This window comes from Sarcophilus harrisii, chromosome 3 (assembly GCF_902635505.1).
Source record: "Sarcophilus harrisii chromosome 3, mSarHar1.11, whole genome shotgun sequence".
Lineage (NCBI taxonomy): Eukaryota > Metazoa > Chordata > Mammalia > Dasyuromorphia > Dasyuridae > Sarcophilus > Sarcophilus harrisii.
Genome location: NC_045428.1, coordinates 248,476,770 through 248,620,948, shown reverse-complemented (window position 1 = coordinate 248,620,948; position 144,179 = coordinate 248,476,770). Strand labels below are relative to the sequence as shown.

At 34.5% G+C, this 144,179-nt stretch overlaps 1 protein-coding gene across 1 annotated transcript; it reads right to left on the bottom strand.

The window, feature by feature from the left end:
* Positions 1–30,624: 30,624 nt before the first annotated feature.
* NDP (norrin cystine knot growth factor NDP) lies at positions 30,625–81,672 on the bottom strand. Its single transcript, XM_003763448.2, has 3 exons — positions 81,496–81,672; positions 47,530–47,953; positions 30,625–33,213 (listed from the first exon to the last, which is right to left on the bottom strand). Exons 2-3 carry the CDS (start codon positions 47,701–47,703, stop codon positions 32,986–32,988), a joined length of 402 nt encoding a protein of 133 aa, XP_003763496.1. The 5' UTR covers positions 47,704–47,953; positions 81,496–81,672; the 3' UTR covers positions 30,625–32,985.
* Between the last annotated feature and the right edge of the window lie 62,507 nt (positions 81,673–144,179).

Below are 144,179 nucleotides of genomic sequence, written 5' to 3'. Positions count from 1 at the left end.
GATTTTGTCAAATGCTTTTTCTGCATCTATTGAGATGATCATATGGTTTTTGTTAATTTGGTTTTTAATATGGCCAATTATATTGATAGTTTTCCTAATATTGAACCAGCCCTGCATTCCTGGTATAAATCCTACTTGATCATAGTGTATTATCCTGGAGATGATTTTCTGTAGTCTTTTGCTAATATCTTATTTAAGATTTTAGCATCAATATTCATTAGGGAGATTGGTCTATAATTTTCTTTCTCTGTTTTCAACCTACCTGGTTTAGTTATCAGTATCATGTCTGTGTCATAGAAGGAATTTGGTAGGACTCCATTCCCTATTTTATCAAATAATTTATATAGCATTGGGGCCAATTGTTCTTTAAATGTTTGGTAAAATTCACATGTAAATCCATCTGGTCCTGGGGATTTTTTCTTAGGGAGTTGTTTAATTGCCTGTTCTATTTCTTTTTCTGAAATGGGACTATTCAACAATTTACTTCCTCCTCTGTTAGTCTGGGAAGTCTATATTTTTGGAGGTAGTCATCCATTTCACTTAGGTTATCAAATTTATTGGCATAAAGTTGAGCAAAATAACTCCTTATTATTTCTCTAATTTTCTCTTCATTGGTGGAAAGTTCTCTCTTTCATTTTTAAAACTACTAATTTCATTTTCCTCCTTTTCTAATCAGATTTACCAAAGGGTTATCTATTTTATTGGCTTTTTCATAGAACCAACTCTTAGTTTTATTAATTAGTTCAATAGTTTTTTACTTTCAATATTTTAATTTCTCCTTTTAATTTTAGAATTTCCAATTTAGTATTTGATTGGGGTTTTAATTTGGTCTTTTTTTAGTTTTTTTAGTTGCAAGCCCAATTCATTAATCTTTTCTTTATCTGTTTTATTCAAGTAAGCCTCTAAGGATATAAAATTCCCTCTTATTACCGCTTTGGCTGTATCCCATAAATTTTGGTATGACATCTCATCATTGTCATTATCTTGGGTGAAATTGTTAATTGTATCTATAATTTCCTGCTTCACCCAATCATTCTTTAAGATGAGATTGTTTAGTTTCCAATTACTTTTTGGTCTATTTCCCCTAACTTTTTGTTGAATGTAGTTTTATTGCATCATGATCTGAAAAGAAAGCATTTACTATTCTGCTTTCTTGCATTTAATTTAGAGGTCTTTATGTCCTAATATATGGTCAATTTTTGAATAGGTTCCATGAACTGCTGAGAGAAAGTATATTCCTTTCTATCTCCATTCAATTTCTCAAAGATCTAACATACCTAATTTTTCTAATATTCTATTTACTTCTTTAATTTCTTTCTTATTTGTTTTGTGGTTTGATTTGTCTAATTCTGAGGTGCAAGTTAGATCTCCCACTATTACAGTTTTGTTGTCTATTGCTTCTTGCAACTCTCTTAACTTCTCCTTTAGGAAGTTGGATGCCATACCACTTGGTGCCTATATGTTTAATATTGATATTGCTTCGTTGTTTATGTTGCCCTTTAGCAGGGATGTAGTTACCTTCTTATCTCTTTTAATTAGATCAGTTTTACTTTTGCTTGATCTGAGATAAGGATGGCTACCCTCCTTTTTGACTTCACCTGAAGCATAATAGATTTTATTCCAGCCTTTTACCTTTACTCTATAGCATCTCCCTGCTTTAAATGTATTTCTTGTAAACAAATATTGTAGGGTTCTGACTTTTGATCCAGTCTGCTATCTGCCTCCTCTTTATGGGAGTTCATCCCATTCACATTTACGTTAGAATTATTAAATCTGTATTTCCTGCCATCCTAATAACCCCAGATTATGCTTTACTTTTCTTGGCTCCCCAACCCTCTTTCCCTTGCAACTTATGTACCCCACTTGTATCACGATGCTACCCTCTTTATAATCCCTCCTCCCCCTTTGAATCTTTTCCCTTCCTTCCCTTATTACTCTTTTCTTTCCTTTTCCTCTCCGTTTTTAATGAGGAGGAGAATTTCTCTAATACAAATGTCAATTATTTTTTCTTTTGAGCCAACTCTGATGAGAGTAAGATTCACACAATGTTCCTCCCCTCTCTAAATTCCCTCAGATATGATAAGTTTCCTTTGCCTCTTTGTGGGATGTAGTTTCCTTCCCTCTTTTTATCCCTCCTTCCCACCTTATTCTGCCATCATCCCTTTTCCATATCTACTTCCCTTTTTTATGTTATATCAGTACAATCAAATTATACATGTATTCTTTTGTATATCCACAACAGAAATACAATTCTCAAGAGTTATTTTACCTTTTCTGCATCTCTTGAGTTCTATGGTTGGAGATCAAATTTTTGTTTAGTTCTGGTTTTTCTTCAGAAACAAATGGAATTCATTTGTTTCATTAAATTCCATCTTCTTCCCTGGAAGAAAATGCTCAGCTTAGCTGGGTAGTTTATTCTTGGCTGCATCCCAAGTTCTTGTGCCTTTCGGAATATCATATTCAGGCCCTTCATTCCTTTAATGTGGAGGCAGCCAGATCTTGGAGTGATCCTTATTGTGGCACCTCGGTATTTAAATGCTTTTTTTTGGCTGCTTGTAAAATTTTTTCCTTAATCTGATAGTTCTGAATTTGCACAATATTCCTTGGGGTTTTATTTTGGGTTTCTTTCAGAAGGTGTTCGATTAATTCTTTCAATGCCTATTTTACCTTCTGATTCTATTACATCTGGACAGTTCTCTTTGATGATTTCTTGTAAAATAGTATCTAGGCTCTTTTTTTCATCATAGTTTTCGAAAGTCCAATCCTCAGATTATCTCCTAGATCTATTTTCCAAGTCTGTCGTTTTTGCAAGTAGATAATTCATGGTTTTCCAGTTTGTCAATTTTTTTGTTTGCTTGACTGATTCTTGCTGTCTCAATGAATCATTAGTTTCTGTTTGTTCAGTTCTAATTTTTAAAGAATTATTTTCTTCATTAGCTTTTTTACTTCTTTCTGTATGTGTCCAATTGAGTTTTTAAATGTATTGTTTGGTCTGTGGAATTTTTTTCCATTTCACTAATTTTTTTTATGAATTATTTTCTTTTTCAATTCACAGATCCTACTTTCTTTGAGTTCTTTGTCTTTTCCAATCTGCAAATCCTACTTTCTAGTGAATTCTTTATTTTTCCAATTCACCAATTTTGTTTCCTACTTCCTAGGAATTTTTTAACTTTTCAATTCGTATTTCAAAGTTGTTGCTCTCTTGTAAGGCTTCTCTTTCCTTTCCCATTTATCTTCTAACTCTCTTTTGAGACTTTAAAACTTACTCTTCTATGAGAGCATCATGTAAAGGAGGACAGTCTGATGCATTTTTGCTGTTTGAGGTCTCTTCAGGTTTGCTGACCTGCTCTTTTTCTGCATAGAAGCTGTTGATCGTTCTTTCATCTTTTTATTCATGTTTAAAGCCTTTAGGGTATGTCTCCTAGGCAAAGGGGTTCCAGCTTCCTCTGCAGAACAGGGAGGATGTAAACCGATTTCTGCTCCGAGTATGGGAGTGCTCTGAGTGAGAGTTTTCCCTTCCCCAACAGGAAGTGGATTCAGCACTGGCCAGCTATCGGTGCCCAGTAAGGCTGTGTGGGTTAGCGCATTGCCCTCGGCTAGAGACTAAGGGGTGAAAGTGTCACTGCCCCAGGCGGAGCCTCTCTGGGACTGTGAGTATTAGCAGCTGACGCAGACTGCCGATTCCACCGAATCTGCCCCAGCATCTCTGATGCAAATCGGCCCTGGAAGCTCTATGGCCCCAAGCCGAGCCCCCCACTGCGCCAGATTGAGGCTAACCTGCTGTGTCCTCCACTGCCATGCAGGTTCACCACTCCCAAGGAAAAACCCGGTACTGCAGATTGGGCTGCGCTCTTGTGCTGAGATCTGGCTTTCACTTCGGTTTGAGACTCTCCTCGACCTAATTTCCTCCCAGTTCTGCTGATCTCCCCTAGCCCGGAACAAACCTTTTTTGGCGAGACTGCAGATTTTCTTCAGCTGGTGAGTTGTTCCACTTCTTATCTTTACGAATTGTAGCCGTCAAGACTATTTTTGAGGCTCGATATAATATTGATAGAGAGGGTAAGAGAAGAGCTTAGAAAGTAGCGTGTGCCTTCTCCGCCATCTTGGCTCCGCCCCCCAATTCGTACATATTGAAGTCAAGTTTGCAAGTGCCCACTTTGTGCCAGATGATAAAGGATACATGCTAAGAATACAAAAAAAACAGAAAAAGGGTCATATTCTTGGGAAGTTCCTAGTCTAATGGGGAGACACTATGCAGACATCTATGCACAAACAATACAGTCTCCCATTGCATCTAGGGTCCTTCAGTCATTATGATCTATATCTTGATATTGGACCCAGATGATTGTTGAGAGGAAAGTAAGATAGGTGACCTTGTACATTCTTGCCTCACTTAAATCCAAATCATTTGCATGTCATAGTATCACCTCCATGATATCATGGTCCTCTTCAAGAACAAAGGACTAACAACAACAACTGACAAACTCATCAAGAGAGAGATGCCAGTAATATTAAGGGGATAGGGAAAGGTTTCATAAAAAAGTTAAGAATTTGGCTGAGACTCAAAGGAAGCCAGTGAAACCAGGAGATGAAGATGAAGATGAGAAGTCCCAGATTCAAGGTATAGGGGACAGTCAGTAAAAAAAAAGTCAGAGCCAGGAGATGGATTGTCTTGTCTGAAAAACAGCAAGAAAGTTTGCACAACTAGATCAAATGTAGGGTGTGGAATATAAGAAAAATAGAAAGTAAGGAAGAAGGCAGGTTATGATGGTCCTTTAAGCTTACTAGAGGATTTTCTGCTTGATATAGGAAATAATAAGGAAAAATATAATAAGGTGCAAGAGTAAAGAACATAAGAAGAATAAAATAGAACACAACATAAGTGATTCAAGATGATTGTTCTTGAGAAAGGTAATTGTTAACCTTTCTATTTTTCTAAATTTAGGCTTGATTTTATGTGTGTATTTAACTTTCAATTCAATCGTAAAAATCAAAGCAATTAAGGTATAGAAATAATCTCAGAGATCATATAGTTTAGCTTATATCCAAATAGTTAATTACTGACTAACAGCAGATAATCTCTTTAGTGACTTTGATTGAGGTACTTAGATATTAAACTGAACAGATATATTTCCTCAGAAATAGAACTAACAATCATATGATGTTTACACCAAAAAAAACCCCAGCACAATATTAAAATAAAGTCTCTTCTTCAATATTCAAATTCTGTTTGAGAGGCAACAGTATGGTAGCAACAGAATCAGAAGGTCTGAAAAATTATATCTATAACAATTGTTATCCTATGATTTTGGGTAGGTCACTTAGCTTTTCTAGGACTTATTGCATCATCTGAAAAAGTAAGGAATTAGACAAGATAAGTTATTATGTCTATATTTATAATCCTATGATTTCTAGGAATGGTCAACTTGATACTTATTGAGGTAGTTTTTATTATTATCAAAAAAAAAGACCTAGAATAAAGTAGCAACAACTTGACACCATGAGAAGAAGCGAAAATTAGGCAAAAGTTCCTTCTCTTGCTCCTGGGCCACTTTGTGATGGAGAACACATTACATTCCTACAAGTTTTTCTGTCTTGGATAAGACAGTCTTTCAATACCATGTAAATTTAAAAACATATACAGCAGGCTGCAATAATAAAAAAAAGTCACATCTGAAACCCATATATGAGATTTCAAACTGAACCTAGAATCCAGAATCAGGTTGTGTTTGTGAATGTGTATGCTCATGCATGAGTATTCTTTTCTTTTTTGACCAGTTCAGATAAGACTGAGGTTCAAGTGTCAACTGGTCCAACCATTCCTTCTTCCTTGTTTGTATAGACTCCTACTTGCATATTTTGATTACATGAGGTACTTTACCTTAACTTTCCTTTACCTTCCACAATGTACTTCTCTTCTCCCGTTTCATTCTTCAGAGCACCTGTGAAATCTTTTGACCAAATAGACTTCACTTATGTGAATAATAATATGGTTCAGAGGAGATACATGTGTCCCTGTATCAAGATACAGGCAGTTAATCCTTATTTAGACAATCATCATGGTTTATTTGTATTTCCCTTTTTATATTTCCTTCATTTCTATGTTTGAACTTCAAAGTTTCTATGCAGCTCTAGTTTTTTCTTTTGCTATGCTTAGAGGTCCACTATTTTATAAAAAGCCTAGTCCCCCTCCTCATCCTTCACCTCCCTGTACAATTATACTCAATTTTTCTGAGTAAGTTATTCTTGGCAGTAAGCCTATATTCTTTCTACTGGAGGAATATCATATTCCAAGCTCTCTGCTTTATATTTATACTCCTGACTGTAGCTTCTTGGTACTTTAATACTTTCTTTTTGGCTGCTTGAAATATTTTTGCTTTGATTTGGAAATTCTAGATATTGGCTATAATGTTCCTGGAAGTTTTCATTTTGGAATTTCAGGTGCTGACAAATGAATTCTGTTTTCATTTTGGTTATGATATTTATATAATCTGTTGATTTTTTTTCTTCCTCAAACCATTTTATAGATGATTTGCTTTTGCTATGAGATACTTTATGTTTTTCTCTGTTTTTCAATTCTATTAACTATTTTAATATTTCTGATCTCATACAGTCATTTATTTGGTCTGTTCTAGCATTTAGGGAGTTTGTTACTTGAGCAAGTTTTTGTACCTCTTATGCCAAGCTTTTAATCTTCTTCCCAGTGCTTTCCTCCATAGCTGCCATTTCTTTCCCATTTTTTCCTCTATTCTGTTTTTCTTCTACACAATGAAATTCTCATTTTATTAATAAAATAATTTTAAACTTAAAAAATAAATTCTTGTTTTTTTTCTCTTCCAATAATTCAAGTTGAATTTGTACTCACAATGTGTTTTTCTTTGCTGACTTTCTCATATATTTTTGGAGTCCTTCTCTTAGATATTTGTATTTTCAACAAGACGGGAATCAGTATCTAACTTGTGGTTGGCCAGAGCCAAGCAAACAGAGCAGGCTTCAGAGAGGAGAGGCAGTTCACAAACAGAAGTTTAATTAATTTCAGAGTGAAGAAAATGATGTTTACAAAAGAAAGCCTTCCCTCTTAAGAAGGAGACCTTAACACTTCTTATGCTGGGGGAACTTAAATACATAAAAGGGGTTGACCGACAACATAATCATTCTTAGATCCTGAGAGAATTCTCATGGTTAGCATTTTGGGGGGATAATGGAGTCCTATGGAAACAATCATTATCTCAAATTTTAGGGTGCATGGCCACCCTGTAGGGCACAGAACCAGAATTCTGTGACACATATAGAAGTGTATTATCTGTCAGTAACAAGGATCAGAGATTATGAACATATGATGGATGGTCCTGGGAAATAAGGAGAGCTGAATTCCTTAGTGACACTTTGTCAGTGGGTAAAATCATTCTAGGGTACAAAAGATTATTTTTATGCCTATCTCAGGGGCCTGCTTGCTGGGCTTCAGCTTTGGAAAATAGGGTATCTTCAAAATATTTTGACAGCATCCTTATTACTATATATCTCTTTGGAGTCATATTATTTATTTATTTGTGTGTTCATTCTTTTACCCTAGTTCTATGTGCTTGGGAAGGGAACATTTGACTAGTTCTTTTGCTGTTTTTTTAGGGATATTGAATGTTCTGCATTTCCAGGGTCTCAGAAACAATTCAGGCTGGGGACCTGCAAGCTTTTAGTTTTACTAAAGTGTAGACTTATACCTAGTCCTGGCAACTCTTTTTGAGGCTCTGGTATGATCTCAGAATCCAGGACTAGTCAGAAAAAGTGCTTTGTCAGAAAGATAGATTATTAAAAGAGTGGGATGCAGTCTGATAAGAACACACACACACACACACACACACACACACACACACACTTCATTAAAATGATAATGACTTAGGGATCCTAGCCACCTGTTATATCTTTCCTTTGTGAATGTAACATTTAGTATTATTTGCTTTTACTGAATAAACAAACCTTTGCTCTTGTAGCCTAAGGACTCAGAGTTACTTTTATATTATCATAAAGAACCCCACCTCCCTTATTTTATATAATGTAAGATAAGGAAAAACCCGTAATAATAATGTAGATATATATTTGTTGTGTTGATACTCCACAATCCAAGATGCTTTATTTATGAAGTTTACCTCCAGCTTTTTTTTTTTTTTTTGGCTAGGTTTAAGACCAATGAATAAACCCCAGAAAATCCCAAATGGGTAGAAGAATAGTATAATCCTTTTGCCTATTTTACTTGCCTGTTTTCTGTTGAGACTTAGAAAAAATACTTAACTGTTTTCTTATTAAACTCATTTCACTCAGTTGATTCTGTCTTCTGTATAAAAAAGTAGACAAAGAAACTGGAGGACTTTTTGGAATGAAAATTGATATTGATTTTTATATTATATTTTATGTAAAACAACTATAAAGAAATCTTGGAGACAGTAGGATTCTAAAAGGACACTCATTTCTTCTCCCTCTTTTGGAATATATAAGGACCTTATCATCATTAATCTTTTTCCAGTTACTTTAAAGGTTTTTCTCATCTCTTATGTTTGCATTTCAAAGACTCTATTTAAGTCTGGTCCTTTCATCAGGAATGCTTAAAAGTCTTCTATTCTAATAAAAATCCATTTTCCTTCTGTTGAATTATACTTAAATTTTAAATATGTTCTTTTCCTATCCCCTCCCCTCACTATTTCTAGGCTGTGACATTACTGGTGTTTTCCATTTGGGATATTTTTCAAAAGGTGACTAGTGGACTATTTTTTTCCTTTTTATTTACTTCAAAATATTCTACTCAACTATTGTCCTTTCATAAGGAATAGTTGAAAGTCTTCTATTCTCCTAAAAATCCATTTCCCCCCTGTTGGCTTTTGCTCAAATTTTTAAGATGCCATATTTTTCTCCCTGACTAAATTTTGGCTGTGAAATTTTTGGTGTTTTCAGTTTGGGGCATCTTTCAGGAGGTGACTGGTTGAGTCTTTTCTCTGTTTTTCTGTCTGTCTGTCTGTCTCTCTCTTGGATTTCAAAAATGTTTTTATTCATGCCTTTTATTCTTACATTATAATTATTTCCAAGTATTTGCCACTGACTTGGTCCTTCAAACCACCTCCTACTCCCACCCTCAGCCACCCATTGAATCTTCTTTTGTAACAAAGAAAAACAATTAAGCAAAATTAGTTCATAGTCACCATATCTGACAATGTATGCAACATTCTATTCCCTACCTCTGTCAAAAGGAGATAGATATGTTCCTTTATCTTCTTTTTCAGTCATTTTGAGCTCAGGTTTCTTCTCATGATTTTTTACTTTCAGTTGTAGTACTCATAGTACATGCTCTCATTCTGTTTATTGTACTCTCTGTGAGCTTATAAAAATTTTTCCAAGTTTCTCAGTATTCCTCTTAAATTAATGCAAAAAAAAAAAACAACAACCATAACACACATATGTGTTATGTAAACACACAGTTTACTTATTTTCCATTTTGCTATCACAAAGAGTTTTGATGTGACTTTGGTTTTTATCTTTGTGTTTCTTGGGGAAGTTGCCTAATAGAAGGATTTATTGAGTCAAAAAGTATAAATAAAATTTGGGGGGGGGTGTTATTTTTTCAAAATTTCAAATGGAGACTCAAAAGGGTTGGACCAATCCATGGCTCTGCCAACAGTATAATAGACTTCCTTTCTTCCCATAAGCTTTCCAACATTGAATATTCCCATTTTTATTATCTTGATCAATTTTCAGGTGAGAAGAGAAAACTTAGAGTTGTTTTAATCTGTATTTCTCCTATTATTATTAATTTGGAGAATTTTCCAAATAGCAATTGAGGATATTTATAATTAGCAATTATTTCAAAATATTTATATTCTTTTACTATTGACTATTGAGTATTTATTTGACTTTGAGTATTATATCCTTTTACTATTGAGGAATGGATTTGAGCTCTGCTTTCTATTATCATTAGTTCCAACATAGTGCTGTGAACACAATTGGTATACTTCTGGAAGATTTCATTTAAAAATATTTATTAAAATATTTCTGAATTCAAACTATAGTGAGAAGAAAATGTTACTTGGGTGAAGTAGTAATCTTGAGAAATCAGTTGTGATAGTGATACTGTATTATCCTTGCTGAAATTATGCAAGTATTGAAAAGTACTTTGAAAAGTAAACTGAATTATTTCAATTATTTCAATTTATATTCAATTATTTCAAGATCTGTTTCCTTCCCTTCACCAGGAAGCTGGTAAAGTTTGATAATCTTCCCTCTGGAATTCCAAATTTTATTTTTAATGTATTTGGATTCATTTGGTTAAATCTCTAAATTACCCACTCAGAGTAAAGTGAGTGTGAGAAACTAGACTCTAACTGATAGCTGCCCCATTTCAACTGCCTTCATCAAATGGGATAATATTTGCAAAAAATTCTGCAGTACCAGGCACATACTAGGACACTATGTAAATGCTTATTTTTTTCACTTCCTCCTTCCCTCTATCAATTACATTTTTACAGCAACTAAGCAGCTTGAGATCAGAAATCTAAATAAGTCCACTGTGTTGAGAATATTAGGTAAGAGTTGAGAGTCAAAAAAGCTGAGGAGTTATGTGTCTCTGACTCCATGAATGACAAAAAGGGTAAAGATAAAAGCATTTCCTTGTGTAGATTCTGGGCTTCTTTTTTTCACCCTAGGGAATCATCTGGGAATCTGAGCACAGCTGACTAGACAAACTTAGCTCAATATGGCAAGACCCAGACAAATAGAGCTTTTTTCATATTCAATGTAGACTTTCTGATGGAATCTATTTTCACTTTGCCCTCTATTTGTTTCTAAAGAGATGGTTAATTTTAAATATGGTCTCCAGACTTTTTGTTTGGTCTAGGTTTTCAGAGTCTGATAATTCTTAATTTATCTCTCCTTGACTTGTTTCCCTAGTCAATTTTTAAATAGTCTCTTACATGTTCTAATTTTGATAAAAGAAAATACCTATTGTGGACTATAGTTCTATCTTTTCTATTTTCAAAGCCAAGACATAAGGAGAAAAATTGAGTCAGGAGTCATAATTTACAAGGTAATAATATAAAACTGTTTAAAAGAGAGAACCCAAAATTAATAATTTCGGGCTTTAACTTCCATAAAGAATTAAAGATTAAAAAAAGAATAAATAAGCATAAAGGTTATCAATGAAAGAACAAAAGTCTAGACGAGAAAGGGAAGATAAATAATGAAGAGAAGCAAAATCTTTTTTTAGAAAAAAATAAAATTTAAAACTCATAAAGAAAGCATGTTGAAGGAAAGTAAAGGAAGGAAGACTTGACTAAATAACTGAGAGGAGAAAAAGAAAATAGGAATTAAATAGCTAAGTAAAAGTAAGAAATCATAAAAAATTAATAAGTAGTCTTGCAATTAAGGGGAAGAAAGCTGATGAGAGAAGGATTACCTCAAAGTTCATTAAGATAAACTAACTTAAGAAACAAAGTATTATCTTTAAAGAGAAAGGGAGACATAATCCTGACTTGGGGGAAAACAGTATTAGAGAGAAATAAAGAATAATATGAATATAACCCTCATAATTTCAGATATAAATAGATTGGACAATGCAATCCAATGAAAAAGAGAGACAAATTGGTTAAGAAAACAGAACTCCATAATCCGTTGCTTAAAAGAAAAAGAAGAAAAATCAGAGATATACATGAAATAAAATGGAGGACTAGAACAAAATTTATTATGTATTAGTTAAATTTTTAAAAATATAGACATTGCAATCATGACAAAGCAAAAAAAAATTAAAAATGTAAAAAGGGATAAAACAATTATAGTACACTGAAAGGCAACCTAGAAGCAACAATTCAGTATTAATCAATCAATCAATACATAAACATTTACTAAGTGCCTACTACTTGCTAAACATTGTGCTAATGTCTATAATATACTCTAAAAGTCTTAGCATCTAAATATATAAAGATAAAAATAACTAAATTGCCAGAAGATATAGCATGGCAAAAAATTTCTGGCAAAAAATCTGACAATACTGCTTAGTTTTGTACAAATCTAACACAAAGATAAACAAAAATGAAAATATATAATTGAACATATTTCTGGAAAAACTAGAGGCAAAAGACTTTGGGTATCTTCTAAATCAGACTGATAAATAATATACATATTCTAAGTACCAAATGGAATTTTAATAAAACATTTAAAAGTCAAAAATAGTAAATTCATCTTTAAATATCATATATAATAAAAATTCTAATTGATTCAGGGAGAACAAATAAAAGACACAGATCTAATGGCATTTTTCTTTAAAAAAAGGAATTATAAATAATGAGTAGCTTAAATAATAAGTGATAGAAACAATAATTATGTGAAAGAAAATAACAATGATAAAAAAAAACATACCAAAATTTCTGGGATGTAGCTAATACAGTTTTCAGAAGAAAATTATATTCCTGTAAACACAAACTAATAAAATAGAAGAATTGGGAGCCAAGATGACAGACAGAGTACAGGTAGCAACTCAAATGAACTCTCACAACATTCCTTTCCAAATAACTTTAAAATCCTGTCTTTAATAGAATTCTGGAGCAAGAGAACCAGCAGAAGGTTGGCCAAGACATTTTTTCTAGTTCAAGACAGCCTAATATGTTGGCAGAACAAGGTAAGAGATGGATTGTGTTTAGTATGCAGCACAGCAACACTGACAGTGGATGTTGGAGGTAGCTACAACAAAGGCAGCAGCTTTGTGAGCTCTCTACAGAGACAGTAAGGGGGACAGATTACTTGGTCAGAAAGTGATCACAGGGAACCCTTTGTTGACACTGAATGCAGAATTTTGATGCTTTACTTATATCCAGTTTATAGTTCCTAACTGTGAATGTGAATGGAATAAACTCACCTATGAAATTGAAGTGAATAATAGAATGGATTAGAAACCAGAATTTGATGAATATAGTATACGTATTAGTGAGTAATTTCTGGACTTATACATATAAATGGAATTATAACTATGCAGCTATAATTTTATATATACATGGATACACACATATATTTCATTTTTGTGTTTGTGTGTCCAGAAACTTTATTCACTAATAAATAGTCAAAATATATGAACAAATAAATTCCAATAAATAAGAATAGCAAACTGTTAAAAACTATAGAAAAAGTTATCTATAATAAGAGAAGCATACATCACAATAGCCTTGAGGTTTCACCTTACACTTTGAAATTTTACAAAGAGGACAAAAATTTTCATAGTCAGTGTTGCATGGGTTGTGGGAAGAAAGACATATTATTTTATTCTTGATAATACTATGGATCAATACCATCATTTTGGAAGGCAGTTGGAATTATTAAAATTAAGAGTTTATAATGTTCATAGTCATAGAAGTTATTCATAAGCTTTGACCTGGAGATACACTCCTAGGATAGGTACACTCAGAAGAAGAAAATCTGTTCAATTATCAAAATATTGAAAACACTTTTTTGTGATTAAAAAATTTGGAAACAAATCAGATGTACACTGATTGGGGAATAGCTAAGCCTAATGTACTGTGCTACAAGAAATGATGTGTGCGATGAATATATAGAAATAAGGAAATATCTATATTAACCTAATAAAGAAGGAAGTAAACAAAGACAAGAAAACAATATATACAATGGCTACAATAATTCAAACAGAAAGAACAACCACACGATTGTTTAAAGTAAATGCTGTGAAATTACAGAGAGCACATGGCTCAAAATAAGAAATATGATAAGATCCTCTCTCCCCTCTATAGAGGTAGGAGGTCCAAATTGTGATCTGCTACATACATTTTCATTTTGTTTTGGAGTATTGATCAGTTATAGTAATTTTTCCTTTTTTTCAAATTATTTTTTGTCTTTAAAATAGTCATTATATTGTTGACTTTTCTGTAAAAGGAAAGAATACTTGTAAAAATAATGGTAATATAAAACAACAAAAGACATTTTATAATGTTTTTTATAAACATAAAAACATAAAATAAATATGTGTTAACTTAGTTTGGAGGATCCTGGAAAATTATGAAGAGAAATTGATATTATTGTAGTTGTTTTTAATTTTATTTTTTTCATTCTGTGCAATCTTTACTGATACTCAAATTATGGTTATCTTTGTGATGTTCCATTGTCAGAGGCCTTTTTTAGTCCCCAGTAGCCCCTCTAGTGCTAAGTGCCTTCTCTTTGAAATTATCTTCCATTTGTTCTATACTTAGCTTATGTGTACATAGCTTTATGTATGTATTCTTTCTTTCTTTAGAATGTGAGGTTCTTAAGGGTAAGGTTAGTGGGGTAGAAGGGTAGAGCCTTCTTTGAATTTCCAGCACTGATATGTGGTAAGTACTTAATAAATGATGAGGATGGTTGTTCATTCATTCAATTGTGTTCAATTCTTGGTGACTTCACATCCATGAGGTTTTCTTGGTAACGACACTGAAGTGGTTTGTCATTTTGTTTTCCAGTGTGTCCCCATTATATAGATGAAGAACTGAGGCAAATGGAATTAAATGATTTGCCTAGAGTCACATAGCTAGTAATTGTCTGAGACAAATCCTTTCTTAGCCAGGATCTGAAATCAGATCTCCATGACATCAGTCCCAGAGCTCTATCTACTTCTATAACATAGCTGACAAGTACTGATTAATCCTCTGCTTAAAAGCTTCAAGGAAGGGGAAGGCCACCATCTCTTGAGATAGCCCATTTCAATTTTGAACAGCTATAAATGACAGTGGATAGAGAGCTGGACCAAGAATCAGGACCAAGCTGAGAAGAAAATGGCAAACTCCAGTAACTTTTCTTTAAAAAAAAAAAGCAAAAAAACTCAAAATACCCAAATGGAGTCAACAACAATTTGAACAGAACTGATTAACTGAATTACAGCAGCAACTTGATTATTTTGTATCCTCATTTATTATTCTTATTGTGATTATTATGATTACTGTGATTGTGATGATTATGCAAGGAAATTATATTTCTTATTATTTTCTGGGCCAGGATACAATCTACTCACACTTTTACATGTTTTTTTGGAGGAGAACCAAATGGCAGTACTTCTATTTAACTTCTTTGTGTTTCTGATTTAATAAAAATTATCATGAATATAAATCAGTTCCTTTTGTGGCATATCAGTTTATTATTACTCATAGAATAAGGATTATTTATTTAAATTATCAATCATTAAATCAGTATTCATAGCTTTGTTATTCTTAACACACATGATGTATTTTCACATTTATTTTTCTTATAAAAACTGTGGAGATAGAAGGCGCTATATAGGAATGAAGCCCATATAAAATTTGCCTATTTCCTGGCTTATGTTAGCTAGAAAAAAAATTCTCCCCTAGTGACCTACTTTCTACTGATGAGTCTTTCTATACTTGGCTACATTGAGCTCTGTAGGGCAAACATGAAGCAAACGATTCCCAGAGATCAACACTACTATACTGGGTTGGCAGCCATGGGACAATGATATGTACCAAGGAAGAGTACCAGAGGGAATACCCTAAATTTCCCTGCTCTGTAGAGAGTCTAGTTGCTTGATCACATATCATTTTGCATTGACCCCAAGCCAATAAGTTTTAGACAAAGAACAGATATGGCTTTATTACAAATCTGCCCTTTATCCATAGGGAAAAGCAGAATATCACCTACTTCACTAAAAACAGGGAGCTTTCTGAGTTGTCTAATAAAGAATGAGAATGAGGGGCAGGATTCTAAGGAACTCAACTCTGTGTCACAGAAAGCAAGTGACTGAGAAGGGGGTAATTAAGATTGGTATCTCATTCAGTTGAACCTTGACATACATGCATACTAGGGGCTGTACTAGTCGACTGGATTTTTACTGACTCACAATGTTAAACAGAAAATATATATAAATATAGCAAGTTCCTTGGCCCATCTCCAAAGCCTTTCTTTCCAACTTGAAAGTACTTATGAGAACTGACACCCCACTGATATAGCCTTGGCAAATAAACATTCACTTCTTTGCCATAACAAATCACCCCTGGGAAACTTTTGTGGAAATCTGAGTACATAACAGAGATTTATTAGATACATGTCCAGTGGCTGATAAAGAAGCCAAAGTTGAAGGATTCTTGGAAGTAGTTGATCTAAGTCTTCAGTAAGGAATATTCTTGAGTAAAAGCTATCTCATACTTGAACATAGGATATAAACCTTAACAATCTAAAGATTTTTATAACAATATTAGGTGACAAAACAAAAATAACTCATAGTAGGAGTGAGTGGGAATGATACCACAGGTAGGAATGACATTCATGTGGCTACATTTATTTAATCTCTACTCCTGGTCAAAAAATTTTAAATTGATTAAATCTTCCATCATTGTGAAAGGGTATTGATAATCACCTCAAGAGCAAACTCAAAGAAAAACTTTGGCTTGAATCATAGGTGATTTACAAGGCAAGGAGGCATTTGGTTTTTCCTATAAGGAAGAGCTATGGAATTTTCTACCCAAGGCTTAGTGATTGTTGTTACCAGAAACAGCTGAAAACACGACTTTTCACTTTGCTTAAAATCAAAGAGTAATTTCATCCATTTAATCTGGCTAGGAAGTGAGGTGACACAGTGGATAGAGGATTGGGCCTGGAGTCAGGAGGATTTGAATTCAAATTTTACCTTAATTTGTGTGTGGCTCTGTTTAAGTTATTTCACCTTTGTCTCAATTTCTTCACCTGTAAAATGCACCTATCTTCTAGGGTTGTTGTAAGGAACAAATGGAATGGTGTATATGAAGTATTTAGCACAGTACCTGGAACATCTGTTGTTGTTCAGTCATGTTCAATTTTTTGTGACCCTTTGGACCACAACAAACCAATGCTGTTCTAGGGTTTTCCTGGCAAAGATGCTGAAGTGGTTTTCCATTTTCTTCTCCAGTTCATTTTACAGATGAGGAAACTGAATCAAACAGGGTTAAGCTATTTGCCAGGCTCACACAACTAGTGCATATCTGAGACCCAGCGTGTAGTAAGTGCTTAATAAATATTTATTCTCTTCCCTTTACCTTTGAGAAAATAAAATAAGAATTTTATAGTTCTTTCCTGACATAACTGGTTACTTTGGGGGAATGAGAAAATAGACTATTTGGGGAGCTCAAATTCATTTTAATGATTTCATACGTTATTTGTTCTCACTTTTCCTCATTGGGTCACTAAAAGCCACTAGTATTTCCTTTTATTCAGTAGAAGACCCTCTGCTATAAAATCTTGTTGTATTTTTAAGGGCCCAGGGACTTTTGGTAGTATTTCTTAGGAAGCAGGTCACTCCTGACCTCTGAAATTTTGACACAAAAAATTCAGCTGATACTGTAACCTATTTCTAATGCCCCATTGAAATTGTCTAACTTTCTTCTGCTCAGGCAAGAAGTCTTAATCTTTTTTTCTCCTCATAGACCCTTTTGGAAATTTGAGAAAGCCTTCTTAGAATAATGTTTTTATTCATATTTGTATTAAAATAATACATAAATAAAATAAAGTTTTTGTTTTCAAAATATATGCACAGAGTTCAATATTCACTCTTGCAAAACCTTGTGTTCCAATTATTTTTTCTCCCTCCCTTCCCCTCACATCCCCAGATGGGCAAGCAATTCAATATATGTTAAACATGTGCAATTCCTCTATACATATTTCCATAAATATTATTCTGCACAAGAAAAATCAGATCCAAAAGGAAAAAAAAATGAGAAAGAAAACAAAATGCAAGTAAACAATAATGAAAGAGTGAAAATACTATGTTGTGATCCATACTCAGGTCCTATAGTCCTCTCTCTGGGTACAAGTAGCTCTCTTCATCACAAAATCATTGGAACTACCCAGAATCATCTCACTGTTGAAAAGAGCCACGTCCATCAGAATTGATCATTGTATAATCTTCTTGTTGCTGTGTACAATATTGTCTTGGTTCTGCTCACTTCACTTAGCAAAAGTTCATGTAAGTCTCTCCAGCCCTCTCTGAAATTATCCTTCCGATCATTTCTTATAGAACAATAATATTCTATAACATTCATACATTATAAGTTATCTAGCCATTGCTTGACTGATTGGCATCCACTCAGTTTCCAGTTTCTTGCTACTATAAAAAGGGCTACCACAAACATTTTAACACATGTGAGTTTTTTTTTTTCCTTTGTTATGTTCTCTTTGGGATATAGTCCCAGGAGAGACACTGCTGGATCAAAGGGTATGCATAGTTTGATAGTCCTTTGTGCATAGTTCCAAGTTGCTCTCCAGAATCTCATTCACAACTCCACCAATTATGTATGTGTCCCAATTTTCCTACATCCCCTCCAACATTCATCATTACCTTTTCTTATCATTTTATCCAATCTGAGACTATGAGGTGGTACCTAAAATGCTCTTAATTTGCAATTCACTGACCAATACTGAATTAGAGATTTTTTTTTTGTTTGACTGGAAATTATTTTAATTTCTCCATCTTAAAATTGTTCATATCCTTTGTTCATTTATCAATTTGAAAATGGCAAGATATTCTTATACATTTGAGTCTTTCTATATTTTAGAAATAAGGCCTTTATCACAAACTTGTTTTCTAGTTCTTGTCTTTCAATCTTGTCTGCCTTGATTTTGTTTGTACAAAACTTTTTAACTTGATATAATAAAAATTATTCATTTTGTATTCCATAACGTACTCTAGTTCTTCTTTGGGCACAAATTCCTTCTTTCTCCATGATCTGAGAAATTTTTTTCTAATTTGTTTATAGTATCACTCTTTATATCTAAATTATGAATCCATTTCCCCCTTATCTTGGCATAGGGTGTTAGGTATGGGTTAATGCTTAGTTTCTGCCATAATAATATTCAATTTTCCCAGCAATTTTTGTCAAATAGTAAGCTCTTTTCCCAGAAAGTAGTGTTTTGGGGTTAATCAAACACTAGAATTACTATAGCTGCTTTATAATATAGTTTTAGGTCTGGTATAGCTAGGCCAAAAATGCCTTTTTGCATTTTTTCATTAATGTGCTTGAAATTCTTGAGCTTTTATTCTTCCAGATGAATTTTGTTATTATTTTTTCTAGATGCATAAAATAATTTTTTGGAAGTTTAATTGATATAGCACTGAAGAAAGAGGTTAATTTAAGGAGAACTGTCATTTTTATGATATGAACTTGATCTACCCATGAACACTTGATATTCTTCCAGTTAATTAGATCTGACTTTATTTATGTGGAAAGTGTTTTGTAATTGTGTTCATATAGTTCCTGACTTTGTCTTGGCAAGTAGACTCCCAAATATTTTATATTATCTATAGTTACTTTAAATGGAATTTCTTTGTATCTCTTGCTGTTGGACTTTGTTGGTAACATATAGAAATACTAATGATTTATGTGATTTTATTTTGTATCCTGCAACTTTATTAAAGTTGTTAATTGTTTCTAGTATTTTTTAGTTGATTCTCTAGGATTCTCAGTACATTATCAAATCATCTGAAAAGAATGATAATTTGGTCTCCTCGTCACTTATTTCAATTCCTTTCATTTCTTTTTCTTTTCTTTTTGCTAATACTAACATTCTTAATATAATATTGAGTATGAATGGTCATAGGCGACAATCTTGTTTCACTCCTGATTTTATTGGGAATGATTTTAATTTATTCTCATTACATATGATGCTTGCTAATATATAAATACATGCTACTGAACATTCTAAGAAAAATTGCATTAATTCCTATACTCTTGGTGTTTTTAATAGAAATGGGTGTTGGATTTTGTCAAATATTTTTTCTGTATCTATTTAGATAATCATATGATTTTTTTTTCCTAATACTGAACCAGCCATGCATTCCCAGTATAAATAAATAAGATCACTTACCAACTGAGGAAAGGAGGTAAGGGAGGAGAAAATGAGAACATAGGGTTTTGGAGGGGTTAATTATCAAATTATCAAAAATTATCCATGTATATATTTTGAAAATAAAAATCTATAATAAAAAAAGAGTTTTTGCATCAATATTCATTAGGGAAATTCGTTAGGGAATAATTTTCTTTCTATGTTTTCACTCTACCTAGGTTAGGTATCAGTACCCTATCTGTTCCATAAAAGGAATTTGGTAGAAATCCTTTTTTCTCTATTTTCCAAATAGTTTGCATAATGTTAAAATTAATTGTTCCTTAAATATTTGGAACTCCATCTAAACCTGGAGAAGAATGTTTTTAAATGAAGAAAATAAAATACACAAAGTTATAAAAGAATCCAATTATATTGGAATACAATTGTCAATGCATTTCAAAACCAATTTTATGGACTTTTTTTCTTGTGCCCCCACCTTCCTATTTCATTTAGAGAAATATCTATATCTGTTAGTCCATGCTTCACTATGCTTTTATACAGTTATTGAAAAATGCTAAAGAATTTCTATCCCTGGACTAGTATTTTGCTATGTTTGCTTATTCAGGATATACATCAGGAAAATCATGAGGGCTGGCATGTGGTCTCCTCTTCTTTTATTTTTATGTGGTCTCATCTATTTTAGGAAGCCTATGCCAAATCATGCACTGACAGGATATTTCGCATAGTTGGCCAAGAAGTAGATACCAGCAATTATGGTCAACCATGCCCTGCTCCAAAGAAAACCACTTTGGAAATAATGGGGAACATTACCAAATGGAACAAAAGATAAAATATTACAAGAGAAAAGCCAGTGAGATAATCACCATCTATTTATCACCATCAACAAACCTACAATGACAAAGGACTGGGCAATTAGCTCCTGATGGCAGACATTTCTTTGGTGAATGGTGAAGGGAGATACCTAGTTTTCACTTTGCAGCCTCAGGTATAATTATTTGAAGGTAAAAAAGTTAAGAGGACAGTTCAGAAGAGGGAAGAGTCTCGGGATGCTGTGATTAAATAGATTTTTCTTAAATAAATAAACCCTGCCTCAATTTATGGTTCCCCAGAGAAATGTAAGTGAAGAAACCTGGCTGCATCACCTTGCCTTTCCAACATCATCATTAAACAAGCTAATTACAAAAGAGAATCAAGTCAGGCTTCAGCTTGTGTATGAAGGGAGGAAGTGATTTAGAATTCTGATAATTGACAGTTATAGGAACAGTATTGATAGAAAGAAAACTACTCCCTCCCTGGGGTTATTTGTTATTTCATCATTACCAAAACAGATGGTCATGGCTACTGTATAGCCTCGATATTTTTCTAATGATGGTGTGTGTGTGTGTGTGTGTGTGTGTGTGTCTGTGTGTGTGTGTGTGTGTGTCTGTGTGTATGCACGCGCGCAGGGTTGGGATAGAAAAGGAGCTTGGGAGATATGGGATGCTTTAATTATGTCTCTCAGAGGGATTGGATATGGATTTGAGATGCTTTGTAGCCATTTCATGCATGTATTTATTTATTTCTGTATTGCTGTTATTAAATTCAGTGATACATTAGCACCACCTAAAGGCTTTATACAAATCCTCCATCTGTATAATGGAAGAGTGCAGCCTGATGAAATTCTATTCTGCTGGAGTGATAAGAATCAATTGGCAATTAATATCCTGCTAGCTGAATGTGCTCTTCCTCTTCCTCACTATTAAAATTTAAAGGTAGAACCCTATGGGTTAATTTTATAATGTTTCCCCTGTAGAAGTAGGCATTTCCTTTTTGTACACTAGCTTTCATTTAGTACAAATCCCTTGTAAAATGTCTGTCCATGGGTCTTTGTCTTCCAGAAATACAGTATGTTTTTTGGTATGGGCATCTTTCTCAATCTTGCGTAATAAATTACTGCCGCAAAGAAAGATTGAAATTTGTATTATTGATGGGAATACCTCTGTTTAAAAGTCACTGCCAAGAGAAATATAGGAGAAAGACATTGAAAAGAACATGATTTCCTCCATGTTCTTTTCAGAGGAAAAAAAAAACAACAAAAGGAACAGATGCTAGGTTACTACACACATATACACACATGTGTGTATGTATGTGTACACACACGTAAATATATATCTACATACTTATATACACATATGTACCTACACACATATCTATCTGTTTTGATTACATCATTTTTCCTATGGTGCTCAGCTTCTTTATCTGAAAAATAAAGACTGGACATCAGAATCTCTAAGATCTCTTCCCTTCAGTGCATGTGAATGTAGTTAACATGGGCTTGGAATAAAAAATATTATCCCTATTTTTCAGAAAGGGATATTGAGTTTTTAAGAATTCTTAAGTTCCAAAGGTGACATAGCAAATAGGTATCTGTTGTTCATCTTTTGTTTTCAAAGAGGACCAATGACATCGTGAATGATGTCCACTTGCATGTGAATTGGACTTAAGTAAGGCAGAATTGCACAAATTTGTTAGCATCATTCTCTTAAAGTCCAGTGATTGGATAAAAATTGAGGTAGTTGGAGATTGTCCAGGATGCACTGAATGACTTTAATGTCTTCATATCTGACAAAACTCAGCACCTGCTTCAGCTGCCTTCAAAGCTGTTGGAAAAAATTGTTCTTATCTGTCCATTCCCCCCAGAGAATTATTTCCATGCTTAGGGTATATTTCCCTTTAAATCACCAACAGATTGAGGCTTGTCAGTTACCTTCTGCCTGTTTTAGCCTATCCAGATAATGTGTCCACTGTTTGTGCTACAGCTTTTTAGAGCTGCGTTTTTATTGACTTACTGACCTTGGCCAATAATTTCCCCTCAGTGGATCCTCCAGTCTATTAGAATGGGAGATCCTAGAAAGCAAGGACTATTGTCCAGAGTTTAGCACAGAACCTGGAATGAATAAGCAAATGCTTATTATTATTAAATAAGTATCTAGGCTAGATTTGAATTTGCCTTCCTGACTCCAGGTCCTCACTTACAAACCACTAGACAGGGATGAACTCCTTAATTTCTTCTCTTTTATAAGCCTAGATAGTTCTTATTGAGGTCACATTGTATAAAGAACCTGTTTTGGGTAGGATACCCTGGAAGACCTGGATTCAGTCACATATTGTGATACTGGGCAAGTCACTGGGGCACCTCTCAGTGTCACACATGACTATTTAAAATTAAAAACTACAGAGCAACTATGGAATAAATATAGACAGAATTTTTTCCTCCTTCTTTCCACAATCCTAAAAGTTAAACATTGATTCCATTTTTACTCAATACAGGTATTTGAACCTCTTAATGTAGCAAACATCCATAGTCAATATCTGTGGGATGTCTCCCTTCTTTGAAAGTATGGCAGCTTTAAGATAGAGAACAATGGGCATTTTTTCTTAGAAATGTGTAGCCTATAAAAGGTTTGATGTTCCCTGCAGAATTCAATTCAATAATATTGAAATGAAATGAGATTGAATTGAATTAGGTATGTTAGACAGTTTGATAATCCTGAAGAATTGGAGGGAATGGCAGAGATTCTGATTAATTTTGATGGTAGGATCATTTTTAGCATCCCAGTCTGCCTTTTTTTCTCTCTCATTTCTTACCTTTGAGACAAACTGTACTGATGGATCATTAATAAAATACACATTAACACTTAAGGTACTTTCCTGTCTTTGTATGGTTTCTGCTGATAGATTAAGGATGAATGAATAAAAAAAGCATTAATTGAGTTTTCTGTGCCAAACACTGTGCTAAACCTTGGGACACAGCTCCCAAGACTTGCTCCCAAGAAGAAAACAGAAGTAGTGGTCTTGGTGAGGTATTTCAATACAGAAAGTCAGTATTGGTTTGATCATTGTTCTAGAACTGAAAAGCAAGGCAACTGGATGTAAAAGTTTGCATGCTGCCAAAGACAGCAAGGAGAACATGGTTGAAGAGTAGAATAAACATAGATCTTATATGAATGATCCATGTTTTCCTCCCAGACTCCTCTAACAAGCAGCCCTGACTGGAGCCTTTTCTTCTCAAAATATCTTGCTTTTTCACCTATGCTGGGTGCTGCTAGAACAATCACTGGTTGCATCTTTTACAGAGATAAGAAGCCTGAATGCAGCAGAAGAATCTCTGCATTTTTTTTACAGTTTGGATGTGTGATTTCTCTCTTTCCTGGAACAAAACCAAAGTTATTTAAGATGAATAATCTGCCTACAAGTGTTTATTCACCATGTGTTTCATAAAACCTCTGAGCTGGAGACAAAGTCTCACAGTAGATAACAAAAGGAATGACTTTCATCCACTCAATAGCCACAACAAAGATGTGTGTCCATCTGTTATCTGAGAATTTTTTTAATATGGAAGAGAATGAAAGAGGAAGATGGAACTAGATGAAAAGGAGGCGTGTTTATAAATTTGAGGTAGAATATAGCAACTTAAAAAATAGATTTTTCTAACAAAAACTCATTTTGATAAAGAACTGCTATATCTCACATGTCTATAATTTGGCAAAAACAATCTGATCCTTTGATGGTGCCTCTAATTCAAGTCATTCATATTAGATGCAGCGGGGCAGAACAGTGGATAAAGCCCTGAGTCTGAAATAAAAAAGAACTGAGTTCAAATCTGGTCTCACTAGCTTTCTAACTCTGGGCATGTTTTCTCAACTGAAAATAGTCACAATGACAATGTCTACCTTGCACGGTTGTTGTATAAAATGAGATAATATTTGTAAAGTGTTTAGCAGAGTGTCTGGCACATAATAAGTGCTATATAAATGCTTATTCCTTTCCCCAAATATGAAAGAGCTCTTGAAAAAAGAGTGAAGAGTAATTATCAGGAGGAAAAGGGGAAAAGGGTTCTATATATTGGTTGAACCAATTGGAGAAATAAAAAGAAGTCTTTTAAAGAATTTATAGCTCACCTCAAGCACAGAAATTGATACATAAGAGAGCATTCCATTGAAAGAATCCTATATTTATAAATCAAAGAAATTGGGTTAAAATGTTAATTCTGTTAAGTACTAACTTTGTTAGTATTTTGGGTATAATTTTACCTTTTTGGATTTCAGATTATTTGTCTGTAAAAGAAGAAGAATAGACTTAATAATCTCTAAGGTTTCAGCTCTAAAATATCATTATATATATATATATATATGTATGTATGTATATATATGTGTGTGTGTTTAGAAACCTAGTATAAGAGCTTTAAAATATCTATATATTTATAGATATATTAGATATATCTATATCTATCTATATGTTTGAAACCATGGGATAAGAGCTCTAAAATATCTATATATCTATATCTATCTATCTATATGCTTGGAAACCTAGTATAAGAGCATTATCTTGGATTCAAAAGCCCAATGTTGTATTACTGGCTCTGCTACTATATTTGTTCTTATTATTGATCAGGTATGTGTGACAATCTGTGACCCCAATTTGGGGTTTTCTTGGCAAAGATACTGGAGTGATTTGCCATTTCCTTCTCCAGCTCATTTTATAGATAAGGAAACGGAGGGAAACTGGGTTAAGTGACTTGCTCAGAGTCACAACTAGTGAGTAAAACTGGATTTGAATTCAGATAAAGGAGTCTTCCTGACTCTTAATGAGACTTCTTAGCCTAGCATTGTCTGCACTATGGTGCCACTTAGCTGTCCTGTCTTTGTATTACATCAGGCAAATTAATTGCTTTCTTATCTATAAAAATTTTTGCATTATACACCTCATGGGATTTTGGGGAGGAAGAGGCTTTATATACCTTAAAGCACTCATTACTATTATTACATATACTGACATGCACGAACAAAAATATAAATGCATATTTATATTTATATAGAGAGTTTCATAGCATGTTAGAACCGAAACATTAAAGATCATCTAGTCACTCACCCACCTTTATGGTTAATGAAACTGATAAATTAAGAGACTCACCTTGGTCACATACTAGATTAATGGCAGAGTCAGATCTAAAGATACTAGACTGCTACCTAGGTTGAGAGTACAGTATTCTTTCCACTATATTTTGAAATGAAACTGTCTATTCTCCACAATATCATGTTGGCAACCAGTAGGTTAAACTCTAAGTTGGCAATATATATAAATTGACAATTTGACAATTGACAATTTATCTCTTATCTTTCCAGGCATCAAATTTAAGCTCTAACTGACCTCTCATTTGCAGAGACTTTTCAATCATTTCTAAAAATTTGGTCAGTTTTGTTCTTTGGGAAATTTGTCTCTCCATGAATTTTCAAGAATCTTATTTAAGTCTTTGAACTATGTTAGATGCTTTGACATGTCCTACTTATGCAGTCAAGCTAAATAATGCTTGTTTTCTGGGAGGTCACTTGAACACTAATCTTTTCTTATTTTAGCCATTTTCTTCCAATGATATTACAAGGGAAGTGGTTAGTTTGGGCAGCAAATCATTGTTCAAACACAATCTACACTAAATACTAAATATATGTTAATACAATGTTGTTATTGTGAACCACATGCTTCCAGTTTTTATTTGAAGGGTCTTGAATTTAAAATTAATCATGAATCATCAGCATAAGTCCTTAAATGTAGGGGCTAAATAAGGAACTAGCTTATATAGCTTGTTTCCATTTGACCAGACATGGCCAGGAATATGAACATTTCAGAGGTTGCAAAGTTTTTTGACAGATGTAAGTTAAGCTTTGCATAGTGACAGTATTGTAAGCTATGAGATTTGTCTGAAACACGATTATTGCTAATTGAAAGGTGTAAGTTGAAGTAAAGGGATGACAGAGAGGAATGCTCTGAGGTAGTTTCAGACAAAGTTGAGATTTTCATGTCCTCTTACTTTAATAATTTCAAATTAGGCTTGATATTGAGAGTGTGGCAAGAAGTAAGAGATAAAGGAAGAAACTAATAGACTCTACTATAAAGATAAATTATTGTGGATAGAAAAAGCCAATTATTATTTTTTGCTGAAACAATTGGGATTAAGTGACTTGCCCAGGGTCACACATCTAGGAAGTATTAAATGTCTGAGGCTGAACTTGAACTCAGGGCCTCCTGACTTCAGGGCTGGTGCTCTATCTACTATACCATCTAAGTGCCTGAAACAAACCAATTATTATTCTATATATCATCTACTAATTTTTATTTATTAGATGATACTATTATCCTGAAAATAATTGAATTCTTTTATTTAAGGAATATAGCAGAATATCTCAATTATATAGAAATTTGTTGAAAAAATATATGTGAGTGGCAATTAGATGGAACAGTGGATAGAGCACCAGCCTGAAGTCAGAAGGACCTGAGTTCAAATCCAGCCTCAGACACTGAACACTTACTAACTGTGTGAGCCTGGGCAAGTCATTTAACCTCAATTGCCTCAGCAAAATATGTGTGTGTGTGTGTGTGTGTGTGTGTGTGTGTGTGTGTGTATGTGTGTATGTGTGTGTGTGAAAGAAGTATGGTACTACTCTTATATTTCTGTCTATTTAAGATGGCTAGGTAATGATGCAGTATCAAAACCCAAGGTGAAATAAAAAAGCATATAGATTTTAGCACCAAGTGGGGAACTCAAAAATCAGAAGAAGGTTAATTTCCTCAACTTTTTCTCCAAGAGGAACTGCCACATGGGAAGAATCATAGGCAACTTTAGTTTCTTCATCTGATTTAGATAATCTCTTAAAATTGAATAATATTTGAAACATCTCATCTTATTACTATGACATGTTATTCAGGACCAATAGTTGCCCAAAATGGATCTCAAAAGGAGAGTTGTAGAACCAAAATTAGATTTAAAAAAACCAATCTAATATGTAATTTGTAAAAATTCTAATTGTAAAACAGGACAGAAATGTCATAGCTTTATATAGCTGGAGACTCTTTTGCTGGAATAGACTTTATAGAGATCATCTTATTCCATTTTATTTTATAGAGGTAAAAAATTGACATCTAGAGAGTTTTTATTTATTTGCTGAAGTAATTGGGGTTAAGTAACATACCTAGTTTTCACACGACTAAGTAATCTAGAGAATTTAAGGGACTCTCCCAAGTTCACATAAATGATACATGGTAAAATTAACATCAGAACCTGAGTATTTTGTCTTACCAATAAAAAAGATGTACTATTCTTAGTGGACTACAGTCTGAACAGAATATTTTGTAAACAAATTAGTGTTACTGCTTAATGTACAAATAGAGTTCAGTTTACAAATCATTTTAAGGAAGGAATTTACCTGGTTAATTTTATTATAAATAATAAAGACTCACATTTACATACTTCATAATATACAAAACTCTAATCTTTGTGACTCTTTTAGAAAGGTTGTAAAAATGTCATTATCTTCATTTTATTAATAAGGAAATGGAGGCTCATGGAGTCCAATGATTTGCCTAAAACCAAATAAGGAGAAAGTAGCAGAACAGGGGTGTGAACCCAGAAATTTTTGGTCTAAATGCAATGTGCTTTCCTTTCTTTCCCTAAAATGTATCGTGGTAAAAATATTGATGTTATTTGTATAAAAATCATTATGAATGTTTAAATCATAAGTAGAGTCTGAGCCGGTCCAGAGCAGTCACCTCATAATTTCCCAGTTGACTGTTCTCCAGAACTTCATCTTAGTCTTTGTAACTCATCTTCCTATAAGATTGCATCAACTCTGAAAACTCACATCTAGTCAATATCCTTTGACCCTGGACTTCCTTTTCTCTGATACAAGGGGGTAAAGAGTGGACCTCTGAAAACTCCTACCATATCCCCCATTTAAGAAAGGGAGTAGAGGCAGCTTTCCCATAATTTCCCATCTGTCTGTAGAACTTCATCAAGCCTGGCACTATGAACTGTCCTCCTCCCATTCCTCCTTCCATTTCACTTCTTTTCATGTGCTGCCTTCCTCCATTAGATTTCTGAGAGAAGGGATTGTCTTTTGATTTTCTTTGTATCCTCTGAGCTTACTTAGCACAATGCCTGGCACAAAGTAGATGTTGAATAAATGCTTATTGGCTATTTATGTCCTATTTGCTATATGACCCCAATCAATAGATTAGGAAAGGCTATGTTTCCATGCTCATTAATATTTAATGCAAGAATTTTCAAATTCCCTCTTGTTTGATTAAGTCCAAATCTAAAAATCTGGTAGTAGATTTCCTAATGGAATCTTAAGACATCCTGACATCAGATAGTATGGAAGGTTCTTTTCTCCTCAAGAGAGTTTTTGTTCGTCATTCATATAGTACCAAATCTTTCATTTTTTAATCTCTTTTTTCTTTAATTTTCTTTGACTGAATTTCTTATATGAAATTTCTTTTCCTGCTCATCTTTCCCACTCATAGGATGCTCTGGTCAACACCCCTGAAACACTACAATCACAACTCCTACCAGATCATACTCTGGGGCCTGCTCAAGGGAAAAATATATATTCATTTTGTTGATTTATAACTGGAAAGTTTTAAGTTCAAAATATAATCATTTCTTTCTGTATATGTGGCATCACTACTTGAAAGATATGTCCGTATATGTGATGTAGCACACTTTGGAATTTTGTTGACAAGTCATTTAAAAGGTTTAAGAAGTTAGTACCTGTACCAATCATTTTAAATAGGGTTGCTTCTGATAGCACTGAGCAATATCACTGAATCCTCTTCTAAGGACCACTAACTTTTGTGTTTCAACTGCCCTGGTAGTCATTCAGATAGTTCTTGAAATGCACATATCCTTGAATGAATAGGAATCGAGAAGCAGCACAATACCCTGTTTACAAGCAAAATGACATAAAGGATAGCATCCTGCAGTTGAAGTTAGGAAGACTTAACTTCAGTTTTTCCTAAATACTATTAGATGTGTAGGTGTGAGCCCCTTCACTTCTCTGAGATTCAGTTTAAGGTTAATAATAGTGCCCATCTCAGACTCATTGTGAATATCAAAGGAAATGTTTTAAAGAACTTTGCAAACTTTAAAGTGTTTTGTAAATATAAGTTATTATTATTGTTAGTATTATTTAAAGTAGTAAAAGTATTAGTGTTAGTGTCAGGAAACTAAGATTCTAGTCCTTAATCTGACATCTGATAAGAAAAGAGGAGAGGTGGGGAGAGGAGAAGAAAGTTTCTTCACTACCTGATTTAACAAGACTATTGTGAAGAAAGCATTCCAGAGTGTGAACTATAGTGAACTGAAAAGACATCAGTTCTATTCTTGAAAATCCTACAACCCTTCCCATTTTTGAAAACTATCCTCATTCACATTCATTTCTAATCCCAAAGCAAAACTTTGCAAGTCTGTCAACCCCTATCCCTTCATAAACACACACATACAAACAAACTATTAATCTCAGAAATAACTCTACTGTGTGTGTCCTAGTATACTCTTCCCTCTTTTCTTTTCTTTTTTTTTTTTCTCCTGAGGCAATTGAGGTTAAGTGACTTGCTCAGGGTAACACAGCTAGGAAGTGTTATATGCCTGAGGTCAAATTTGAACTCAGGCCCTCCCGACTTAAGGGCTGATGTTTTATCCACCTGCCACCTAGTTACCCCGCTTCTTCCCTCTTTTCATGGATTGAAAAATGCTTCCCTGAATGCTTGATAAGAGAAATGAAAAAAACAAGCTTGAAGTTTCACTTACAACCAGCTAATTGGCAAAGGAGAGTGAATGTAAATAGAAATTGTTTCTGTTTCAGATAGAAACCCTGAGAGTCTTCCCCTTTAAGATTTTTTTATTAGATAAAAGAAGCCATTCTCTACCTCATTTCTTAGCTAGTCTTAATCACTGAATGGGCATTGCCTCAGTCACAGAGTTATTAAAGACTTTATTAAGAAAAAGTTATCTCCCATTACATCCAGGGCCATATCCAGTTGTCCTGATCTATATCTTGCCACTGGAAGCAGATGGATCCGGAGGGGAAAGTGAAGCTTTGCATAGTCCTCTCTCATTTGAATCCAATTCACTTCCGTGTCATGGTATCACCTCGATGATGTCATGGTCTTTTTTGAGAATGAAGGACAAATAAGAATAGCCAGTATATATGTCAAGTAAGTCAGTGCATTAGATGTAATGGAACACATTATGACAGATCATTGAGTGGAAAATAGGGTTGAGTGATAGGGGCTGTATTGGTTTTATATGGATATTTAGAGTGAAGGATGAATACTGGGCTAAAGGAATATCTTTGGGAAGAGGTGATGAACTTGTTTTACATAGGGATTTCTGAGAGTGGGCTTGTGTTTCTATCTGTAGCCTGTGGGGCTATTTCTGGGCAGCCCTTCTCCTTACCTCACTTGTATTTCCCTTTTTATAGGCTGCCTCACCCAGTTTTTCTAGCAGGGGTTCTTAACCTGGAGTTCACAGACTTGTCAAAGAATCCATAGAGAGATGTCAGGGACTCTGTGAACTTAAATGGATTAAGAAATATATATCTTTATTTTCACCTTTACTTTGGTTTGGTTTATAATCTTACACATTTATTTTATGCATTTAAAAACATTTCATGATGCAACAAAAAGGTTAAGAACCCCTGTAATTGGCAGGTGGTCTAAAATGGTTCCCTAAGAAGGTCAGGGTTTTCCAGGACCTTAAAATAATAAAAGATTTTGGAGGAGAGAGAAATGGTGACAGCTTCATTTTAGGGGTTTTAGTCCTCAGGGAATGCCTTCTGCTTTATTTTCTGTGTTGATTTTGCAGGAGAAGAAATAATGTTTTATTTTAACCTTTTAAACTGTGTTATTTCAATTATTAAATTAGTAAAGTATTTTAAAATAGATTTAGTGGTCCATCAAGGACTTACTGCATTTTAAATCTCAAAGTTGAATGATATACTAACTCTATAAGAGTTTGACTAAAGAAACTATTGTGGGAGATAGTTTTATAGAGAAAAAAATACCACGTGAGTAGTCAATGACCTGGTTATGAATCTTGCTTTAGTTAGTCATCCACTACATAGCCTTGGGCAAATACTTAGTATCTGTGAATCTCAGCTTCTTCATCTGTAAAATGAGGTATTTGGATAAGATTATATATTAAAAAGTTTTTTTTCTCCAGTTATCAATCCTAAGTGAGTTTATTTTTCCTTAAATTAAGCATTTATGATTTAACAGATCTGATAGTAGCCTCAGTTGACTGAAATAATTGCCTGGAGGATCAAAAGCATCTGTGGGTTCAAAAGCTGAAATAATAACTGAATTAGGCCTCCAGTTTGGCCTCTGGTAGAGATACTAGATCTCACATAGACAAAAGGGAGATTAGAAGAACATACAAATATAGCTGCTTATGCCATAATGCATATACATATTGGTCGATAGCTAAAATTGCAGCATTTGAATACATGAATATAACTATTCCACATGCATCTGTACAGGTCTGAAATTCTTCCCTTAAACTCATTTGACTGATGACAGTCAAAATTTATTTAAGATATCCTATATGTAAATGCCCCAATATATATCATTGCATTGCCCTAAGCCATTCCTAAATGAGCCAGGTTGTTGTCATGGTCTAGATATTCCAGCATTCCAAAAGAGAGCCTGAGTTTTCTTGTTAATTATTTTTAATGCCAGCTAAACTTGGTCAAGCATGTCCACATACTTGGTGTTTGGAATAGACAAAGGACAACTTTTAGCAGCAGCAGCAGCAGCAATCATAATCAAGAACAATGTAACATGGAGATGAAAGGTCAACAATAGAAAAGGACTCCATAGACAAATCTGGGACTCCTTGTGCCCTATGTCATTTCTTCCAAGCGATCTTCTGATGAGTGACAGCTTATCATTTGTCTGTCTTCTTTCCCCACTAGTGCTCAGAGGTGGAGAGCATTCAGAGCAAAGTGAAGAAAAGATGAATCTTAAAACTACTTAAAGAACTTGGTCCAAGGGGAGGTAGAGTGGGAAGGGGAGGAGCAAACCAGGGAGATATCAAAACTGATCCCCAGTGTTTTCCTCTTGACCAAACACATAATGTCTATTAGTAGAATGTGAATCAATCACATCATAAATGTTACTTCTTCCCTGCTTCTCTCTATTCCCTTTCTATCCCCGGTGCCTCGAGTGAGGGAAATTATCCTGCTAAATCATGCAGCTATCTGTCCTTTGGGGATTCAAGAATCCCACAGCGGCAGCCATGATGCCAGCCAGTCTTAGAGTGCCTCCAGTGGGCAAGTCTTAGGAACTGCACTCTTCACAGTGGCAGGAAAGGATGTACCGGTAGGTAGCTGTGAGTCTCATGCCCCCAGAGCAACGAAGCCTCAGGGCCTTCAGTTTGGAGGTCTGGGGTCGGCAGCAGTGACAGGTAGAGCGGAAGGGCTGCTTCAGGACCGTACTGAAGGAGACAAGAGGCTCTGAGCGGGAGGGCTGGCTGCAATGCCCCTCACACCTTGCCAACAGCACCATCTGAAAGAGAGAAAAGGAAGTAGTCAACCTAGTTTGCCAAAATTTCCATCTTTTTGCATCTGCAGTAGGTGTGATTAGCAAGACTAAAAAAAAGAGTTTTGGAACACTTGCTACTTGTGTGACTTTGCACAAGTCTCTTAACCCTGTTTGCCTCAGTTTCCTCATCTATAAAAGGAGCTGGAGAAGGAAAAGACAAACTACTCAAGTGCCTTTGCCAAGAAAACCCCAAATAGTTTCAGAGGATCAGATATGATTGAAAAGACTGAACACAACAAAATGTTAAAATCAACCACTATAAGTTTATTTTCCCCACAGAGATTGTGCACATTCATGTACACTATGTTTCACATTAGTGTTTCTAACCAGACAGAAAAGGAGAGAGACCCTAGACAAAAGTGGAAATATCTAAATCAGCACATTAAGGACCCACACCTGAAAATAGTAAGAGAATTAATAGAGCCCACTAGACAGTCAGTAGCTGTTATATTGTATTCCTTTTTTTTTTCTTTTTAACTAATGCATTTTATATTATGTCTCTCCCATGTGACCATTCAAATATCCCTTTTTACAAAAATTTAAAGTTGGGGGAGACGGACAGAGCAGTTCAACAAACCTAATAAAACATTGACTGTTTGACAACATATGCAATATTTCATATTTATGGTCTCTCAATTTTAAGGTGAAAAGAGAATGGTGCTTTCCCTTCTATGCCAGGCCAGTTTTAATTGCTATAACTGTGCACTGTTCAATTAGTATACATTGTTTTCATTGTGTATTTTTTCCCCTGCTTCTGCTTACTTTACATTGTGTCAGGTTATAGAACTCTTCCCAAGGAATTCTTCATATTCACTGTTATGGTGTAATAAAATCTTACCACACTCATGGTCACATTTTATATAGCCATTTCCCAATCAGTGAGTATCTACTTTGTTTCCAATTCTTTGCTACCACAATAAGTACTCCATGAAGATTTTCTTTTTATTTCTTTTCTTTCATTTGTTTTTGTTTGATTTTTTTCTTCTTGGGTCACATGCCTAGTATTGGGAGCTCTGAATTGAAGAGTATAAGTATTATAATTCTCTTTTAAATTGTTATTTTAAAGACAGTCCAGGAGAACAAGATTAATGTTGGAAGATTGGAAAAGGGAGAACAACATGCTTGTCTAGAAAATATAGGAGATGGATGTTGCTAGGGAGCGCAATGGTAACCTTGGCAGGAGCTCTCCAACTCCAACTCTCCAAAAGAAAGGGAGAATGGGCTGACTGCCTGCTTAAGTTCATAGACCAAACAAGTATTGTAAATTGGGATGACTTATTGTTTTATACATGTCCCTCATTCTTGGAAAGTTCTCTCATCTCTGCTTCCTGGAATCCCTAACTCTATTCAAACCTCAACCCCACACTAAGCATTTTCTGTTCCTCTTATTTCTGCCTTCCTTTCCCATCTCATAATTATGTCGTATATATTTTAAATATACTTCTCTGTGAACACATTGTCCACCTCTCCCAGAATATCAATTATATCCAAGCAGCAAGTTTTCATTTTCGTCTTTGTGTGCAATGTACTTGGTACATAGTAGGCACTTAATAAATGCTTGTCTAATGAAATCGAGTCATTTCATTCAAATCATTGTTTGCCTGATACCAAACTATTGCTCCCTGAAGTACCTTCTTTGATCAAATTGTGAACTAATTTTGACTTTACCTCCACTTTAACTATTTAACTTTACTTTAACTTACTTTACTTAATTTAAACTATTTAACATTTCATCTCTCAGTAAATCAATAAGCATTTATTACGTATTTTCTAGGTGTTAGGGCTAAGGCTGGGAATACAAAAAGAGACAAAAGAATGGAGATCCAATCAAATGGGCAAGCAAGCAAACAAATATGTTGTAAATAAGATAAATAAGAAATAGAAAATAAAGGGAAGAAACAGATTTGAAAGCAGTCCAGAAAGACTTCCTGGAGAAGATGGAATTTTAGTAGAGATTTAAAAGATCTAACTCTAGTTCTTTCAGTTTCATAATAGATCTCATTCATTTATCTGGTCCAAGATCTTGCATTATTTGTCTTATAATTTTGACCTCTACCTGTTCATGAATCTCCCAGCTTTGCACCATCCCCCTCCATATCTTAAATCAGAGAAATTTCAGTTAGTACCATGCACTTCACTTAGTCACAGCCCTTAAAAACCTCCTTTAACTGTCCTCCCCTCTTTATATTTCCTCTGGATAATGATACAACCATAGTAATTGCAGAACATTAACACTATTATCTGGGAGACAACACAAAGAATCAAGCAATCACTTAGCAACCACATAAAAAAAAGAAGATACTAGAACTCAACCACAATAACTGTGAAGAAGAAATGATGACAGAACAATTTAATTTATTTTTCCTATATAGGAGAATAACGCACAATAATAACACAACATGTCATAATAATAGCAAAAATAAGCTATGAAAACTATCTTCATTTTAATCTGGCTTTTTCACTCTGTTCTATCTTGATAAAGTACCATGGTTTTCAAACCTATCGTCTCTCACAAAGCTGCCTTTTACCTCTATCTCATCCTCCCCTCCAATATCCACTTTCTTTTCTATAATCTTCTGAGCTGCAAACTTCCATTTCCAGGCAATTTTGGTGGTTGGGGCAGAAAATCTGTTAGACCAGAGCAAGACCTCATCAAATGTTTATAAAACACCTACTCTTTTCAGCATTTGTAAAGCTGAAGAGGTGGGGAAGAGAAAGAGAAAGAGAGATGCCTGGAGTTTCCAGTAATATAGAAGCCCTACCCATCAAATCCAGGAGGAGCAGAGAGATTTTTGTAACAGTGTAATAAATTCTGGGGGAGTCTGTCAAAGAATATGTATTCCCTATCCCCTTCTCCCCCTGCTATGTTGAAAATTGCAATTATTTTCTTCCTGCCTTTTGTGCTCTCCTATTGTCCCTCTCTTTCTAAATGCTGGACTAAATAAATGTTTTAGACAGCCATTATTTCATCTGACCCTACAGGAAGCCCCTTAACAGATCTCGATGCATCTTTACTGGTACCAGCATGTGTACCAAAGCTTGCAGACAGGCTGCTTATGTTATGATTACTCAATGCATTAATGTTTGTGAGAATCATGGTCTTCTACCACTTCCTCTTGCAAAAGCTGTCATGATAATTCCTCCCTATTACCTACTCAGAAAAGTCAATGTAAGGTGATCACCCCAGTTTCCACAGCTCTTGGTATATCAAAAGAGGGACCACTAAATTGACACATTACATTTGAAAGGTTTTCAATATCTCATCCAGGTCATGTTAGGTGAATGAAAAACTAGATCCAGAGTTGCATCCAAGGTTTGGTTTTATTTACATTGAAAAACATCTTTCCATTATCTTTATTTTCAGATATACACTTCTAGACTCCCCCACTGAGAGATCAATCCCTTGTTTTAATAAAGAATAAAAAAAGAGGGAAAAAAGTTGTGAATTAACTAATATTTACTTGAATGATATTATTTTCATTGTTTGTCCTTCATTTTTTGAAGAAGACCAGTGACATCATGGGATGCCATCTTGATTTGTGTGTAAGTTGGGTTTAAGTGATGCAGAGTTATCCAAAGTCATCAACCTTGGTCTCTTTTCTGGAGTCATTAAAATACAATGAAAAGGGAAAAGCCAAGATGACTGAAGATGGCTTAGGATACTGTGGATAATCTTGGTGTCTGATGTCTGACCAAGCTCTAAGTGCTCTACAGTGATTGCTTCAGCTGCCTTCATAGTCACTGATAAATTATTCTCATCTGCCCATTCCACCGATGGTCATTTCCCCAACTCACCAGGGACTTGAGGTTTATGAACCACATTAAATCTGACTAACTGGTCTGCTGTGATAGTTTGGCTCCTGTGCATACTACTTGGAATCACAGGTGAGATCTGGGTGACAAATAGACACCAAAATTGGGTGAGCGGTCCTAAAAAGAGCTTAGTAAGCTTGGCAAGCTCTCACATCAGATGTACTAGTCTTCCCTGATCTCCTATACTAGTCACTTGGATATGGGGGGGGTATAAATTAGGTGGCTTGTACTCTGGATGGGGCATCTATGATGTGCCTAGAGAAGGGCATAAGGACTTAGGAAAGTAAATCAAAGAGGATGCAAACTATAACGTTGTGGAAAATGGATGAGTCAATCAATCTATAAAAATTTATTAAGTGTCTCTAAAGTGTCAAGTTCTTTGCTAGAGCCCTGAACTTAAATATCAGAATTCTCTCCAGATTTACTTTAACACCCTGAGGATCCCTTGATTTCAGAGGTATGAGTGTTCCCTCTAAGGATTCAGATATCAATTCCTTTAACAGACAATGTTGGGGTCACTTCGTCTGTGACCAGAGTAAATGTAAATATCACAGGGGATCCTTCAATTTAATTAAAGAATGTTCCTCAATCTTGGATCCATTCAAAACAATCATTTATTAAGTACCTCCTATGCAGAGAGGATATAGAACCAGGTCTGGAGTCAGGAAGCCTTGAGTTCAAATATGACCTCAGACACTTGTGTGACCCTGGACAAGACACTTAACCCTCTTTACCTCAATTTCCTCATTTCTAAAATGAGTTGGAAAAATAGCAAACCATGTTCTTATCTTTGCCAAGAAAACCCCAAATAAAGTCAAAAAGAGTCAAACATGAACAGAAAGTGACTGAACACCACCACCACCACTATGTTCTAGGTCCTGGGAGCCTTTTTTTTTTTTTTTTGAGTATTTGGTGATATTGAAGATTTGTAATTAAGAGATATGAATGAATTCCTAACAAAGCTTATGCAGGCCCTGACCCATTAAACCAGAAGGTTCTGCATATGAGGGGTGGCTTGAGAAAGTGCATTTAGATTGAACAAGGCAGGAGAAGACTGAAGAAGAAGCAGCCCAGTTAGAATGCAACATAAAGTATGCATAAGGAAGTAATGGGAAATTAGTTATGTCCAGATTGAGGGGGGGTCTTGAATACCAGGATAAAGGGCCTGTAGTAAAAAATGATGATGAAGATGATAATGAGCATTTATACATTGATTTGAGATTTCCAAAGTGCTTCATATATGTTAACTCGTGATCCTCATAACAAACCCTCTGAGATAGGTGCTATTATTATCTTTACTTTTCAGTTGAAAAGACTGGCATAAAGAGAATTTAAATGACTTAGCCAGGATCACACTGTTAGTATTTGAGGTAGGATTTGGATCAATATTTTCTTGAACTCCAATTTCTATGTTCTAGCCACTGAACTTCAGACTTACCTAATGAAAAGTGGTTAAAAATGTAATAATGTTATAGGATCAAATGAGACACTATTTACAATAATATTAATTATTATTAAAATATTAATTGTTGTTAAATATTTATATAATGCCTATAATATTCCAGGCATTACGATAAGCACTTTATGGTTATTATTTTTCATTTGTTCTTCACAACAATCCTGAGGTAGGTGCTATTATTATTTTTATTTTTACAGGTGAGGAAAGTGAGTCAAATGGAGGTTAATTGACTTGCTCAGAGTAAAATAGCATCTGAAGTTGGATCTGAACTCTGTTCTTCCTGATTCCAGTTCTGGCTCTCTGCCCAGCTATTCTACCTAGCTACTAGAATCTAGAAGGTACTATGTAAATGCTAGCTATATATTATTATTATACATTATTACTATAATTATTATTAATATCATTAATTTATTTCATTGACAAGAGAAAAAATCTCTTCTGTTGTTTTCACTTATTCTTTATGAAGATCTATCATTAAGTTACCATGTGTTCTTTGCGGTCATATGTGGAATCTCATGAGCATTTTATTTCTCCTTGTTAGAAAAAGAAATGGACATAAAATTAAATTTTTAGTAAATCATAGTAAAAAGTTCATGCACTGATGTCTTCATCTAAGCAACTAATCATCCCATTTCTTAAGGCTGGCTATACTTTTTTTTTTTAATTTTTCATTTTCTTGGAGAAGAACATGGTGATCAAGATAAGACAGTGAACCTAACAAACTGATTGCCAACCATGGATATGTGTAATGAATTTCCCTTGAACAAGATGATTGGAAAAAACATGTTGTTTTGGGAAAACCAATGGAAGTTTTAAGATGCTTCTATGCAGCTCTCCAGGACATCTGTTAGTTGATTACTGGCAAAACATATTGCTTTTTTTCTAGATAAGGCATGTATGCAGCCCCAACTCTATAAAAAAAAAAAAAAATTTCACCAATTCAATAAATTCATTAAACTGAAAGAAAGTTGACCAGACTTAGTAAAAAAAAAAGCCTGAATTATCATATATCTTAAAAATAAAAAAGTATTCTAATATTAGCACATACAGAAACATAAATCATTATTTAAAAGGAGACATTCTCACAATATTGCTTTAATCATTAGATATGAATCATTTACAAGTAATAGTATAATTTTCATAAAAGTATTATTCTACCAATATTCCTAGGAAACAAGGTTTGAGAATAATTTGGTCTTTTTAAGAATTTCAAACATTGTCCCACTTTCTCATTTTTAAATGATTTTGACTTGTACTATTTACACGGAGTGGAGAAGATTCTACCAAATTAAGCATGTCATTATAGTATGGCATACCATACAACAATATAAGTACCCACTTGAGGACTATGTAAGCAGAATACAACTCTGGCAGACACCACCGTGAAAAATAGACCAAATCTGTTTTCCTGGCAACTTAGCTAAGTATGGAAAGGTTTATCAGTAATACGCTGATCCCTTAGTGATGAAGTATTTCATAATGGGAACCTATGAAAAAAGGAAAAATACAAAATAGCCTTCTATCCTGTATGACCTTTTTCAATTTCTCCAGGGATGGTGGCAGAGTTGCAAAAAAGTAGGGTGGAGAGTAATGAAAATAATATGGTTTTAATACCTCATATAAATATTAATGTAATCATTGACACCCTAAATGTTAATTCTTTTGTTCAGTGACCAATATATAGGAATAAAACTATAGGAACTCATTCACTTATAAAGATAATTATTTATTAATACCTGCTATAAGTCAGGTACTGTTCTAGGCACTGGGCATTGAAAAAAAAATAGTAGTCCTTGCTTTCAAAAAGTTTGTTCTTCTTCAAAAAGATACTCCATCTCCCAACTTTGAGTGTTTTCTTTTCTTAGTAGTATTTTATTTCTGAGTATTTTCAATGACTGTCCTGAAACATTAAATATTCCCCTCCTCATCTTCACCTCCTGGCTTCCCTGTTTTTCTTAAGCACCAGATAAAACTTTTCTGTCTACAAGCCTCTCCTAGATTCATTTTATTCTGGAGCTTTCCTTATGTTGATTATTTTGTATTTATCCTATATATAGTTTGTACATAGTTGTTTACATGTTGTCGCCACTACTAGACTATGAGTTCCTTGAAGGCAGAGTATTCATTTCTGTGTATGCCCAGTGTAATGCCCAGAGTATTGCATTGCTTGGCACATAATACATGGTTAATAAATGTTTATTAACTGAGTGACTGTTTGACATGTAACTAAATGCAAAATATATAATAAATAAATATAATTTAATTTCAGGATGACTGGGGGCATTAGCAGATGAGAAGAAAAGATTCTGATTAAGGAGATGATACTTAAAATAAGTTTTAAAGGAAGATAGCAGGCTCTAAAAGGTAGAGATAATGAGGGGGCAACTTTGGTACATGCAAACAACACAGAAATGGGGAATAGACAACAATAAGGAAATGTGTGAAAGAGAAGAATGTAAAAGAATCTATGATAGTAAGTTTGTGTCAAATTGTGAAATGGCTTAAATAGAGGAATGTACATTTTATTCTAAAGTAAACAGGAAGTCATTTAAACTTTTTGAGCAGGAAATTAAGAAGGGGAAAGCCTTGAGACAGAAAGACCAAACAGGAGATAGTCCAAGTAAGAAATGATAAGAGATTGATTCAGGGGGGAAGACATGACCAGTAAAGGCAAAGGCAAGACTGTGAGAAATATTGTAGAGAAAATCAATAATAACAACAACGGATAACATTGATAGAGAACACACACATATACATACACAGATATGTACATATATGCATGTATACACATATATGTACATACACACACGTGTTGTGTGTGATAAGATTCTCAAAATATGTCCAGATCACTGGACTTTGAAGCACCTTCCTTCTATGTTCTCCCAATTTTTAATTGTCTTCAGTTTTAAGTGTCAAATAGAGTAATTTATATTTTAAATTAGAGTTGACTAACGACTAGAACAGGCTGTGTCTTTCAAAACTGTCAGACTGGGACAGTCCTTTTCTGTTACATCCAGAAAGTAAAGATCAAAAAAAAAAAAGGGGGGGGGGAGACAGTAACTATTTGGTGCAGTAGATAGAGCACCAACCCTGGTCAGGAGGAATGAGTGAGGCTTCAGGATAAAGAGCTGGGGTATGTTAAAGAAGGTCCAGTCTATTTCTCTATCTGCCCACCTTCCTATATATTATTTCTCTAAGCAACTATTGAAGCATCATCAATCTGTCTCTCTACCTATCCTCATATTATCTGTATAGCCAACTATCTATCTATCCATGTACTTATCTACCTACCTCTGTATTATCACTCTAATCTAATTATCTATCAACCTATATATGATCAATCTATCTAAATGTATTACCTAGCCGTTCATCTCTGTGTGTCTGTCTATCTTTAGCAGGCACTAAAATAGTTATGAGTTGGGTTAAGATTTTAAATTATAAGCTTATTTTAATGATTCCAAGTTTTTCTCCAAAATAAATGTCCATTTTTTAAAAGCCAACATTCTTCCAGTGATTTTATATGGCTGTAAATTGTGTGATATTCTATTGCTGGCTTCTGTGGGAAAAAAGAGGGTTGTAGGAGTAGTAACGGGAAAAGGTCCTGAAATGGGTAAGAAGGAAAAGAAAATTGTTAGATATTCTAGAAAAATTAGGATTGGTGAAGAAGGCTAGAAATTGAATTTGGGGGAAATTCACACATTTGGGAGAAATTGAGGAAAATTTGAAGTAGAATAATCTTCAGGTTCAGATTCTGTGTGTTTCTCTATGAAAGATTTGAAAGAGGAAGAACAGGCTCAGGAAGACTAAAGAGAATATTAAAGAAGGAAATGTAGTCACTGACAAGTCAAAGTAAATAAGTTTTTAAAAAGACCCATGGTGGATAATATATGTCTACATATCAGTCTTTTCTGATGCTATTATATAACTGCAAACACTAAACACCCTAAAATTTCTGAGGAATTGATAATGAGTATCATCCAGACAGCAACTGATAAATGCATGGTGGGCACAGAGGCTTCCGAATTTAACAAACAAGAAATTATGGAGAAGCAGTGGAAATAATGTCATCAGAGAAATGTCTGAGTGAAAGAGGAGATGGGTCAACTGACAAGAGCAAGAGTTAACTAAGGCATAACTTATTATGTCTTTGAAATGTCAAGAGAAATTAAGAAGTCACCTTGGAAACGGGGTAAAGCTCTTGTGGTGAAATAGTGGGATGTCATGAACAAGAATCACACAAGATAGACAAGCAAGGATGGGGTTGTAATCTGTATTATTGGATAATATTCTGATAAGATCATATACTGATTTGCACATTTGCAGTATCTCTTCAGAGAATAATTTGCCAAACTTTAGCCTATCTCCTTTACAAATGATTATAAATTATAAATTTGAATTAATGAGCTCTTATTTTATTTTTCTGTTACAACTATATGTCATTCATCTAATTGCTTCTCTTGTTTTTCCATTTCCCTTATTTTTCCAATTGCTTCTACCTCAGTCTCATATTTCTCTTCACTATTTTAGCATTGGATTGATGCTTTTTTTACAGGAAGGAAGGAAGGAAGGAAGGAAGGAAGGAAGGAAGGAAGGAAGGAAGGAAGGAAGGAAGGAAGGAAGGAAGGAAGGAAAGGAAAGAAGGAAGGAAAGAAGGAAGGAAGGAAGGAAGGAAGGAAGGAAGGAAGGAAGGAAGGAAGGAAGGAAGGAAGGAAATGAATGGGGTAGAGGGCAACAAAGTTTTGTGCTGAATAAAACAGCAGAATATTCTGTTTTTTTTTCTGTTAATTTCTAAATTGTTCAGAATATAGCAGAATCAAAAATTTTGTTGTTAGAAAATATACCAAATAAAACCAAGAATTTAAATGAGAAGTGGGGGAGGAGGTCAATGACCTTATTTTTGCTTAGCTTTTTTTCTTGCCCTATTCCATTTTTATGCCATTTCAGGAGAGCCTTAGGGGCAAAGTATGCTTTGGAGCCTCAGATTTCACTCAGTTCCCATAACATTGTGATTGATTTGGTTTGGTTTATATATTAGAAAGGACTAACTGATGCTGAGTGAAATGAGCAGGACCAGGAGATCATTATATACTTCAACAACAATACTATATGATGACCAGTTCTGATGGACCAGGCCATCCTCAGCAACGAGATCAACCAAATCATTTCCAAAGGAGCAGTAATGAACTGAACTAGCTATGCCCAGAAAAAGAACTCTGGGAGATGACTAAAAACCATTACATTGAATTCCCAATCCCTATATTTATGCACACCTGCATTTTGGATTTCCTTCACAAGCTAATTGTACAATATTTCAGAGTCTGATTCTTTTTGTACAGCAAAATAACGTTTTGGTCATGTATACTTATTGTGTATCTAATTTATATTTTAATATATTTAACATCTACTGGTCATCCTGACATCTAGGGAGGGGTGGGTAAGAGGTGAAAATTGGAACAAGAGGTTTGGCAATTGTTAATGCTGTAAAGTTACCCATGCATATATCCTGTAAATAAAAGGCTATTAAATAAAAATAAATAAAAATAAAGACTTAAAGAATGGAAAGGAAAAAAAAAAAAAAAAGAAAGGACTAAGTCATACAGTGGTTAGAATGCAGAGCCTAAAGTCAAAAAGATGAGTCTTCCTAGTTCAAATTTGGCCTTCAGACACTTACTAGCTATATGACCCCGGACCAGTCACTTAACCTTGTTTTCCTCAGTTTCCTCATCTGTAAAATGATATAGAAAGAATGTCAAACCTAATGTTTGGTCAAAAGAATGTCAAACTACTCCAGTATCTTTGCCAGATATTCAGACAAGACTGAAAACAATTGAATGACGACAACCATATTAGAATTTCCAAATTACCATTTAAGATTTAAGAATGCTTAAATGTAATTAGGAGAAATTTCTCACCCTAAGTCAGCTAGTCATCTGGCATCATGGACTTTGAATTAGGAACTGAAATTGGAAGTCAAAAGAACAGACTTTCTCTCTCTCTCTCTCTCTCTCTCTCTCTCTCTCTCTCTCTCTCTCTCTCTCCACACACACACACACACACACACACACACTTTTTTTTTTTTTTTTTTCTGAGGCAGTTGGGTTAAATGCCTTGCCCAGGGTCACACAGCTAGGAAGTGTTAAGTGTCTGAGCTTGGATCCTCCTGACTTCAGGGCTGGTGCTCTATCCACTGAACCACCTAGCTGCACCCCTTAATCTCTTCATCTTAATCCTCATTCTGGTTTTTGTCTATTGTCTTTAGCTAGGTATTCTGCTGTGACCTAAGGAAGTATTAGATGCATTTGCTCAAAGAGATATTCTGAGCTATCAAAACTCATAAAATGATAGCAAAGAGAAACCCACCAGACCAGAGACACTATAAAAAATACCCACTGAAGAATGTGAATACCACACATATAACAGAGACGAGATGCTTAGCTTAGTAGCAGAGAGCAACATGATGATAACATCGAAGGACATCAAAATCCCTGAAACACTTTGAGTATGAATTGACCTGGTCAACGTGTCTCCTATATTCATGACTTTTAGACATGGGCCCCTAATTACATGGATTTATGCCATGTATCCCTTCACACTGGGTTTATAGTTATTTATCTAGACTATATCTATTCTTTCTCTCTCTCTCTCTCTCTCTCTCTCTCTCTCTCTCTCTCTCTCTCATTGTAAATATCTATCTATTCATGCTTCCTCACCCTTCCTCCCTTCTGTACAGCATATTTGACTTCCTAGAGGTAAAGTCCTCTTGACCAACATTTCCCTTACAAACTCTTCCATGAGATTGAGTAAAGTAGGATATGTGGTAGACTAAGTCCTTATAAGAAGATGTCATAATCCATACTCACATCAATAGAGAAGCTTGAAGTCACATACACACACTCAGAATATGATAGATTATGTATGTGATATGTATATGAAAGATTATATGTCGATAGATACAAATAAATATACATATACACATGTGCAATATATGCATGGTATATATATGTATGTGTGTATATGTACATATATATTCATTTTATATGTGTGCCATCCTTGGTCATGGGTATATATGTATTCTCTTCATGTATCTTCCCTTATCTATGGGAGATTATACCCTACATATACATGGAAGGATTTTTAAAATTATTTTATTTGCTATGCTGTTTATCCAAATATCTTCTGTTTTGAAGTAAATGTGTCCTATAGTTTATTGCTAAAAGTAAATCTATTAGTGGAGGCTTTTTTAGTTATAATAGATGCTGACACATTGAGTATTTCAAATCTAGGGCAGATTTTCTGAAGGTTTTTATGGAATATAGTTTCCCAAATGTAATTTAATTCTTATTGAATATCCATTGGACACCTGCTATTTGTAAAGATAAATAAAGTCTAGTCTACTCTCAATGAGCTTATCAAAATAATTTAAGCAAAAGATAAAGTTCAAATAGTTTGGCTGTCTGCCTCAGCAAGGGTGATGGGAAAAACTAGCAAATAAAATACTCAAGTGACATACTCAGACCAGTCATTTTTGAACCATTACTGTTGTAAAAATGCCTTTCTATCTTATTGTCACTTTCTTCTAGTTAGATTTCCTAACAAGGATTGTGGCCATGCAAAATTTTAATTTTGTTCCTCCAGGCACTATTTTTATGTCTCTCAAATACAAATAAAAATCAGAGAGCTTTTCTTAGAGTGGAAAATATGTATCTTTTCCCACAGCCACATAGCTCAATAATATAATGGTCAAAGTATTGTAGCTCAATCTGACCTCACCAAAAATAAAAAATGTCACCTTATTTTAATAAATCATTTGGAAAGTTAAAATTCTAATCAGAAAAAATGGATAAGCCATTAAAAAATATGAATGCTTTATAGAAATCAATTTGACCTTATTTTTAATGGTTGATATCAGCCACATATTATCATTAAAATGGTAATTTCTAAAAATATTTTCCATGGTTATTGGAGAATATGTGGTTGACAACAGCTAAAATTTAATATCTTTAAATTTAGCTAGAATAACTCTTATTTCCATTATTGAAATAATAGAGGTACAGCTACATGAATTTAGTGGCAGAGAGTCTGAAGTGAAACCAAAATCACAATTTCTGAAAACCAAGTTTTAACTACTGTGGCTTCTTCCCCCTTCCTCCTCCTTCCTTCTGTATAGCATATATGACTTCCCAGGTATCAAAGCCGTTTCACCATGACCTTCCCCCATGCAAACTTTTCCATGAGATCGAGTAAAAGAGGATGTATAACAGACTAAATTTTTATAAGAAGAGGATGTAGTCCATAATTACATCAATAGAGAAAGCTTAAAGTGATAAAGCACTTCCCCGGCCCCAAAATGTGAGGTAGATGATGCAAGTATTGTTTCTCCTCCTCCAAAACTAGGACTGACTTGATGTTGAGTTCATCATCATAGTCAAAGTTAAAACTTGAAGGGAAGTTTCTGGGTTCTACAAAATAAGTTTTCCATTACACTATCTTCCCTTTTTAATGAGCAATACAGTTCTCAGTACCCAGTATAGTATTTTGCATATAGTAAATTCTTAAATAAATGGCCTCTGAGTGAAGATGAAGCATTAATAATGATAAATGGAATGCATAATCAATTCTTTGAACAGATCTGCTTTTTTATCATGACATACCACGAGTATTAGTTGCTTACACCAACTGCTTAAACTCAAAACAGAAATGGACTCCTACCGACTGCATATTGACTTAAAACTCAGCACTTAAGATTATCTATGTTGTGTTGTATTTTTATCTATTTTGTTAAACATTTAGGATGGGTTCTGGCCGTATTGAAGAGTTTTGCTGGTCAGATATGCCTCTGACTTAATGTGAAAACTCAAACGCATTGACTCTATATCTAGTGGATCAACTCCACTAATTCAGACCATACCACCAAAAGATTTGCTGATTATAATCCTTCATAGCAATCCCTGCCCAGCTGGAATGAAAATATGAATTCTCTTGCAGAAGTAAACTTGTGACTCACTCACCTTTGAGCTGCATTTGTACAAAGGGTGACTGATAGAATCCACATAATGATGTCTCATACAGCGCCCAGGGTCCGAATCCAACATGAAGGCGCTGTCCATTTTGCTGTCTGTATCTCCCATAATTGCCAGCAGAGAGAGCACTGAAATCGATGCTGCTAGTACATGATTTCTCATTGTTGTTTAAAAAAAAAAAAAAAAAAATTCCCGGTAATAACAGCAGAGGGAGGTAGAGTATTAAAAGAAGAAGAAGGAAAAAAAAAAAAAAAACACTTTTCAAATCTCAGGACCTAGTTCTTTTCAGGGAAAATGCAAAATCTGGCTGAGGCTTCTTGGTTGTCATTGTCCTTTGGATGCCGTGTTCCTTGGCACTGGGAGGAAGCAAAAGGTTTGCTGCTTGTAATCCTTCACGGCAACTCCTGCACAGCTGGAATGAAAATATAAATCATTTTTCAGACATAAACTTTCCAAGAAACCAATAGGATTAGAGGACGGTGAATTTAGGACTTGAAAGGACATTAGAAACCATCCCCTTCATTTTACAAATGAGCAAATTGAAGTACCCATGAACGCACAAGTGACACAAATAGAATCCGAATTTCAAACTCCACAGCAAGTTTGCTGTTGTTGTTAGTGTTTGTTTTATTATTATTATTCCCTCATTCTTATATTTTTCAATGGTATAGTACATTGTAGTATAGTACATCATTATCTTGAACAACAATAAGAACAATGATGATAATAGTAAAAAAGTATTGGCAGTATTTTAAGGGACCAAAAGTCATTGCTCATAGATCCTGAAAAGTTCATGTCAAGGCACTTTTAGCTCAAATTACTTTAGTGATAGGGTTAAATTGCCTTTAGGCTATACCTCCCTTCCACCACCATTCCCAAACTCCCATTTAGTAATTGACTGAGTATATTCATCCCAATCCAGTGGCAAACTCTGATTTAATGAGAACATGTGGTTGCTTTAATTAGTTAAAAGCACATTCTTAAGAATGAGCATAATTTGTTCCCCATGTGAAAGAAAAAATTTCTTCTATAGCCATAAATGTGAGTGAGTTGGGTGGTCTCATTTCTTTCCCTTTTGGATGTCTGTCCAGTTTCTCACTAAGCCATCAGTGACAGCTTCAACTCACCAGAGACCTGGCTTCAAAAACTCTGAGAAAACAAGGAAGATTCAGGGTCAAGAGTAATAAGTAATCCCTTAGGGGTGAAATTACAGTTCTCATTCTCTATCAGTTAAAGACTTCATTTTTTCCCATATCTATATACCCACCCACTTAATTTTTGACTTCTCTTCTTGACTCTAAGCTTTGTGCCATCCATTTGGATGAGATGCTATGTCTGAAATATACATTTTGCTTCATGTCGCCCCCCCCCCCAGTGCATCTTAAAACTTCTAAAGGGAAACACATATGGTGTTTGTGAGCAAAATCACACATTTCTGCAGATTCCATTTATTCTAAATGTATGTATGATTTGGAAGGGCAAATGATCAATAGAATAAAGGCTTTTTATTGTTGTCATTACAAGTTCATATGTCACAAGAAAAAGATCTTCCTAAATTATTTCACTCTAAAACTTTTACACAGCATGGGAAGTATAGGTGCCAAAAGCAAAAATAAATCAGATTATATATCAAATATTTAAAATATTTTCAAAAGTTTGGAAAATTTAGGGACTATGAAATTATATCCTAAATAAAGGAGCATAATAATTACAAATTCAGTCTTCATGAAATATTTGAGACAGATGATTCTCATTTTATTCACTAATGAGGGTAGAAAATACCTTCCACTTTATAGATTAAAAAAAAATTATCAAGGCATAGTGCCAATGGGGCCAAAATCAGAGTCTATCCCTTGATATGCTAGTTAACTTTGCTTTCCAAAGTTAAACCTTACTTAGGGATTACAGTCTTAGCTCTAACCAATTCTCATATGGAGCACCAATAACAATATAAGAGAGTTAGTGAGCATGGATGGCTGGGGATAATATATTGAATATTTTGAATTGATTTTCAATATTGAGGGAAATAAAACCTTAACAGGTATATTATAGACAGGATCCACAACTTCAACAAAAGTACTCTTGAGATCCTTTCTAATCAATTAGAAAATTTGGTAACCTAGTGCAAATTCATTTAGGGGAAGGGAAGGAGTCCAATCATGGACAATATAAGCCAGTAACATCTTTCTCTTAGGTCCTGGGTAGAGAAAGTTAGGAGAGGTGGCCTTGGTAGAAAAGACAGTGGAGGAAAGGTGGAATTTAAGAGATAGTTACTACAATAATGGGCCCTTCAAGATCGGAAGCCCAGGACTAAACAAGAAAGCAGAATTATTTGAAATGAAGATGCAAAAAAAAATCCTGATGTAGATTGTACAGGTAAATAAACATCATGGGAAACAAATGCATCTTTTGGGTGTTGTTAGGTACCCTTGACTAAGGTTTTGATTGCCCTATCCTTGTCATGGTTCTGTATCTATCTTTGCATTCTCCAGGTTCTCTGTTTGATGATAACATTTGTGTTGATTGTACTAAGCTCTAGGACATTATAGATTCTTCTGGAAAAGATCAACTATTATAAAAAGAAGTCTGGTCTATGTTGTCTATAAACATAGGAAAAACCAAGTAGATAAATAACTTACCACAATTCTGAGTACCTAGTATGTGCTTAATAAATGTTTATTGATTGAATAATTGAATATAGCATATTGCCTAGATGTCAGCATGAATTTGGATTTCCAGAGTATGCTTCTCTGGAACAAGCTATACAAGTAGACAATAAATGGGGCTTACAGTTGAAAATGTGAAGATGAATGTGCTAGTTTGCTTTTGGGAAATCACATATCTTTTTTACTCTTAAGCTTCAAATGAAATCTTTTTGGAATTGGACAATGCTATTTGTAAGACATGAGAGAATTTCTGAGATAGTATCCCCTTAAAGAAAAGTATTTAGAAACAGAGAGAATTTTGAGAAGACCTGAAGGGGAAAAAAGCTGTCCTCAAATAACAAATCTTTACTGAGCGCAAAAATGGCTTAAGTATCTTATATCTCAATAGGTAACATATAACCAGTTATGAGGATCTTGGAAAACTCATAATTAGAACTTTTGGTAAAATGGGACATTTGTATATTGCCTATTTGTGACTCATCTGAAAGAAATATAAATTTCCCTACCCTAAGATAGAGGTGAGTCATTTCTCTAGGGAAGAACCTGAAACAGGAGAAAATCAGGTGGGTAAAGAGAAGGAAGAAGAGGAATAAGTCCAAAACAAAACAGAGTGCATCCTACTGCTTGAAAGAAGCTGAATGGGTTAGAGTTAAGCCCATTTGATCCTTGAGAAGTAGAAAACACAGAAGTGAGACTTCCTCTGATACTTTAAAGGAACTTGATCCCATTGAGGGTGGTGGCTCACAGAAAAATGATCAAAATGAAAGCCGAAAAGGGTTATGCCGAGATGTCCAGATTAAGACAGGTTTTGCCTCCGTTGGGCGTATAGAAGGAGAGAGGAATCTGAGCTGATTGGGAGGGCCGTTCTATTTCCTGAAAGCGCTGATTAGAAGAAAAACATTGCTACTGATAGTTGATTGGAGGGACAAGAATTTCTGCTACCTAACAGAGGTGGCTAAGAAAAGGGGAGGGAGGGGGGAATTTCTCTTTACTAACTTCTATGGATTGAGAGGAGAAGCCCTCTGAGGCTTGTCTTCATTGATCTTTACTGTTGCCCATTGTCTAGAGAAAGAAAAAAATGATGACAAACTCTCAGATCTCAGCCAAGAGAGTAGACCAAATAACTCTGCAGACAGCAACCTTAAAGTTACTTCTTTTGCTAAAATAATATAATACAACCCAAGAGTTCTGCCAAAGAGTGATTTGAGTCAAGAATTCGGTGATGAAAGGCCTTACACAGCAGGGACTTGTGGTGTTGTCTGTTCCCTAAGGACACCAATGACTTCAAGGTGTGCAGTCCAGAGTTATGAGTTGAACAGGGTATTTAAATTTCCTTACTCTTTTACCTCTTTGATAGATTTCTGTAAGATTGTACCCACTCTTTCCATATCCATTTTGTAAATTACTGAGAGAATATAACCCAAGCTTTATAGATGAATGACTATATTATGATTATTCCTGCTTTGCTTTCTGTTCAGTAAATATTTCATTATTAAGAATTAATGATGTTATATTGGCTGATTGTCTAAATGGGAAACATTTTGTCAAAGACTCAAGAGCTGTGGTTGTGAATGGTAGACATATATCAATTAAACAACAATTATTCCTAGTACCCTGATTGATAGAGTGAATTATGAAAGTTTATCTGCCAGTATGAATTGGGTAAACTATCCAGCTCAGAGGAAGCAGAAGAAAAGTTGGTAGATATGATTACTCATAATCTTGTGAAAGATAACCAATCTTGGTTGTCATGTGATAGTGAGGTGGGGAACACCATTGCCTCTGAAGAATTAAAAATGTATATCACATACAAAGCTTTGGAGAAGCACATGGTAGATTTGAGTGGGCCACAATACATAATGAATAAGGAACTCTGAAGACAAACAAGAGCAAAAGACTTCATCAAGAAATTATATGTCAGATGGGATGATAATCATGCCCAAGATCAAGGGATGACAAGAAGGTAGCTGTAGTATGTCACTATTATCCTCATGATGTCATAAGAAATAACAAAAAACCTCTGGCATATGAAGTGAATCCTCAGAGGTAAAATTTTGGAATGATATGACCAAGATCCAAATAGGATGTATAGACATGGATAGATTGAAATATGCAGAATTGGAGGGGATTCCCTAAATAATGAATATGAAAGAAAAACATTTATTAAGCATTTAATATTTGCAAATCACTATGCCAAGTTCTGGAGATAAGAATAGAAAAAATAGCTTCTAATTGGGGAAGATAACACATAAGGTCTGTTTCAGATGCAAGGTAGATAGAAGAGCTAGTGGTCCTAAAAGTATGACCAGGCAGATGATAATGCATCTTTTTTAGTGCTATTTTACATTAATAGTACATATTCATTTTTGATATTAAAATATTTAATGTGCCAAGGACTTTGGCATTGAGAACTCTCTTTTCTGGGTCTTCAGTATTATCTTCATGTACAGAGGAATGCACAATTCAGCATTATATTTTGGAAAGCAGATTTTTATTCAGATTAATATAGTTTCTGTTTTGATTAACCCATTCATTTGGAATTAAATCATAGTTATATGATTTAAGTTTGGAGACTCTGGAGAAGTTATGCTTCATTTTTTATCTTGTTGCCTACTTACAGTTTTTATTATATATTATATTGAATTAAATTAAATAGAACAAGCATCTACTAAGCATCTGTTTTATGCAAGAGTGTGCTAGGCACTGGGGATACAAAGGCAAAGCCAAAATAGTCTCTATCCTTAAGAAATTCACATTCTACTAAGGGTTCAAGGACAACATCATCATCAAATGATGAAGGTTTTGTTTGTTTCTATGTTAAAAGGGATATTATTAATGACTTTCACATAGATTTAAGTCCTATTGACATTTTCCTAATGCATACCAAACTTTACTGGATTTTGATTGCTCTAAGAACAAGAAGAGTCAATTTACTGTATTTTTTTCTTATGAACTATGGACAATTTCCTTCATCTATGATTGGTATTAGGGGTAGAAAGAAGATGCAGAAGTAAAATTCCTTGTTTATTCTTGATCTATACCATTGTCTTTTGCTGAATATATTAGTTCATCACAGCCATAGCTAGTTCTATTTCAAAAAAATAGCAGAGTCAAAATAGGGCCCAGGGATTCTGGTTTCAGCTCTTTATCTAGGGACTTTAAAAGATGTTTGGTAAAGCACAATGAGATGAAATTGGTTGTGATTTCAATTTAACTTCAAAATCTCTATTTAAAATGTATCTTTTATATTAAGGTGATAATATGAAATTATCTAGAGGATTCCAGGTCTCCTATCAACAGTCTTGTAAAGATCTAAGAGAGATGAGTCAGAGTTGTCGAGAGAATAGTCACAAGATGAAGAAAGAAAAAAGTAAGAAGCTGTAATGAAGATCTGGGACTGGTGAAGAGAAGGACAGTGAAATCCAGTTAGACCACTTCAATGATGGTTTAGTGATGTGTTCATATGCTTTTTCTTTCAATATCAATTTGGTTTTTTAAAAGAGTGAGATGGGGACAATAAAGGAAGATTATAAGAGCAATTTTGGGAGGGAAAATATTTGTAACTATTTGGGGAATGGAATAAACTCATCTATAAAATAGAAATCATAAAAAATTCAGCTTCAAACCTTAATTTAAACTGAGTAAAACTTTATTCTTCATGTGTGTTTATTGTAAATTGCATATTGTTGAATTCTGTATTCTAATTCATTCTGATGCTATCTCAAGTAAATACAATAACAAGGAATAGTCATCATGATCATCTCATTCAATGCAATAGTAACGTGATATATTTAAAACAATGAAATTCATTTATTCTCAAAGGAGTCATAAATATTGAATTAATGTCTATTTCAATGTAAATGTGTAAACACACACATATATATGAAGGCAGAAACCGATAGAGAAAGAAAGACAGAGAGACAGAGACAGAGACAGAGATAGAGACAGGTAGACATGAGGGAGAATGAGAGAGGTTGGGAGAGAGAGAGAGACATAGAGAGAGAAAGAGACAGAGACAGACAGAGACAGAGACAGAGAGGCAAACAGAGACAGAGACAGAAAAAGAGAAAGAGAAAGAGAGAAGATACCAAAAGTTCAATGAAGTTTAATAGCTGAAAACTGCACTAAGACTTTTGGGACCATTTGTATATATGTGTATGTATACAAACATACATACACAATTATATAGGATTACCTGTGTATATGAGAGTGTGTGTGTGTCTGTATGAATATGTTCGTGTGTATACATTGACATACAAAGAGAGAAAGACACAGACAAAAACTATAATAGTTAAAGACCTCAATATCCCTTTTTCAGACCTGGACCAGTCTAACATAAATGATAATTAAGAAATAAATTAAGGATTGGAATAGAAAATTTAGAAAAATTACAAATGATTTGTCTCTGGTGATTATTAAATGGAATATGAAAGGAATATTCTTATATATTAGCTGTATATTATACCTCTACAAAATTGACCTTGGGTTAGGGCATAAAATTCTCACAAGCAAATGCGAAAAAAAAAAAGGAGAAATGTTAAGCAAATCTTTACAAAGCATTAATAAATATAAAAAATAAAAGTTCATCTGAAGAAAACCTTCAAACTTAAATGGAGTATAAATAATATAATGATAAAGAATATGTGGGTCAGAGAACATAGAAACAATAGATGATTGCATCAAACAATTATGGCAGTGAGACATTATGCCAAAGCTTTTGGAGTGCAGCCAAAGCAACCATTAGAAGAAATTTATGTGTCTAAACACTTTGATCAACATGAGAGAGAAAGAACCCACAAATAAATGGGACATGAAACTGAAAAAAAATCCTAGAAAAGCAATAAACCCCTCTAACTATATAAACTTTGAAAATCAAGATATAAATAAAATTAAAAATTAGTAAAAAGTAATTGATAAATTAAATTCAGAGCTAGTTTTTAAAAAATTATACTCTTCTGCTATTTAGTTGTTATGGATGACCTTGGACTCAGAAAAGAGATGAGGAAATCTATCATCCTATTTTATCTAGTTATAGAGATGGAGACTATGGATAAGTGACGTTGCATGTGATGTCAGACATAGTTGTGTTTTCCTTAATTCATTTTCTTCATTGTAAAGGAAAGTTTCTGTGGAAAGGGTTTGTGAGTATGGGTATGAATGTATGTTTGTTTGAGGGTAGTGTATATGTGAGAAAGAATGTAATTTAAAAACCAAAGACTTCAATAAAACTAAAAGAAATTTTGAATGTACTGTTTCACTGTAAAATAATAAGCCCCTTAACCCAAGGCAAATTATCTCTCAGGCCATTCCTGGTAATAATAAACTCTAAACAGTAACAATGTTTCTTGTTCTGGAAAAGAGAGCTTTCTAATCAAGGGAAAGAATAAAAGATACAATATGTAGAAGACACACTCTCAATAACAAAATAAACTTGTTTATTTCTCTTCTAAATTTTTTTTCAGAAACTTTGACACTAAATTTGTCTTGATAGGTGGTAGACTCAATAAACACCATTGAATGAATAAGTGAAGAAATAAATTGTCTCAGTGCCATTCTAATATCTCATGAGAAGTAAATCACAAGAAGTCATCTAATCAAAATTCATGTTTAATTTTATTGGAAAAAATAGAAGTCATTTTCCATTAGTTCTGTTTCTTTTCGGACTCCATATCTCAAAATTTCTTTACAAAATCACTCATTCTTGTCTCCTTTATAATAATATTTGAGGAAGAAAGAACCTTTCTTTTTTGTCAAAGTCAACCTTTCATTGTTTCTCTTCCAGTCATTTCATTCCCTCTTGCCCCATCAAGAAGTTTGACTCTGTTCTTTCTTTTCTCTTCAATCTCTCCTAATTCACTGGCTCCTATTTTGTCCATTCTTAAAGCAACAACAAATGCTGTTTTATTTTGCAACTCTCCCAAAGTATCATCTGTTATCTATTCTTTCCTTTCCAAACTAAATCCCAGAGTCACATATATTCTTTGCTTCTATTTCTTCACCTCCTATTCCAAAGGTGAATTCTTAACTCTTCTTAACTCTTAGATACTGGTTTCTAATGCTACCAATGAACCAATACTTCTTCTCCAAGATTTCCAATGGCTTATTCACTATGAATTTCAGCAACCTCTTTTCAGTCTTATGCTCCTTGGCCTATCTACAGCATTTGAATTTGTTAGCAACCTGCTGACCCTTTCTTCCAATGACAATTTTCATGACAGTGCTCTCTGTTCTCCTCTTACAACTGCCTTTTTTCTATCTCTCATTGATTCTTATGGTCTATATTGAATATTACTATCTGTAATATATAAGTGAATGTGTCACTCCTCTCCTCTTCTCTTTCCTTTTTTTCTCTTCTCTTCTTTCCTGATTAACTTATCTCATGGGCTAACTTATTATCTCTATACATCTGACTCCTCAAATTAAGCATTAATCTCTTTTAACTCCTGCCCATTCTCAATGACAACCACCTATTGAACATCTGGATACTACATAGGCAGCTCAAACTCAAACAGTCAAGAAAGAAAGAATCATATATTGTATATTAGATGATGTGATATGCTATATGTATTAATCCTATTATGTCACATAAGATGCCATATGTGTTATATAATATGATATAATAGATATTTTATATTATCATCTAATATATTAAAGATTGCATGATATGACATATGTTAGTCTTCTCATGTAACAAAATAATGTTATATTATATGATATAATGTTAGATTTAGTCTTAACACATAACTATGTATTTAAGAGATAGATAATCAGACAGATAGACAAGTAGATGATTAGATAGATAGACAGAAAGATGAAAGATAGATGATAGAAATACTGATAAGTAAATAATTAGATAGATTGATAGATAAAGTTTTTACATATTATCCATCAATATTGAAATTATGTCTACTACTTCCTTGTAAGAGATGGTCTCTAATTGGTTTGAGATTGTTTGAAGTTGAGTGATATTGCTATGGTTGTAGCACTAGTATTAGAGGTGCATCTAGAACACACATCTTCTTGACCTATGATGTCTAACCATGGCTTCTCTATATTTATTCGTGTGAAGTATTTTTTAAAAGAATCTCCAGCATAAGGATTTATATTCATTTCTACTAAATTTCATTTTATTATATTTGATATAAGGAAAAGATTTGGCCTATAAAGGTCTTTGTGTTTCTTGACTTTTTTGTCCAATGTGTAACTATCTTCTCAGTTCTTGGTCATCTGAAAACGTAATAATCATTCCATTTGTGCCTTTACTCAATTATTGATTTAAAAAAAATGAGATAACCAAGGGTTATTCCTTTTATTTATCTTGGATATCAACTCCTGATTTATAATTTTTGTTGTATTCTTTCAATTTGAAAGATGTTTCTTCTCGAAAGAAAAAAAAAAGTAAAATCTGAATTGAGTCTTCATTTGTTGTTGGTTAACACTGTTCCAATCACCTGGGACAATCCAGTTCCCTCTTTTAGTTTCTCCCATCCACATACGGTTTTTATACAAAGTGTTCCAAAAGTCTTAGTGTAGTTATAAGCTTTAATAGCTAGAAATAGCTAGAAACTTTTGGGTTATTCCTCATATACATATAGAACACAATATAATAAAATGACAATTTATATGCATATTGTGCGTGTGTGTGTGTATATATATATATATATATATATATATATATATATATATATTCTTTTTGTTGTCCTTAGCTTTTCATCAACATTACCTCTATGTGAACTTGAACATTTATGACACCATAATTTGAGCAGAATAAAAATATTAAAAACTGAAAAGCATCGTTATACTTCTGTAGGAGCTGAGTTCAACTTTAAGGAAATAACAGTCCTAAAAAGTGGAGGTAGAAATGGAGTGAGCATGTTCCAGGAATAGGCAAAAGCCTGCATAAAAGTTTGGAGATAGGGTGCTAGCTTAGATTCACCAAATAGCTAATAGGCTAATTTGGTTGGAATTTAGAGTGTAAGAAAAGAGTTATATAAAATAATGTTTGAAAGGAAGATAGTAGTTAGATAGTAGAGAGTCTTGAAGATCAGATTGAAATTTTATTTTATCCTAGAGGTGATGTGAACCACTGAAGATCTTTTATCAGAGGAGTGATGTTGAGACCTGTTCCCTAGGAAAATAGTTGGTGGTTGTAGAGAGGAAAGATTCTAGAATCAAAAGACCAATTAAGAGAAAACTACAATAGTACAGATCTGGAAAGTCCAGGTAAAAAGGTTCTGAAAGAGGGAAGTAGCTATGTGGTGGGGAAAGGGGATAGGCAAATGGATTAGAATGTTAGTCCTAACATATTCTTTATCTGGGAGTCACAATTGCATAGGTGTATATGTATGTATACATATACATATGTGCATATGTTTATGTCTGTAAGACATATACAAATATATACAATTATATTTATGCATGTATTATAAATACATGCAGAAAATCTAAGACCTTGATCATGTCCTTCTTTCTAGAGACTTTGTAGGAATTTCCCTAATGTGAGATATAGATCTGTTTTTCTTTTGGATGAACTCATTCACTTGATATATTGTTTGGGATATATTGTCATCTGATTTATGTTTACTCTTTGAATGGAGAAGAAACAAGATTTTACAACAGTTTGTGGAGTGAATGAGAGTAAGGATTCTAGGATGACCTAAAAATTGAGAATATAGTCAAACAGCCAGTCAATAAACATTTACTAAGCATTTTCTATGTGCCTTGCACTATACTAAGTACTGAGGTTGCAAAAAAAAAAAAAAAAAAAAAAAAAAAGACAAAATATCCTTGCCCTCAAGGATCTCACAATTTTATTGGAGAAGATAACATTTAAAATAAAAAGAATCTGACAAACTGGGGAAGTGAGCACCTGCAACCAGGTGGAAAATGATAATGTGGCTTCATGAGGTCCTTACCTTAAAGGGGGGGATCTGGGAGGAATTCTCTGATGTCCACTTTTAATCCTTTTGAATCAGATTGATCTCCTGGAGAGCCAGGAAGATATTGAAGAGGTGAGAGTTCAGAGCTGATTCAATTTTGCTAGAGGTTATTACTGGACTTCTATCCAAGAGATAAGTCTGGGTGATTGAAACTTCAATTGTAATGAGGAGAGGGTAGTGCCTGTGACGCGTATTGTCTGTGTGACCAGGATATGACATTTAATATTTCTGTGCTCTGGACAGTTCTCCAAGACCAAAAACCAAGACAGCTTGGTTCTAGACTGGTATCCAGAGTTTCCTCACTAGGCATTTCCTCATAATAAAATCACAAGTCCAGAACAAAAACGAAAAACAAATAAAGAAACAAAAACAAAAACAAACAAAAAAATTCAACAATGAAAAACAAACAAAAAATTTCAAAGAATCTCAAAAACCTGTTTATAGTATCAAATAAAACTTCTCAATCTCTTTTCCAAATCAGAGATAGGAGAATAGACCCAGAAGTGTTAATGAAGAAGACATAAAGGGAGATGGGAGATAATATGGGATCTTTAGCTGTCATCAGGTTCATTCAGTACTCCTAGGCAAGACTACTTTCTTACCAGAAAGAGTCAAATTTTCCTTTTAAAACTCCAAAGCCTCAGCATTTTAGTTCTGGTTTTACTTTAAAATCTGAAATAGGAGTATTCTGAAAACATGTGAGCATACCACAAGATAGAAAGTTGTTTCATAGTGGTAAGGTAAGAATATAGGATAAGAATATAAGATAATTTAAGATTGGTGTTTCTTACTGTAAGCATTCAAATGTAATGTACCAGTACTCTTGATTTCAGAGAAGAGATGAAGAAATTCAGAAAGGGAGAAATGCTTTAAAAAAAAAAAGGGCCAGTAATAAAAGCAGAGTAGTTCACATAAATGACATAGTATGAAATAAGTCATATGATACCTAAAATCGATTCCAGCTCTGACAATTTATGAATCTTTATTCCTTTCTATTATTCTTGTTATTATCCATTTATACAGGTTATAAAGGGCAGTAAGTAGGCCACAGCAAAATTAGCCAAAGTAAGCAAGACAACAGATGCCAGGGCAGATCAAAGAGAATTTTAAGCAAATGTAAGCAAAAGCACTCGAAAGCCTTCCAAAGGGAAATGGTTGCCTTGGAAGGCAATATGTTTTCCACCAAAGGAAGTCTTTAAGTAGAGTGTGAATCATTCCTTGCCAGAGATATTGCTCTGTTCAGTCTTACCCATAAGAGTAAGACTAGATGACCCCATGTTCTTTTCAACTTAAGATCCTGTGAACTAGTGATTTCAAATCCTGAATACTTTAGAGAATATCTGATTAATTTTCCAAATTAAATTAATTTTCAAAGAGAATTCAAATCCTCCAATGCTTCATCAAGACATAAATGTGATCCTGCATACTTGATACCTATGCCAACAGAGCTGAAATTGATAGTTCTTGCCAGTCTGGAAAGACTTCCTCAAGCACTAGTGATATTTATATGTGGACCAACTGAAATTAATTCAATGAAACTTATCACTAGTTTGATCATAGGAAAATAACTTTTTTGACTTCAAAGATTTTAGAAGACCATATAATAGGTCTTAAGGGTAACCCATATTGTTGAATTCATAGATGTTTGAAGGACAATTGTAGTTAAAACATTTTTAGTGCCATATATTGTGATAGCAAGCTTTATAACGCAGAAATGTTAGGTATTTCTGTCCTAATCAGAGACAGGATGCTGTCATTTATGGTAATACTTTTCTCTAGGTTTGTAGACGCAGTAGAAAAGATGATGAATTGCAATCACCCATTGATGGTTGCATTTTAATATCTCTAATAAGAAATCACTGTAGTCAAAAGTAGTGCCTATTTTTTAGAGCTACTTTCCAAGTGGTCCTAATGGAAAAGAAATCCAAACAACTGGTGCCCAGATCCCCCACCTGTTATCCATGAGGGGTATAGCATAACACAGTTCACAAAGAGTCCTAGTCTCCTAGGTTAGAGTCTGTTTTATACCCACAGGCTGGCTTTCATGTATGCTGACCTTCCAAACTGGCAGATGATACCATACTGTACACACATAATTTATTTCAGTGACAAGCTAAGCAAACTTCAGAGGGCAAAGAGTGCCAAAGCTAGCCTCATCCTGGCTCCAACTCACCTGGCAATGGAAAGAGGAGGTTTGGGATTCACATCTTCCCCACAGACGGCTTTTAGCACTAATAAATGTAGGCTCCTCCTTTGGAAATTCTGAGTTTGGAAGCTTATTCAGAATTGCCTTTAAAACCTGTTTGCCCATCATTTTGGCTCTTCTTGGTGGTGGCAACAGTTGATGTAAATTTTTGAAACAGTCAATTTGATTCAATTCACTGAATTCAACTAATGCCCAATGCATAGAAGGTACTATGCTACATGATGAAAGATTTTTTTGTTTTGCTTTATTTTTTAAGATATGTTTTCTCTCTTAGTGGAATCACAATAGAGTATATAGTACATATGCATTTTAAAGTATGATACAAGGAATTAAACTTCTCTGATGCTCTGTCTCTCTACATATGCATGTATAAATACCTATATATATATATATATATGTATATATGATATAAAATTTATTGAAGGTACTTGTCATGTTTTCTGAATTAGAGTCTTTTAAAACCAAAGTTTAAAACTGACAATCAAACTTGGTAGTACTAAAATTTTCCTCTGTTGATTAAGTTTTAGAAAGAAACTACAATCCCCAGATTAGTTATTGAAAGTGTCAGATATCCATTTAAATGGTGGCAGAAGAGGGGTCATTTCTCGCTTATTTTTTTCTCCTAAGTTCTTTTTTTGTGTTTTGAAATAAACTATAAATGATCAATTCAGATTTAACTTTCTTGAATCAATTTCTGTGCTGAACAAATGAGAGGACAAAACCATGGCTCCAGAAAAGATTCAAAATCTAATCTGCTATCACCAGTATATAATTTTATTCATTTACTTTTTTAAATGGAGAGGAAGACAAATGATTATACTTACTCTTCCTACTCACTACTCAAATATTATCCTGTGGTCTTCAGTGTAGGTAGTTCCCAATTCTTTCTTCACTAAGGCAGATTACAACTTCTATTATTAAGAGACAAATTCTAGGGAGTTAGTGGTCTTAGGCAAATGGAGGTTAAATGATTTGTAGAGAGTTCAACTACTAAATTTTTCACCAACTTTCAATGCAGTCTTATCTTCTATTTGAATGTATATTCTATAAGGATTGACTTAGAGACTGGTAATGTTTAGCCTGGAGGAAAGAAGATTCATAGAAGGAGGGGAAAATAATGAACAAAATAGGTATCTTGTCAGTTAGAGGAGAGAACTTAGACCTGTTCTTTTTGGCTCCAGACCAGATACAATGAAAGGGAGTTATAGAGAAATAAATTAAAGTTTGAAGTTAAGAAAAACTTCCTGACATTCAGAACTCCTCATAAAGAACTCATGATGAAAAATGCTATGTCGAGAGAGAGAGAGAAGGAGAGAGAGAGAGAGAGAGAAGGGGGGAGAGAGAGAGGGAGAGAGAGAGAGAGAGAGAGAGAGAGAGAGAGAGAGAGAACTAAGAAACTATTAAAGCAGATTAAAGCACCTTTTTTTACTTTCTTTATTTTTCTTGCCTTTTCCCCTAACATGGCTAATATGGAACTCTTTTTGCATGACTTCACATGTATAATAGGAATTGTATTGCTTGCCTTCTGAATGAGTGGAGGAGGGGCTGGAGGGATGGAGAGAATTTGGAACTGAAAATAGACATTTTCAATTAGAAAAAAGTGGAACATAAGTGGAATAGGTTATCTGGGGAAGGAGTGATAATCCTCCTTACTAGAAATTTTCGTGCAGAGATTTCATGATCCTTGTCAGGTATGTTTGTAGTCAGGTTTTTTTCAAGTACATATATTGAACTAGATAGTCCTTGAGATTCTTCCAAGTCTCAAATTAAAAAATATTCTAGTTATCTCCTCAACTAAATAAATTATTTTTTGAAAATTGGTGACTAGAACTGCAAAAGGGTGGTTATTTGTAAACATATTTTTACAATAAAATTAGAAAAATTTTAGAAAATTAGAAGATTTTAGAAAAATTAGAAAAAACACAAATGAAATCTGAGAATGCAAATTGTTAGCCATCCCTTTCCCAAGTACCTAGTCTTCTAGTTGCCTTTGGCCAATCAAATGCCTCAAAAAATAAATGGAATGCCTTCTCCCATGGTGCTTAATTTATAAACTGCAAACAGCATGTTGGATTGTATAAAGCATTTAGCACACTCAATGAATGTTTTTTAATATTATTCCTATTGGGCTACATGTTTAGTAGCAGCCAAGACAGGGCTGAATGACAAGGCAAAGAGCTGGGGCTCCAAACAATGGCAGGCCCATTAGGCAGCAGCAGCTGTGGTCATTATTTCATGCTAGGTCCCCAAAAGGTCCCTTGAAAGGCACTGTTTCTCCCTCTCCCACAGCCATTCTTTCTCAGAATTCCCAATTTGGAAAAAACTCAGTGGCAGTCTAGTTAAACTCATACCTGAACAGAGATTACCTCTACAATCTACTAGGCAAGTTAGCACTTGCTTTATTTAAATATTTGAAATGAGAGAAAACTTACTACTTCCAGAGAAAGCCTGGGCTATTTTTGGAAAGTTCTAATTGTCAGGAAGTTTTTACTGACATTACACCTAAATTTCCCTCTCTTACCAAATTGCACCTAGGTCCCAATTAGTACAAACAATAGAATTCCCCTTAAGCAGTCACATTACTTGAATTCATACTACATATTTCCACTGGATTGGAACCATTTACCACATTTTACATAATTAGAACTTCTAATAGTGTCTGAATGTCCGAATATATTCAGTTACTACAGGGGATTCATTATTCACACTAATTGGGACTCAGCTGTACTACAAGTTCTGACCTCTGGGAGCAAGCAGAATAATTCAAATCCCTCTCCTATGAGACAGCTCTTCAAATACTTTAAAACAGCTATCATATTTTATCCCCTCACCCTGCTGTCTGCCCTTGTCTTTGCTAAATTCCCTTAGTTCTTTCTACCACCTTCATTTGACATGATCTCAAGCCATTTTAGCATCCAGTATGGTTTGTCTCTAGATTCTCTCTAACTTATCAATGTCTTTCCTAATATATTTCTATTATTCCATTTAGAAGAAGAAAAAGACTGTCACAGTGTAAATGTTCTGCATAGAAAAGGCATAAAAATTATGGGACTTAAACTATTATTCTACCTTTATGATAGAATTAAATATATGTCTTTTCAAAACCACCTCACATGAATGGTAGCTTCAACTATTGCCATTTTTGTCTTTGAGAAAAAAAAATGAAAAAAGAAGGAAAAGATGAGGGAAGAGAAATTAATGAGGAAGACATCTGGGGAAAATCATAATAAATAATAGTCTTTACCATATAAGAATGATTAAAAAGAGAATATAATGAGAAAATTGTTTCTACTTTATTCAACTATCTGTCATCTTTTGGGGCAGCTAGGTGACATGGTGAATAGAGTTTTGGGCTTGGAGTCAGGAAGACACATCTTCCTAAATTCAAATCTGGCCTCAGATACTTATTATTTGTGTGACCCTGGTCAAGTACTCTTACTTGTAAAATGAGCTGAATAAGGAAATGACAAACCATCCCAGTATCTTTTCCAGGATAATCCCAAATGTGTCCCAAATTGGGTCACAAAAAGTCAGACACAAGTGAAAATGATTTAACTTAAGAGGCATCTATCACCTTCACATACCCTTATTTGGCCAGTATTAAAAGTAATAAACATTGTTCAGGAGAAAATGAAATGATCAAACCCAAATTTCTGGTTGAGTCCTAACATCTCAGTTTTTATGAATATACCCATGTTTTGAGGACAAAACCTATTTTCATTATCACAGATCACTGTTTTCTGCTTATTAATACCTTTTTCTCTCTAGCTGTATTCAATAACCTATGTTGTTAATTGCAGTTTATACTTATATGTCAGAAATGTGTAAATATCCTAATAATTCTCTCTCTCTCTCTCAACTAGGAGTATATGTATAAATTTTGTATTTACAGTGTATGCATGACATTCCCCAAGGTGCCATATATGGATCAGTTGAAGGAGCTGGAAATGTTTAGCCTTACCAAAGGAAGACCTTGTGGAATGGAGAGGATGGAGAATAGAAAAATAACCAATTGTCTTAAAGTATTTGAAAGACAACCATGTATTTATTATCAACACTAGAACAAGATAAAAGATGAAGGGAGGCAGATTTCAAGGAAATGTGAGGAAATCATAAGGCTAAATATAAGGAAAATGTTCATAACATCTATAGATTCCCCAAAATAGAATAGGTTACTTTGGGTGATAGGTGAATCTCTCAGTCGAGTCTTGGACATTGTAAAAGGAATTTTTACTATCATTATTAGATTTTATAGTCTAAAAGTTTTCTTGATTTTATAAATAGAAAGATCAGTGATTTTGGAATCAAATTTTAATCCTGACATTGCTACTAGTTATCTGTGTATCTATGGGCACACCACTTAATTTCTTTAGGTGTCTGTTCAAATATATGTGGGAGTACACTGGATGACTTCTAAAGTTCTACCCCGTGTAATATACTGTGACCCCTGCATAGTGAAAAGTGTTCAAAACAGAATTTGACAGTTGGAGGGGATCTCAATAGCCATTTAATGCAGATCCAATCTATACACAAAAGATCACCAAATCTCTGCTTGAAACTTCTAAGGAGACGTAACACACCACCCCTAGAGTTAGTCTGACCCATCCTAAACACCTCTGTTGTTGAGTTATTTTAGTCATGAGTGACTCTTTGTGACTCCATTTGAGGTTTTCTGGGCAAAAGATATTAAAGCGGTTTTTCATTTCCTTCTTCAGCTCATTTTACAGTTGAGGAAACTGAGGCAAATAGGGTTAAGTGACTTACTCAGGGTCACACAGCCAGTGTCTGAGGCTGAATTCTAATTTGTGAAGATGAGTCTTTCTGACTCTAAGACTGCCACCCTATCCACTGTGCCACCTAACTGTCCAACCACTATAGTTTTGTTTTTGTTTTTCTTTGAGATCATCTTCCCAAAACTGGCTTCTTTGCTCCTATATTCAGCTGCAGATTTTATTTTTGTTTTTGCCTTAAGAGGCCAAAATGAAGTCTAAAATTTCATCCAAATGAAATCTTCCAAATACTTGAATATAACTATTAAGCTCTTCCTCCTTTCCCCCCTTTTCTTATCTCTGACCCAAACATGTTCAGTTCTTTTAACCAGTCCTCATATGGAATATACTCAAAATCTTTCTTCATACTAGTTGGTCTTATCTGGATACATTTTAGCTTATTGTCATTTTTCTTAAAGGAAAGTGTTTAGAACCAAAAATGATAAACAAGATGATGTCTAACAAGGGAAGAGTACAGTGGAAATATCATCTCTATATTATTGGAAGTTATTCCTCTCCCAATTCAGCCCCAAATTGCATGAGCCATATTAGCTGCTACACCCTAGTACTGATAGTAAGCTTGCTGTCTACTTAAAGCCTGAGATTCTTTTCAGAAAGGCTGCTTCTTTATATTTGTCTCCCCTATCTTCTATTTGTGGAGTTGATTTTTCATACTTAAGGTTAAGACTTTCCATTTATTCCTATTGAATTTCATTTGATTAGATACAGCCCACAGCTTTAACCTATCAAGATCCATTTGGATCCTGAATCTGTCATCCAATATATTGATTATCCTTCCCAGCGTTGTGTCACCTACAAATATGATGAGTATACTATGTAAGCCTTTATTCAAATCATTGATCAAAATGTTAAATAGCACAGGGCAAAACTGATCACTGGAGGCATTCCTCTGGTGAGCTCCTGCCAAGTTAATATTTACCCATTAACAACTATTCTTTGCTGGTTTTTTAATCAAGCCAATTGTCACCTAATCTCATAGTTCTCAGCCTTTTAAGGAGAGCACAGTGATAGTCTATATCAGATGTAGAAAATACAAGATGATACATAATTTAATTTCATCATTAGGTCATGCTACATTGCCCTCAATGATATTTTACAGTGTTTGGTATTTGTTTTTGGTTTCAAGTATTTTCACCTACACTACACCTACATTCATGAAGCCATATCTTTGTGAATCTGTTTTTTTGGTGATTACTATGACAAAACCAAGTCTCACAAAAAATTGATTTGGAACAGAAACAAAAGTAATAGTGTCTAATCTTATTCCAAGTTTTGAGAAGCTATTCAGTGTCCAACAAAAGCACAGAATAAAAAAAATCAATTTGTATTATTTTTCTGAAATGGCTACTTAAAATGTTAGGCCATAGATACTTATTATGGTTGATTTTAACTATTTAAATGAAATCATTAAATATTTCTTTTTGGTCATGTGATGCCAGGGAAAAAATCACTGAGACACTAAAAGCATTGAAAATGAAGGAAGTTGTGGAATCTCTGATTTAATACATATCTTCACATCTTTTCTTCAAGAACATTATTATATATTTTATCCAACACTTTGGTAAAATTTATATAAATTATATTTATAGCACCCCTCAACTACTTATTTGGTAATCTAGATTTTCCAGATTTTGCCAACCATTTCTTTAATGACACTCTCAATAATTTCTTCAGGATTCAAAATCAAACATAATGGCATGTGGTTTCCAGTGTATATTCTCTTTCCATTTTTGAAAATTGGGACATTTTCTCTTACTCAAGCTTTTGGTACTCTTCCTATTTTCCATGATCCTTAAAGTATTGCTAAGAGTGGTTCTGTAATTATTTTTGTGAGTTCTTTAGGGATCCTAGGAAGTAGTTCATCTGGGCCAGGTGATATCTTGGTTATCAATTCTATGTTAGTTATTTTTATATTATCATTTCTAGTGTAAACTTTTGTCTCTACCTTGCAGGAAAAACAGAACAATAAATATTGAATGGCTCTACTTAGTTTCTATTGTCAATTAGCATTATCTCCCTCACCTTAAGCAAAGGTCCTATTCTTTCTTTAATCTTCATCTACTTTTTAAAATGCTTTTTGTTGTCCTTAGCTTTTTTATCCATCCCAGCTCATTTTGAACTTCAACATTATTAATATTATTTTAGAGAGTTATCTTACACTCTTATAATCATCTTTTGTTACCTGGTCTTGCTTCTTTTGTACATTTCTTTTTAAAGATAAAGTTGATTGGTGAGTTCTCTTCATATCAATCTCATTTTTTCTCCTCCCCAATTTCCTTTGCAATTGTAGAATTTCTTTCCTGAACATGTCCCATCTTTCCTGGGCTAATTTTCCCAAAATATTTTATTCACTAGGATCTCAACTATCTTTTTCCTAAATCTTTTGAAATCTGTTTGCCCCAAATCTAGGGTACTTATCATTTTATGCCTGGTTTTTCTCTATTCCTTACAAATCCTGGAAGAGAAGTATCAGTTCCATTTAATATTCCTAATATTTCCATTTAAGGAACCAGTTCTTCCCTTTCCTTGAGAATTATATCCAGAATAGAATTTTCCAGTTTTGGTTCTTCTAACTTTCGAAAAATGAAATCATCACTAAGACAAGTCGAGGAATAATTAGCTGTTTTGCCTTTGGCAAAGAGAAAATTCCTGCAAATGTCTGGACAGTTGAAGTCCCTATCTCACTAAATATCATACCTTTGCACTAGGCTTTTGATTTATTTCTAAAACTTATCTGCTTCCTCTTGTTGTCCAAATGGTCTGTAGTCCATTCCAGTGACAAGATCACTTCTGTTTTTCCCTCCTTTGACCTTTATTCAAATACTCTCTATCATGCTTCCCTTCCCTGAGTTTTCCTCACATGAATATACCTTCTTAATATACAATACAACCCCAACCATTTGTCTAACTTATTTTCTAAAATAGAAAATATTCCTCCAATGACATGATTCAGTCATGTCTTTCATTCCACAATTATTCAATAACTATGTGGTCAGACTTTTCTCTTCCTGATAGAATCTCTAGTTTCTTTTCCTTATTTCCTAAATTTCAAGTACAGACATTTGAGATCATAAATTTTACTACTGGCTTCTTCCTTGGATTTTGTCTCCTATAAATTTCTGGATGCCTTAGATGCTATTCCTCCTCCTTAATTAAAAGTACTCCTTATGATAACTACTTGCATATATCTGAGAATATACACAAGCAATAACCCCTATCATTTTAGCTTAAAGCCTCTAAATTAGATTTGCAAAATGCTTGGCAAATACATTTTTATCAGTCTGCTACTTGTTTTCCATTACTGGTTAAAAACTGTCAATTCTGCACTGCACTATGATCTAGAAACACGAATCCCATTCTCAAACACCATTGTTTTAGTCAACCTTTTGGCTTGACTCAAGCCTCCTTCATCTTGATAAGCTGGCCTTCCACTTTATTATAATTTCTCTCTCTCTATTATCTCATTCCCAATTGTCCACATACATATCCAAATCTCCCATCTCCTGAAAAAAAAACCTCACTTGATGCTCCATCTTTGCTGTTGTCCTATATTTCCCTGCCTTTTGTAGCTAAACTACTCAAAAGGTCATCTACAATAGGTGCCTCCACTTTCTTTTACTGTCTTCTTAACCCTATATAATTCTGTTTTCAACTTGATCATGCCAATGAAATTGCTCTCCCCAAAGTTACTAGTGATCTCTTAATTACTAAATTCAAAGATCTTTTCTCATTTCTCATTCCTCTGGGTCTCTCTGCAGCCTTTAATACTATTGATTTCCTCCTTCTCAATAGCCTCTTTTTCCTAGGTTTTTAGGACACTATTCTCCCTTGGTTCTCCTCTTACCTATGAGACTGCTTCTTCTGGATCTCCTTTTGCTGGATGTTCATGAAGATCACATCCTCTAACTGTGAATGTCTCTCAGGCTTCTTCTATCCTAGTACCTCTTGTCTTCACTCTTCTTGGGTACCTTACGGGGTCTTACAGATTTAATGATCCTTTCTATACTGCTAGTTCTCAAATCTATCATACCCTTAATCTCTCTGCTGACCTCCAATCTAACATTTCCAGCTTTCAGACTTATCCAACTTGCTGACCAGTGGACATATTAAACCAAAACAGTCCAAAAACAGAATCCATTATCTTTCTTCCTAAGTCTTCCCCACTTCTACCTTCTCTCATTACGAGAGGGCAACATCCTCCTCTTTGTCCTTTCAAACCACAATCTACACATTATCCTCAAATCCCAACTATCTCTCATGCCCCATATTCAAGTTATTGCCAAGACCTGAATATTTCAGCTTTGCAATATCACTCATACATGTCCCTTTCTCTTCTCTGATACTGTCATCACCCCTGATGCCGATTCTTATCACCTCACACCTGGACCATTGCAATAATCAGCTGGTGGGTCTGCCTGCCTCAAGGGTCTCTCTACTCTAATCCATTCTTTATTCAGTTACCTAAAGTGCACATCTGACCATGTCACTCCCCTATTTGATAAATTCCAATGACTTCCTATGACCTCCATGAGCAAATACAAAATGCTGTTTGCCATTCAAAGAACTTCATAATTTACTCCTACTTAATTTTCCAGTCTTCTAATTACTTCCTCCTTTCCCCATTCAATCCAATGATATTGGCATCCTTGTTATTCCTTGAGCAAGATACTCCATCTCTAAGCTCTGGGAAGTTTGGCTGTCCTTCCTGCCTGGAATGCTCTCTCTTCCTTTTCAACTTCCCCTGAGAACTTCTCTGACTTCCTTTAAGTACCAATAAATATCCCATCTTTTATAGGAAGTCTTTCCCAACTCCCTTGATTCTAATACTTTATTTCTGTTCCTATTTATCCTGTATATAACTTGCTTTGCATTTATTTGTTTGCTTGTAGTCTCCCCCATTAGCATATAAGCTATCTTTTACTTCTCCTAGTATTCCTATATGCCTTGGCACATCGTAGGTGCTTGACAAATGTTTCTTGATTGCTTGAGCTGCTCACTTCTCTATTTTTTCTCTTATGTATCCCTTAGGCACAAAGATGGGCAACATTAAATAAAACACATCTATGTTTGTATGGTCCTCAATTTCTCATTCAAGACTTCATAATCATTGACAAAATCTTTTAGATTCTTTCTGGTAGTGTCATGCCTAAATGAATCTCCAAGAGTCAGTACTTGTCATGCATTGAATCTAAGAGATTTTCTTTTATTTCTTTAATATCTACCCTTAGAAAAAGAACAGACAATTCCATTGTTGTTATTAAGTTGGATGCCAACATACTTCTGAGCTGGGAATTACCAACTACTACTACTTTTCTCCTCCTCTTCCTCATCCCCTTAGTTGATGTGGATCTGAGTTTCTTTTATGACGTTCTTGGGAGAACAAGAAGCTTCTTATTCTTCAAAGCATTCGGATTTCTCTTTTTCAAGAAGAGCCTTGAATGTGTTTTTAAGTTTTAATTATACAGCTGTCCTCTTACCCCCTTTTCCCTCTGTGTGACAGTCTTCCATGCTACATTATCCTTACAAAGGTCATCTCCCTCCTCCTCCAACTCAGATCATTTTCCCTCATTGGAGCCTTTCATCTGCTTCCTTTATGATCCCTTCATTCTCCCTAATGACCTGGGGTGCAGAAAGGCATTCTTCAGATCCTTTACCTCCTTTAGGAGAGAAATCATCCCATACTTGGAACACAGATAACAGTCACTCAACTATGGGTAGAAATACAAACATTACACCCTATGTGTAGGTCACACACAATTTCTCTAATTTAATGTACTGCTTGAGAATTTACAACCTTGTATCTTCAAATTACTTGTGGATATTTATACCTCAAACCTCATCACATAGCTAAAACTTTTTTGTGGTCATTTGTAATTTCTTAATAACTAACCCTTTCAAATTATTTTATTTTGCCTCAACAATAACTTTATAGCCACAGCCACAGTTACCTCCTCTTTTGACTACTCTCTGTTCCACCAATTTGCCCCATTCACAAATCTACTTTATCAGTTTGCTTAACCACATCTTAACCCTTAGAGGAATATCACATACAAAGTGCTATGAGTATGCTAAGCTTGGAGTTCTTTCTTGGACAATGCTCAAGCTAACACTGATCCTTTAAGGTAGCCCTCTTTGTGATTGATGATACTTCCTCTGATCTTCTCAGAGGATACCTCCTCTGTAATATTTCCTCTGATCCCTTCCCTCCCACTCCAGCTGATAGTATTCTCTCTCTCTCCAAATTACTTTGGATTATGCTGATCTCTCTCTCTCTGTGTATGTGTGTATACATACATACATATATATATATATACATATATACATATACATATATGTATAGATATATATGTATGTATGTGCGTATATATATGCATACATATACATATCTATATGTAGATATATAATATCTTGTTAGTAAAGATTAGGGATAATTTCAATTTTTTCTTTGCATCCAAGGAACAAGTAGTGTGCTGGTAATTTTTAACAACTGACTTTTGGGGGAAAATATACACATATAATACACTTTTAAGTTTAATTTATTCTATTATCTTTCTTAAATCTAGAATAATCAACAAAACAATTATGTAATGCCCCCTGAGTTATAACATTTGATGATTTCTAAGATAGGAATATGCACCCTGAAAACTGAACAATTAAAAGAAAATCTAGCACAGCCCTGTCTGGAAGTCAGAGTTTTTTACACATATAAGACATTTTATTTCACTTGTTTCAGTCATGTCCAATTCTTCATGACCCCGTCTGCAATTTTTTTGACAAAGATACTGGAGCAGTTTGATGTTTCCTTCTTCAGCTCATTCCTTAGATGAGGAAACTGAGGCAAACAGGATTAAGTGATTTGTCCAGGGTCATACAGCTAGTAAGTGACTGAGGCTGAATTTGAACTGGGTCTTCCTAATTCCAGACCTGGTATTCTATGCATTGAATTATTTAATCATAGAAGACACAGCAAATATTCAATGAATTGAATTTTAAAAAATCATTTTGCAAATGCCATTTTGGAACACAAACTGTTTATAAATAGGAGATAGTCTGTGCATCCAAGTCTTAACAAACACAGTACTGCAATCCTTATCAGTAAGTTGCCTAGTTAAGACTTTTATATATATGACACTGACTCTATATAATGATACACATATTATATTTCATATTCTGTAGCCCATTGCACAAGTGGATGAAATAACTGATTTTGGTAATTGATGATTCTTGTAGCAGATGGATAAATTCTCAGAATGCTCATTTACTTCTGAGGACTCCAAGGATAATGAAGGTAATGTTTGTTAGAACCCAATACCATCTTTCCACTTTCCTTTTGGTAATCTTGTTGGAAGAGCAAGCAGATGGTTTCTGGAATCCCCATTCCAAGGATTTCACGAGCCCCAGATGGCAACATAAATGTATGATGGTGCAACACACATATCCTCATACAAAAAAAAAATGCAAGAAAACAGCTCTCCTAAGTGCCTTCATCATAAGACCCCTAGATACTTTGAGCTTTCACTGCTTTGGATACTGAGAATGTCCTGACATATTAATGGTATGACTTGCGATGTGAAATTAACTAAAATTGCTTCTCTAAGGATTGTTTTTCTTCTATTTTTTTCTTCTCCTTTTCCTTTTTTCTTTTCCTTTTTTTCTTCTTTTAGTTCTTTTCTTTCTTCTTCTTCTTCTTCTTCTTCTTCTTCTTCTTCTTCTTCTTCTTCTTCTTCTTCTTCTTCTTCTTCTTCTTCTTCTTCTTCTTCTTCTTCTTCTTCTTCTTCTTCTTCTTCTTCTTTTCTTTCTTCTGCTTCTACTTCTGTTTCTTCTGCTTCTGTTTCCTAATAGAGTATTTCTGAAGCTGGACTTGCATCAGCAGCAACATTTTACAGGGTAGATGGTGACTTCACCTAACAGCTGTATATATAGCCCTTGAAATGAGTAAGCATAAACAATGGAAACTACTTTATCTTTCCAATCACTATTAAAATAGACCTCCTGGGTTGGCAATCAGTGGATATGAATAACAAAATGCATCAATCTTAATTTCAATACAGTTACATCTGAGTAAGGCTTGTGTCAGAGGCTGTCAGAATAAATACTGGAAACATTTCTCCTAGTTGCTAAAATCCTAAAGTCACAGTACTGTTGGAACAATGTATACTAGAACTCTCACCTCTGATTTCCAAATCATCTGAAAAATAACCTTGTTGATCTATCATTGGGCTTTGAATACCAAAAATAATAATTCAAATTCTAAGAGAATTATTTTTTGCAACACAGTAAAGTTCTTAAAAATAGCAACTCCTGAAATCTTTGGGTTTTTTTGAAGACTCAAACCTCAATTAAGGTTTGAATTATTTTGTCTTTTCAGTTGGCAAAAATTTTATTCTGCTCTTAAGTCTGCCTGACAGAAAAAGTTCACATTTTAACCACCATCTTTCTTCATTTTTTAATTTAAAGGTTACATGCCACATTTTTACTTTAAAATAATAGTGCCATAGGTCAGAACTTTTGTTTTGTTTTGTTTTTAGGGGTTGAGATTAGGCCAAGGTTGGAAGAAAGAGTTTAACCATCGGATGTAAAGAGAAGATTTTACCCACTGCAATCAGATAAGGGTGGTAAAACCTTTTCTCAAAAGCTTGTCAGAACTTGACAGGAAATGGACTCTAAAAGGAAAGATTTTCAAAATATAAGCACTGTGAGAGGTAATATAGCAGAATGGATAGAGGATTGACCCTGGAATTAGGAAGACCCAGATTGCCATCTTGCCTCTGACACAACTAGTTGTGTGACCACTAGGAAGTTAACCTTTCAGTGTATAGATAATTTTTAAAGCTATAAATTTTAGAGGAGTTTCTATCTGTAACAATTAAGAAAATTTTCACAGTGGGAGAATTTTTGAAAATTGTCTAAAGACAAGTTTCATTTCTGTGACTTTTTTTTCAGAAAATAATTTATTTTTAGAATTTGAGCTATTGCTTCTGATGTTTAAATCCCAGAGTTAACCAAGATTATTTGCAGAAGAATCAGAAATCAAAAACGATATTTCTAGCATTTTTAAAGCTAAAAGTTATAGATATTTTGTCCATCTGTATCAGTGGAGGAGAGACATTTTCCATACCAAGGAGACCTATAATAGTCCAAATTGCTCTCCTTTGCCTCACTCCCCCATCAAAAAAAGGCAATGGGGAAAAATACCCAACAATATTGAGAAGGGTTTTCCCATTCATGGAATCTTTCCAACTCAGTACTCTTTTGGATAAGCAAATGGTTGCTTCAGAATGTAAATCCCATCTGGTGCTTGAAGCCTGGGTTACCTGACGTGGGTGTACTGTCTGTGACAATAAAATAAACCCTGACACCTGTCAGCCTTTGGCTCTGAGCCCCACTAAGCCAGAGGCACAGGGATAGGGTGGGAATATAGGGATGATAAAATGCATGTTTTTCCCAGGAAAGGGAATCCCTGTGGATGATCAGTAAAGTTGGCATCTTAAGGCATATCCTTAGTCAAATCTTCCCCAAATATTGATGTGGGGACTGTGCATGTATGTGTATGTGTGCATACACATTTGCAGCATGTAGTATGCAAAGTCAACTGATGTTTCCCTCCTCTGAGGCCCCTCATAGATTTCAAAAGGATTCCCTGTCTTTGTCTTCTATGGAAATCAAATATAGAAGTGCATGACTGCTGACCTGACTGGTAAGCAGTGGGTACTATTAGCTGGAATGTTGCCACTGGCAGGGGTAGACAGGAAAATAGGAATGTTCTTAATGCACTCCCAAAGAAAACCATTGGTGGACAAAAGAGTGGCTGTATTTTTACCCTCTCCCTTCATGCTGCCAGGAGTCTTTAAATAGAACCTCTAGGGACTTGTATGGAATAATTCATATTAAACCCAAGAAGTGGCAAAGGAGGAGGGTGTTGTTTTTTTCCTGGTAGAGCTGGAAGGAAAAAGCTCATTTTAATTCAGCTGTGTTAAATTTTCTCCTTTTGGGCTTTTTAATGGACTTTAGCTAATTTAGTAAAGAGTATTGAAGCCCCCAGGAAAAGAAAAGGAATGGGTAACAGCACCATAGACTACATTTCCATTCAGAGGATATTAGCTATACCATTTATGAATGCAACAGTGGGCTGTGTGAGACTCTTAAATGGGAAAATCTAATTGAGATGTCCAATTCTTTCCATTTGCGTCTTATAAACCAAACAGTTGCTTTGTTATAAAATAAGCAAAAAGTCTCTATTCTGAAGGCCCCATGGATTTTCAACTTGTTTCATGCTAAAGTCTCTTTCCAACTTGCTCTTCTCAAAAATGACTTAGTGATAACAATTCAGATTGTTGACTAGAATAAGAGTCATTCATATCTTTTTATAGGATAAATGGTAAGGATAAAAATGAAGAAAGGGACAGAGCCATTTTGTTTTACTGGAAAGAATAAGATTTATGGTCAGAGAATCTAGATTTGAATTCTAGTTCTGCCACTTACTACTGGAATGACTTTAAGCAAGATAAATAACCTTCCTGGCCTGTTTCTTCATCTGTAAAATGGAATAAAAGAACCTTATAGCTTTAAATCTCTGATCCTGGATTCTTTTTGATTCAGGAAACTTTATTTTTGTTTTTCAGATTTCCCCTAAAAATAAGAAAACTATTACTTCTACAAGGTTATCTTTGTTAACATCCTTTCTATCAAAACTGAATGTTCCAAAAATTATAAAGAAAAGACATGGCCCCAAAAGAAATAAAAGAGAAAACAATCCCATCTCACTCTTTTGCAGATTTGGGGGATCCATGGATATGAAACATTGCATGTGTTTTTAGATTTTTTTCAATGCTTTGGTTAACTTTGATGATTTTTTTCTCTTCTTCCTCTTTTTTTTAAAAAGCTGTTATTTATATGATATGACTCTCTGATAGTATAAAAGTTAGAGATACTGGGAGAAGTTCTGGTGATATGAAAACACAAAAGAGATATATTTAAAGAAAAACATTCCTTTTATTCTACCCAACTTCCACCTCAGCATTTGGACAGAGATGTGTTCAACATTTGCATTGTTATGGCTAACCTCAACCAATCAAGGGCCTCCATATTAACTCTAATTTGCCTATCCTCATGGCCAACAGAGCTACGATATCTCTGTATGCTTAGAAGTGAGTTCAAGCTTAGATTTTGAAAAGCCTTCAAGTTGTTTCATCCAAACAATGACTGATATCAGATTGACACATATGGAATAATAAAAAAGAGAAAAATCTTTTTAGTGTCTTTCCCCAGAATGATCTGTACCTAAGTAGTCTTGTAAACAAGTGTAAGCCCAAGGTATGTTTTTGTTTTTGCTTGAATATACTTATCTGTTACAAGTGAAGGTTTTTGAAAGGTGTTGGGAGAGAAGTGATAAGCAGATTGGAGTAGTGATAGTGATATCCCTTGGCCCCTGGCCTTCCCCCCCCCAAAAAAAAAAAAAGAAAAGAAAGAGATGAACATTAATTAAGAATTTAAAAAGAAACTATGAAGGGACAGAAGTAAGGGGATTCAAACAAGACAGTGTTGGAATTACTATGTTAAATGTATTATGTACTTTTAAAAATCAGCTGTATATTATAGAGTTCTGCATCACACACAGTCCTCTTTTCCTATTCTTTGTATAAGAAAGTGCTTGTATATACATCAAGTTCATAATTTAAAAAAGAAAAACAAGTAAGGTGAAGAGAGGACTAACAATAGAAGGGGCTCAGTTAAAGGAGCTCTAAATAAATCCCTAAAATTCATGTAATAGGGAGGTAAAGAAATGAAGAAAAACAATATCTTTATACACAGAGAGACAGACAAAGATAGGGAAAGAAACAGAGACAGACAGAGAAGGAGACAGACAGAGACAGACAAACAGAGAGAAAGAGATGCCAGTGATTACATGAAGAGAATGAGATTGCAGAGGAAAGACATGTAGGAAGTTCAGAGACATGGCAGTGCCAGGGGTACCCAGATTCTTTTTACAATTAGATTATGTAAAAGAAAGAGGGGTGAATATATAGCCTGCCATCTGTTCAAAGGCTTACAACCTTGCTTTTATTGTTCGGGTAACTTGGTGAGGTGGGGCATCAGAGGGATTCCAAACATACCATCCTAGTGAAATTTTAATATGTTCCACACTGTCATACATAAAAAGGAAATAACAGCTGATCATGTCTAGGATTGTCAACAGTAAGCACCCCCTCATCCCTATTTCCCCTTTCCCTTATATGTACTACCCCTCCTCTTCCCCCCACTACCCCCTGCCAATGCTGACTGTTAGTTTTAGGGAAATGATGCAAACCCACTGTCATGGGGGGAAATTGGGGTGGGGGGCAGCTGGCTAACAGCACAGCTAGATCTGGTCTAGGAATTGTTATGAATTAGGCCCCCTTGGGAAATTATAAGCATTTTAAACCCACTGAAATTGATTATCTCCTGATAAGCACCAATTCCATGGACCCTGGTGATTCTGTGTTTTGGGATGATTACAAATAACCTAATCAACTACAGAGAACATGAGATGAGATGAGTTGATTTGAAAGCAGCGCTGTGTGTGGCTCTGAGGGAGACCTGGGTTTTGGGAACAACCCCCAGCTTCCAATTCCCAGGGACCTTTTGAATTCAGGCCAGGCCCAGAGGTCATATGTTTTGACCTTGGGGGTGGGACTGGTGGTGGGAGATAGTAACTGCATCTCCCTCCATGAATGATTCTAGTTGAATGATTCATCCAGTGCCACTGATGTCAGCCTCTGAGAAGGTGACTCATATCCATCCCAGATAGAAAAAGAGTGTGGTTGTTTTCAAGATCTTGGTGGGAGTATGGGGGGTGAAGTTGGGAGGAGAAAAAGGACAAGTTGGTATTCTCACAGATTTCTTTCAACCCTTCTGAAAACCTCTGGCACAGATTAGTTGTGAAAATGTTAAGTACCCAGGATCAAATGATGGGTATCAGAAGGGAAGGAATCCCAGCACTACAGGTAAGAAAAAAAGATAATTGCTAGCTTAGAGTGATTAAGGATCTCCATATGGCTTATCATAACTGTCAAGATATTGCTCAACTATCCGTTTCCATGGGTCATCTCCTTATCATAACGGTGCCATTACAGAAGGGAAAATAGAGCTATAATGCTTTAAGCAGTTATAAGCATCTAAACCTCTGGAAATACCCTTGGTGAAAACATTCAGTAAAATATGGTGAATGTACTCAGGAAAGTCCTCACATTTTTTTTAAGAGATCAAATGACTGAATGAGTTAGAAACTGTTAAGTATTATTGAAAATTGCCTTATGGGCTCTTGGCAGTGACTTTAAACTTGAATTACAAATGAGAGTTATACAGACATGTTTCCATCTCTGAATATATTATACATTCAAAGATTCAAACCTCTGCCTTTGTTCTTTACCTGTAAAGACAATATTTGTGAGCAAATTATATAAAACTGACCTGATTGATGGTTTCACAAAATTAGTCAGTTAAATGTCATAGTTAATAATGATGTTTTGGGGGATATTTTGGTGAAGAATTACCCTGCAATCCCGAGGCAATGGAATTCATAATTTTTATGGTGTTTCTATAATATTGCCCCATATCTCCAATGTCCCAAAGTACTTTCATCAAAAACCAGATGTATATTTTAACAACTTTGTTTAGGAAATTATTAGAGAAATAAAAAATTTCCCAATAAACCTTTTTAAAAGACAAAAAACATCTCTCTCTCTCTCTCTCTCTCTCTCTCTCTCTCTCTCTCTCTCTCTCTCTCTCTTTCTCTCTCCGTGTGTGTGTGTGTGTGTGTAAAGTATATAACTTTCTGGGTTATATACTTCTGATTCAGGTATCATTTTAACATGAAAGGTAGGGATTAACTCAATCATATGATATTTAAAAGTTGGTTTCAATGGTCTCTGCAGAAACCCTATATTAACATGCACTGCCCTTTAATGACGCCCATATATTGTAATGTACGTAATGACACCTGTATATATATTTGGGAGACCTGTAGATGCATAAATACACCTGGTATTCCATACAGATCCATTGGAACAATTCATCACTATTGGATTTCTTTTTTTTTTTTTTTGTCATTCAAACAATGTAGTGTTATAAATGAAAACAAAAATAAACAATTTAACTAATCATTCTAATTATGAAGGATGGTCTCCCCCAAATTCCAGTCTTACTAAGTGACTGTCTTTCACTTACCTGAGTTTTAGTAATATAGAGGACTATCTTTTTAAATTAAGTTTTATTGTGGTTCACCCACTACAATGAGCTCCAGTTCCACTATACTCTGACACATTAACATTCTGTTCACAGTCAAACACTTCTTTTTTACCCAAACAAGAAAAGAGTTACACTCATGCTTCCTACAGTGAGAATCAGATTTAAAGAGAGAATTTTTCTTCTGAAAAAATAAATGATTTCAGGAAATTGAAAAAATCCTCATATTCCCAAGAAAGTGTCTCAAAGTTTTCTCCTCACATTTCTGACACTGAAACTATGAATTAATTCTGACAGTGGGGCTGAGCATCCTTGCATAGATATTCCTTAGACCTCTTCATTGTGTTAATTGTCACCCCTCAGGGGTAAGCTGACTTCTAAATATAACCAACACTCAGTGATGTGGCCAATACCAGCACTGGAGATTTCCTTGGTGTTTTAATGCAACTAGAACCATACATTAATCCATACTCAACTCTATCAAGCACTGTGTACTTCCCAACAAAGTATCCCAAGTCAGAATCAGTAAATGTGCAGATTCCTAGTGTTCCTACAAAGCATGACACACAAAGCTAGAAATAAATATTGCCTATTGTTTGAAATTATTCTAAGCACTCCAGCAGATGACTGGCAAGAGATCAGCAGCATACATAAGTAGCAATAAAAGTAAACAGCTCTCTTAAACTAGCAGGACTTGGGTTCTGCATTAATAGTGCCCCCATTGTAATGAGACAAAGGCAGTGCAGAAGATGCCTATGAATTAATACTGGACGAGTGATGCCTTCTATACCCCTTTCAACTGATCACATGGTAAGAGCCATTACAAAAATACATGTTAAAATATAGACAGTTTTCAAGTGAAATATTTTTAAACTCACAGAATAAAAACTGCTTGCTTTTTAGAGTTAAGGAACACTTAGTATGTCTTCCCTTGATCTGTCACAGACTTCAAAGGCACTGCAATTTAAGAAAAATCAAAAACTGGCATGCTTCAAATGAATACAAATTAGAGGAATGCAAATTTAAATACTATTTAAAGAGCATGTGTTTATTTAAGAAGAAGATGAAATTCTGAGTTTGGAAATAAGTAACTTGCTATAAAAGTAGTAAGCTCTTGTTTTCCTGCTTACCTTGGGGAAAATGAAGGGTTCGTTTCTTCTCAGACTTTTCTGAGAGCTAGAAAGAGGTCCTGTTACTTCCAAATGCTTTTGTTCTTCTGTCCCTCTGTCACATGGTTTTCCTTTTATATTTGCAACACACAAAAGTTAGGGCTGTTGTTTAAGCCAAGCGGGGTGGAGGGGGGCAGGGGAGTGGGGGGGGGTAGGGAAGAGAGAGAGAGAGAGAGAGAGAGAGAGAGAGAGAGAGAGAGCAAGAGAGGGAGAGAATGTCAAATGGAAAAGTGCCATTGCAGTCATATATCAATCAGACTCACGGCAGCAGCAACTCACTGGCAAATGGAAACTCCACAGAAACGGGAAAGCTCTCGTTATCAAGAGAATCACTATGCGCTATTGTAGCGCTCTTTGTGCGGGAGCATCTTATTGCAAACCAAAAAAGAAAAAGAAATGTGGTACTTTTAAAATATAGGTAGATAGATAGATAGATATGAGCTTCTATATGAAAAGGAAACTTTTCTTTTTCAGTCAGTGCACTAAAAAAAAGATGCTCAGTCTACATAATTTAAGACAATTTAAAAAAGTGAGAAGAGGTGGAGTGTGTACTATTTCAGCTTCTGAATGGCATGAAGTTGGAATTCTAAAAAGACAAGAGAAATAGGAAGCAGAGGCACTTTTCAGGCAATTAATGCATAATTAAGTAGCTCCAGAATTCTGACCCATATTGTTAAGATCTTTGTAGATGGTAGGATATTTTTATTTAGCAACTATGCCTCCATTGTGCAAGTTTCTTAAATTATTACTTTTATATAATCATCTGAATGAATTGAAAAATACATGGTTGGAAATATATAGCCAGAACAATCAGAATCCACATATTACATATAATTAATATTTTAGTGATTTCTTGGAAAGAATTTTTAAAGATTTGTGGTCTATCTACAGTGAACTTTTTTTAAAAAAAAAAAAGGCTAACTGCCCATCTATAAAATTAGCTTCTCTTTTATTCCTAAACATTTTATTTTATGCATTTAAGAAACATTATTCTGAGAAGGGGTCCATAAACTTCATCAAAATGTCAAAGGGCTCTATGGCACAAAAAAGGTTAAGAACTCCCTCTCTTGGTTCTGCTTCATTAGACATTTAACCAATATCATCGTCTATCATTCCTGCTGTGGGGTTTTAAGCTTTTTTGTGGCATAGACTCTTTTGATAGTATGGTAAAAGCTACAGAGTACTTTGGTTTATTGATTACATTCATAATTTAAGGAAATGCTAAACTTCACTTAAAGGGTAGTGGTGGGGAGGGAGAAGTTTTTTTTCCCCCTATCTAAATTCACAGCTTCCTTAAAATGCACTCACATGTCCCTTATCTAGATATTATCTATGTGCATAACAGCAATACCTGAAACAAGCAACTCAACAAATCAATAGAAAAATTCATTGTTTCCACAAATGTTTCTTAAGTCTCTTATTTAGGTGCAAAGAAATTGAATGTACATTCCCAGCTCATAAAAATGTTTCCATTCTGGTTGGAAAAATGTCCCATTTGCATACCTATATGCAAATGGGCACAAAAACTTAAAAATTATATATTCATATGGTATTTATGGTATGCCTGTAATCCTTCACTTCTTAGAATTCCAACTCTATTCTTCTAGTAAATGAAATGGCACTTCTCTACCTCTAATTCTCCAAATTAATTGTTTTTATTGTAGAGTGAGCATCTTCTTTTTAATTCATATGCTGGAGAGGTTGCACACACACACACACACACAAATTTATATGCATGTATATATAAATGTTAAATATACCCATTCACATAAATATATGGATATACATATGCATTAAATTTGTATCTATATAATTATACATTTAAATATGAAATTAAATATTGGTACAATATACTTATAAGTAACCACTATACACTTACCAATGCTTATTTGTTTATATATATAAACAAGTATTTATGTATTCATATGAATACATAAATACTTGTTTACTTTTACTTAATTGGTTCTTTTTATGTTAGATGGAATCTCAGAGCAAAGTCTATTTATTAGAATTTAAAAAGATTTAATTTTTTATGAAAATTACATCTTTTAGGGTATAGTGCAGTATTGTGCCAAGAAACTGAGGTAAAATTTTTTTCTTAGGGTTAAAAACTTTTTTTAATATGTATACTGGGGACCTGACTCATATCAATGTTACAGAGAACTCTCTGTGAAAGTTCCCTTCACTATTGTAAATTAGTAACATCTTTGCAATTTACAGACTTATAGAGTTGCCTGGGATACTGAGAGATTAAAGTCACACACTTGCAGGCACCAGATGCAGTATTGGAACCCAGGTTTTCTATATACAAAGCCAATCCCTTTGTCCACAGAATCAAGCTGTTCTACAAAGTACCATTTAGCCTCCATTTATTAAAATACCTAGTATTGTTAACTATCTATTGCCCAACAATGATAATGTTCGCATCATCCTTTTTTCATAAGACCACCTATCCCTTCAGGAAAATTTAGACATTTTATGAAAGACTTTTTTTTTTAAGGCTTTTAACTTCATCATGTTACCTAAAGGAGCATCCCCTGAACCATCTGGCCTGATGGGATTGCACTGGCTAGTCATGAACTGCACCTACTAACTAGATGGATACAGTCCTAGATTCAGAGTGTTTAAAGGAAACTTGGCACTTGATAAATGATGATATTGGCTAAATGTCTAATGAAGCAGATAAAAAATCAGATGGAAACTGGGCCCTAACACAAAGTATTCAGAATGAAGGAAATGACTTGTCATTGAGTAAGCACCATGGAAACAATGAATGTCCTTTCTAACTTGACTTTTAAGATCTTATTTAGTAGGCAGATAAACTGATTGGACATTGTCACTGTCAAATATGCAGACTTAATTTTTATTAAAAAGTAGTGTGATGCAGTGGATAGACTCATGATTTTATTTTATTATTTTTTTTCAATTCATAGTATTTCCCCCTATTACATGTAAAGAAACATTTTCAACATTAATTTTTGTAAGATTTTTGAGTTCCCAACTTTTCCCTTCCCTTCTTTCCCTCCCCGTTCCCCAAGACAGCAAGCAATCTGATATAGGCTATACATGTACAATCATGTTAAGCATATTTACATATTAGTTATGTTGTTGTGAAAGATGAATCAGAACAAAAGGTAAAAATCATGAGAAAGAAAAAATAAAAACAAATTTTAAAAAGTGAAAATAGTATACTTCAATTTCATTCATTTCCCTTAGTTCTTTCTTTGGATGTGGATGGTATTTTCAATCATAAACTTTTTGGAATTGTCTTGTATCACTTGTATTGCTGAGAAGAGCTAAGTATATCAGAGCATTACACATTGTTGCTGTTACTATGTACAATGTTTTTCTTGCTCACTTCACTCAGCATCAATTCATGTAAATCTCTCTGGAGTTTTCTGAGATCTGCCTGCTCATCATTTCTTACAGAACAATACTATTTATTATATTCACACACCATAACTTTTTCAGCTATTCCCCAATTTATGGACATCCCTTCAATTTCTAGTTCTTTGCCACAACAAAAAGAGCTGCTATAAATATTTTTGAACATGTGGGTCATTTTCCTTTTTAAATGATCCTTTTTGGGATACTGATCTGGTAGTTTTGTACCCCCTTTGGCATATGCAAAGTTTTGTAGCCTTTGGACATAGTTCCAAGCTCTTCAGAATGGGCAAATCAGTTCACAATTTTACCAACAATGCATTAGGTGTCTTAGTTTTCCCATATGTCCTCCAACATTTGCCATTTTCTTTTTCTGTCATCTTAGCCAATATAATAGGTGAGAGATGGTACCTCAGAGTTGTTTTAATTTGAATTTCTCCAATCAATAGCAATTAAGAACATTTTTAAATGACGTGAATAGCTTTATTTTCTTCATCAGAAAACTGCATGTTCACATTCTTTGGCCATTTATCAAGAAGGGAAGAAGTATGACTTTAGTGTCAGGGTTTAAATCCTATCCTTGACATATATTAGCTGTATGACTAAGAGAAAGCTATTTTAAATCTTTTTGTACCTAGATACTTCTCTAAAATCTGTCTAATAAATCCTTGATCTCTCTTCAGCATTGGCATTATTGATCAATGAATATTCTCTTTTCTTTTTATTTTGGTGATACTTCTCTTTCTTTGTGATCTACTTATCTAAATGCTCCTTCTCAGTCTCTTTTTTTCTGGCTTTTTATCTTTATCATGCCCCACTAAATATCAGCAGAGCTATTGACTCTAAGCTGGGCTTTCTTCTTTTTTCTCCTTACCTTATCTGTCTTGGTGATTTTATCAGCTAAACTGAGTTTAATTATTCTCTTTATGCAGAAAAGATTTAGAAATTTCTATACCCACCCTAATCTCTCTCTTGAGCTCCAGTCCTACATCACTGATTGCTTATTAGAGCTTTCAAGTTGTATATAACAAAGATGTATATACAAAGTCAACAGCTCCAAAATAGAACTCAAAATCATAGTGCCCTCTAACTCAATTCTCCTCAGAATTTCTATGAAGGGTCTTTTTCTAGGCTCCAAGATTAGTAATCTAGATTTTAACTTCAATTCAATTTCCACCATTCTGTATATCCAATGAGTTGCCAAATATTACTGTTGTTGCTCTTCCACAACATCTCTCCCATCTGTTTATTCTCCACTCATAGTCACTACCTTTGCCCAAGACCTGTTCACCTCTTACTAAACTATTGCAGGGGTTTCCTAATTGGTTTTGATACCTTAGTTTCTTCTCATTCTAATGCTCCACACAACTGTCAAAGTAATTTTCCTTCATTTCAGGTCTATGTCACCTCCTCCATCTTTAATAAATTAATAAATTATTCTGTCTCTCTCTCTCTCTCTCTCTCTCTCTCTATATATATATATATATATATATATATATATATATTTAAAGTTCATAAAATCTTTTATTTTCCTAAATATTCCTGATTCTTTTTTATCTGAATTCCTTCCCCGGTTGTTCTCCTTCAGTACTCAACATGGCTGTAGTAGAAGCAGCATGGCAAAGTGAATGGAAACCCAGCCTCATTGAAGCTGAATGATATGACCTGGGTTCAAGTCTTTAGAATGGTTCTGAGCCAGCCACTTAACTTCTTAATGCCTGTAAATTTTAGGGGAAGTATTGATTTCATTGATATAAGGAATAATCTTTCTGGGAAGTTCCCTACTCATAAAATCACAAGTCTGGTACAAAATATTTTTAGTCACCTTATCAATTAAGTTTCCACTAAAGTTTTACCCTGATGCTCCAATTTGATGTGAAAATGAAAGGTAAGTCAACAGAATGTAGGAGTCCTATGGATTCAGAAAGGTTTTGGCTTTTGTACTGACAATCATCTATAAATTTGTTAGTCTAGGACCAGTCAATTTCAGAAAAGCTCATTATCAGATTGACTACACAGTGATAAATTTGTCAGTCATGGAAATCAATCAATAAACATTTATTAAAAACCTGCCATGTGTTAGAAAATATTCAAGGCAAGGGGAAATGAAGTCAAAACAATATAGTCCTTGACTTCAAGAAATTTTCATTCTCATGGGGAGATAAAATATTCTTACATAAATCTGAAAAAGGCAGTTGCTCCTCTTCTTGGTTGATGTAATCACAGAATGTTGAGACACATAATGAAATTTTAACATGTAAACAAGATACTTTGGATTTTGAAACATTAACACATCTCTGATTGAAACAAAAAGGAAAGAATATGATTGGTTGAACAAGGAAGTTAATTCCCTTGGGGGCTTCAAAGAAACTCACATGAGTGAATTTCAAAGTTAAAGAGTTGGAGGCATTTCTGAAGGAGATTCCTATGCCTATACTAAAGGCCACCACAAGTAGGGAAGGAGTTTGTATCCACCAGGTAACAAAAACTCAAGTTACAGGAAAAACTAGATAGAAAGAAATCCAAAGGAGGAAGCTTTGAGGATCATGTTCCTGGCAACTAAAAATAAGGCTAAAGAAAGTAACCAATCCTGGGCATGTAGTGTGAGAACTTTAAAAAAGAGAGACAAGACTTCAGGATTTCACACCGATTCTTACACATGTGCCTTGCTACTATCATACTGCAAGTCTGAATCATTTCTGTCCATGGTCATTATTTATAGAAGAGCATGCCCCAGATAAATGGAAAGAATGAGTTATAAGTATTGTTTTTTGCTATGTTGCCTGAGTAATTGGCTTTTGCAAAGAACTAATTAAGTGTATTGATTGATTGCTATTAAGAAGCACAACAGGTGAGCTGTAATGAACTATGTTGGGAGTGTAGATGAATAAGGTTATCCTTTGAATCTGTTGTATAGATGGGGAACCAATCCACAGGTAAAAATGGAAGCTGAAGGGAAACTCTGGGACAGTGGATGGAGCACCTTCCCTGGAATTGGAAGGACCTGCTTTCAAATCCTATTTCAAACACTTACTACCTATGTGGCAGATGACTTTGCAAAGCCAAATTGCCTACAAAAAACAAACAAACAAACAAACAAACAAGTTGGGGGATATATCCAGAAGAGTACTGAATAAATATTCAAAGAAAAAAAAATGTATCAGTCCAATCCAATAAACATTTATTAAGTATTAAGTTCCAGATAGTGTGCTAAGTACTAAGTAATAAAGATAAAATTGATGAAAAGAAAGATACCTTCTGTTCTCAAGGAGCTCACATTCTAATGGGGTATTAGGAGATAATACACAAAAGGAGGCAGGAAAGAAGGGGAAGGAGGGAAACCAGGAGGATTTTTGTTTTGTGTAGTTAAAGTCAGGCAGAGCAGCACATTGAAGTATGCAAAAAAGTCTAGAGGTAAGTTGATTAGAGAAGTGACATTGGCAGAACCATAATCTAGAAAAATTCCTTTGGCAGTAGCATAGTCCAGATGAAAGATCATGGACAGTGAAGTCAGAAAACTTGAATGCAACTCTCTTCTCTGAAATTTACTATCATTGTTTTTGCTGTTGTTGTTTAGTAATTTTAGTCATGTATGAGTCATCCTTTAAGGTTCTCTTGGCAAAGGTACTGGAGTGGTTTCCTTCTCCAGTTCATTTTACAGATGGGGAAACTGAGGCAAACAGGATTAAAAAACTTGCTCAGGATCACACAGCTAGTAAATGTCTGAGGCTGGATTTGCACTCAGGAAGATAGATCTTCTTGATTCCAAGTCCATTGATCTCTGCAGCACCTAGCTGTGCCATTTAACTTCTCTCTGTCCAGATTATACTAGAATGGCCTGAGATCCCTTAGCTCTAGAATTTGAATCCCATGAAATGGTTGGAGAAGAAAGACTTAGAGCAAAGTCAATTAAGATGCTATTGCAGTGGGGTAGTCAAGAGGTAATGAGAACTTGGACTAAGTTGGTAGATGTGTGAATAGAAGAGGGGATGAAGTGAAAGATGTCGTAGAGATAGAAATGATAAAATTTGGTGCTAATTAAATATTTGGGATGAGAGAGAGCAAGGAGTTGTGATAACATTAATATTTGCTAACATTTGCCTAAAACAGTTTCACCTCACACGCACACACAACATAGGATAGACCCAGGATTTTCCCTCTTCTCCCCCTACCTTCAACAGAAATTAACTTTCTCTGAAAGGAGACAAAAGTATCCCCAGAAGTTGATTGGCCTTGTTCACTTATCCTTCCTGGTCACACAAAGGCTTAAAAAGCCCCTCAAATTTGGTGGGTTTATGAAGACCCCTTCCTACTCCTGATGAGCATGATCCTCAGCATCCCATTGGGATCTGTCAGGCCCACAACAGAAAAGTATTCTAATTTCCATATGGTGATTGTGAAAGGAGTGTCTAGTTGAGGTAAACTAGTGATTACTAGTAAATAGACTGAAAAAGAGCCAGGGATTAAGAAGGAAGGATAGGTCCTAATAACTTTTATCATACTTGAATAGGCATTGGCAGGAGGGGACAAGACCAAATAAGGACTACTCAATCCTTCCAAGAGTGCCAAAATGGACTGACCTGAGCAGAAAAGCCCAAATCAAGAACAAAGGCTGAAAATATGGTAAGCAGAAGAAAATGCCAGAGGCAATGAAGAAATACAATATACTAGAGAAGTAAATCTCAGAAGAAAAGAGTGTAGCATCCCCCCTATATCTCCCCTTCCTGCCCCCCATAACTCATATTCACATTAGTAGATTGAGTCATCAGAATGATAGTTATTTCCTCAGTTTCTTGAGATGACCACTTGTAATATTGCTGAGCATGAGCCCCTTTGGGTTCAATCAATCAGTAGACTCAATTTGTACTTAGAAAAGACATTCAAATAGTATGGCAAGGAAAAGTTATTATACAGAATTTTGCTTCCCCTGAAACTCCTACTCCCCACAAAAACTATAGGAGCTTACTCCCACAAAGGAAAACAGAGCCTGAATCAGAGGTAGTGGGGACAAAGTAAAATCAAAATGGTACTGAGGCAAATGTAAGTGAACACATGGGTCCAAGACAATTCACAGAACAGGGTCTTTCAAAGTCTTTTCATTCTTCGTCTATACAAAGTTCACTTCAGGATGAGGTATTGGTGACAAATGAGTTCATCTACTGCTAGTCTGGTTTCTTCATTACAAAGCATAGGATTTCTGGGTGGGTTTGTTTGGAAGCTGCTCAGTTGCTAGGCTGGCACCTTTCAGGGAATGGGGTCTGTCATGGAAAGGCTGATCTATTGGACTCTGTATACTTATTCCTAGATAGGCAGCTCTAGTTTCTATCACCTCCAGCCTCAGGCTCAAGTGAGTGTTACTTTGGTATTTCAGCTGGGCATGTATCCCTTTACACTGGAATACTGTCATGTTCTTTCAGAAAGGCATTTAGTCTTGGCCTAGGATTTCTATAATACTTCTCCTTGTTGACCTTAAGTTTGAGGTTTATCAACTTCCAAGTAGGGAATAGGACAGGTATTCTGTTCTACAAGCAGAATATGATAGAAGCTACTGGATTCTATAATTATTGATGGTTCAGAGCTGGGTTCCCTCAGTGATAAAGCATTTATGATGATCATCAGTTATATTTCTAAAATTCTTGTTAAATCTCATTCAAAACTAGAATTTGAGGACTAAAGTACTGAGGAAGTCTGAACCTGCACACATATTGATTTCTTTATTTCTACCCTTTTTATATGCAATTGAGTTATTCAGAACATCAGAAACCCTTCCAAAGTGTGGAATGTTTCATTAACACTTGAAATAGCTTCACCTTTTGTTTCATTTCCTGTTTTTGCTCCATTTAGGTGATAAAGCCTAACTAAATGAGATACACTCTTAAAAGAATAACCCCATATAACAAAACTATATAACTTATAAGTGGAGCCTCAGAAGGGAAAAAAAAAAAAAAAACTTGGTTTAATAATGAGAAGGGTGGGAAGAAATAAAGGAACACAAAAGGAAATGATGAAGTAAGTCCGGGAGGAAAAAAAAATGAATGGAGAATACCTCAGAACAAAAGATAGAAAATCTGACTCAAGTAGCAGACTCATTGAAATGGACCTTAATGTCTCCGTAAGAAAACAAAACAAAACAAAACAAAAATTGAAGAAAGTCAAATGATTGAAAATAAAGAAATTATAAGATATCTACAATCAAATACAGCTGGCCTGGGAAACATCATTAATATTGAAAACTAAGACCTAACCAAAAAATTGGATATTATATTCAAGAAATCATAAAAGAAAAAAAAGACCAAATCTTCAGGATATATGTAAAATCTTAGTGCAATTTAAAATTTAATAGTTTAAAGCTGAATTAAGAATTCTGCATTTGAACCAGAAGGCAAAAAAGAAAAATAGAATCCATTGATTCCTTTACCTGAAAGAAATTATAGTCTGAAAACATGCAAAAAGTTCATAGCCAAAATCCAGAGCTTCTAAGTCAAAGGAGGAAAAAATTTTCATGTAGTAAGTCAGAAATAATCCAAGCATAAATCCAAACGCAGTTAGGATTGGAAAAGGTTATTCGATAACATTTATAAAGGAGAGAATATTGGAATATAATTTCCCAAAAGGCAAAAATTAAATGTTTATAACTAAGTATAATTCGCTATCCAAAGCTAAGTATGATTCTACAGAGGAAAACAGATTTGTAATAGAATAGAGCTCAGATTTTGAAACAGCCTTAATGAAATGACCAAAATTGGCTATAAACTTTGAAATATCAGCATAGGAGTCACAACAAACCTAGTAAAGTAAATAAATAACTTACAGCAATTACAAAACAAAAAGATGATAAAGAGATTATAACCTAGTGAGTGATGAAAGAACACAGATTCTTCAAAATGCTAATGTTTTCAAGGATCACTTAGGGAGGAGTTAAATACAAGGATGGGCTTTGGTTTGTCCTGCTTTATTAGTTTTAAGAGGAAAGAAAGAGATGGGAAAAAAGGAAAATGCTAAGGAAAAATGAAAAAAGCAGAGAAAGAAATTTACATAATAAGGTGTACAAGAAGGTGTTCTCTCTCTGGGTATAGATGGCTCTCTTGATCACTGCACAACTAGAACTGGTTTGAATTATCTCAATGTGGAAGAGAGCCACATCCATGAGAAATGATCATCGTACATTCTTCTTGTTGCCTTGTATATTAATTTCCTGGTTCTGCTCATTTCACTTAGTATCAGTTCATGTAGGTCTCTTGAAGCCCCTTTAAAATTATCCTGCTGGTTGTTTCTTTCAGAACAATAATATTCCATGACATTCATATATCATAATTTATTCAGCCATTCTCCAATTGATGGGCATCCACTCAGTTTCCAGTTTCTTGCCACTACAAAGAGGCCTGCTCCAAACATTTTTGCATATGTGGGTCCCTTTCTCTCCTTTCAGATGTCTTTGGGATATAATCCCAGTAGAAACACTGCTGGATCAAAGGATATACACAGTTTGATAACTTTTTGAGCATATTTCCAAACTGCTCTACAGAATGGTTAGATCTGTTCACAGTTCCACCAATAATGTATCAGTGTCCCAGTTTTCCCATATCCCCTCCCACATTTCTCATTATCTTTTCCTGTCATCTTAGCCAATCTGACAGGTGGGTAGTGGTATTTCAGAGTTGTCTTAATTTCCATTTGCCTGATCAATAGTAATTTGGAGCACCTTTTTATGTGGCTACAAATAGTTTCAATTTCTTCATCTGAAAATTACCTGTTTATATCCTTTGACCATTTATCAATTGGAGAATGGTGATTTCTTATAAATTTGAGTCAATTCTCTACATATTTTAGAAATGAGGCCTTTATCAGAACCTTTGAATATAAAAAATGTTTCCCAATTTATTGCTTCCGTTCTAATCTTGTCTGCATTAATTTTGTTTGTATAAAAACTTCTTAACTTAATATAATCAAAATTAGCTATTTTGTGATCAATAATGATCTCTAGTTCTTTGGTCACAAATTCCTTCCTCTTCTACAAATCTGAGAGGTAAACTGTCCTATATTCTTATAATTTCTTTACAATATCAATCTGTATGTCTAGATCATGAACCCATTTTGACCTTATCTTGGTATATGGTTAGGTATGAGTCAATACCTAATTTCTGCCACACTCCAATTTTCCCAGCAGTTTTTGTCAAATAGTGAATTCTTATCCCAAAAGCTGGGGTGTTATAGTCATTGACTATTTTGTTTTGTGAACCTAACCTATTTCACTGATCAGTGTCTCTCTTTCTTAACCAGTATCAAATGGTTTTGATGACTGCTGCTTTACAATTTAGTTTTAGGTCTGGTATAGCTAGGCCACCTTCAATTGATTTTCTCTTTATTAATTCCTTTGAAATTCTTGACATTTGTTCTTTCAGATGAATTTTGTTGTTATTTGTTCTAGGTCAGTAAAATAGTTTCTTGGGAGTTTGATTGGTTTAGCACTAAACAAATAGATTAGTTTAGGGAGTATTGTCATATTTATTATATTCATTCAACCTATCCATGACCACTTGGTATTTTTCCAATTGCTTAGCTCTGACTTTATTAGTGTGGAAAGTATTTTGTAGTTTTGCTTATATAGTTCCTGACTTTCCTTTGGCAGAAAAATTCCCAAATATTTTATACTATTTACAATTATTTTAAATGGAATTTCTTTGTATCTCTTGCTATTGGATTTTGTTAATGATGTACAAGAATGCTGATGATTTATGTGGATTTATTTTGTATCATGCAACTTTGCTAAAATTGTGGATTATTTCTAATAGCTTTTTAGTTGATTCTCTGGGGTTCTCTAACTATACCATCATATCATTTGCAAAGAATGATAATTTGGTTTCCTCATTACCTACTCTAATTCCTGTAATCTCTTTTTCTTCTCTTATTTGCCAAAGCTAGCATTTCTAATACAATATTGAATAGTAATGGTGCTAGTGGGCAACCTTGTTTCACTCCTGATCTAATTGGGAATGGTTCTAGTTTATCCACAAGCATATGATGCTTACTGATGGTTTTAAATAGATGCTACTGACTGCTTTAAGGAAAAGTCCATTTATTCCTATACTCTCTAGTGTTTTTTTTAATCAGGAATGGGTGTTGGATTTTATCAAATGCTTTTTAAGCATCTATTGAGATGATCATGTGGTTTTTGTTGTTTATTGATATAGTCAATTATACTAACATTTTTTCCTAATATTGAACCAGCCCTGCATTCCTGGTGTAAATCCCACTTAGTCATGATGTATTATCCTGGGGATGATTTTCTGTAATCTCTTTGCTAATATTTTGTTTAAGATTTTTAGATCAATATTCATTAGAGAAATTGATATATAATTTTCTTTGGGGGGGGGGGGTGATCCAAGATGGCAGAGAGGACACACGTTTCTTTCTGAGCTCTCCTACTATCCTCACACTAATTACAAAATTCAGTCTCTGAAATAGTACTGGATTGGCAATAATCCATGACAATTGAAAGTACAGCAAATTAACGGCAGAAGATAATTTTGAATATTGCCAGAAAAGGTCTGTTTTGATCTGACTAGGTATGAGGCCAGGTGTAGGCAGGGAGGCAGAGCACAGTGGCCAGCACAGTGGCCAGAGCAGACCCGCGTTGGGGTGTGGTCTCTTCAAGGCAGTGCAGACTGCCTGCTTTGGAGAATCTACAGGGAGGACTCTACCACAGTGTTGGCTACTCTGCCCTGGTTGCAAGCCAGTAGATCAACAGAGAAGTTATAAAACATCCCACACAAACACAAAAGGTAAAGAGCGTACCCCAAAGCAATGGAGTCACACAAAGAGCGTGTGCCTGGACTCATCCAACCAGCACCAGGAATGACTCAGAGAGATCCTAGCACAGCCATTGCCGCTTCCTGGTGTCTGTAAAGGAAGCTTGGAACTTCCTTGCCCTAAAAGCAGATGCCAACATTTTTTTTAAAGGAGTAAAAAGACAAAGTCAGCTCTAACTATAAATAGCTTCTATCATGAAAGAGAAGAAAAGATTTCAAACCCTGAGGAGACTAAAAACAGACTGTCTCCAGATGAAGCCCCAAAGGGTGATATAAACTGGTCCCTACCACACAAGGCTCTCCTAGAAGAAATTTAAAAAGGATCTTAAAAGAGAGCTAGAAGGAAAATGGTGAAAGGAAAGGAAAACTTTGCAAGAGGGTTTGGAAAAGGCATATAATTCATTAAAATATAGATTAGAAAAAAGAAAACAACTCCCTGAAAAACAGAATATGTGAAATAACTCCCAGGTAAACAGAATTTGTAAACTAGAAAAAGGTAAAGATCTCTCAGGAAAACAGAATTCATGAAATGGAAAAAAGTAAATAACTCCCAGGAAAATGGAATTTGCAAATTGGAAAAAGAAAATAACTCTTTTAAAAAAATTGTGAAATGGAAAAAAATTCCATAGACATTATTTTTCAGGAAATCATCAAAGAGAACTGCCCATATGTCATAGAATCAGAAGGTAAAATAGCCAATGAAAGAATTAATCAAACACCTCCAAAAGGCAAAGGAACTTGGAATGCAATCAAGAATAAACTACCCAGCTAAACTGAGTATTTTCTTCCAGGGAAGAAATGGACATTCAATGAAACAGATGAATTCCATTTGTTTCTAATGATAAAACCAGAGCTAAATAAAAAAAAAATCGACCTCCAAAAATAGGACTGAAGAGAAGCATAACAAGGTGAAAAGAACTCTTCAGAACTGTATTTCTGTTATGGGTATACATAAAGAGAGCATGTTTAATTTGATTTTACTATTGTAATCTAAAAAAGGAGCTAGAGATGAAAGGGGGATTATATCAGAAAAAAGGAAAAGTGGAGGTAAAAAGAGGGAAATTATATCTCATAAAGAGGCAAAAGAAATCTATTATATTTGAGGGAAAGATGGGAGGGGGCTGAACATTGTGTGAATCTTACTCTCATCAGATTTGGTTCAAAGAGAAAATATTAGACATATTTGGTTTACAGAGAAACTTCTCTCACCTTATTGAAAAGTGGAAGGGGAAAATCAAAAAGGGAAGGAGTAGGCTAAATAGAAAGGAATACAGAAATAGTAGCTGAAAGGTATAAGAGAGGAGAAGGTATTCTAAAAGGGGAGGGCTGCTTGAGGCAAGTGGTGCCCATAAATTAAATACTAGAGAGGGTCATAAGGGGAAAAGGAAAGAGAAAAAATATAATCTGAGGACAATAAGATGGCAAGAAATACAGAATTAGTGGTTTTAAACATAAATATGAATGGGGTGAACTCTCCCATAAAGAGAAGGTGGATAGACTGGATTGGAAGCCAGAATCCTATAATATGTTGTTTACAGGAAACACATTTAAAACAGGGTGATACATACAGAGTAAAGGTAAAAAGGCTGGAGCAGAATCTATTATGCTTTAGGTGAAGTAAAAAAAAGCAGAGATAACCATCATGATCTCAGATCAAGCAAAAACAAAAATGGATCTAATTAAAAGACATAAGGACGGAAATTATCTTGATAAATAGTACCATAGATAATGAAGCAGTATCAATACCAAATGTATATGCACCAAGTGGTATAGCATCTAAATTCCTAAAGAGAAGTTAAGAGAATTGCAAGAAGAAATAAACAGTAAAACTATAATAGTGGGAGATCTCAACCTTGCTCTCTCAGAACTAGATAAATCAAACCACAAAATAAATAAGAAAGAAGTTAAAGAGGTAAATAAAATACTAGAAAAGATAGGTATGATAGATATTTGGAGAAAACTGAATGGAGTACATTTTCTTCTGGGCAGTTCACGGAACCTATAAAAAATGACCACATATTACGACATAAAATCCTCAAAATCAAATGCAGAAAGGCAGAAATAATAAATGCATTCTTTTCAGATTACAATACAATAAAAACTATATTCAATAAAAAGTCAGGGAAAAAGAGACAAAAAGTCTAAAAGAGACAAAAACTAAATAATCTCAACCTAAAGAATGAATGGGTGAAACAGCAAATCATAGACACAATTAAAAATTTCATCCAAGAGAATGACAATAATGAAACAACATGCCAAAATTTGTGAGATGCAGTCAAAGTGGTAATAAGGGGAAATTTTATATCTCTAAAGGCTTATTTACACAAAATAGAGAAAGAGAAGATCAATGAATTGGGCTTGCAACTAAAAAAGCTAGAAAAAGAACAAATTAAAAAGCCTCACTCAAATAACACCAAACTTGAAATTCTAAAAATAAAAGGAGATATCAATAAAATTGAAACTAAAAAATCTACTGAATTTTTAAATAAAAGTAAGAGTTGTTTTTATGAAAAAAACCAACAAAATAGATAAACCTTTGGTAAATGTGATTAGAAAAAGGAAAGAGAAAAATCAAATTGTTAGTCTTAAAAATGAAAATAGAGAACTTTCCACTAAAGAAGAGGAAATTGGAACAATAATTAGGAATTGCCCAACTTTATGACAATAAATTTGATAACATAAGTGAAATGGAGGAATAACTACAAAAATATAAATTGCCCAGATTAACAGAGGAGGAAGTAAATTGCTTAAATAGTCCCATTAAAAAAAAGAAATAGAACAAGCTATTAATTGATTCCATAAGAAAAAATCCCCAGGACCAGATGGATTCATATGTGAATTCTACCATACATTTAAAGAACAATTAACTCCAATAATATATAAACTACTTGGAAAAAATAGTGAATGAAGGACTCCCACCAAATTACTTTTATAACATAGATATGGTACTGATACCTAAACCAGGTAGGACAAAAACAGAGAAAGAAAATTATACAGATCAATCACCCTAATGAATATTGAGGCAAAAATCTTAAATAAAATATTAGCAAAATGATTACAAAAAATCATCCCCAGGAAAATACACCATGACCAAATAGGATTTATACCAGGAATGCAAGGCTGGCTCAATATTAGGAAAAATATTAGCATAATTGATTATATCAATAACCAAATTAGCAAAACTGATATGATCATCTCAATAGATGCAGAAAAAGCATTTGATAAAATCCAACACCCATTCCTGATAAAAACACTAGAGAATATAGGAATAAATGGACTTTTCCTTAAAACAGTCAGTAGCATCTATCTAATACCATCAGTAAGCATCATATGTAATGGAGATAAACTGGAAGCATTCCCAATAAGTTCAGAGGTGAAACAAGGTTGCCCACTATCACCACTGCTATTCAATATTGTATTATTTCTTCAATTATTATATAATAAATGCTAGCTCTGGCAATGAGATGAAAAAGAGATTACAGGAATTAGAGTAGGTAATAAGGAAACCAAATTATCACTCTTTGCAGATGATATGATGGTATAGTTAGAGAACCTCAGAGAATCTACTAAAATGCTATTAGAAATAATCTACAACTTTAGCAAAATTGCAGGACACAAAATAAATCCACATAAATCATCAGCATTGTTATACAGAACTAACAAAATCCAACAGCAAGAGATACAAAGAAAAATTTCATTTAAAATAACTGTAAATAGTATAAAATATTTGGGAATATATCTGCCAAGGGAAAGTCAGGAACTATATGAGCAAAACTACAAAACATTTTCCACACAAATAAAGTCAGATCTAAGCAATTGGAAAAATATCAAGTGCTCATGGATAGGTTGAGTGAATATAATAAAGATGATAATACTCCCTAAACTAGTCTATTTATTTAGTGCTAGACCAATCAAACTCCCAAGAAACTATTTTACTGACCTAGAAAAAATAACAACAAAATTCATCTGGAAGAACAAAAGGTAAAAAATTTCAAGGGAATTAATGAAAAAAAATCAAATGAAGTTGACCTAACTGTACCAGATCTAAAACTATAGCAATAAAGCAGTGGTCATCAAAACCATTTGGTACTGGCTGAGAAATAGACTAGTTGACCAGTGGAATAAATTAGGTTCACAGAACAAAATAATCTATCTAGTGTTTGGCAAGCTCAAAAACCCCAGCTTTTGGGATAAGAATTCATTATTTGACAAAAACTGCTGGGAAAATTGGAAAATTATATGGCAGAAACTAGGCATTGACTCACACTTAACAGAATAAGATCAAAATGGGTTCATAATCTAGACATAAAGAAAGAGATTATAAATAAATTAGAAGAATATAGGATAGTTTACCTCTCATACCTTTGGAGGAGGAAGGAATTTGTGACCAAAGAAGAGCTAGAGATCATTATTGATCCCAAAATATAAAATTTTGATTATATTAAGTTTAAAAGTTTTTGTACAAACAAGACTAATGGGGACAAGATTAGAAGGGAAGCATTAAACTAAGAAAACATTTTTACATTCATAGGTTCTGATAAAGGTCTCATTTCCAAAATATATAGAGAATTGACTCAAATTTATAAGAAATCAAACCATGCTCCAATTGATAAATGGTCAAAGGACATAAACAGTCAGTTTTCAAATGAAGAAATTGAAACTATTTGTAATCATATCAAAAGGTTCTCCAAATTATTCAGAGAAATGCAAATTAAGACAACTCTGAGATACCACTGCACACCTCTCAGATTGGCTAAGATGAAAGAAAAAGATAATGATGAATGTTGGAGGGGATGTGGGAAAACTGGGACACTGACACATTGTTGGTGGAATTGTAAATGAACCCAATCATTCTGGAGAGCAATTTGGAACTATCCTCAAAAAGTTATCCAACTGTGCATGCCCTTTGATCCAGCAGTGTTACTACTGGGCTTATATCCTAAAGAGATCTTAAAGAAGGGAATGGGACCCACATGTGCAAAAATGTTTGTGACAGCCCTTTTTGTACTGGGTAGAAACTGGAAATTGAATGGATGCCCATCAAATGGCTGAATAAATTATGGTATATGAATGTTATGGAATATTATTTTTCTGTAAGAAATGATCAGCAAGATGATTTCACAGAGAGGCCTGGAGAGACTTACATGAATTGTTGCTAAGTGAAATAAGCAGAACCAGGAGATCATTATACAAGGCAACAACAAAATTATACGATGATCAATTCTAATGGACTTGGCTCTCTTCAACAATGAGATCATTCAAACCAGTTCTAATTGTTCAGTAATGAAGAAAGTCAGCTACACCCAGAGAGAAAACTATGGGAAATGAGTGTGGACCACTGTTGGAATCCTTACAAAGTGATGTCAGTTATCTAATTTAGCATGGTACTTAGCAAATTCTCTAACTCACTAATGTATTTAAGTACTCATTGGGGATTTGAATCTCCCATACTTGTGAACTCCAATGAGAGCCAATTTTTCTGTTATTGTTTGCTTGCATTGTAAAAACTTAAGTCTTTTTCTTTCTTTCTAGACCCAATTTTTCTTGTGCAGCAAGATAACTGCATGAATATATATATATATATATATATACATATATTGTATTTAACATATACTTTAACATATCTAACATGTATTGGACTACCTTCCTTCTAGGGAAGGGGGTGGGGAGAAGAAGGGGAAAAGTTGGAACGCAAGATTTTGCAAAGCTCAGTGTTGAAAAATTACCCATGCATATATTTTGTAAATAAAAAGCTATAATAATAATAATAATAAAGGGAAAAAAGGGAAAAAAGGAAAACAATTTTCTTTCTCTATTTTCATCCTACCTGGTTTAGGTATCAGTACCATGCCTGTGTCATAAAAGGAATTTGGCAGGAGTCCTTCATGCCCTGTTTTTTCAAATAGTTTATATATTATTGGAGTTAATTGTTCTTTAAATGTTTGGTAATATTCACATGTGAATGTAGTCCTGGGAATTTTTTCTTAAGGAGTTGATTAGTAGCTTGTTCTATTTCTTTTTCTAAAATTGGACTATGCAAGCAATTTATTTCCTCTTCTGTTATTCAGGGTAATCTATATTTTTGTAGGTATTTCTCCATTTCTTGCTGGTTATAAAATAAACCCACATAAGTCATCAGCATTCTTATATATCACTAACAAAATCCAACAGTCAGAGTTACAAAGAGAAATTCCATTTAAAGTAACTACTGATAATATAAAATATTTAGGAATCTATCTGCCAAGGGAAAATCAGAAACTTTATGAGCAAAATTACAGACCACTTTTCACACAAATTAAGTCTGATCTAACCAATTGGAAAAATATTAAATGCTCTTGGATAGAGCGAGCAAATATAATAAAGATGACAATATTACCTAAACTAATCTATTTATTTAGCGCTATACCAATCAGACTCCCAAAAACTATTTTAATGACCTAGAAAAATAACAACAAAGTTCATATGGAAAAACAAAAGGTCAAGAATTTCAAGAATTAATGAAAAAAAAAAATCAAATGATGGTGGCTTAGCTGTACCAGATCTAAAATTATATTATAGAGCAGCAGTTACAAAACTATTTGGTATTGGCTAAGGAATAGATTAGTTGATCAGTGGAATAGATTAGGTTCAAGGGATAAAACAGTCAACAAATATAGCAACCTAGTCTTTGACAAAACCCAAAGATCCCAGCTTTTGGGATAAGAACTTACTGTTTGATAAAAATTGCTGGGAAAATTGGAAACTAATACGGCAGAAACTAGGCATTGATCGATACTTAACGCCATACACCAAGATAAGGTCAAAATGAATTCATGACCTAGGCATAAAGAATGAAATTATTAATAAATTAGAGGAACATAGGATAGTTTACCTCTCAGACCTGTGGAAGGGGAAGGTCTTTATGACCATAGCAGAACTAGAGATCATTACTGATCACAAAATAGAAAATTTCGATTATACCAAACTGAAAAGTTTTTGCACAAACAAAACTAATGCAGACAAGATTAGAAGGGAAGCAATAAACTGGGAAAATATTTTTACAGTCAAAGGTTCTGATAAAGGCCTCATTTCCAAAATATATAGAGAATTAACTCTAATTTATAAAAAGTCAAGCCATTCTCCAATTGAAAAATGGTCAAAGGATATGAACAGACAATTCTCAGATGAAGAAATTGAAACTATTTCTAGTCATATGAAAAGATGCTCCAAGTCATTATTAATCAGAGAAATGCAAATTAAGACAACTCTAAGATACCACTACACACCTGTCAGATTGGCTAAGATGACAGGAAAAAATAATGATGATTGTTGGAGGGGATGCGGGAAAACTGGGACATTGATGCATTGTTGGTGGAGTTGTGAACGAATCCAACCATTTTGGAGAGTAGTTTGGAACTATGCTCAAAAAGTTATCAAACTGTGCATACCCTTTGATCCAGCAGTGTTACTACTGGGATTATATCCCAAAGAGATTATAAAGAAGGGAAAGGGACCTGTATGTGCACGAATGTTTGTGGCAGCCCTTTTTGTAGTGGCTAGAAACTGGAAACTGAATGGATGTCCATCAGTTGGAGAATGGCTGAATAAATTGTGGTATATGAAAATTATGGAATATTACTGTTCTGTAAGAAATGACCAACAGGATGATTTCAGAAAGGCCTGGAGAGACTTACACGAACTGATGCTGAGTGAAATGAGCAGGACCAGGAGATCATTATATACTTCAACAACAATACTAGATGATGACCAGTTCTGATGGATCAGGCCATCCTCAGCAACGAGATCAACCAAATCATTTCTAATGTAGCAGTAATGAACTGAACTAGCTATGCCCAGAAAAAGAACTCTGGGAGATGACTAAAAACCATTACATTGAATTCCCAATCCCTATATTTATGCACACCTGCATTTTTGATTTCCTTCACAAGCTAATTGTACAATAATTCAGAGTCTGATTCTTTTTGTACTGCAAAATAATGTTTTGGTCATGTATACTTATTGTGTATCTAAGTTATATTTTAATATATTTAACATCTACTGGTCATCCTGCCATCTAGGGAGGGTGGGGGGTAAGAGGTGAAAAATTGGAACAAGAGGTTTGGCAATTGTTAATCCTGTAAAGTTACCCATGTATATATCCTGTAAATAAAAGGCTATTAAAAAAAAAAAAAGGTATTTCTCCATTTCACTTAGGTTGTCAAATTTATTGGCATAAAGTTGGGCAAAGTAACTCCTAATAATTGCTCTAATTTTCTCTTCATTGGTGGATATTTCTCCCTTTTCATTTTTAAGACTAACAATTTGATTTTCCTCTTTCCTTTTTTTCTAATCAAATTAACTAGAGGTTTATCTATTTTTTTCATAAAACCCAACTCTTACTTTTATGTGTTAATTCAATAATTTTTTAGGTTCAGTTTTATTGATATCTTATTTGATTGAAGGTTTTTAATTTGTTCTTTTTCTAGCTTTTTTAGTTGCATGCCCAATTTATTGATCTTCTCTTTCTCTATTTTATGCAAATAAGCATTCAGATATATAAAATTTCCCCTTATATAAGTGTTTTGGCTGCATCCCACAAATTTTGCTAAGTTGTCTCATTATTGTCATTCTCTTGGATGAAATTATTAATTTTGTCTATGATTTACTGTTTCATCCATTCATTCTTTAGCATGAGATTATTTAGTTTCCAATTACTTTTTGGTCTATTTTCCCCTGGCCTTTTATTTTATTTTAGTTTCCAGGTCAGTTGTTTTCCCAATTAGGTATTTTACATTTTTTTCTATTTTTTGGTTTTGCTTGACTGATTCTTGTTGTTCCATTGAGTCATTCATTTCCATTTGTCTAGTTCTGAATTTTAGTGAATTATTTTCTTCATTTACTTTTTTTACTTCTTTTTGTATTTGTCCAATTGAATTTTTAAATGAATTGTTTTGTTCTATGGAATTTTTTTTCCATTTCACAAATTCTGTTTTTTTTTTCTGTTTCACAAATTCTGTTTTTCTTGGAGTTGTATTCTTTTTCAGTTTTATCAAATCTATCTTTTAATGAGTTATATGCCTTTTCCAACCCCTCTTGCAAAGTTTTCATTTCCTTTCCCCATTTTTCTTCTATCTCTCTTTTAGGATCCTTTTTAATTTCTTCTAGGAGAGCCTTGTGTGATGGGGATCAGGTTATATCATGTTTTAGGACTTCATCTGGAGACAATCTGCCTTTAGTCTCTCAGGGTTTGAAATCTATTCTTCTCTTTCACCATAAAAGCTGTCTGTCATCAGAGTCCTCTTTACTTTTTTACTGATTTTTAAAAAAAATTGTTAAGATCTGCTTTTAGGGCTGGGAAGCTTTCCAAGCTTCCTCTCTAAGCAGCCATAGCTGCACTGGATCAGTGCTGAGTCACTCTTAGTGCTGGGTGGGCACGGCCAGGTCCTGTGAGATTCTGGTGTTTTGGAGTCCATTATTGATCTTTTGTGTTTATGTTGGATATTTTATAACTTGTTTGCTGATCTACTGGCATGCAGCCAGGGCAGAGTGGCCAACACTGCTGTAGATTCCTGTAAATTCCTCCCCATAGATTCTCTGACACATGGAGTCCATACCATCAGCATAGTCTGTACCACCCCGGGACTTTACTCTGTCTACACTGGCATTTTTGCTCAGCTGCTTGTGCTGACTGTCTCCCTCCCATTTCCAAATGAAATAGACCTTTTCTGCTCTGTTTCCTTCCCCATAGATTCTCCGCCACGGTGCACCACCATGTGGAGACTGTAGCACCCCAGGACTCTGCGCTGTCTTCACTGGCATCTGTACTCAGAGCTTGGCCTGCCTCCTGTTTCCAATTGAAACAGACCTTTTCTGGAAATCTTCAAAATTATCTTCTGCTGATAACTTGTTGCACTCCCAATACTTGTAGGTTTTGCTGGTCCAAAGCTAATTCAGAGGCTGAATTTGCTAATTAGTCTGAGGATTATAGGTGAAGGTCAGAAAGAAACTTGTGTTGTCTCTACCATCTTGGCTCCACCCATGGAAGTCCCATCATACAAATTTGAAAAATAAATATTCATATAGAATTAAAATGAAAGTCCAAACTGAATTATTGTACATCAAAAAAAAATTTAAAATAAGGATGTTCTCCTGCAGATGTAAATGTGGATACCTGCCTAAATATATAGAGGTATAGTTCGAGATTAGTGTGGATAGATACATTCTAAAATCTTTTCCATCTCTTAAGAAAGTTGGAAGAGCACCATAGCCAACAACCTCATTAGAGAACAGGACAAGCATGATCCAGACTGCTGAGGCTAGGGCATCTCATCTCTTTCAAAAAGGGTATTGGACTAAAATTGGACTCAAACTTTCCTCTTTTTTAACATAACTTCAAGAGTGCAAAAGCAAACCTAATTTTCTGATTGTTCAGAAGACTATGTATATAGCCCTTAACTCCCTTTTCCTTGGTTACCTCCTTCTCACCAAAGCTACATAAAAAGATCAGAAAAATCAAATATTGAGAAAACCCATTTATCTAAAACAACATCAGAAATTGGAGAAGTTCCAGCAATTAGAGTATACTAAAATATATATATAAGAGTTAAATGAGCTTTTCAACTCTTATCCCAAATGAGAAAAGGAAAAATGATTTTACCCAAAGAAAGTCTACTCTCACAAATCTCTAGGCTTATAGAAGTAAAGATCACTTTCTCATACATATTTGTGGCTCTAATGATTTAGGTCTGCTATTCAAAAATTTCTACCATTCAGAAATTTCTCCCAAACTCCCCTCAGGAAGTTCTCTCTTGATAGAACCAAGCATAGCCAACTTAAATAAAAATTTTTAATCATGTATGTAGTGTCATATTCAATATTCTCTCAGCCATTTGGAAGTCACATCTCTCTACATACTCAGAGTGTAGCATAAGGCAGTCCTGTTAGAAAAATAAACAATTATGCGAAAAGGCACCATATACAATGAAATTATATAAATGCTTAATATACATGCTCTGTGTGGTTTCTATATATTTGAAGGAAAAGTTTAATCAGGGAGAAATTGACAGTAAAACAGCAATATTTATAGACTTCACATGTCAATTTCAGAAACAGATGATTCAAATAAAAAGGGAAGCAAAAAAAAAAAAAAGATGTTTAGTACCTGAATAGTATTTTAGGAAAAATACATATAACAACTCAATGAAAAATGAAATATGTCTATTTCTAAGAAATCATGCCACTTTTACAAAAAAAAACAATAAAATATGGCATCAAAAACTTCAGAAAAGTTTTACAGAAAAGTAGAAATATTGAGAACATACTTTGCTGACCACAAACTAATAAAAATTACAATCAGTGAAGGGCATTTGAAAAAAGAATTCAAATGTAAGAAAGAAGGATACAAATAATTTAATTCTAAACAAATTGTGTGACAAAGAAAAAACAGATAATTTCATTAAAGAACATTAACAACATTAAAGAAAATAAGATAACATACCAAAACTTTTTGAAATGGAAACAAGACAAGTTTTAGAGGAAAACATATCACTAAATACTTTCATCTGCCCCCAAAAAGAAACAAATGCAAATCAATTAATTGGTCATACGATTAAAAATTTAAAAAGCAAGAAATTAAAAAAATAAGACTCTTAACCAAACTCAAAATTAAAATTTAGAAAATCAGCAAGTTCAAAACAAAACAAAATAAAAACATTGAATTGATAAATAAAAAGAAATGTTTAAAAAAATCTAAAAATGGTTAATTTAACATAAAAGAAAGGAAAACTAATTTCCTAATATAAAAAAGAAAAAAATGAAAATTCACAACAAATTAAGGGGAAATAAAGTATTAGAAAGTTTACAGACTTATATGTTAATGAAGTAGAAAACTAAAGGAAATGAGCATGTATAAAACTAGGTTAACAGAATAAGGAATGGAAAGCTTAAATAACCCAATTTCAAAAAAAAAAAAAATTAGCAAATTCTGAAGAAACTTTCAAAGTAATATATTCAAGTTTAATTTAAGTAAATTAAAATAAAATCTAATTACAATAATGTATAAATTGGGAAAATATAGAAAAGCATATTTACAAATATTTTTATAAATAGTCTGGATATCTAAATATAATAAATATACAAATATAATATATGCAAATATATTATATGGATATGTATCATATAGATAATATATGGACATATGTATGGATATATTGAATATATTAATATAATAAATATCATCTGGATATCTAAATCAGAGAAAAGAAATCATAGAACAATACCATTAATGAATATCAATCAAGTTATGTTGAGTAAACAAAGAGGTTACAATTATATATTTAAAAAATTATATACCATTAATTCATACCCATATTGAAGTTCAACATTAGGAAAACTATGAACATAACATACTATATAAAGAAATCTTTTAAATTCAGATGATCCTATCAATAGATGCAGAAAAAAACTTTTGATAACATAAAATGTTCCTTTTTGTTACATACACAATACAACATGGCAATAAAGACTCTTCTTAAATACAATAAACTTGGGGTAACTAGGACAGTGGATAGAAGAGGGGCTCTGAAGTCAGGAGGACCTGAATTCAAATTTGATTTCAGACAATTAATGCTTCCTAGCCATGTGACCCTGGGCAAGTCACTTAACCCCAATTTCCTCAACAAAAAACAAACAAGCGACAAATTTTATCTACATGAAAGAGTTAGCATTATTTATAAAGCAGAAACACTAGAGGCTTTTCCAATAAGATCTGGATATAATCAAAAACATTGTCATCATTATTATTTTATATCATTCTAGCAATATTCTGTATAGTGATCAGAAAAGAATAAGAAATTTAAGGAGAAAATGAGACTGGGATGGGCTTACCAATAGCTATGAATAAGTACTTGAAAGGCTATGGGTTAGGCTTGTTTCATTTAGCTCTAGAGGGCAGAACCAAAAGTAATGGACAGAGTTTGCAAAGAATCCAATTTACATTTGATGTCAGATAAAAGTTTATAATAGACTTGTCCAAAAGTGGAATGAACTGCCTTGAAAGGTTATGAGTTTTTCCATGTTGGAGGTCTTCAATTAGAGGATGATCACTTGTTTGGTATAGTAAAGATATTCCTTTCAATATGAGTTAGTCAAGTTAATCACTGAGATTCCCCTCAAATTGTATGATTCTATGATAAAAATTATAGGAAACTTAGAAAATAATTAGGGGAAACAGATTTAGACTGGAGATTTTTTAATATTATTGCATCCTATACCCATTTGGCAGCCTGATGGAGTAAAGTCTAGGAATCCCTTCTTCAAATAATGGTTCAAAATACATAAAGATATGGAAGGAATTGATAAAATTAATTGGAACAAGAGATATTAATGAATGGATTGATGGTCAAAGAATATGAACAAGCAGTTCTCAAGAGAAGAAAAGTGAGCTTTCAACAACCTTATAAAAATTTTCCCCAAAAATCACAAATAATAAGAAAAAAACACATCAAAACAACTCTGAGGTTTTACCTCATACCCATCAGATTGTCAACGCTTAAAAAAAGAATGACAATTATAGGAGGGGATGCAGGATCATGAGCATCTAATAGATTCTTGGTGAGATATGAAATGGTTCAGTCAATCTGGAAAGCAATTTGGAACTATATTCCCAAAGGCACTAAATTGTAAATATCCATTGAACCAGGGATAATCTTATTAGATATATATGTCAAAAGAGATCAAAGATAAAGGGAAAATCCACTTTTACAAAAATATTTATAACATCACTTTTAACTGTGGCAAGGAGTTAAAATGAAAGTGTGGACCCATCTATTGGAGAATATCTGGACAAATTACAGCATATATTAAAGGAAATTGTTCTACAAATACAATAAGAGAAGATAGTTAATTGAGTTTTAAACTTATAAAAATGAGTCTTTGGCAAGTGATTACTTTATATGGTATTATTGTGTCCCTTGAATGAATGAAGGGAACTAAGGTCATAGGATGAAGAATGATAAGTACCACCTCTTGGTAGCCTTTAAAAGTGCATTTGGTGAATTCAGAAATCAGATTGGAAGAAGAACCGAGTACCTGAATAGATGAATAAGAGATAAATTTTGCTAGAGAAAGAAACTATAAAAAACCATATCTACCTAGGTAAATAAGGCAAAGTTTACAACCAAGAAAAAGAAAAAGGAATAGGACTCTGGGAATGAAGTCATTCAGGAATGAGGAGTGTCAGTACAAAAGTTCTATTGCTGAATTTCCCTTATTCTCATACTATAGATTCCAAAGAAGTATTATATTTCCTTTTGCTCCTTAAGCTCCTTCATAAAAGTCTGAAGCCTTTTCTTGTGATATGAGGAAGGTCTCTTTACGCTTCTTTCTAAATAAATATTTATTTTGTCTATACAAATAGCATGGCACTTCCAAGTCAATGTGTATTTAATAGGAATATAGTTGGGAAGAGACAACTAAGGGAGAAATGTTCTTTGGGGTGAGAGAAATAAATCTATCCCTGAGTTCTTTTGCTAGAAGTGCTATCCCTGGTGGGACTTGGAGCAAAAAAAATGAATAATGAGCATTATTGTTCCATTGTTAGTATTTTTTCTGAGTAAAGAAAGACCATTTATATTAAAAACAAAGCAAAAACTCATGTAGAGAACTAGTCAATAATGTAAAGACAGCAATTGTTGAAATACCGTAATCACTATCCATCACTATTAAATATGAATATAAAGGAATATTTTTGTGGCATGAGAAATTATGAAAAGAACAGATTCAGTGAAACCTGGGAGGACTTGTATGAACTGATGCAGGCCTAAGTGGACAGTTTACATGACTTCAATATTGTAAAGAAAATCAATTTGAAAAGGCTTAAGAATTGTGATTAGCACCATAATTCAAGAAGACATACTCCCCATCTTTTGGCAGAAAGTTAATGAAGTAGAGGTACAGAACAAAACATACATTTTAAGACATAGTCAATTTGTTGATTTGTTTTATGTAACTATACTTATTTATTACAAGGTAGGACTTTATTAAAGGGGATAGAGTCAGGAAGATAGGAGTGGTGATGATACTTAAAAAGGAAAGAAAGAATTAAAAGGGAGTAAATGAATTATGAAAAATAAATACATGTTACAGAAAGAACTTCAGAGGAGATAGATAGAGCGGTGTTGAAACTATGTTTGATATGAATTATATTAAAAAAGCTGTATGTGATAGAAAAATTATATATAGTAAAGTTTTGTAGTTTTACATCTAATTCCCTTTTTTGTTTTCTTTACATATTGAAACATTCATGTTGGTTGTTGTTTATTAAGTTCATCAAAGAAATATAATTTTTAAATGGTAATATTTCCTTAGAATCCAGATAACTGAGTCATAGAATAATCAAGGGGACAAAGCAAGAGCAAAAACTATGCTTTGGGGAATCGGGATGTCAAATATCACTCAAGTGAACTAGAACTGAAGAAACCTTATTCTAAAGGGAAAAAGGAACATTAGGATTGAAAAGACAAAGCATGGCCATTATGAATAGTAAGTTGGGAAACTTTTTACTCTTGTCAGGATTCCCCTTCTCCCCTCACCTCCAGTTTTGTCCATGTTAATGCACAAAGTACAAAATCAGAATGACTACAAGCTTTTTTTTTGGAAGAGTCCTCTTCTCACAAAGCTTTAAGAGTTTACAAGCTGTGCTAAGATCAACAATTTCTACTATGATGCAATTGAGCATGGGAGCAATGAGCATTCCAGGTAAATAGAAGTTCCAGTTAACTAAGTCAGTTAAATGCAGTAATGAATAGAAAACAATTGTAGATGCTTTAAGGCTCGAGGGCAATAGGGTCATTTTAAACTGTACATATTAAAAAGGACTAAACTTAAATTTTAAGACTAAAGGTTAAACTATAAAAAATAAAACCAATTTACAATGAGATGAAAGCTATAAAAACTAAGTACATTAATTTTAAAATAAACAGTTATTCTTTTGAAACTGCTGAATGGGCTCATGCTGATAAAAACCTGGGAAAGGACAACAGGATTTTCAGAAAATATTTCAAAGGCTTTAGTCAATCAGCTGGAGAGATGAGCCCACTCTCTCCATTCAAGTTAATGACTTACTAGATATATGCTTTATTTTAGTGACTAACACTTTGGCAGCCTGTCTGATATTTTATGAGTTTCTTCAAAGCAACAAGAGGATGTCTTTTCTTACAACATACTGTACATTTCACCAAAGGCATAAATCAGGAACAATCTTTGAAATGCACAGAAAAAAAAAGACAGCTATAAATTGAAGTACCTTTTGAACTTATAGAAGGTGGGGGGGACCACTTTAAGAACAAAGTCGTTGCTGTAAGAAGAAAATGAAAGATTTTATCTTGACTTTTTATTTTTTGAAATAAATTCCTTATTCTATGAGTTGCTTTATAAAGATGAGGAGAAAAAATATTATGAGTTATAAAGTTAGAAATAAAAGAGTCCAGAGGAAGTCCAGAGAAGAAATATTCAGGAAACTAAAAAATCCTCGTTTATTATTGTTTTTATTATTATTTTCCCTCTTGGTCCTTTTTGATCTAGAAAGGAAACTTCTGAATGGGCATCCTGCAAAATACTTTTTATTTCCCTTTGAATATTATTGTACAAGTAGTACCTTTACTGGATTGCATGGGATTTCTACTTCTACAATGGCCTGAGTATCAAAACCACTTGCTAACTAAGCTGAATACTCTATAAATCATCTCATTACCTTCCCTCATATTAGTCAAACTTGGCTAAAAACATACATTATTCCAAAAAGTCATTATCTTTTTTGAAGTTAGCCTTTCTTGTAATAGAAACTTCAAAAATATCCCAACCACCTCCTCTTGCCCATTATCTACTTTACTAAAATCTCACATTTTGGGAAACCTTTCAACTGTTAAGTTCCTAACTGCTTATTTAAATGCTATTTGCCAACTAATGACACAAAAGGGAGGAAGCTAATAAGATATGCCTATTGGAGACCCCATCCCTTGAAAAAACATTGTCCACATCAAGAAGCATCCCTATTGTAGGAGGCAAATATGTCAGTATAAGATTAGGGTAAGTGACAAGAGTTTAGAATAACCTGGATACTGGTTCTGGAGGGAGTCTCACTGGATCCCTTTCTTCTTTTTATCATGTCCTAAAGATCATCTCACTAGAACTCAACTAGAATTCCTTTCAACTTCTTGATATGTCCTCGTTCTTCAGAGATCCCCTACTATTTTTAATTCTGAATGTATTCTTGTCTCCTTTCTTTGCCCCACCTCTTTAGGAGTATCTCAAGTTAATCACTTTCCATTATGTGAATTAAAACAAGAGTGTGTTGCTTTCAACATCTACTGAGCAGTTTGTTTTCACTTTAGAAATCTCAAAGAAGCTGTGATGGGCTGTGGCCCAGTAAACCAGAGGTCTTTAAAATGGAGTATGTAAATTCCAAAGGATATGTGAGATGATATATTTAGAATTAACAAGATACTACCAAAAATTTTATTTCTGTTTTTTAATCTTAAAAAAAAACTATTTTTACTAACAGACTGACATTGCTGCCTTAAATTTTTTTTTAATGTTTTAAAGTCACCTGTCACATTCAGTATAGGAGTATAGCCTAAAGAGTTTCTGCGTTTGAATCACAAAAGCACCAGAATGGCAAGAACCCACACCTTGCTAGCAAAATAATTCATTGAATGTGGATAAAGTCTTGTTGCCAGCTCCAGGAGGAAGCCCCAGTAAAGACCCCATAAAATCACAACCTATGAAGAGGTTTCCAAACTTAACTGGCTTGATCCAGATGGAAGCTTCAATGAGCCTAATCAGAACAGTCCCTTATTCTCCCAAGGAATATAACTTAGAAAGTGTGAAGATCGCATATTTTAAAATCAGCCAGAGTCAGGTCAGTCTTTATTCTCAGTAAAGAAAGATCAGAGATGGAAGAGAATTGGAGATAACAATGTGTGCAGCTGAGTCAAGAAGCTAGCTAGACCAGCAGCCACATGACCAGCAGCTAGGAGTATTGAACCCAGGCTCAATCTCTCCCAGCTTCTCTTCCTGTCTCTCTCTCTGCCTCCACCCACCCAAATCGTCATTTCCTATACAACACATCAGGACTTACACGGAGAGTGGGCAGGGACCATTCTTTATCCAAGCATGTTTATTAATAGAGTATTGCCCAATTACTATTTAGCCTCATGTACTTGGGATCTCAGTGCATCAACTCAAACCTCAGCCCATACATCTCCCGCTTTCTTTTATTTTAGAACACAGGTGGTCATGCCATCCCTGACTCCTCAGGGAGGTCAGAGCCCCCAAGGGGAGGTGATCGCAGCCTCCCTAACTTCTCAAGGAAGGAGGTGAAAGCACCGAAAGGAGGTGATCACAGCCTCCCTGACTTCTCAGGAAAGGCGTGAAAGCACTAAAAGGAGATGTTCACGCCCTCCTGACATCTCAGGAAGGGAGATGAAAAGCACCAAAGGGAAGTGGGGGTTGCTAGTGGGTTTCTGGGCTGAAGGGTCTTATGCACAAACCCATCAGCATGGGAGGTATTACACAAGCACATAGCAATAACGCAGAGGCTATTAGGGATGACTCTCCCCATAGTCAGTGCAGGCTCGATGTGGTGTAACAAACATGAATTGTACACACAAGTAGCAGAATAGCAAACAATATAAATCAACATGGTGTTGGAAAAGATCACCAGAAGTCCTAGAAGGAGGGTATGTAAACAACAGTCACAAATACACTCTTCTTCAGCAGCTTAAGAGATAGTCCAAAACCAATCTATTGTCCATTGCTTCCATGTCAGGAATCCAATGATCCCCTGAGTTTTTGAAGTCCTGCAAAAGTCTTTTTATGTGTTAGGGAATCCAATGATTCCAGCAGATTTTGAAGTCCTGTAACAGTCTTATCATTTCTCAGAGAATCCAATGTCTCCTGAGAGTTTTCAAGTCCTATGTCTCAGAGAATCCAATGATTCCTGAGGATTTTCAAGTCCTATGTCTCAGGGAATCCAATGATTCCTGAGGGTTTTCGAGTCCTACAATCTTTGATGTCCATGAGTCAAACGCCATAACTGCCACAGTCTTTCAATGGTGAGTACAATCAGCAACAGAACCACCGGATATTTCTTGGGTCTTCTCCTTTGTTTCAAGGGTCTGCTCTGTCTCTCGCTGATGGACAAGGTGAATAGGGCTCGTTGGCACCCATCTGATTCCTTCTCCACCTGTAGAGATACAAGCAAACCCTCTCCCCCGAGCAGTTAGCCTATCTGGTCCTTTCCATTCACCACTTTCGGGTTCTCCACATCACCGGGATTATCTAAAGATAGTGGAGCTGCTCGCACTGGACACTGACCTTCCGGTGAGTTATAAAACCTGTCTGCTGGAGCCAGTGCATCTTTGTCAAAAATCAAGAAGTTAATAGTATAAAGCGCTAGATTTAGAAGTTCTCTAGGATTACCTGTGGATCCCTTTCTTTTGTTTTTGGAGGAGCATCTTAATATCTCTGTTTCTCTTTTCCACTATTACCTGTACTTGAGGATTGAAAGGTATGCCCGTGGTGTGTAAAATCTTATACTGTGCAAAAAAGTGTGCAAAATGTTTCAAAGTATAAGCAGGATCATTGTCTGTTTTTACTGCTTGTGGCACACCCATAATGGCAAATGCTTGTATGAGGAATTCAGTGACCAATCGGGCTGTCTCTTTTGCTGCTGGTATTGCAAAAGTGAATCCCAAAAGGGTGTCTACCACAACGTGGATAAAAGACAGACAACCAAAAGATTTATAATGGGTCACATCCATTTGCCAGATTTCATTGGGTCTCAAACCACTAGGGTTCTTCCCTGGAGGCAGTGTGGGAGCATGGAAAGGAAGGCAAGGCCAAGTAAGACTTTTAAACTATGCTCCTGGCTTCTCTCTTGTTATTCCAAATTGTAAACGTAAAGCTTGAGCAGCCTGATGATATTTAGAATGAGATGCCTGGGCTTCTTGGAATAAAGGGGTATTGACCCACATAGTTAGAAGGCTATCTGCCTTTGAATTGCCATCAAAAATGGGACCTGGAAGTCCACTATGAGAGTGGACATGTAATATATAGATCTTACCTGGATGCTTTCTCACTTGCTCTTAAAGTTTCTTAAAGAGCTTAATATATTAGAGGCTGCAAATTTTATCTGGCTGTGGCAATTCTTTTGTACCAACCTACTGAATAGGCCGAATCAGATATTATATTTATGTCTCCTGGATAATAAGTAAGAGCTAGAATGATCATGTACAATTCATTCTCCTGAGGGACTGAAAGGAGTTCTAGTACTTCTTTATAGTTAGATCATGGAGTACACAGCACAAATATTATGTTTGGATGCATCCGTGAAGATAGTTGGTCCTTTAAGAGGAACTTTAGAAACTTTTTCTTCAAGAATCCATCGCCAATTATGTAATAGTCTGGTTATCTTTAATGGAGACCCATGTATAAAATTTGGAGCCATGGCTAATAAAATTTACCACTCTGGGATGGTCTCACAACACACATTAATTTGTGTATTGGTATATAAGATATATATCTTGTCAGGCCTTGTCCCAGATAATTGTACTGCTCGCTTAGTGGCCTTTAATAAAACTCTAGCCACAAGCACTGGGTAGGGAGTAAGGTTTTGTTCTGGTTGTGCTGGGAGGTTCACCCACTCTATCACACTGTCTCCTTGATGAAGGATCTGTGGGTGCCTTGTTCAAAAACTGATATTTCCAAGGGTTTTTGGTGACTCTTTCGACCATTGGATAAGTCAGTTCGACTTCTCTCAGCCTCTTGAGCTTCTTTTGTAAGCTGGTGTGGTGAATTTAAAGCACTATCTCCCCTTAAAATGCCATATAATGGTTGTAACTGATAGGTAGTCATATCTAACACTGGTTACATCCATTGGATATCTCCTATCAATTTCTGAAAATCATTCAATGTGTTTAGCTTTTCTGTTCTTAAGGACAGTTTTTGAACTGTAAGCACCTTAGGGTATACTTCATATGCTAAATATTGAAAAGGAGCATGTCTTTGAATTTTTCTGGTGCTATGTACAATTTGTAATTCCTTAGTGTTTCTATGATCTTTTTTAGACATGCTTCTAACATTTGTTCCTCAGGTGCACATCCCAATATATCATCCATGTAATGTAATAGCATAACTTTTAGGATCTTTTCTTACTGGACAAGGCACAACAACATACATTTGACACATAGTAGGACTGTTTTCATTCCCTGTGTAAAACTGTCCATTCATATCTTTTATAAGGCTCAGCTAAGTTAACTTTGGGCACTGAAAGAGCAAATCTTTTCATATCCTCCTTATCCAGAGGGATAGAATAGAAACAATCCTTAATATCTGTGACCCAAAGGGCCATTCTCTAGGAAACTGAGTGGAGATGAAGTCAGGCTGAAGAGTTCCATAGTTTCCATCTTTCATTCACCTTTCTTAAATCTGTTAACATCCCTCTATTTTCCAGATTTCTTTTTACAACAAACACTGGAATTCAAGGACTTAGAAAGGTTTTAAGTGTCCTTGGTCAAGCTGCTCCTATTACTATATCTAATAAGGCCTCAATTTTATCTTACTTAAGGGCCACTGTTCTATTCACACTGGTGTATCAGTTTTCCATTGGATAGGAACAGGTGAAAGTGTTGGAGGCCTTCAACAGCAGCCTGCTTAAAAACTGAAGTACTCATTTTAACCTAATTGCTGTAAACGTCTCTTCCCCACAGATTGATGGGGATTTTTCAACTATAAAGGAGTAAAAACTCCTGTTTTGCCTTCAAAGTCCATCTCATAGGGAGCCTCTTCAGCTGCTGTTGATCCTCTATCCAGACATGAGGTGTCTGCTTTAATCTTTGGCCAGTGACTGGGCCAATTGGCACCTCTAATGACCATCCGATCTGCACCAGTGTTTCAATCCTTCCAATGGAAGCCATTTATATAGATCGTGAGCATAGATTCGGTCAGTTATTTCAGCTGCTGTCCAATATATTGCTGGATTTTGTGATTTGAAATCAGAATCTGGGTGACTATCCCAAGCTCTTATTAGGATTCTGTTATAAACCTGATGCTACTATTTTCTCCTGGGTGATAAGTCACACATTGTCTCCTATATTGGTGACTGGGATATTATCTACACATTCCCCAATTTCCCACATCAGTGTGTGGATGGACACTGTTTTTACGTCTCTCAGGAGGTAAAATGGTCAAGCCTACTGTGCCTGGAGGCAAGGGATCCATAGGCTGGAGAGGAACAGATTTCACCTCTCCAGGGGGTATCTCAGTTGTCTCAGCTGCATACAACTCTATTCTCCCTAATTATAATCCCTTTCTCCCATCAGGTTGTTTCCTGGCTGGTTGATGGTGTAATCCCCTTCTCCCATCATATGGCTTCCTGGCTGATTGGTCATATTGGGGTATTGGCCATCTAGGCACTCTCTGGGTGCACCATTGGCTGCCATCATGCCCCAAGTGTTTTTTGCCTGGCCCCTCATCCCGTTTCCTTGAACCTGTCTACATTCTGAGGCCCAATGGAAGCCTCTGTTGCATTTTGGACATGGGGTACTGGGTCTTGTTTTCCCACCCTGTTTTCTCACTCTGCCTCTATACCAACATTGAGCTTTCAGATGCCCTACTTTACCACAAAAGCATTGACGTGCCTCTCTAGAAGTCTCTTGCCAGAAGGGACCCTGTCTACCCATGTTGAGGTCTTGGGAAGTCTGCATCATAGTCTGGCTATAAAAGGCATTTGTGCCCAGTGTGGCACAGTGTCTTATGAACTCCTCTAAAGGAGCATCCTTGTGCAGTCCTAGTATAATTCTTCTGCACACCTCATTAGCATTTTCCTTAGCAAGTTGCCTTATTAAAACATCTGTTGATGAATTTTCCCCATTAGATAGCAGTCTGCAAACGTCCCAAAAGTCAACAAAGGTTCATCTGGCCCTTGTGTTATTTTATGAAGGCCTCATTTTATTGTGAATCAAGCCCAAGCTTTGATAGCATTAGCAACAATTTGCTCAATGCTGCTACTGAATAATTAATTTGTACTGTGACATCTGCATAGGGACCTATACCTTTAGTAGGTCATAGGTGATAGCATGAACTCATTTGATTATTTTGTTGGGCTTGTATCCTACAGATCTACTATATTCAGAAAGCCACATTAAATTTGTCCAGGTTCTAGGCATTACCCTTGCTATAGATTTCCAGTCATTAGGAATCAAGATTTCAAACCAATTCTGTAATAGCATCTTAACATAAGATGAGGTAGCCCCATAAAGAGTGCAAGCCTTTTCAGGTCTTTGATGATTTCTATGTTAAAAGGGGCATATCTTCGACTTTGTTGACCAGAGGCATTAAACTGGGAAATTGCAGGAAAGATATGTGGCTGTAGCTCCCTCACATCCACTCCCTTTTCTTTGGCCTTCATTAAGCCTTCTTGCAATCTACTCATAATTGTATGCTGGGGCTCAGGTGCTGGTGCTGTCACTGACCCCCCCCCCCCCCACTGCCCCTTCTCCCTCCATCCTGGAGGGTAGAGTTGATGGAGGAGATTCAATCACTTGCTCCTGAGGTGGGGCTGAAGCTGCCTCCTGAGGTGGAAAGTCACCACACCCTTGCTCACTTAAGTCTTCATGCCCTGTGGGAATACGGTCATTAATCTCTTCATTGTCTTCCTCCTTAATATCAGGCTTCCCTATTTGGCTACTCCAAGCAAATTTTTTTCTTTCTTCTAGGGATAGGGTTTCTTAGTGCTAACTGAATTATATTGTATAAATAGAATCCATCGATAGAAATTGAATGAGGACCGTTTTCACTGTAATACGTGGACATCTGTTGTCCAACTGTTGAGATGTAGACCAAATGTTGAGGTCTAGATTTGGGGTACCTAAATGAAATTAGTGTTTAGTTAAGGTCTAGTGGCAGGTTTGGGGTACAGGGAGTCAAACTAAGTTCCCCTGCAACCCTCTTGGATTCGGCGCAAGGATATGGTGGTAAATGAGGTCTAGTAGCGGCACAAATTCCCAATAAAAGCATTTATTGGCCCAGAGAGCTAGATTGATAAAAGAGGTTTATTATTGAGTTTAGAAGTAGGAGATAGGTGAAGGTAGAGATAAGGAGGGCACTGGACAGAGGGTCCAGTGGACAGAGGGTTCTCATATGGCTGGCATATTTGGAATCTCTTCAAAGAGGGGTTCCCAGTGTGGCCCTTTTAAGTTGGAGACTTAGCTGGAGGGGCTTTTGGGTGTAGCCCCAAAGTTGGCTCAGACCGGGTGGGATTGGGACAGGTCTGGATCTTCTATTGGAATTCACAAGGACCAGGATTTGTAAGTCAAAGGGTAATTTACATTAACTAGGGGGGGTTGGGAATCAAAGATTGGAATCTTTCCTGCATCACAACCAGGGACCAGTTATCTCGAGAGATCTGCTCCTGCTCTACGAACCAAGGGGAGATGCGGTTTAATGTACCCAGAAGTCTAGCTACCTGTTCCCAAGTTATAAGCAGCCCTTGTCCTTCTATCAGCTTAAGCATGCTTTCTATAGCACCACTCGTGGGTGGGGTTGAACGAGTTGAAGGGGTTGGGGGTGGGGATGGAGAGTCTTTAGCTAGCATTTGTCCCATTTTAGCCAAAAAAAGATTACTGGTTTAGTTTTTAAGAAAATAAGTTCCGTTTGTCTATTAACAATACTCACCCAAGTTCCTGGTCACCGGAGACTTCTTCAGTCCTTGTTTCCCACCGTTGGGCGCCAAATGTGAAGATCGTGTATTTTAAAATCAGCCAGAGTCAGGAATTCAGGTTAGGGGAAAATCGTCAGTCTTTATTCTCAGTGAAGAAAGATCAGAGGTGGAAGGGAATCAGTGATAGCAATGTGTGCAGCTGAGTCAAGAAGCTAGCTAGACCAGCAGCCACACGACCAGCAGCTAGGAGTATGGAACCCAGGCCAATCTCCCCTAGCTTCTCTTCCTGTCTCTCTCTGTCTCCACCCACCCACCCAAATCATCATTTCCTATACAACACATCAGGACTTGCACGGAGAGTGGGCAGGGACCATTCTTTATCCAAGCATTTATATTAATAGAGTATAGCCCAATTACTCTTTAGCCTCACGTACTTGGGACCTCAGTGCATCAACTCAAACCTCAGCCCATTACAAGAAAGTAACATAATTAAATCTTTAAGTAGTTGAACCTAAGGGAGTTCACCTGGCCAGCTGTTTACTTTATACCCTAGCTGAGCAGATATGGCATCATATATTTTTGTTATGGAAATGAAGATGGAGGGGAAGGGGAGAGTCTCTCAGTAGTCACTAGTATAATTGACATTGAGAGAGACACTTTGTACATCTTGTTTTTTTCATATAAAGTCTTCCTTTGTTATACTTCATTGGTCCTCTTGGAATATGAAGTACAAATAACAGCATTACAAACCATCTCTTAAACAAAAGTGACTTAATAGGAAGAATCTGGGATATAGATATTGACAAGTGGGAGATACAGTCCTAGATTTTGATTTTACAGAGTGGACTCCATTCTGGTGGTTCTATAAATTGTCTCTTGTCGTGGCCAGCATCAGTCTGTCATCTCAGCATCTTTCCTTGATTGAAAAAAAAAATCTCTAGTAAGAGGGACATACATAGAAGCATTCTCCCACTCCAGGTACAGACTTTTTAAGGATCCTTAGAGAAAAATTAAGCAGCCATTAAGTGGCCTACAATACTCTAAAAGAGATACTACAAAGATATTTCCAACTCTTTACTATTGTGAAGATAGAAATATCAAATCTTCTTCCTTACCTCATACCCATAACATCTCTATTTCAGTCTGGGTATAATTTCTGATGCATCTTGTTGCTCTAAGATAACCTCTAAAAAATCCCTGTGTTTTCGCAGCTCTAATTCTTCCCATTCTCCCACTAGTTGGTTCTCAAAAAGACATTCACTATAACCTTTCTAAGAATAATTTGTTGATCTTTCAAAACCTCAGCATTTTTCTTCAGCTGTTAGCCTGCTGCCGTCTTCTTAGAGGCAAAGTATGCATTAGTGTTGGAGAGTGCAATAAGCAGGGACCCATTCTAGATCACTTTCGGATTTAAGCTTTGCCCAGCCTTTCTTTTCTGGCTCAAAGTTCAGCATCACCCCCACTATTTCTTGGTATATAACATATGGCACATGAATATAGCCAATTTAAATATGCAATATTTAATAATATAAAAACAATAATTAGGCATACTTCTCAGTGCATTCAAACTTTATTAATTAAAGCATGTTTCTAAGAACGAAATATCAACTTGAGTTTTAGAAGTTCCAATAATTATTTCTTCCATATCAGACTCAACAAGATTCCCCCTTTGTCCAGATGATGTTGTTTATCTCCCTCCAAGCTGGTCACCAGGCATTTCTCCATCATTCATTGCCCCCTAGCCAACACAAGCTGCTTGGGGCTCAAAGGTGAAGAATATAGGAACCAGCCCTAGTTAGTACCTAAAAATTGGTTAAGCACTGGGTTATCAGGTGGGTCTTTATACTTTTAACTAAAGTTGTTTAGTACATGATTTGTTTGATTGTTTACTTCAAAGTCACCAATAAAATTTGTGCAAATTGTTTCCAATGATGGTTTGTCTAATCTTCAATGTTTATGTTTGTTTAGCTATTTAAGAATACAGATGCATTGTTTACTAGATACCAAACTTATTTGATTAATGAATAACAACTTATAGAAAAAAATTACTCAAATAGTTCTATCACAAAATGGAAGCTTAAAACAAAATGGAGTAGGTTATATTAAGTTGAAAAACTTATTCCAACTATCCTGTTTATCTACTAAAGCTTATTCTCACTATACCTGACAGTTTTCTTTGATGATCTCAACCACAGGGTCCCATAGAAGCCTCCAGGGGTACAAAAAGTAGTAAGACAGAAATCCACTAAAACTAAATTGCTATTTCTTATTATTATCTCCTTTTTTAGTTTATAGGGACTCACATTCCCCCTCCCCTCCTTATTTTTGCTCTATACAATGACATGAGTTCAATTATATGATTTCTCCATTTCTCCAAGTATATCCCCAAGGACCAGAGTTCAAATCACAGGCTCATTAGGACAGAGAAAACCACAATGTGAGAGCAAATAGAACTTTTATGGAATGGGAATCACATTTCCAGTAGTTGGGAAAAACCCAGATAAACACCCTACTTAGTGGCCTATAGTGCAACTCTCAGTATCAATAGCTTAATCCAGAGAAAGGCTGCAAGGAAACTAAACAGGGTAGTTTCTTTTATTTGGACTTCCCTTGATATACAACCTAAGGAGTCACGTAAGTAGTTCTTTAGAAAATTACATACAGGGATCTGTGGTAAATGTTTAATACCCAGCTCTCTAAAATATATACATATATATGATACATTATAAAGTTTAATATTTATTATTAACACTTTCTCTATCACTTTCTTAAGCTGAGAAAAACAATAAATTAATAACCCATGCCTCAATTTTCCTGTACTGATTTCCAAGGTATAAATGGTCACAATGAAAATTTAACTATGGGTTCTCAAGAGTAATTTTAAGTGTTTCCAGCATACCTCTGATAAGGGAATTCCTTTGGTCACATCACTATCTAGCTGAAAAACTATGGCAAAGAATTTCAGTTTTGTGTTGGATAACTCTAGCTGCTAGAATTAGAACCAAGACAAACTCTTCATTTGTCTTGTCTTTCTCTATAAAGTCTTCCACAAATTCTCCGTCTCTTACAGAGAACTATTCTGAGGCAAAAATGAGACATCTAAAATGTAGAAGGATTGTTATTGGTAGATCACTCATTCATGTTTTTAGAATATTGCAGTTTGTGTGTGTTTGTTGAATTGGATTTATGGATTATATGATTTAATTTTAACTCAACCTATCAAAATAGACAAATGGCTTAAAACCATTCCTTTAAAGAAACAATGGATTAAAAATAATACTAATAATATCAGCAGCAGAAAAACCAAAACAAACAAACAAAAAAACAAAATGGCAGATAGTACTTTTTTTGTGTTTCTAAGATGGACTTTTTCTCATCCGTGAAGAAAAACAATGCAAGAAGAAGAATGACTAATAGTTTTTTAGCACTTTAAAGTTTGCAAAGTATTTTACATATGTAATTTAATTCCATCCTCAATTAAATCTAAAAAAAGTTTGGCCAAAATTTTAAGTTATAAAGAGGGTTATTCAAAATGTGTTTGTATCTACTATCTTTAATGCTCCAAATGTATGCTGTACATTGAGATGTTTGATGACTCTATCACCATAAGTAAGTTACTAAATGTTAAGCTTTTGTTATAGCAACTGGTATCTCATCTATAAAAAATTCTCATACCTACACACTTCAAAAATATAGGCAAAGCAAAATATTTTCATTTAAAAAATCTTTCAAAATACATTACTCAGTGTATTTTGACCCTATTTGCTAAAAATAGAAAGATGCAACACTTTCTGGTTAGTTCCTTAAAACAAGTTAATGATATCAAGGAAGATAGAAATCACATAGCAAATCATCCAAATCTTAAGAAAATTAGTAAATGGAATTGAAAAATGAATATGTCATGATGTGTAAATAGATACATTTTCCCTCTTTTAAATATATGTATCTTTCTATGGTATCTTTATCTTTTTCAGTTTTGATGACCATTAAAACCATGTATCAAAATGAATTAAACTTAAAACTAGGTTCTTATATAATCATACCACATACTGAAAAAGATTTTAAAGGAATATTGAAACATTTTCAACCATACTGCTCTCACTAGTATTAAAAGCAATTTCTTAAAAAGAGCAATAATTCTTTTTGAAGTTAATAAATAAAAGAAAATCACTGTTGAATATAGGTATATATAATTTCATCTTTATCTTATTCCTTTAAATATCTGTTTTATGTATTTATATCACCTATATGACAGTATAGTAAAAGTTGTATATAATTATCAGTAAACAGACATACAGTAGGAGGGTACTTCTCCCCAATTTTAACTGATAGAGGTGGCTTATTTGAAAAAGCTTGGAAACCACAGTAGTATTGGGACCTGCTCTGTAAAATAGTTAAAAAAATATTTGCACTTAGCACACTGATTGTAGTAATGTGAATGGCTTAATATGTGTTTGGGGGAGCCTTGAATTCAGTTCATTCTCTTACACTGTAACTATTTTCTGACTATATTTTTCACACTAATATTTGTCTATGAAACCCTTTCTTCAAAAAATAAAATAATTTTTGCTTTTAATTCATATTACTAGTGTTAATTAGAGCCATCTAAATTAGTTAAATTATACTATAATAGCAAAGTAAACTTTATTAACAATCTTAGGTATTTGGAGCAACATTTGAGAGTAGTCAAAATAGTCAACCACACACCTTGATTTCAACCACAGGGGAAATGAGGGATACTGAATCAGTAATGGTGATAATTGCTTAATAACTAGTGCTCTGGAAGGAAGAAAATTCTCATGGTACATTTTTAAGTATAATCTGCATCGCTAACATTTTTTCCATGTCTTTCTTAAGTCTGGATAATCAACAAAACAATAAATCAAGTTCAGATTTGTAAAATTTGCCAATTTCTCAGGTATAAATGCTCACACTGAAAAATTTTTTAAAAGGGCTCTGGAAGATAGTAGGAAATGGCTCCTAGTACTATACGTATAAACAATTTTGAAGGGTTACTACATAAAATGTTTTTTATTATTATTTGTTAAACTGAATTTTTCTCTTTTCCATAAAGATATGCACAAGGCTGCATATATTGTACCAATGGATTGTATTGAACTGGTTTCTTTTGTTCTGTGAGAGGGTTTTATGGGGATAGTGCAGACCAGGAAGTGTCTGGGATGTGAAAAACAAAAAGAAGGTGGAGGAGGGGGATAAGAATGGGAGGGAGGGAGCGTGAAAGTGAGAAAGAGAAGAGGAAGGAAAAGGGAGAAGAAAGAAGAAGAAGAAGAAGAAGAAGAAGAAGAAGAAGAAGAAGAAGAAGAAGAAGAAGAAGAAGAAGAAGAAGAGAGGAGGAGGAGGAGGAGGAGGAGGAGGAGGAGGAGGAGGAGGAGGAGGAGGAGGAGGAGGAGGAGGAGGAGGAAAAGAAGAAGAAGAAGAAGAAGAAGAAGAAGAAGAAGAAGAAGAAGAAGAAGAAGAAGAAGAGGAGGAAGAGGAGGAGGAGGAGGAGGAGGAGGAGGAGGAAGAAGAAGAAGAAGAAGAAGAAGAAGAAGAAGAAGAACAACAACAACAACAACAACAACAACAACAACAACAACAACAAGAAAACAAGAAGAACAAGAACAAAAAGAAAAGAAGGAGGAGGAGGAGGAGGAAGAAGAAGAAGAAAAGAAAAGGAAGAGGAGGAGGAGGAGAAGAAGAACAATAACAAGAACAGCAGCAACATCAACAACAACAATAACAAGAGGAACAAGATTAAAAAGAATAAAAACAAGAACAAGAGAAGGAGGAGGAAGAATAGAAGAAAAAGGAGGAGGACGTTTAGGAAAGTGGGGAAAGGGGAAGGAAGGAAGAAAAGGAACAACACTAAGACATCTTTAAAAAAAATCAGAGAACAGAAGGAAGGTTAGAAAGAAACACAGACAAGCAGAACAGCTTTGAAAACTTCCTGTTGAACTTGTTATGTGCTTAAAAAGAAAAGCAAGCTGTGCATAGTGGGAAGCTATAGCTTTATGTACAATCCTTTTTTACCACTGAACTATGCATATGAAAATGCTCACTTTGTTAAGTTTGGAATAAAAATATTAAAAACACTGGTTGAATTTGTGGTTATCTTTTCTCTAAATCACTATTTTTTCCCTTTGCAGTTTCATTTGAAGTCAAATTAACCATATATTAATTATTAAGCAATGTTATGGGCCAGAACTCTGAACTTGAAGCAAAAAATTCTTACAAGGTTCTAATTCAGTGGAATTGATAGACAATAGTTATCTAATTTAGCATGGTTCAGTATAATTGATTTAATCCTACAAGGAGATGTTATGGGCCAGAACTTGAAACAATGTACTAAGTGGAATTGAGGAGACAATGATTAAACTAGTTTAGCACTGATTTAATCCTACAACAAATAATGGTTTCCTAATGATATAATGATTGATTTATACTCAGTGTAGAGCAAAAAAACAAGAAGCTCTCAGGGAAAGGAGAAGCACCCTAGAAGCTCTGGGAGGCTGAGACTGATTCGTTCCATTGTCCACCTTTGTAGTGGCTGTAGGCTGAATACTGGAGCACAAATCCTTGGACTCAGACAGATTCATCCCATCTCACACCACCTTGGTGGCAGGCTGTCCTCCTTCACTTTTCCACTGAAACCAAGACTCCAGAAGGCCTCCAGAAAGCTGCCCAGCCCCAGGAAGGAGATAATAAAGGTTTTGGACTGTAAGAAAGCTAACCTGGTTCCAGGAAAGGAGACAAGACTTAGAAAGGGACAATAAAGGATTTGGACTTTAATCCCTGGCTGCACTTGTGGCGATTACTGAACTGAACCAAAGGCTGCATTCAGAGACTCCAAGAAAACCTCAATAGAGAACATTACATTTTAGAGAGAACATTACAAAGCACTTGTTAAAAAATGGATTTGACTTTTAAACTACATTCACCCGCTGATTATACAGTTTAAGACTGTGATTCCTTATAGAAGTAGATAGTAGAATTGATAATCAATTAGGTAGTGAGAAAAAAAAATTAGGTCCTAAGTTACTGGCTCAAATACCATAGATCCATGAAAATCCTGGCAAGTTAGGAAGAGAATATATTTTTCTTAAAATGAAAACTCAACAGTTTTCAATTATAATTTAACTTAGATTTAAAATGTTCTTGTTGCTACAGAATAAATAGATCTTCCTGTCACTTCTTATTTTCCCAAGTTCTAAAATTTCACAGTATTCAAAAATTGTCAGCATCCCTTGTATAAACTTGACATTTACATGAAAATTTTTTAAAATTAACTTTGCATTTCTGAGCCACCATCTAGAAGTTTAAGCAATAGTATGGAATTAAACTTGTTTAATGCTATTTAAGATTTGGTATCATGCATGAAGAATTATGACAATTTCAAAATTATTATTTGTATGCATCTCTTTCTATTTTAAACAACACACCCCAGGTAAAATCTTACTTAACCCACCCCAGATATTTTTCCACCCTTGAATATCCCATCGAATCCCAGTGTTTGTACCACTAATATTGGGTAAGTCACTTCCCTTTTCTGGGCCTCAGTTTCCTTATCTTGGAGGAGGTCCAATTAAATGATTTCTAAGGTCTCTCCCAGTTTCAAATCTGATCCAATTAATCATTTTTAAGAAACGTTTTCATACAATTCATTCTACAGTTTATACTGTAAGAAAGCAAATACTTTTGGAGGATTCCATAGTAACTCTACATGACAGAATGATGCAAATATTTAAGTTTTAAGGGCAATCTAATGATGTTAATGCATTCTGAATTTCAGAATTAGGAGGGATTTTAGCAGTCATTTAGACTAATCCATGCAGGCCATATCACCCCCTGACGATATACCATACAGGGGTCATCTAGACTTTGAAAGCCTCTACTGAACAGTAATTCACTAGCTCTCCTAACATACCAATTTTACTTTGGAATAAATCTAATTTTTTGAAGCTTTTTTTTATTAAACCTAAATTTTTCTCTTCTCATTTTCTTCCTATTACCCTTAGCTCTGTTTTTTGGAGCTAAGAAAAACAAATCAATTCCTCTTCTAGTAATTCCTTTCAAACACTTGAAGATAACCCTACCCCTGTTCCTTCAAGGCTTCTTTAGGCTAAATAGCTCCAATTATTTCAACTGTTACTCATATAACATTGAATCAAACCTCTTTCCCATTCTATTTATCCCTTTCTGTATACTCTTCAGCAATAGCCTTCCTAATTTTTGGAGCCTGGAAGTAAAAATGAACACTGAAGTATGGATTGAACATGAGAAGTGTGGACTATTATCACTTTCTATTGCTGCTGGTTTTTTCTTTTGTCTTTTGTTCTCAGACTGGATCATGACATCAGGGAGATGATGTCATGACATACAAATAAGTTGGATTTAAGTGAGAGAGGGCCATACAAAGTTACCATCCTTCCTTTCTCCTACTGAGCCAATTGAGTTCAATGGCCAGATATAGATCAGAGCAACTGGAGGTGACCCTTGATGCAGTGGGAGACAGTGGCCTTTTAAAGCTCAAGTTCTTAACAGGTTTAAGTTTGACTGAGATTGTTTTAGATAAGATGGAATTGGGGCCAGCCACCCACAATCCTTAGATGAGTGTCAGTGATAAAGTAGTCCTTAATTTTTTTGAAGGAAAGCAAGAGTTTGAAAAAATCACTCCTGTAAGTCTTTGGGACCTCATTTTCTTCAAAACTCTGCATATCACCACCTATAGAAAGCCTTTCCTGATCCTTTCAGTAAGAATTCCCCCTTTCCTTCACTGAAACAATTTGTATATTGTACAACAATGTACAAATTGTTTCAGTACATTGTACAAGTACATACTGTGTGCATGCTTATATGAATACATGTTGTCTCCCTAGTAGAATGTAAGCTCCTTGAGGGGAAGAACTGCTTTATTTTTGTCTTTATATTCCAAGAATCTAGATTAGGGCTTGGCATAAAGTAAGCAGTTTAAGAAAGCCTATGGGTTAGTTGATTTGTTTATCTGTAAAATGAAGAGTTGATACTGGAACTTTAAAATTCCATCTAGTTCTATTGTGCTATGATTGTGACTAACCAGTTGTGTATGTGTGTGCATACTTATAAGATTCCCAAAACACATTTTTTTTTTACATAGGCCCATACTAATGTCTGTTTTTTGACTGTCATAAAAAACATTTTTATTAGATATAAAGGAAATTTTAAAAATAATCACAAAGTCAGGAAAAGTTGTTCCAAGAATATTATGATTCTGACTGCAATCTAAGATTTAATATTGTAATTTGAGACTTTTAATCCTTTGTGCATTTTAAATGTAGAAATGTGACTTTTAGGATTCATTTAAAAGACTAATAAATATGGAAATGGTTTACTTATGGAGAGATTCTGACAATACTGAGAAATTATATTCAGAGATTATAACTGAAGTTGAGTTCACTGGAGCTACCTCTTTTGTTCACTTATAAAAATATCCCTAATATTATTATTAATCTGGAGATAACTTAAATCTTCTAAATAAAATTGTTGCCCACTAACTTTCTGTGAAGGACATTTTATATCTAGTGACAACTTCCATTTGATATCTGGATTCCTTCTTCTTATCAGTATCCATTTTCACCATGGATATAACCTTGTCTCATTTCCCTCTGCTATCTCTCATACCCCCAATCTATCTGTAGGAATTGATGTTTCACATAACCTTTTACAAAGACAAATATATTGAAACAAAGTGGTGCATTTGTAAGAACCCTTGATTTGAAGGCAAAGACCTAGGGTTTGAATCTCAGATATGTCACTTAATATCTATATAATATTAGAAAACTCAAATCCTCCCTGAGACTCATACATAAGGAAAAGAAAAGATTTGATCCTAACATAGCAATCAATCTATGAAGTGATTAGATTTTATTTGTGTTGTTTGTTTGTGTTGTTTTTTTTATGTAAACAAGATTGTCTATATCCTTTATGAAGTGTGAACTTCTCTATAATTGAGTTAAGAAGGAAACAATGATCAGATAACTAAATAAACTAAGCATACATCAGGGTTTTAAAGAGTGAGTGAAATTTTGGCACTTGAACAATTCAACAGTGGGTTAGTCAAGCAATGGAGGATTCCAGGTTCAGGATTATACTGAGCAAACATATCTTTGTGTTTATACCAAAAAGCAGCACAGAACAGGTTGGGAGAGCAAAGGGAGTCCTGCTCCCCCAACCCTTTTTATTGTGTTATTGTAGAGACTTAGGCCAACTTCAGACAAGATATCCAGCCAGGAATAGCAAAAAGCACACTGAGGACAAATACTTTTTTTTAATAGCCTTTTATTTACAGGTTATATGTATGGGTAACTTTACAGCATTGACAATTGCCAAGCCTCTTGTTCCAATTTTTCCCCTCCTTCCCCTCACCCCCTCCTCCAGATGTCAGGATGACCAGTAGATATTAAATATATTAAAATATAAATTAGATACACAGTAAGTATACATGACCAAACTGTTATTTTGCTGTACAAAAAGAATCGGACTCTGAAATATTGTACAATTAGCCTGTGAAGGAAATCAAAAATGCAGGTAGGCAAAAATATAGGGATTGGGAATTCAATGTAATGATTTTTAGTCATCTCCCAGAGTTCTTTTGCTGGGTGTAGCTGGTTCAGTTCATGACTGCTCCATTCGAACTGATTTGGTTCATCTCATTGCTGAGGATGGCCAGGTCCATCAGAATTGGTCATCATATAGTATTGTTGATGAAGTATATAATAATCTCTTGGCCCTGCTCGTTTCACTCAGCATCAGTTCATGTAAGTCTCTCCAGGCCTTTCTGAGAGGACAAATACTGATATAAATGGATACATTAAGATAGCCATAGGAAGTAAGAAGTGGCTTCAAAGACTATGTGCCCTTATGCCAGAAAAGAATAGAGTTGGAGTTCTTTATATTTAGGGAAAACTTTATGAGGTCTCTATGAAGAGAGAAAAAGACTCCAAGGGACTAGAAATTATATATTAACCCATGTTATATGTACAGTGGTACTTTTACATTAAAGTTTAACATGAAATTTAGTTTAACCGGAGGTCTTGTATTTTTAAGGAAAGAATATGGTCTTAGTCTGGGATGAATGTTTTGTACGAAGTGTTCTTATTAGATCATTTTAATAAATAACTTTGCTAAAAGATAAGAGACTACTAGGTAATAATCGGTTTTGAGCATACTTGTGGGAGCTTTGAGCAAAAAGATAAAAAACAACCATAACTGATAAAAATGAAAAACAGCAGTTCCTGAAGGTTTTTCTTGGATTCCTAAAGAAACTCTTAAGACCCAGCCAGCTAATTTTGGTAGGAATTAGGGAAGCAGCCTTGGCTAGCCCGTAAGGGTTATGCTTATATGTGGAAAGAAATAACTAGACTATATGACCTCTAAAGTCCCATTCAGCTCTAAGTTTAACATCCTACTGCTGTTGGGTGCTAGATTACTTCTTACCTGCTCCTACCCCCAAAACAAAATGTGACTGCATAATAATATTTAAATCTTGTTTCATTCTTTAGAAAACCAAACAAATAAAATCAAAATTGAACTTGAAGAGAGCAACATATTTCTAATGAATTGCTATTTCCAAAGTAATCCAAATGTCCTTTCTTTAGTCTGTATTTTCTTATATAGTAATGTTTATCTTGTAACCAGTTGGCTCAGTGTATAGAAAGCTGGGCCTGGATCAAGAAGACCTCAATTCAAATCTGGCCTTAGTCATTTATTAGCTCTATGAATCTGAGCAAGTCACTTAACCTCTCTTTGCCTTAATATCCTAGAGAAGGAAATGTAGTGTGTATCTACATATCTATTGATCTAATTATCTCTATCCATCTTTCTCCCTAGATTTCTATTGAATGACTCCTCAGGTTTGCTGAAGAATGCTACTTGATTATCCTCCTATTCTTTCAAATACAACTACTTAAAAAAGAAATTTATCATCTTACAAAAAAGTCTGGCCTTTCTACTTTCCTATTTCTGTCTATGCTATCACATAGCATTGTCATTGAGTCCTACAAATTCCTCCTTCCATTCTATTTCTACCACCATTATACTAATCCATGCAGTAACCTAAAACCTGAATTCATTCTAATCACCTTTCACAAGGTTTCCTTGCCTCAAATCCAACACACATTTTAAGCACCTACTATGTGCAATGTATTGTGCTAGATGCTGGAAATATAAAAATGGAGTTCCTGTTCTCAAGGTTACATTCTCAAAATAGAACATAGTATTTATTACTATAGATACTATTAAATATAGTATTTATTACTATAGATACTATTAAATATAGTATTTATTGCCAGAAATACTATATATAAACAGGTAAATACATTTGTGATAATTTGAAGAGTATGGAGAGAGCATTAACAGCTAGAGAAACCAAGAAAGGCCTCACCTGGGAGTTGGCACATGAACTTATTAAAGGAAGCTAGGAATACTAAGCAGCAATGGTGAAGAGGGCCTGAATTCAAAGTATAGGAGGTAAAGGCATAAATGTGGGAGTAGAATGCCATGTTTGTCTAGAAAACAAGCCAATTTAAATATAATGTATATTGGAGTGATGATTAATTACACTGAAAAGATAGCATAGAGTCACATTGCCGAGGGCTTTAAAAGTCAGACTTAACATCCTGCCATCTGGGGGAGGGGGTAGGGGGAAGGAGGGGAAAAATTGGAACAAGAGGTTTGGCAATTGTCAGTGCTGTAAAGTTACCCATACAAATAACCTATAAATAAAAGGCTATTAAAATTTAAAAAAATAAAATAAAATAAAAGTCAGACTTAATATTTTGTAGTTTAGATCAAAGACAAAGAGGAGCCACTAATGTTTCTAGATCAAGGTTGTGATGAAACTTGATTTTTAGGAAGATTATTTTGGTAACTGAATTGAGGATGGATTGGAGAGGGATCTTGAAGTTGGAAGTCTAACTAGTGTGCTGCTGGAATAGTACTGGAAAAAAGTAAAAAGGTCCTAAGTCATCATTCTGACCACAGAGAAACCTAGATGGGTTAGAACAGTGGGAATGAAAATAGAATGAAAAAGACAGATTTATGTGTAACTGGAGTCTTGAAGCCCATTGTCATGAGCCTCTCCTCACTAGTGTAGATCAATATTCTATACTTGCTTGGAGGATGAGGCAGAATTAACAAGAGCAAGAGAGGGGAGTTCCAGTGTTTTCCATCTATTCACTTTTTAAAACTCTTTTAAGACTCTTTGGGTTTTGCAATTATTTCTGTTACTTCTGGCTTTCAAGTTTTAGAGAGAAGATGGAGGATGCCAATTCCACTTCATTCTAGATCAATAGAGACACTGGATATTAATAAGAAACTGGAACAGACAGGGAAAAAAGTAGGGATGATTTTAGGGTACTTAAGGAATACCATTAAGTAGTAGAGGGAGCAGGATTATTTGCTTCCATATATAGTCTAACTAATATATTCACTTGATTGATTTTTTTCTGTTTTTCTTTTTTCTTTTTTTGATTTTTTTCTGTGTTTTAACATGTTCCAAATTGTTTTGATGATTATTGCTTTGTTGGTATATTTTGAGAGCTGGTACTGCTAGACCCCTTTCTTCTCCCTTAAGATTTTGGACCTTTTATTCTTCCAAATAGATTTCATTATAATTTTTCTAGCACTATAAAGTAATCTTTAGGTAATTTGATTGGTATAAAACTGAATAAGTAAATTAATTTAGATGATATTATACATTTTATTATATTGAGTAGGCATATGAGATATTAATATTTCTCCAATTATCTAAATCTTTATTTCCATGAAGATAGTTCACTAAATGTTCTTGATACCTTCCTTACTTATCTCTTTGCTTCCCAGATTTGTTCAAGACAGCTCAAATTCTGCAAGAGGCCTTTTCTGATCCTACTCCCTATTCAGCTTAGACTGCTTCATTTTTGGAATTTCCTTTCATATATATCTTATATACATTATATACATCTATTTCTTGTACATCCCTATTTGTGTTGATTATCTCTTTAGATAAAAGCTCCTCAATGTCAGGAACTTTTCTGCATTTAATATATATCCCTTATTATAGTGACATTTTAGGGGAGGAATAAACAAGCATGAAAGCAGGAGTGGAAGGAGTGAGCATCTCATGAACCTTTCTTATCTGACCTAGGCAAAGGAAGATGGAACACACAGTGGAGTATAGAGACATTATTGTTTTTTGTTTGTTTTTTGCTGAGGTAATTGGGATTAAGTGACCTGCCTAAGGTCACACAGCTAAGAAATAAAATGTCTGAGACAGATTTGAATTCAGGTCCTCCTAACTTCATGACTGATGCTCTATCCACTGTGCCAACTAGCTGCCCCATTACATTATTGTTAATAGGGAAAGCGGGAAGAAAGAAAGAAGATAGCATGACTTTAAAGGGAGAGTAGTATTGAAAAGGGAATAATAAGACAAGTTAATTACAAGAGGGCAATTATAAAGAAATAATTTTAAAAAGAGAGAAAAAGAGTGAAATACAAAGATCTGATCTGAGTGAAAAGAGGAAAAATTGAGGAGTAAGATCAGACTGTTTTCAATTATAGATTTTTAGCAATGATCTTATAGAGACAGGATTACCCAGTAGATAATGAACCTAATAGAAGACTTGAATTTAATTCCTGCTTTTGACAGATAATAGCTCTGTGACTTTGGAAAAAAATGACTTAACTTTGTGTGCCCCCAGGCTCCCGGAATGTGTTGCACAGTGCTTTGCATATAGTGATCAATAAAGGATTTTTCATTAATTTCTTATTCATTTAGAGAGATTATAAATTGTGGAACAAATGCTGATTTGCATTGATAAAGGAGTTTCCTTACTAATAGTTCGTTATGCTAATTAAAGGCCTAAAAAACCCCATTGAAAATCAGTTATGATTATTGTTTTTTCTGGTTAATTGTCCTTGTAGTTCACTTATCTTTTCCATCCATTTAAGATGTTATGTCATTTATTCATATCTATTTACTATTGGAATTGTTTTTAGCCTATTGTGCCTTTTAAGTCCAATGGAACTTTACTGTTCATATTTCTCCAAAATTTATCATTTTTTTAATAAAAGAAGAAGAAATTAAAGAGATAGTAAGAATTCCCTTTGGCAGATTATATGTTAAAAAACAGCTAATAATAAATAAACTGGAAGAATAATTACAAAAGTATAAAATGCTCAAATTAACAGAACAAGAAATAGAAATTTAATTATGTGATCTCAAGAAAAATTAAATGACTCATTAATTAACTCTCAAAATTAAAAATAAAAATCCTGGGCTCAGAGGCATTTTCAAATGAACTATAGCAAATGTTGTAAAACAATTAAGTCTAAAGTTGTAAATTTAATGAGTATTTGAGACTGATAAGCATTCTAGGAATTGTAGTTCAGAAGTTTCCCTGAGATAATCTGGACTTTCACCATCTTTGAGTGGGGAGCCAGACTTCATCCTCTTCAGAAGATTCTAAAAGGGACATGCAGTTTGTGACAGGCAGACAAAGACTAAGATGACGTGAAACAGACAAGATGACAGTCTGTACTAATCATAAGAAGACCACAAACATCTGGATTATTAGTGAACATGACAGGATAGTAGCACACACTGTGAGAGGCTGGGAAGACAGTGGCAAAATCAAGCCAAATGGAACAAAGGATTTGGACTGGGACAATCTATTGTCATTGCCATTTTAAGAACTGTGGAGAGCTCCAAAGTTTTTTTACTTCTCTTAATTCCCTTCCCCATATCTGCTTTTTTAATATCCTTATTGTGTTTTTTCCATAAAAATCCATAATCCTTCATGAACATTTGAATTATCTGTCTATATAATTATTGTTTTAAAAGTCAAATGATTAAGCTCTGTCATAATAATCTGGATTTGAGTCTGATCAAAGAGTTCAAATCATTTGTTATTAATAATGTATATTTTAAGTACCTAAGTGGTGCAGTAGATAGAGCACCTAGCCTAGAATACAATCTAAGTTCAAATCCAAGCTCAGACATTTATCTATTAGTTGTGTGATCCTAGGCAAGTCACTCGACCTCGGTTTCCTTACGTATAAAATGAGGATAATAATGGCACTTACCCAGACAGTATAGGGAATTGGGCATCTGAGCAGGGTTGTTGTGAGAATAAAATGAGAGAATTATAAAGTGCTTACCACAATGCCTGACACATGACAGGAGCTACATAAATAATGACGATGATGGTTGTTACTGTTCTTCTTATCGTTTAGCAAAGAAAAGAATCTAAGACAATACTCAGGCTTTGAAAGTGAAGAAAGTATGGAGTAGCCAGAGTGGCCAAAAAAAAGTCACAGTTGCTCACAGAGAGGAATAGTGTCAAAGCTGAGCTAATTCTGCTTCACAACAAAACCTAATGATTACATATATTTTTTTTTTAATTAAGGCATTCTATTAATGCCTACTAGGAAAATAAGGAGCAAAACTAGGGAGCAATGAAGCTGATAATGAAAATAATTTAGCAACCAATAAATTTAAAACATTATTATGGATCTATTATGTGCCATATTCTAGAGATATAAAGATAAAAATTAAAAAGTTCCTGTTCTCAAGGAGTTTGCTGATACAAAATATAGGTAAAGAGATAGCACAAAATATTCAAGAGATTATTTACTATAGCCAGGTTATCTTAATGCTAGTAATGCAGGGTTGATTCAGTTTTCAAAAATAGGCCATATTAATAACAAAAAATATAAATAATATGATTATGCTAATAGATATGTAAAATATTTTTTTTACAAAATTCAGTATTCATTTATATTAAAGTACTCTAAAAACCCCAAAATTACACACATTAAGAATAAACTTTTTCCTGATATAGTATCATTAATCCCAAAACACTTACTAGCATTATTTGTAATTGAAAAAATTTAGAAGAAATTTTGGGAAGATGGAAGAGTAGATCAGAAAATTCTAAGCTCTCCAGGTTTCCCTTATAAAAAAGAGAAAATAGAACCTCAGGAATGTATAATGGGAAAAATAAACAAAAGTTGTATCAATAACAATTGGGGAATGGCGAAAGAAGCTATGATATGTGATTGTAATAAACTATTATTGTGCTATTAAAAAATGACAAACAGGATGATTTCAACAAAACCTGGGAAGATTTACATGAGCGGATGCTGAGTGAAGTGAGCAAAACAATAACAGCAATATTGTATAATGATCAGTTATGATATAATTAGCTTTCTCAGGAATACAGTGATCCAAGATAATTCTAAAAGATTCAGTATGAAAAATGCTATCTGCATCCAGAGAAAAAGTATGAAGTCTGATTGCAGATCAAAACATGTTATTTTCATATTTTGTTTGTTTCTTCCTCATGATTTTTCCAATTTGTTCTGATTTTTCTTTCATAACATGACTAATATGGAAATATATTTAACACAATTGTACATTTGTGGCCCATATTGGATTGCTTGATCTCTTAAGGAGAGAGGAGAGAGGGAGAAAAATTTGGAACTCAAAATATTACAAAAATGAATGTTGAAAACTACCTTTTCATGTAATTGGAAAAAATAAAATAGTATGAAGTGAAAAAGAAATAAAAAGGTTGGGGCAGAATAGTGATCCTCCTGGGACAATCAGAGAAGAACTGAGAATAAATTCCATGGCAGAGATTTGCCCCATTAGAAGGGTAAATATTTTCAGACTAGCTTTGGCAAGCCCTGGGATAACTGGGTTAGGAGGTAGCTTTATCCTTCGTCACAGAACATCCTGAAAAGAGTAGGGACTTAGGAATCTGAGCAGGTGAAGATTGAGGGAATCTCAATTTACTTTACTGATAAGGGATGCCAGACTCAGATGAGATGGCCCTGGCATCTCAGGATGCCAGGGAAGGAGCTAGCACATGCCTAGTGAAGTCAAAAATAAAGGGACAGAGAAGCTGCTGTATAGGCATTACAGGAGGGAAAATTCTTAGTTTGGATTCAAGGCCAAAAGAGAGAATTGGAGGAGGACCTGAGGCCAGAGGCACCATCCCTCACCTTCCAGAACTAGAGATTATTACAATCAAAAGCTGCTATAAATAAAAATGAGTAGGCAAAAGAAAAAGAACCCAACCTGGAAAGTTACTTTAGGAATAGAAAAGGCTACAATTCATCTTCAGAGAAGAACACTGAAACAAAAAAGCCTTTCCTATCCTGCAAAGAATAATGTTAAATGCAATCTGCCCTCAAAGAATTCATAGTAAAACTCATAAGAAGAATTTTAAAATAAAATGAGAGAGATTGAGGAAAAATAAAAAAAACAGTTTCAGAAAAACAAGAAGATTATAAAAAGAAAGTCAACTAACTGGAAAACAAAGATCCAGAATCTTCAAGAAGAAAAAAACTCCTTGAAAATTATAACTAGAGAAGGGGAAGTTAGAAAAATTATGAGACCAAGAAATAATAAAACAAAATAGAAAAATGAAAAAAATAGAAAACTATGTGGACTGTCTCATCAGAAAAATAACTGATCTGGAGAATAGATAAAGAATAGAAAACATAAGAACAGTCAGACTACTTAAAAGCTATGATCAAAAAAAAAATCTTGATACAATAATGAAAGAAACGATTAAAGAAAATTGTCCTGCAATGTTAGAACAAAAGAAGAAAGTAGAAATAGAAAAAATAAACAGATTGACACCTAAAAGAGATCCTATGAGAAAAATATACAGGAATATCATAGCCAAATTCCAAAACCCACAGACCAAGGAGAAAATATTACAAACAACAAGAAAAAGCAATTCAAATAGAGCAGAGCCACTATTAGAATAACAGTGTAATAGTGGCTACACTAAAAGACCACAGGTCTTGGAACACTACATATCAAAGAGCAAAAGAACTGGAGCTGTGGCCAAAAATAGCATACCCAACAAAGAGCATAATCCTGAATGAAAAAAAAAAAAAGAATATTCAATGAATTGCCAGATTTTCAGGAGTTTGTTGCAAAAAACCTTAAACTTAATAGAAAATTTGATGTATAAGATAAAAGAGAAATATAAGATTAAATATTAAAGACTAATTACAAGGAACTCAATAAAGACAAATTGTTTATTTTTTATACATGGGAAATGTAAACCATATGTGTAATATTGTCATTAGCAATTGGGTAATTTGAAAGAAAGATTGAGGTACAACTGAGTATGATGTGATTATGAAAAGTAAAACTATGTAGGAAAAGATAAAATGAATAATTAGATTATAAAATTAGGTGCAAGAGGAAAAACTGATACAGAGGAATTAGATGGGGAAGGAGGGCTTGTAGTTCTGGAATCCTACTCTCATCAGGAATGGATTAAAGAGGAAATGATGCATATTTATGTAGAAAAGTATAAATGGCTTCTAAATTCAGAAAGAAACAAGAAAGTAAAAAGATGGGGGGGGGAGGATGAGGGAGGAATTTTTAGCAGGAACCCTACTTATATCATATCTGGATTAAAGAGGGAACAACATATACATTTAGAAGGGAATAAAAATCTTCTAACTTTCTAAAGAAATAAGAGGGTGAGGAAATAAAATAAGAAGGATATAGAAGGGTGTGTAGATTAATGGGAATGGGATAAAGAGAGAACAATGATAGGTAGATAGATACAGATATAGATATCTATATGTATTTTAAGGAAGAAAGGGGGGAAATGATAAAATAAAAACTATATAGTAGAGAACAGAGAAAACCTGCAAGGAAGCAAAGAAAAGATGCACACTCCTGAACACAGTTTGTAATGTTTATAATAATAGGTTTTATTGAAATGGAAATTAATTAATTTATATTTTGAATCCTTTCTTATATTCTGCTGTATACCTGACAATGTTTTTTTTTCCTTTTCCTGTTATTCATTTAAGTTTAAAATAAATCAATAGATAGAAATTATTTTTAAAAAGAAAAATTTAGAATCCTTTCTAATGTGATCAAAGACAAAGCAAGAATGGTTGCCACCATTATTTGGCATACCTCTAGAAATTCCAATTATAGAAAAACAAAATAACAAAACAATAAGAAAATGAAAATCCTAAAATCCTAAAGATTGAAGAAAATCCTAAAGATTGAAGTAAAAATTTAAATAATTATTTACTTTAGCAATATAGCAGAATATAATAAAATATAGTAATATAGCAGAATATAATAAAAACGTACAAAATCATCAAATTTCCAACATATTTCTAAAAAAGACCTATTGTGAACTTTACTCTCATTGGATTTGGCTCAAAAAGAGAATATCAGACATATTTAGCTTCGCACTCTTCGAGAAGAGTGTCTCACTCTATAGAGAAGTACTCTCGAGAGGCAAGGGAAAAGAAAGGGAAGAGGCTAATAGAAGGGAGAACAGTAGTAGAAAGGGAAAGGGATAAGAAAGAGGGAAGGGCTGCAAAAGGGAAGGGCTGCTTAAGGGAGGGGGTGATCAGTGACAAAATACTAGAGAAGAGGGAAAGGGGGAAAGGGAAGAGAAAAGTAAACAAGATAGCATGAAATACAGAGGTAGTAATTTTATCTGTGACTGGTAATGGGATGAACTCTCCCATAAAATGGAAGCAAATAGCAGAATGGATTAAAAAACAATCCTATAATATGTTGTTTACAAGAAACACATTTGACACAGAGAGACCCATACAGAGTATAGGTAAATGGCTGGAATGGAATTTATTATTCTTCAACTAAAGTAAACAAAAGCAAGGGTAGCAAGTCTGATGTCAGAGCAAAAAGAAAAATAGATCTTATTAAAAAAGATAAGGAGGGAAGGTATATCTTGATAGAGAGTACAGTAAACTGTGAAGTAGTAACAATACTAAATGTGTATGTACCTAGTGCTAGAGTGTAACGACTGCGCTCGCACCCAGGACACCCCAGAATCAGCCGGAGTCAGAATAAGCAAAAGTCCTCAATCTTTATTCTCAATCCCCAGACGCAGGATTGAACAGGATGGAAGTAGATCCCTGCAATCACCTTTTCCTTCATCTACCACAGAGAGTGTGTCTCTGGCTAGCTTTACTCCACCCCTTAGTCCCTCCTACAATCCTCTATACAACAATCATTGAGCCAGCATGGGACAGTGGAAAGGACCATTTTCCAAGTATATGTTCATAGAGTATTGTCTAATCAGAAGTTAGCCTCAAGCGTTTGGCAGTCCTGACCTCAGTGCACAGTTCCAACCCTCTACACTAGAGCACACAAATTCCTAGAGAAGATTTTAAGGAGTTACAGGAAGAAATAGACAGAAAAACCATTCTGATGAGGAACCTCAACCTTCCTTTATCAAAATCATACAAATCTAACCACAAAATAAAGTAAGGAGGTAAATGGCATCCTAATAATCCTAGATAGCATAGACTTCTGGAAAAAATTGAATCAGGACAGAAAGGAATACATCTTCTTCTCGGCAGTACGTGGTACCTACACAAAAACTCACCAGGTATTAAAAACCTCACAATCAAATGGAAAAAGGCAGAAAGAATAAATGCTTCTTTTCAGATCACAATGCAATAAAAATTAAGTTCAATAAATGGTCAGTGAAAGAGAAATTAAAAACCAATTGGAAAGTAAATAGTCTAATTCTAAAAAAAATGAGTGGGCCAAATAACAAATCACAGAAACAATAAATAATTTCATCCAAGAAATTGATAATAATGAGACAATATACCAAAACCTATGGAATGTAGCCAAAACAGTTCTTAGGGGAAATTTTATATCTCTAAATAGTTACATAAATAAAATAGAGAAAGAGAAGATCAATGAATTAGGCATACAACTAAAAAAGCTAGAAAAAGAACAAAGTTTAAAACCCCAATTAAATATCAAATTAGAAAACTTGAAACACAAAGGAGAGGTCAATAAAATAGAAAATAAGAAAACTATCAAACTAATAAACCAAACCAAGAGTTGATTTTATGAAAAAAAAACTAACAAAATAGATAACCTTTGCTTAATTTTATTTAAAAAAGGAAAGAAAAAACACCAAATCACCAACATCAAAAATGAAAGGGAGAACTCACCACCAATGAAAAAGAAATAAAGAAGTAAATAGGAGCTGTTCTGTTCAACTCTATGGCAGCAAGTCTGATAATCTAACTGAAATGGATGAATACAAAAATGTAAATAGCCTAGGTTTACAGAAGAGGAAATAAAATACTTACATAGTCCAATTTTAGAAAAAGAAATTTATTAAGTCATTAATGAACTTCCTAAGAAAAAATCTCCAGGACCAGATGGATTCACAAGTAAATTTTATCAAACATTTAAAGAACAATTAATTCCAATACTATGTGAGCTATTTGGAAAAATAAGTAAAAAAGGAGTACTGCCAAATTCCTTCTATGACACATATATGGCACTGATACCTAAACCAGGAAGGGTCAAAACAGAGAAAGAAAATCTCCCTACTGAATATTGGTAGAAAAATTTTAAATAAAATAATACCAAAGAGATTACATCAACTTGTCAGAAGGACAATACACTTTGACCAAGTGGGATTTATTCCAGGAATGCAGGGTTGGTTCAATAACAGGAAAATTATTACCATAATCAACCATATCAATAACAAAACCAACAGAAATCATAAGATATTCTCAATAGATGCAGAAAAAGCTTTTGACAAAATACAGCACCCATTCCTATTAAAAAAAAAAAAAAAACTAGAAAGCATAGGGATAAAGGGAACTTTCCTTAAAAAAATAAGCAGTAAATATCTAAAACCGGGATTTCCGGCCAAGATGGCGGCAAGGAGGCACACAGCTGTGTAAGCTCTGCATTTTCTCTCAGAATCCATCTCATTACAAGCCTCTGAATTAATGCCTGACTGAAAAAAACCCCCACAAATAGTTACCAAGAGAAGACATCCTTGAGATTCGTCAGGAAAGGTCTGTTTTTACTCGAGGGTGGGACGGTTTTAGATCAGGCACAGGCTGAGGGCAGTGGCAGCAAGAGCTAGGCAGGCAGCTCACAGCAGAGCAGACTGGAGGGGGTTGGGATGTGATCTTAGCTGTCTCTGCCGGGAGAGCTTTGCTGCAGTCTTGGATACTTTGCCCTGGCATTAAGTCAGTAGGCCAGCAGAGAAGCTAAAAACACTGGGGGTGAAGAATTCAACCCCAAACAGCTGGAGTTCCTTGGGACCTGGCCACCCCTCCCCCACAGCATTTTAGCATGCTCTCAGAGTCTTGAAGCACAGGTGCAGCACAGTCCTGCTAGTGCCTCACTGCTGCCCCCGCAGTCTGTAGAGGAAGCTTGGTAACACCACCCAGCCCCTCCTCCCCCAAAAAAAGCAGATTCCATTTGGGTTTTTTTTCCTTTTTTTTTTTCTTTGCTAGTTTGTATCTGATTCTTCTCTGACAAAATGAGCAAAAAATTGAAAAGGACCTTAACGATTGACAGCTTTTATACGGACAGAGAGCAGACTCTAAACCCTGAGACTAAAAGCCTATTATCTCCAGGTGAATCCCCACAGGAGGAGATCATCTGTTCCTCAGCACAGATGAATTTTATAGAAGAAATTAAAAAGGCTCTCACAAGAGAGCTAGAAGAAAAATGGGAAAAGGAGAAGGAGGCTTGGCAAGAGAGTCTGGAGAAGTCATCTCACTCACTTAAAGACATAGTGGATAAAGAGATCAAATCCTTGAAAAATAGGATTAGTGAACTGGAAACAGAAAATAGCTCTCTAAAGAATAAAATGGGCGAAATGGAAAAACATTCCATAGAACAAATTGGACAATTAGAAAAAGATATAAAAAAAGTGAGTGAAGAAAACACTTCATTGAAAATAAGAATAGAACAAATGGAATTGAATGACTCGAGGAGACAAGAAGAATCAGTCAAGCAAAACCAAAAACATCAAACAATGGAGAAAAATGTGAAATACCTTCTGGGGAAAACAACAGACCTGGAAAATAGGTCTAGGAGAGACAATCTGAGAATCATTGGACTCCCAGAAAAATACAATGAAAAAAAGAGCCTGGACACTATTTTCCAGGAAATTATCAAAGAGAACTGCCCAGAAGTCATAGAAAAAGGGTAAAATAGACATTGAAAGGATTCATCGATCACCCACTGAAAGGGATCCTAAAATCAAAACACCAAGGAATATAGTGGCCAAATACCAGAACCCTCAAATGAAGGAAAAAATACTCCACGCAGCTAGAAAAACCCAATTCAAATATAGAGGAGCCACAATAATGATCACCCAAGATCTAGCAGCATCCACATTAAAAGATCGAAGGGCCTGAAATATGATATTCCAAAAAGGCTAAGGAACTGGTATGCAACCAAAAATAACTTATTTGCCAGAATGAGCATCGTTTCCAGGAAGAAGATGATCATTCAACGAAATAAGTGAATTTCACCTATTTTTGGTGAAAAACCAGAACTTAAAAGAAGTTTGATTTGCAAATATAGAGCTCAAGAAAACCTAAAAAGGTAAAAAGAACTCTTGGGAACTATATTTCTTGTAAAAGATGTATAAAAAATGTATGTATATTTGTTCTAGAAATTAGAGTGGAAAGGAGATTGTATCAGAAAAAGGGAAGTGGGGGTACTATATCTCATGAAGAGGCAAAGGAAACCTATTATATCTGAGAGAAAGAATGGAGGGGGATGAATATAGTGGGTATTTTACTGCCATAAGAATTGACTTTGAGAGAAAAAATTTTAGACATATTCAATGTATGGTGAAACTTCTCTTATCTCATTGAAAAGTGAGAAGGGAAAAGTGAAAAGGGAAGGAATAAGCTAAGCAGAAGGAAATATG

What these genes read in the sequence shown, in the direction of transcription:
- NDP (XM_003763448.2), bottom strand. Translation starts at nt 47,703, where the DNA reads ATGAGAAATCATGTACTAGCAGCATCGATTTCAGTGCTCTCTCTGCTG. An exon ending in TGTACAAATGCAGCTCAAAG is followed by an intron (nt 33,214 to 47,529) that starts GTGAGTGAGTCA and finishes TCTCTCTTTCAG; the next exon opens with ATGGTGCTGTTGGCAAGGTG.